At 52.2% G+C, this 142,471-nt stretch overlaps 1 protein-coding gene across 5 annotated transcripts; it reads right to left on the bottom strand.

The window, feature by feature from the left end:
• Positions 1-25,601: 25,601 nt before the first annotated feature.
• CDH22 (cadherin 22) lies at positions 25,602-137,230 on the bottom strand. 5 transcript variants are annotated; one of them, XM_061630686.1, is made up of 12 exons: positions 136,923-137,228; positions 123,490-123,784; positions 90,389-90,508; positions 73,114-73,281; positions 72,044-72,231; positions 70,130-70,383; positions 55,616-55,752; positions 32,923-33,044; positions 32,051-32,168; positions 27,850-27,960; positions 27,300-27,551; positions 25,602-26,357 (listed from the first exon to the last, which is right to left on the bottom strand). In XM_061630686.1, the coding sequence occupies exons 1-12, from the start codon at positions 137,142-137,144 to the stop codon at positions 25,828-25,830; spliced, it is 2,517 nt and encodes an 838-aa protein (XP_061486670.1). In that variant the 5' UTR covers positions 137,145-137,228; the 3' UTR covers positions 25,602-25,827. The 5 variants fall into 5 exon arrangements, with proteins under 5 accessions (XP_061486670.1, XP_061486671.1, XP_061486673.1 ...); XM_061630687.1 differs by having other exon boundaries at positions 55,616-55,734; XM_061630689.1 differs by lacking the exon at positions 136,923-137,228 and adding an exon at positions 124,402-124,464.
• Positions 137,231-142,471: the final 5,241 nt, after the last annotated feature.

Genomic DNA, 142,471 nt, shown 5'->3' with positions numbered 1-142,471 from the left:
AGGACACGTTGCTAAGCAACCTAGGCTCGGGCAGCTGGCCTTATCTATATAGAGGGCCAGCAGACACTTGTGAGTGTGGGGGTCGAGGAGTTTGTACAGAGAGAGAGCTTGTGATATATTTTGTCAGTAAAGTGACTCTTAAAACGTATTACTTGTCTGGCTCATTGCGTCAACTGGAATCTAGCCTGTCACTATTCTGTTCTGCATCCTGGGCACCTGCTTGCACCAGATACAACATCCAACAAGTGGTAGCAGAGGATGGTTACCTGGTGCTGATGGTTACCTGGTGCTGATGGTTACCTGGTGCTGAGGATTACCTGGTGCTGAGGATTGCAGAAAAGCGGCAGAGAAAAGCCAGAACTGCAGACCAACGAGTAAAACAGCAGAGAGACGGAGAAACTGAAAGCTGAGCTGAAAGCTGTGAGAGAGCCGTGGGGAAAAAAAACCTGACTGAAGGACAGAGGTGAGAAGCTCTAATTACAAAGGCGGTGAACTGTGAAAAGTGAAAGTATGTCTATTACGTTATCGGCCGGGATTCCCTTGGAAAGGCTGACAGGGAAAAATTATGGCACTTGGAAACAGAGAATGCAGGCTTTTCTAGTGAAAGAAGACCTGTGGAAAGCTATCGCAGAAGACCCACCCGCCGGGGTGCCTATTCCAGCAGATTGGAGAAGGCTGGATGAGAGGGCAAAGGCGTTAATTGTTCTTGCTATTGATGATTCTCAATTACTAGACGTGCGTGATGCAACAACAGCTAAGGAAACCTGGGAAACTTTAAGAAATATTCATGTGAAAAAGACTGCCAGTTCTAAAATATATCTTGCCAGAAGATTGTACCAGATGCGCTTATCTGGAGATACAACCATGTCAGAGCATTTGTTGGAAATAGACTGTTTACTGAGTTGTCAGAACGTGAAATTGAACATTCTCAAATGCAAAAAGTGTATATCACATTAGCTTCACTAGATTCAAGTTATGATAGTCTGGTGAGCTCTATGGAAGCAATGGACGATGCACATCTCAATATGGATTATATAGAGGGAAAACTTTTACAAGAGTATCAAAGAAGGCAAGAAATGGCAAAGCAGGAAAGGACTGAGTCTAAACACAACGTGGAAAAGCCGAACAACAAAGCTGCACAAGAGAGACTGTATGGACAAAAGGCATGTTATTTTTGTGGTTCCAAGCAACATCTTCAAAGGAATTGTGAAGCAAGAAGAAGAGAAAGAGGAAGAAAACCATGTGTACAGGTGATCTATGCTAGTCAGAATAAGCAATGTATTAACAATGAGCAGGGAAATAACTGTAAAGAATTATGGGCAATTGACAGTGGGGCAACAAATAGTATAATCAAAGATAAATCTATGTTTCATACATTTTGTGACGTAGAGGATCATGTAATAATGGCTGATGGATCTAAGAAACAGATCAAAAGTAGGGGTACAGTGAAATTAGCAGGTTTCAATACCATTATGACAGATGTACTGTTTGTTCCTGATATCGAATGTAACATTATGGCTGTGTCGAAACTCAATGAAATGGGGTTCACAGTAATGTTCAAAAGGGGTTCAGTGCATGTGATGAGAGGAGGAAAAATATTCATGAAAGGGATAGTAAAGAAGTCACTGTTCTATATGCAGCTGAGAGTCCTCAGTAAAGACACAGACAGGACACATAGAGGTTCAATAGGGATTAACCTGACGCAGTCAGTGAAAGCACAGACGCCAGTGATTGATGCTGATGTCGTGGCTTATAAAACAGAGCAGGAAAAAGAACCCTCAAGCCTCGGGGATATAAAAAAATTACCCATAGCCAAACAGAATGAATGGCATGCAGCGATGAAAGAGGAGCTAGAAGCAATGCGAAAAAATGGCACATGGACGCTAGTACCTCTGCCCCCAGGGAAGAAAGCTATAGGGTGTAAGTGGATATTTAAACGTAAGCGGTCGAGTACAGGACAGATACAAAGGTATAGGGCACGCCTAGTAGCTAAGGGCTTTACACAGCAATTCGGGACGGACTACGATGCAGTTTTCGCTCCCGTGGTGAAACATGAGTCAATCAGGGTTTTGCTAAAAATAGCTGCCATAGAAAACATGCATGTAAGCCACTATGACATTGGCACGGCGTTTTTACATGGGGAGTTGAAAGAAGAAATCTATATGGAACAGCCTCCCGGATGTGAAACACAGCCAGGTCTAGTTTGCAAGTTACAGAAATCCCTGTATGGTCTGCGCCAGAGTGCGCGCTGTTGGAACGAAAAACTAGATGATGTTCTGCAGTCAATGAATTTCAAGCGTTGTGTGGCAGACCCCTGTGTGTATGTGAAAGAAATAAAGGGGGGGCTCACATACTGCCTAGTTTATGTGGATGACATCCTGTACTTGTCCCATGAGGAGGAAGACGAAAGAAAGTTCCATAATAGTCTGAAACAACATGTGGTAACGAAAAGTTTGGGACCTGTAAGTCATTATTTAGGTACAGAGGTCATACGGGGTTCAGACAGGAGTTTCGTGTTAAAACAGGAAGGAAAGATAAAACAAATACTAGCAGATTGTGGGATGTCTGAATGTAAGGCAGTAGGGACTCCCATGACAACATCATTTCAACAAGAAAACACAGAGACAGCTTGTGAAAACACTGCTAGGTACAGACACATCATAGGACAGTTGCAATATCTTGTTAAGGTAACAAGACCTGACATTTGTAATGCTGTTAGCATCTTAAGTCGAAAAGTAGAACAGCCTACTGAGACAGATTGGCAAGGAGTAAAACGAGTCCTGAGGTATTTGCAAGGTACTAGCAGTAAAGGTCTAGTGTTGTCCAGCAGTAAACACGGGAGTATGTGCTGCTATGTAGATGTGGATCATGCTGGCGATCCCAGTAGCCGCAAGTCTACTACTGGTGTTGTCATTCTATTATATGATTCAGTGATTGATTGGTGCAGCAAGCGGCAAACTATAGTGGCAACATCAAGTTCAGAAGCTGAATATATAGCATTGTCTCTGGTTTGTAATGAACTTACCTGGTTCGACCATCTACTGTTTGAAATTGGAAAAGGCATAGACAAACCAATCAAAATATATGAGGACAATCAGACCTGCATTAAGCTAGCTCAGTCAGAAGCACACACCAAGAGAACCAAGCATATCAGCATCAAATATCACCATGTCAGAGAAATGATTAAACAAGGGTTTGTGGAATTAACTTATTGTAACACTGCTGATATGCTGGCTGACGTTATGACAAAACCACTAAGTGAAGACAAGTTCTCAAAACTGATAAATCAAGTAGGTATGACTGGAAAAAGTGGGATGATGGAAATCATGAAGAGTAATGAAATATAATGACAATAATGCTGAGATTGCAATGGAGTAACTGTCTTACAAATGAAAGTGATGTAAACTGAAATAAAAGGAAATGTATCAGAAGTATAAAACCAAATGATGTAAATGTAATGACATCTAAAATGTAACACATGTAAATGGAAGAGAAATGTAACTGGCTGAATGTGGAAATTTAAGGTGGGGGATTGTTGGCTATTAAACCGAGAAAGCAGAGGTTAAATTTCCACAAGTGAGCTATGTGACTTAGAAGCGAAATTTGGCAGAGCTCGAGCCATCTTCAAGGACATGTTGCTAAGCAACCTAGGCTCGGGCAGCTGGCCTTATCTATATAGAGGGCCAGCAGACACTTGTGAGCGTGGGGGTCGAGGAGTTTGTACAGAGAGACAGCTTGTGATATATTCTATTGTCAGTAAAGTGACTCTTAAAACTTGTTACTTGTCTGGCTCATTGCGTCAACTGGAATCTATCCTGTCACTATTCTGTTCTGCATCCTGGGCACCTGCTTGCGCCAGATACAACATCCAACAGCAGGAAGTGGGCTGGCCAGCTGGGCCTCTCTCTCTCGGGTTCCCAGGCAAAGGGTCTCCTTCCCAAGACCCCAAGCCTTGCCCCCATGCTGAGAGAAGCACAACAGCCAGCGTGCTGCTTTGGACCATGCGGCCTTGGCTGTGGGACGTCTGGATCCCTGCTCAGCCTCCCCTCCCTCTCGGGGTCACTAGGCGGCTTCAGAGGTGCTGTGAGCTCCTTGGAAGAAGGATCAGGCCCAAATACACCCAGGAGCCCTTGGAGATGGAATTCTCCTCCGGCAAACCTCATGTCTGCCAGGCAGGGTATGCTGCCTGCCACTGTTGCTCAGGCACAGTTGCCTGCCAGCCTGAAGCCCCCTGGTCCACCCCTAGCCTTCCAGTCTCCCCTCCTGCCAGGACAAATGCACAGCGCCCCCCACCCCCACGCCTTGTGCCATGCTGAGGACCAAGAGGCATTTCTCAAGAAGAAAGAACGACTCAGGTGAGGAAAGCCGGCTGATCACTCCCATCCTCACCTTGGGATCCCTTTGGCATCACCTGAGTCCTTCTGCGGGGGGGGGGGGGAGCAAGACGAAGTCAAGTAATTTTTCCAAGTCAGTTCAAGGGCTTGGAAAAATTGCCTGCCTGCATAAGCTGCCCCCCCACTAAACACCCCCCCTTCCCATTCATCAGTGGCGGTGGGACCTGCAGCAGAGACACAGAAAGAGGCCAGGGTGGGGGGAGATTTCCCCTTTCTTTTTCTCCTCTCCTCTCCTCCTTTCTCACTCTGTGTTGCCAAGAGGCGGAGCTGAAGGGGGCAGGCCTGTTGCCCCTCGGCCTTGGCTCCCCACTCACCCATTCAAGGGAAGGGGAGGGAGCATGTGTTTGGGGCTTGGAGGGTGTCAGAAGCAGGCAGGGGGCAGCCAGGAGTTCTTCTGCAGCTCAGATTTTGTTGCAAGCTGGCAAACAATTCAGTGGTTTGTCTCTCCTTTGAAGGGACTTTCTATAAGAACCCAAGTTTCTTGCTGAACCTGGTTTATAGGAACTTGGCCGGTATCTCCAGGGAAGACCACCTTCACTACTGTGGAGCTGGGGACAGTTTCCTGGCCCGTGAATGTCTGGAGGAGGGAAACGGGAGCCTGCTAGGGACGGGAAGAGACACACGAGTGGCTGAGCCTCACATGCCTTGTGTTCATGGAGGGCTGATGGAATGACGGGCGGTGGGTGCCAACAGTGCCATGATTCTGACAGCGCTCCAAGGCCTGCTGTAGCTGACGGATCCAAAGGGCCCAGGGCATGGCGGCTAGCAAGGTTTCTGGAGGTGACGTCTAGGCCAGCCTTTCCCAGATCCCAACCTTCGGGTACCCAGATGCGGCTGGACTACAATGCCCATCATTTCTGACCATTGGCCATGCTGGCTGGGGCTGATGGGAGTTGTGGTTCAACAACATCCGGGGACCCATGGATGAGAGAGGCTGGATGGAGCCTTTTTCCCAGCCAGAAGCCAACACCCACAGGCCACCCGGGTAAAATCATTTTGCAGGGGCAAAACTGTCTGCACTGGGGCTTTGGGGGGGGTGCGCATGAGAGAGAGAGATGGGGCGAGGGGCAGAGTCTGTTGCCTCTTTGCGCTCCGATGACTGTAGCAACGAGCGCTATAATGTGGGGCATCCCTTTTGGCAGGAGCTACGGAGGCGGCCTGTTCCTGTCTGCTTCCCTCTTTGCAGCAAGCAGCGCCAGACGAGGCAGAAGCTTTAAAGGGGGGGGGGAGGCTCTGACCTGTTCCCTGGAACAGCCCAGCAGAGCTCCCACATTAGCACCAATTAGCAAACAGCTGTGGAGACAAGAAGGGCTTTGACAAAGATGAGGCCACCGCCGCGGCAGTCCCAGCTGCACTCCCGACGCCAACGCTGCCGTGATGCAGAAGTCTGGCAGCAGCTGTGCTTGAGGCCCCCCTTGGCATCGCAGGGGCCTGTGTGCAAACAGGTGTGTGTGTGAGATGCCAGGCTGCAAGCCCCATGTGTGGTGCCAGAGGACCTCCTGAGCGGGTTCCTGTCGCTTCCACGGCCAAGCAAAGGAGTTCAGTGGGGACAGCCCCAAAGGTAACACAACGGGTGGCTCATTGGCACAGGGGGTCACTAGCTGCTGCTGCTGCAGTAGCCCAAGAAGAGTGTTTAAGGGTCAAAGGCCTGTTGGCACCAGTGTCTCTGCTTACCCGGCACCAGGGCCGCATTCTTCTAAGCCAGGTCTGAGCCTCCATTTTACAAAAGCAGTGATGTTGCCATGGATCCCTCCCAGCCCTGCCTCTGTGGCACTGACCTGGCACTGAAGAGCGCAACCCCCCCATGGTAGCAGGTTGACAGGAGCACAGAGATTTGTGCTGGAGCCTGGAGGCACAGTTCTGAGTTAAACCACAAGGAGCGTGGCAGAAACCATGCAGATGGCAACCCCCCTCCAGTGTCCCCCCACCCTCTGGAGAGATGGCCTGCGGCCCTAGCTTGATAGATTGAGAGGCAAGCCACTGACATCCCCTCGTAAGTCTTCGAGTTTCTTTATGGGTAGATCACAAGTAATAAGCTTCCCCGCCGGAATTAGAATGACATCCTGGAAAATTACAGTCTGGCTGAACAACGGCTGATGGAAATGCAAAGGATTCCCCTCCAGGGCCAGCCCCCCTCCCTGGCCCTGGCGTTGCAGGAGGGAAAAGAGCTCTCTGCTCACGGCACAGGCCAGCAGCCCTGACTGGGCCCAGCACCCATACCCCTTGGCCAGGCCCTGGGACCCACTCCTGACCTCTAGGCCACTTGTTCCTCTGAGCCCGAGTAAGATCATGGCGGGGAGAGCGAGGGGAGGGGGCAGCTGCCAACAGGGAAGGAGGAGACTCATAGTACATCTTTGGCTAACTAGACAGAAGATTCATCAGGCTGCTGTGGAGCTTAGCCACTGCCACTGTGAAAGCGGCCCTCGCACACCGCTGTGTGGACATCCAGAGGGCACCTGCAGCCTTGGGGTAAGGGCAGCGAGAATGGCAGGACCGGGGGGGGGGGCACAGAGAAAAATATGGCTTTCTGCCAGGGAAAAAGTGTGTGTGGGGGTGGGGGTCCTTCCTTCTGTTCCTGCCCTGATGCTGCCCACTGAGGCCTTACATGGGGCCTGGAGAAGATATTCCTGCAGTGGATGTCAAGAATTCCCCAGGGCCCTGGGCTGGCTTGAAGGCTCTTAGGACCCCCAGGAGAGCCCTGCAGCACCCGGGTCAGGCCAACGGCCCTGTCTGGTCCAGCATGCTGTTGTCAGTGGCCAGCCAGACTCTCTGACGGGGAGCCCAAAAGCAGACATGAGCGCAACAGCCCTCCCCACGTGGGATTCCCAGCACCCGCATTCAGAGGCATGTCCTGCCTCTTCCAACAAGGGAGGGAATGTGGGGGGCGATCCAGCTTAGGGCCTGGGAAACGGCAGCGTAAGGGAGAGAATGCCAGAGCCGAGGCCTGTGGAGCCGGCAGCCAGGGGCACCCCTGAGCCTGGGACAAGCAGACTCTAGGTCTGTAAAAGCCAGGCAGTAGCCACAATGGCTGCAGCGGAAGAAAGCCCACAGAGGGAGGACTGGGTCAACGGGCAGGAGAGGGTGCTGTGCTTACAGGCTGCTGCAGCCACAAGAAGCCATCCCATGGTGCTGTTCCAGAGGCTGCAGGACCTGGGGGCAGAGAACGGGAAAGGGGCTGTGGCAACTGGGCACTCCTCCCCCAAGCCAGGCAAGGGTCTTCCAGTGGAATAAACTTCAGCTACTCATGGCCTGGGGTGAGGGCAGAACAAGCTGCACAAGCACCAAAGCCTCCCCGTTGTTTCCCTTCGGTGAGTTATGAGGGCTCCTCCATCTACACTCTGACGTTGGCCTCTGCAGCCTTAGGGGCTAGAAGCCTTAGGGTGGATGTTTCAAAGCCACAGAAGCCGAAACTTGCAGGGTGGTGGTGATTCTGCCGTCAATGCTCCATTCTGTGGCTTTTATGTGCTTCTGTGGAGGATGCACAGCGCATAGTTAAACTATGGAATTTGCTCCCACAAGACGCAGTAATGGCCACCAGCTTGGATGGCTTTAAAAGAAGATTAGACAAATTCATGGAGGACTGGGCTATCAATGGCTACTAGCCATGATGGCTGTGCTCTGCCACCCTAGTCAGAGGCAGCATGCTTCTGAAAACCAGTTGCCGGAAGCCTCAGGACGGGAGAGTGTTCCTGCACTCGGGTCCTGCTTGCGGGCTTCCCCCAGGCACCTGGTTGGCAACTGTGAGAAGAGGATGCTGGACTAGATGGGCCACTGGCCTGATCCAGCAGGCTCTTCTTATGTTCTTATGCTGGCCTGAGCTAATCGGGATAGTTTGCTCTTTTAAAATTTAGCAGACGATGTTATTCACACTCTGCTGTTTGCTACCGGTTCAGAGTTTAAACCACCACAGCCCTCCTCTCCCTTGGGAGCGTGACAAAGCCTCAGGTCCTCCGAGGCAGGCGTTTGCATTCAGGCCATCTTGAACATCCAGCCCTGCCAATGGCATCGTTCTCCTGGCCTTTAACTGGCCAGCCGCTGCTTGGAAGCTCCAGCTCTGGGCTGGGCAAAGAACAAATCAACACGTTTGGGAAAAGGCGGATTCCGCATAGGCGCCTGCTCAGACTTTGACTGGGCAGCTCTGGTGGTGACAGAAGGAGGGCAAAGCTGTTCCTCAAGGTGTGGTGACTTGGGGGTGGTGTGCTAGAGAGGGGCTTCCCCCCCACCACTAAAAAAGCCTGGATCCTGCAGCAGCTGTGGGGCAGAGCGACCCGTTTGCTCTAAGAGCCAGAAGCAGGCATGGCCTCCCCCCCACCAGTCAACATCTTCCTGTCATCCTCGACATTTGGCCCCCATTCTAGGTGCTGCCAACTCAGGTGCTTCAAGCTCCTTGACTGTTGAGGGGGGGAGGCCACGGCCTCACGGGGGCCTCCAAGTACCCCTCCCCTGTAGCTCTGTGCATCGGATGGGCAATGGGCCTTTCTCATCGCCTCCTGGTTGCTTCCACAATGTCATTTTCTCCAGAAACATTCCTGCAATTACTGTGAACTACATATGAAAAGCAAGAGGCCACCTATTGATTGGAGCCCAAGAATAGCACTCCAACCATTTAGAGTAGATTAACTTTGGGGGGTGGGTTCACAGTTATTTAAAGAGATTAATCAGTTCATTTCAGGCAATCCCTCCCCCACGGGGTGTGGGCGCACCAAAGAACAGCCAGAGCCAGAAGTCGGCTGCAGTGGGCAAATGCCAGGGCCCGGGGAGGGCCTGCTAAACCAACTGTGCTGCCACCGTTGCCATTTGCACCCCAGCTTTGTGGCTGAGCTCCCTCCTACCGATGCCTCAGAAAGGGGGCTCAAGGCACACTGGGTCTCCGGGACTGGGGCTCGGCAGTGGGTGCTACGTGCAGCAGGCAATCAAGTATCAGAACACATTGGTTCACAAGTTCACAACAAGGGGGGCCAAGCACGACTTCTGGGCCGGGGTCCACCTCTCTCGCTCCCTGCTGGCTTGAAGCGCATGGACCCTGCCCTGGGACCTTTGGATAAAAGGGGACAGACGATGACGGCCACAGCAGGCCTTGACTGCGCAGTCCCGGGCAGGGACGGCTGCACAGGCTCCTTCCTCTGCGCGTGTGTCCGGGAGGGGGAGGATAGGGAGAACGTGCGCTTCTGGAGGCCTCGGGAAGAAGAAGCTGCCCCAGGAGTTCCCTGTGCTGCTCGGAGGTTAAATTGCCCGTTTAGCTCAGCCTGGCTCTGCCCTCCTGCAGCAAGAGAATGAATGGCAAGGGCCCCCCGGGTTTGCTTGGGTTCCCTTGGCTCAGAGCAGCGCGCGCACCTCCTCTTCCCCCTCCCCGCTCCTCCGCCCCCTCCCCAGCCAGCCTGAGCCACCCCCCTCCTCCACCACCCCATGCCGGTTTGCCATTCAGCTCTGGGAAACGCGGTTTGCTTTCCAGCTCAGCTCCTCCTGAACACTCCTGAGCACCAAGAAACTAATTACCTGCCAGGAGAGCCGCCTGCAGCAGCACCGCAGCTCCTTTCATCGAAGGCGCCTTCCCTGGGCACTCCCGCCCCCCCTGCATCCCTAATGCGCCTGTGTCCATCAAGGCACAAAGGAGCAGGAGGCCCCCTTCGCACCACGGCCCTGCAAAGAGCACCACACATTTGCACCTGGTGCAAGAAGATGATGGGGGGCGGGAGAGCGGCGGGAGTGCTTCGGGATTTGCCTGTGGGGTAGGTGAGGGCCGAGTCAAGCGGCCCGCAGTTGGCGCAGCTGCTCTGCAACAGCAACAGGTGTCCAAGGCCCACCCCAGTGACCAGGCCTGCCTCTGGGCACCCGCCCAGAGCTGGGGCCGATCCGGAAGCCAAGGCGGCCCTTGGCGGGGCTGAGTAGAGGGGGAGAGGTGAGCGCTGCTGTTGCTGTGGCACATGCTTACGCAGGGGGGGCGTGCATGTTAATGCAGGGCTGGGCAAGTAAAGTGGGCCCTCTGCCCCGTGATCCGGCCCACTCTTTGTGGTATGGGAGGCCAGCAACCCTTGGCCCCAGCGCAGGAAGCCTCTGACAAGACGTTGCCTGGAGCGAGGGGCTGTTGGACGGTGGGAGCCAGGCACCGCTCCGGCGGGGCTCAGTCGTCGGCTGGTGTCCCTGGACAGGCGGAGAGCGGAGGTCCATCCCCCACCAGAAGACGGATTTCCGGGGGGGGGCGCATCAGCCCAGCTCTGTAGCCTTCCTGCCGCAGCCCTGGCTCAACACCTCCGTCTTTCCCAAACCGCTCTCTGGAGACAGTTTGGGTGCTGCGCCTTCTGGTGTCGCCTTTGCAGAGGCGCCAGCCGGGCGGGGGAAGGGCCGTCCCAGGCTTGGTGCTGTGCCCATTCCCTGGGCGGCGGCAAGAGAAGGCTGCTCCTCTTCCCATCCTGGGGCAGCTCAGGCCTTTCTTGGCCTTCAGGTGTACAGAGAAGGGAAGAAGCAGCTTCTTCCTGGCCCTCAGCTCCAAGGGCAGGCCTGCCTCTACTGGTGTCCCCGCCCCCCCAAACCAGCTGGCACTGCAGGGCCATCTCTCTCTCTTTTGGCACGTTGCCCTTTCAGGCTGTGGGCCAACCCTAATTCCTCAGTTTTGTTTTCTAGGAAGAAGAGCCATCAAGGCCCTCGTTCCCTTATCAGCTGCTGTAAGCATCCGCTGCTGCATCATATGGAAACGCACAGAAATGCAGGTTCTCCTGCTGGCTGTGAAGCTGCCCAGCTGAGCCAGGATGCAGCCGCAACACAAAAGCAGGACTAGTTGTAGGCACTGCACGCTTCCCTTTCTCTTCATGCAGGGGCCTGAGGCGTGAGTGAGGGTGTGTGCAGGGGGGATGAGCACGGCAATGCCCCCCCATAGCTCCCACAGTCCATTGAGCTGCTGGTGGTTCCTGTGCAGACTTCGGCACACACAGAAGTGGGCTCTGGGCTCAGCGGTGGGAGGGAGGCCTCTAGAACTGGAGAGGTCTGGGCTCATAGTGTGGCATTTGGAGTAAGTTGTTGGCAATATGCTGATAACACAACTCTGTCTCTCCTTTACATCTCCAGGTGCTGGGCCAGACCAGTGTCTTGCAACAGTACTGAACTGGGTGACAGCCAGTAACCTGAAGCTCAGTCTAGATAAGACCAAGGCTCTGTTAGTGGGTGGATCCCTAGACCGGATGGAGGGGTTGTGGCCTGCTCTGGGTGGGGTTGCACTCCCTCTGATGGAGCAGGCATGTAGCTTGGGAGTCTTTCTGGATCCAAGTGGCCTCAGTGGCTAGGAGTGCCTCCTATCAGCTTCGGCTGGTGGCCCAGCTAGGACCCTATCTGGACAGCGATAGCCGGACTTCTCTTGTCTGCACCCTGATAACCTGTAAGCTAGATTATCGCAATGTGTTACATGTGGGGCTGCCTTTGAAGACAATTCAGAAACAGCAGCTGGTGCAGAATTCAGCAGCCACATTGCTCACCGGGACAAGCCGGTTTGAGCACATAACACCAATTCTGGCACCACTGCACTGGCAGCGTCAATTCAGAGTGCTGGCTTTGGCCTATAAAGCCTTATACGGCTCAGGACCCCAATACTTCAAGGACCGCCTCTCGCTATGTGTACCAAGCCAGACCCTGTGCTCCACATCGGAGGCCCTTCTTCACGTGCCCCCTCCAAAGGAGGTGCAGCGAGTGGCAACATGAGAACAGGCCTCCTCTGGTTGCCCCCCTATTTGTGGAACACTCCCAAGTGCCCAGAGCTTGGCAAAGTGACTTTTTTGAACTACAACTCCCATCAGCCCAATCCAGTGGCCATGCTGGCTGGGGCTGATGGGAGTTGTAGTTCAAAAAAGTCACTTTCCCATGCTCTGCCAGTGCCATTGTTATGCGTCTTGAGGCACCAGGCAAAAATATCCCTCTTCTCCCAGGCATTTGGCTCTTGCCTTTGGAAGGCTTTTTGAAGGCTGCTGTTGTGTAGCCTTCCTAAGAAGGGTTGCTCACCACCTTATATAGTGGTTTATTTTTAAAAACACACATACTTTATATATCTTTTCCTTTTAATTTTTATTAAATGTAAGTTGATTTGAGTGCACATATTTGTGTAGAAAAGTGACGAACAAATTTAATAAATAAATAAAAGTAAAATTTGGGGCTGGCCCACAACATACCACACTTCCGCACAGCAAACCAGGCCTCAACTGCCTTTGGGCAGAGTGGGTGGCAAGTCCCATTCAAGGGAGTCTCTCTAGGCAGAAACAGTGTTGCACACAAGAGGCCCCAGGCAAGCCAAGGAAGCAGCCAGCTGGTGCCTGGTGGAGCAGCGTTCTGGAGGGAGGGAGACCGCTGGGAAGACGGGGCCTAGACCAGGGACAGGGAACCTCCGGCCCACCAGCTGGCTTTGAAGAAACCCTGCTCCCCTGCCCATCACGTGACATCGTATGATGCCAGGCCCAGGGCTGGTGAAGGCGCAGGGCCAACTTCCAAGGGAGGAGCTGGGAGCTCTCACTCTGAGGGGGCTCTCCTCCTGGATCCTTTCCCGGCACTGCATCGATTTGGCACTTTCTGAATGTGGGTGGGTGGGTGAGGGAAGCCCTACCTGTACAAAGCAGTATGCTGAAGGTGGAAAGGAAGACTGAGGCAGGGAGAGCTGCTGGATCCTCCTTTCCAGCCGTGGCCAGGCAGCTTGAATCACCAGAAATCCTCTCAGGTGGAGGATTCTTCTTTGGTGTGTTTGTGTGGAGGGATGCTGGCAGTGTGTGACTTGCTCACTGGGAACACAGAGAGTGGGGTGTGTGATGGGAGTGCAGACCGCAAGGTGATTTGCCTGCTTGGCGTGAAGGTTGCAGGTATCGCCCATCAGCTAGATAGCTTGGTAGACAATGCTGTCAAGGAGTCAGTGGTCGTGCGCTTTGGCACCCAAGATGGGGGAATGTAGCCGTGAGGTCCTGGAAGCAAAATTGGGTTGCCAGGTGAGATGCTGAAAGCCAGAGTCTCCAAGGTGGCTTTCTCTGAAATGCTGCTGGTTTCACAGGCAGGGCCGGCTAGACATGTGCCGCTCTGTAGTCTCAATGCGTGGATGAGAGACATTGTGTGCAGGTGTTTATGCACTAATGCTAGAAGCCTCCGAGCCAAGATGGAAGAACTGGAGTGCTTGGTCTTGGAGGACAGCATTGATACAGGGAGCATAACGGAAACCTGGTGGAACGGAAGAAACCAGATGGGCATGGGGGATGCCTGGCTCAGAAATACTGCACACAAGAAGGATCTTGTAATTGTTGTTGATCACAAGCTGAATATGAGCCAGCAGTGCAATGCGGCTGCAAAAAAAGGCAAATGCTATTTTTAGGCTGCATTAACAGAGGTATAGCTTCCAAATCATGCAAAGTACTAGTTTCCCTCTATTTGGCCCTGCTTAGCCCTCATCTTGTGTATTGCGTCCAGATCTGGACACTACACTTTAGGAAGGATGCAGACAAACTGGAACAGGTTCAGAGGAGGGCAAAGAGGACGATCAGGGGACTGGAAACAAAGCCCTATGAGGAGAGACTGAATGAATTGAGCATGTTTAGCCTGGAGAAGAGAACACTAAGGGGAGATATGATAGCACTGTTCAAGTACATGAAAGGTTGTCACATAGAGGAGGGCCGGGATCTCTTCTTGATCGTCCCAGAGTGCAGGACACGGAAGAGGCAGCTGGACAGCCATCTGTTGGGAATGCTTTGATTTGGATTCCTGCATTGAGCAGAGGGTTGGACCTGATGGCCTTATAGGCCCCTTCCAGCTCTACTATTCTATGATTCTATGATGTGAAGGCACTAGAGCCCCTTGAGTTTGAGCCCGTTACGAGAAGAGCCGGAAACAAGCTGAGGTGCCTTTTCTTATACCCTATCAGAACCTCCTGATCTGCACCAGTTGGGAGGTGTCTGCTATTCTAGTCCTAAGAACGTAAGATGAGCCTGCTAGATTAGACCCCTCTTCTTGGACTGCATCCAGTTCTGGTCTCCGCACTTCAAGAAGGATGCAGACAAACTGGAACAGGTTCAGAGGGCAACAAGGATGATCAGGGGACTGGAAACAAAGCCCTATGAGGAGAGACTGAAAGAACTGGGCATGTTTAGCCTGGATAAGAGAAGACTGAGGGGAGATACGATAGCACTCTTCAAGCACTTGAAAGGTTGTCACATAGAGGAGGGCTGGGATCTCTTCTCAGTCGTCCCAGAGTGCAGGACACGGAATAATGGGCTCAAGTTGCAGGAAGCCAGATTTCGACTGGACATCAGGAAAAACGTCCTAACTGTTAGAGCCATACGATAATGGAACCAATGACCTAGAGAGGTAGTGGGCTCTCCGACACTGGAGGCATTCAAGAGGCAGCTGGACAGCCATCTGTTGGGAATGCTTTGATTTGGATTCCTGCATTGAGCAGGGGGTTGGACTGGATGGCCTTGTAGGCCCCTTCCAACTCTACTGTTCTACAACCTTCTGCATGCAGCACAGGTGTTCTACACCACTGAGCTGTAGCTCTTCCTTCCCCTTCCTCCAGCAGATGCTCTGTTCTGAAGCAGCCACCCCCTGTGGGTCCTGAGGGTTGGTCCCTGTCGCCCAGAAGGAATCTAGGCTTAGTTTAGCCTCACTTTGGCCCAAGTATTGATTCCTCTTCTGGAATCTGAAGTGTTTGTTTTGATTTTCCGTGGCGCAAGGAGATTTGTCTTTATTGAATTTCAATATACTGCTTTTGGTAGAGCCTTCTAATTTATCAAGGCCATTTGAACTCTAATCGTATCACTTGCAGGGTTTGCAATAACTCCCCAGCTGATGCCCAGCAGTTAAGGAAAGCACACAAATGTGGAGTCTCCCTGTAGGAGACGGGAGCTATAGCCCCCCCCCCACGATTCGCTGGTCTGAGAGCCAGAGACCCAGCACATGGGGGGGGGGCTGCAGGGGCTTTGCCACATTTACTTTCCACTTGGTAACTGGAATTTCCAAGCAGTGGGGGGTTGTGGGGCAGAGGCCACCAGCTGTTGACCACGGGTGGCATCCCAAGAAGTGCCCAGGTCAGAGATGTGGCAGAGAGGGGGCCAGACCTACTTTGGCTCTCCTTGTCCTGCAGATCACTGGGGGCACAAAGAACCAAGAGGTGCAGTATGGGGCAAGCCATTGAGCAGATGCAAGCTGGCCTTCAGGATCTCTACATTGGGTGAGGACTAAGAGGTAGAGGCAGAGCCACCCCCAAGGATGTACCTACATGTGCCCTGTAGGGAACATGCCAGGAGTGAGCAGAGCCAGCTCCAGAGCAGACCTTTCCTCCTCTGGTGGAGATGAGGGAAGCCATGCAACCCGAGGCATCCTGCAACTGCAGAGGCAACGGACAGCTAGGTGGGCTGTCCTGCCCCAGCGGATGGGCGCAACACCTTTCCCTGGGCAGCAACCCAGCTGGCTCTCCTCTGGCTCCTCGGAATAACTGCAACAGCAAGGGACTCCTGCAGCAACCCCACTCCACATCCATATTCAGATGACAGTTGGAGACACTTTCCCCCCCATCACACTGCAGAAGTGCTGAACTGATGCCTGGGGGTGGCAACCAACTGGATGTGGCAAGCAAACGGAGGCTGCATCCAGGCAAGGTGGGGTGGGAATTCAGCGTGAGGGAGGGCATGGCGCTCCCATTTAAAACACAGGTTTGTCATTGGGACTCATCCTTGCCCCTGGCGGCCAAGGGGATGGCAGGGGTCAGATGTGGTGGTGGTGGTTGGAGACTCGTTGCTCAGAGGGGTAGAGGCACCAGTATGCCAGCTGGACAAAATGAATCGAGAAGTCTGTTGTCTCCCTGGGGCGCGCATCCGGGACATCGCTGACAACCTGCCGAGGCTCATTGGGAACCAAGATAGGTACCCCTTTCTCCTCATCCATGTGGGCACGAACGACACGGCCAGAAACACCTTGGAACAGATCACCTCGGACTATGAGGCTCTGGGTAAGAAGGTCAAGCATTTGGGGGCGCAGGTGGTCTTCTCGTCGATTCTTCCCGTGAAGGATAGAGGACTACAAAGGGAAAGGAAGATACTGCAGGTCAATGACTGGTTACGCAGATGGTGTCGACGGGAGAGGTTTGGATTCTGGGACCATGGTCTAAGCTTCTTGGAGGGGGGACTGTTGGCAAGAGTTGGGCTGCACCTCACGAGGACTGGGAAGAATCTCTTTGGCAGAAGTATGGCAAAACTCATCAAGAGGGCTTTAAACTAAAGCCTCTGGGGGATGGAGATGATAGCTTAAAGACCGATCCAAAGACAGCGGGTTGTAAACGCAGCGATTTGAAGGGTACAGGAGACACTGGGAGAGAGAAAGGGATGCACGGCAAAGCTCACGGTATATTAACAGAGGAATCCAATCAGGACAAAAGAGACTTCTGCTGTCTATATACCAACGCGCGGAGCTTGGGAAACAAGCAAGGGGAGCTTGAAGTCTTAGTGCATCAAGGCAAATATGACTTCATAGGGATAACAGAGACTTGGTGGGATGACTCCCATGATTGGAATATAGCCATTCAATGATATAAACTCTACAGAAAGGATAGAAGCAACAGAAAAGGAGGGGGAGTAGCGTTATACGTCAAAGACAAATACACCTCTATGGAAATCCAAGAGAGCGAACAAAGGGGTCCGGTAGAGACCATTTGGGTAAAAATAAATGGAGAAACAAATAAAACCGACATGGTAGTAGGTGTCTACTACAGACCCCCTGGCCAAGAAGAGGTGGTAGATGAGGCCTTTCTCAAACAAATCTCTGAAATCTCAAGGAGGCAAGAAGTAGTACTGATGGGGGACTTCAACTACCCGGATATCTGCTGGGAGACAAACTCTACGAAGCACAAAGCCTCCAACAAATTCCTGATGGGCCTTGCTGATAATTTCCTCTTTCAAAAAGTAGAAGAAGGAACAAGGGGATCGGCAATCCTGGACCTGATCTTAACTAACACGGACAAATTGGTCACGGGAATTAAAGCGGTCGGTACCTTGGGGGAAAGTGAGCATGTAATGCTGGAATTCGTGATTCTGGGGAAAGCCAAAGAAGAATATAGTCAAATATGGACCTTGGATTTCAGGAAAGCCGATTTTAGCAAGCTCAGGGAAATGATGGGTAGGATCCCGTGGCTAGATAGACTAAAGAAAAAAGGAGCCCAAGAAGTGTGGGAGTTCATGAAGAACGTATTACAAAAAGCGCAATCGCAAACAATTCCAAAGAGGAAGAAAAACGGAAGACATCGGAAAAAGCCAATGTGGCTACACGGAAGACTGGTGGAGGAGGTAAAAGTAAAAAAGAGCATGTATAAAGAATGGAAGGAAGGACGCATCACCAAGGAAGAGTACTGACGAGCGGCTCGGGCTTGCAGGAATAGCGTAAGGAAAGCTAAAACCCAGAATGAGCTGAGGCTGGCGAGGGAAGCGAGGAACAACAAAAAAGGGTTTTTCAGATATGTTTGAAGCAAGAGAAAGACCAAGGAAACGGTGGGACTGCTGCTCAATGAGGATGGCAAAATGTTGACAGATAATGAGGAAAAAGCAGAACTGCTCAACACCTATTTTGCCTCCATTTTCTCCCAAAAAGGGAACAGTGTGCAACCTTGCATTGGTAGCAATCTCAGTAAGGGGTTGGGACTGCAGTTCGAGATTGATAAGGAGATAGTCAGGAAATACCTAGTTAACCTAAATGAGTTCAAATCTCCAGGGCCTGATGAACTGCATCCCAGAGTATTGAAGGAACTTGCGGATGTACTCTCGGAACCTCTTGCCATCATCTTTGAGAAATCCTGGAGAACGGGAGAGGTGCCGGAGGATTGGAGACGGGCAAACGTCGTCCCGCTCTTTAAAAAGGGTAAAAAAGAAGATCCAGGGAATTACAGGCCGGTCAGTCTGACTTCAATACCGGGAAAGATATTAGAACGGATAATAAAAGAGTCCATTGGCAACTATCTAGATGACAATGCTGTGATTAGTAGGAGCCAGCATGGGTTTGTCAAGAAAAAATCCTGTCCAACTAATCTCATCTCTTTTTTTGATCGGGTCACTAGCTTAGTAGATGGTGGAAATGCTGTAGATGTCATCTATCTAGATTTCAGCAAAGCGTTTGACAAAGTCCCCCATGACCTTTTGATTAGCAAACTAGTCAAATGCATACTACATGGAAATACTGTCAGGTGGATTCACAACTGGTTGGAAAACTGTACTCAAAGAGTGGTCGTCGGTGGCTCTGCTTCGGACTGGAAGGAGGTCTCGAGTGGAGTGCCACAGGGTTCTGTCCTGGGGCCGATACTCTTCAACATTTTTATCAATGACTTAGACGATGGGGTGGAGGGAAGCCTTATGAAGTTTGCGGGTGATACAAAACTGGGAGGGATAGCTAACACAATGGAAGACAGGAATAAAATCCAAAGGGACCTGGATAGACTAGAAAATTGGGCTGAAATTAATAAAATGACATTCAATAAAGACAAATGCAGGATTCTGCATTTAGGCCACAAAAACAAAATGCACGGGTACAGGATGGGAAATACCCGGCTTAGCAGTAGTGCGTGTGAGAAGGACCTTGGAATTGTAGTGGATCGCAAGTTGAACATGACCCAGCAGTGTGATGCTGCGGCAAAAAAGGCAAACGTGGTTTTGGGATGCATAAACAGAGCTATAGTTTCCAGGTCGAGGGAAGTAATAGTCCCACTATATTCTGCATTGGGCAGGCCTCATCTGGAATACTGCGTTCAGTTCTGGGCGCCTCATTTTAAGAAAGATATAGACAAGTTAGAGCGGGTTCAGAAGAGGGCGACGAGGATGATAGCCGGTATGGAGAACAAGTCTTATGAGGAAAGGTTGAAGGAACTTGGCATGTTCAGTCTGGTGAAGAGAAGGCTGAGGGGTGACATGATTGCACTCTTTAAGTACCTGAAGGGCTGTCACATAGAGGAGGGTACAGATTTGTTCTCTTCTGCCCCAGAGGGTAGGACTAGGTCTAATGGTTTTAAGTTGCAGGAGCGTAGATTCAGATTGGACATTAGAAGGAACTTCTTGACAGTAAGGGCAGTTTGGCAATGGAACCGACTGCCTAGGGAGGTGGTGGGATCCCCTTCACTGGATGTCTTCAAGCAGAGGCTGGACAGCTATCTGCGGGAGATGCTCTAGCTGTGGATTTCCTGCTGTGAGCAGGGGGTTGGACTCAATGGCCTACAAGGCCCCTTCCAACTCTATGATTCTATGTGCCTGGAGAAAGCAGGACTGGCCGTGGGATTCAGGCATCAGTCATGCCATGTTTGGGCTACTGCAATGCACTCTATGTGGGGCTGCCTTTGGAAAGTGCCCAGAATGTGGCAGCCAGGTTGTCAGCTGGAAGAGTCTCTTGCCCCGGTGTTCAGTTTGTTTACCAGCACTTTGCATTAGGCTGGGAAAGACCTTTAAAGATCTTTACAGTTTGTTTGGGGGCCAGGATAACTAAATGGCCACCTCCTGCCATCTGAACCTGCCAACTTAGCAGGTGAGGCCCAACAGGACATCTTTCTTTGCAGGGGGTGTGTGGCTTTTCAGTGGCTGCATAGAGGCTCTGGGACACACATACACCTGGCCTTGCTTCCACTCCAAATGGCCTGATGCTGCATGGTCATAACCAACCTACTTAGGAAGGGTATTGTTCTTCTGTTGTTAACATTTAGTACCCACCCTTCACCCAGAGGTCCCAGGGCAGGTTGCAACCATTTTAAAATACACCATTAAAAACAATCTAAAATCACAAATATACATCTCAGGTGTCAAAGGCCAGGCTCTCACAGTGAAGTTGCCAGATGCACCTCGGAGAGGAGGGAGTTCCACAACTTAGGGCCACCACAGAGAAGGCCCTTTCCTGGGCCGCCAACCACCACCACCGCCACTCTGAGCCTCTGGACACATAACACCTCTGTCTTTTCAGGATTCTGTCTCAGTTTGTTGGCCCACATCCAGCCCATCACTGCCTCCAAGCACTGGTCCAACACCTCAAGCACCTCTCCCAAGTCACATGAAACACAAGAGGTGTCGTGTCATCTCCATACTGATGGCACCTCACTCCAAATCTGATGACAGTTCCCAGCAGGTTCATATAGGAGTTAAATAGCAAGGACAAGATGGAACCCTGCGGAACAGCACAGGACACCTCCCATGTGCCAAACTGTAGCCTCCCGTAGCTACTTTTGGAAGCGCCCCTGGAGGTATGAGCAGAACCACTAGATCACACTGCCTCCTACCTCCACCTCCACCTCCCTGAGGTGCTTCAGAAGAATAACATGGTCAACAGTATCGAAAGCTGCTGAGAGATCAGGGAGAACAGGCAGGGTCGCATTCCCCCTATCTCTCTTCCAATAGATGTCATCAACCAGGGCGACCCAGGCGGTTTCAGTGCCAAGGCCAGACCTGAAGCCAGACTGGAACGGATCCAAGTAATCAGTTTCCTCCAAGCATGCTTGAAGCTGGACCGCCACCACCTTCTCAAACACATTGTCCAAAAAGGAGATATTTGCCACTGGCAATAGTTGTTTAACACTACTGGGTCCAGGGAGGTCTTCTTAAGGAGGAGACGCATCACCACCTCCTTCAAGGCAGATGGTACCTGCCCTTCTTCCAGGAAAGCATTGATCACTCCCTGGGCCCACCCAGTCAGTCCCCTACGGCTACTTCTCAGCAGCCAGGATGGGCCGGGGTCAAGGGGGCAGGTGGGGGGCCGCACTTCTTCAAGCAGCTTGTCCACATCCTCAGGCCGCAATGATCGAAACTGATCCAGAACAGATGGGACAGACAGAGCTCCAGGCACTTCCATGGGACTTGCTCTAAGTGTGGCATCCAACTCTGTCTGAATCTGATCGATTTTGTCCCTAAAGCGCCTCCCAAAGTTGTTACAGCAGCCTCCGAGGGTGTCAGAGCAACACTCTCTCGGCCAGATGACTAAAGCCCATTCACTGCTTGGGAAAGCTCTGCTGGGTGGCTACTTGTGGACACAATGGTGGCAGAGAAGTATGCTTTCTTTGCCGCCGCCACTGCCACGCGGTAGGCACGACAGTGCAGCCTTACCCATGTTTGGTCAGGTTCGGACTGAGATTTGCACCACCTGCCCGCCAGCCAGCAACCCTCCTGATTCATCACATGCAGGTCAGCGGAGCATCAAGGTGACCTGCGTGCTCCACAGTGACTGCAAGGGGACTCGGGAGCAATCGTGTCGATGGCTCTACACATCTCAACATTCCACAGAGACACAACAGGAGCACCAGCTATGTCAGCCGGAAAACTCCCCAGAGCATTCAGGAATCCATCAGATTCTTTAAGTCTCCAAGGGAGACCATCTCAATGGGTCCTTCACTCTCGCAGAGTACTTACATTCAGCCCAAACCATAACGGAGCCTGAAAGTACTTTCCACTAACATCTCTCTAGAACACCTCCAGGCTCTCACCCTGGAAGTGGCCTAGAGAAAAACACAACATCCACCCAGGGGGAAAAACTAACACCACCACACATAAAACCCTGCCCTATAAAGCAAATTGAAAGGGGACGAGTCCTCAACTCCCCTTGAAGATGAGACCCAAAGAGACAAGACCCTTTAGGGTTGCCCGTGCCAATGGTGCCACCCGCTTTCCCCAGCAGGTTTAGCTTGTATCCTTCCCTTCCCCAGCAGGACTAAAAGGTCTGCTGGTTTGAGGAGTGCCCTGGGCAGCTGCAGGCACTCGGGCATATGGCATACAGCTTTAGCAGGGCCTAATCCTGATGCTACTATCTCCCAAAAAACAACGGCCTCTTAGAGGAGGCAGTGGGGTGGGGGTGCTGTGGAGCTCTGTACCTTCCCTCTGTCTCAACTAGCGGCCTCCCTCCCACTTGCCTCCTTCTGCTGAAGTTTCCCAGACATCTTCAAGGAAGTCCCACATACAGCCCACTGCAATAATCCAAGAGTCCAAGCATTTTAAATTGGTTGGGAGCTGTTTAGTGTCTGGGTGGTTTTTTAAATCTTATTGTTTTAATCTCTGCTGCTTTTAGATTTTTCTAGTTTTAATGCTTTTTATTGTTTAGACTGTTGTTAGTCACCTTGACGACTTTTGAGGAAAAGCAGGGTTAAATATTCCCAATAAATGTATCTATTTAAGCTATTCATATACCACCTAAAGACCATGAGCTGTGGCCGCTCCCGTTCAGTGCCCCAAGGACCAGGAATGGTTAACCCAGAGCAGCCAGCAGCCTCCAGTGACTGACTCTGAAAGGCCTGGCCAGTGTGGCACTGGGTGGAAGACGAGAGGGCAGGCAGGGCAGGGCCCACAATGCCAAACCACTTTCTGGTAACCTGGCAAAGAGCGCTGGAACCCGGCTCACTGGACACTAGAGAACTGACCTCGGAAATCATTGCCAAGTGGCGAAGAGGGCAACGCAGCCACAGGACTGCCTGGGGACTTCCCACCAACACTAGGCTTGTATCTTCTGCCTGCCTGCCTGCCTCTCACATCCTTGCAAATCCTGTCCCACCTTCTTCTCCCAGGAAATGTCTTCCAAGGGAGAAGCCCTTGGCACACCTTTCTTTTCCCAGGATTTGCCCGGCTCTTCCTTCACCTGCAAGTAGCTGTGCAGAAGATGGAAAAGAGGTGAATTTGGGGTCAATTTGGAGGCTTAAGCGCAGCCCTCAAAAAGTTAAAAATTAAAAGGGCTCAGGAGATCTCCAGAGAGTCTACTTGGCTGAGCCATTCCCTTCCAAAGACCAGCCAGGATCTCAGATGACCCCCAAAGCCCTTTCAGTTCAATGGGAATGGGAAAGTATGAAGTCATGAATTACAAATGATGAATTATAAATTACATGCATTACAAAAATATGTGGGCTGTGAAGAATTCAACGTCTCTGGAGGGGCATGTGCTACTTCACAGCAGCACCTGTAGGAAGGTCTGCCCCAGCCCTCTTTTATGTTCAGATCCATTTTGGGGGGGAGGGGGCATTCTGAATCCCCTATTTAGCACCAGCTGTACTGGGGCACTCCTGCAGGGCTGACAATGGTCATCCCCATGGCTCTTCCCATTGCGAAGGGACCCTCCTCCCTCACACGGTGCATTTGAGGGAAAGACCCCTTTGCCCCTCTCATGAGCCCCATTCCTTCGCCACTCCCACGGATCCCCAACCTGCATGCCTTTCTGACACCTTGGTGGATGGTACCTGCCCTCAGGCCGGGCACCAGCCGGACTCTGCCTAGGTGAGCTGGGGCCTGGCACGCCCTGACTGAACTGCAAAAGGCCCCTCGCTCCTCTGTGGGGCAGGAGCCCCAACCCTGCCTCCTTGCATGAGGGACAGGCAGGCCAGTCCCCTTCCAGGAGGTCCGCATCCATCTGTGCCTGCCTCAGCAGCCAAGAGGACAGCAGAGAGGCCCCTCCCCCACTTGCTGAGCCAGGCAGACGCCCGTCCCACCCTCGCCTCGCCATGTCTGAATTAAGAGAGAAGCGTTGACCTTTTCCTGCGAGAAGCATCTCCTGGCACAGCTTCTGATGAAAAATGAGATACAGAAAGCCAAGGGATGCTCCTCACCAGGAATTTGCTCCAGACAGGCTGGGTGTGTGTGTGTGGCAGCACATGGGAGGAGGTATGGCACCATCTCCCCACCCTGCGCTGGTGTTTATCAATGACAGGGAGGGTGCCTCTGGCCAGTGTGTGATGCCACCTGCCTCCCCCCTCCCCCACCAGCCACCTCCAAAAAGAGCCAAAGCAGGAAAGCAGAAGACGGCCAGGAAGCCATTTATTTCCAGGTCCAGGAAAGACCGTGTGAAACTGCCAATGAGGAGCAACTCTGCTGGCTCAGAAGCCAAAGCACGGCTGGCCCCTTAAAGCCCGCTGGGAGTCTGCCAGCCCCTCCTCCTCAGGGCATCCCTGGCCTGGGGCTGTGTGGACAGGGTGGGCCTCTGGGGCAGGAGGAAAGGTGCCTGTTTACATGTGGGAAGAGGCAGGAAGGCAGGAGGGCTCTGCCCGGGCAGGCAGTGTGTGGAGGGGACCTGGCTGTGGCTGCTGGTGGAGAGTGCCAGGCCCATACCCTGTTTGGCCCGGGGCTGGGGAGGTCAGCCTGCCCGCAATGAATGGGGGGTGGGGAGGGAGACCAAGAGACAAAGTTCTTGAGGATGGGGAGGGCAATCAGCTGCCAACCATGCACTCGACCCCTTTCCCTTGGAAAAGGAACATGTGCGCATGGGGGGAGGGGGTGCACCACCAGCTCAGTCACCTCTCTAGAGCCAGAGGGGAAGTCACAGTGAAGGGCAGGCTGGAGGGGGAAGCCAGTCCCACCCACCCCCTCCCACTGACGGAGCAGCCCAGGGAGGCTGGGAGAAATCCTGAGAACTAGCAGCTTGACTGGGTCTGAGCTGGATAGTGGAGCTGTCTAGGAAAAGGGAGTGTGGGAGTTCTCTGGTGGGGCTGCCACAGGGAAGGAGCATCATGAAGGCAGCCATCAGTCCCTCTCATGCCCTTGCCTAGGAGAGCCAGACCCCTCCCTGCCCCCCAGGTCCTCATAGACCCTCACTGGTCTCTGGCCAGACAAGTGGGGAACAAGCTGGATACGTTGCAGGAGAGAAGAGGGAGGGGCGGCAAGGCTGTTGGGCAACTCACTACCCCAAGAGGGCTGCTTTCCTCAGACCCAGAGGGGGCTCCCCAGTAACCGGCTTCTGGGGTGGGAGGGCAACGGACAGACGGTCCCAGAACCTCCTGCTCAGGCAACTGGGGGAAGGTACTCTATGGATGCACCTCCCCCCCTTTACACCCCCGCTCCAGTGCACCTTCTGGCCAGTGATGCATCTGCTGGAGAGGCAGGGGGTGTCCCTCCCTGCAAAGATGGGGTGGGGCCTTGGCCTGGTGACGGTGGAGGAAGACCCTGAGAATTGGCCCCCGAGTGGGGTGGGAAGTTTTAATCCAAAATGAGCGCCCCCCCCCGTAAAATCATCGTGTTGATTTCCTGGGTCCCCCAACCAACCCCCCCCCAAAGATGACGAGAAGCCGCTCAAGGGGCTCCCAGAGACACAGAAAGCCTCTCTTGGCAGAGACGCTGCTTAACTAATCAAAGCTTGTCAAATGTTGGGACTCAAGTGACAAAATCAATTGAGACAACAAAAGACTCCCTCCCTCCCTCCAGGCCCCCTGCCTCCCTCCCCTCACACAGATCTATTTAAATGATAATTTGCCAGAGAAGCCTGGCTGGCATTAGACTCTTTCTTAAATGAACATGGAGTGTTTTAATGGAGGAGATGGGGGAGGGGGCTGCTGTGGCTCCCTTCTCTGAGCCTGGCCCGGCCCTCCCCCTCCAGGCCAAGCCACTGGAGTTGGCCCCTGCAAGAGGGCTGGGCTGTACAGCTGCACCTCAGCGTGCCTGTGTGGTGGCCCCAGAGAAGTCTCTGCCGATCCAGCTGTCTCTGTCCTTGGTGGCAGTCCTTGGGACTAGGACTCCTCGCTGCCCTCCTCCCCACGATGCCCGGCATACAGCACCGCCAGCTGTCGAAAGCGGGGGCCCCAGCTGCTGAGATAGGAGAAGTCCTGCTCGGAGCCCGTGGAGCGAGAGGCGATGGAGCTGAGAGAAGCCAGAGGAGAGTCGCCCCCCTCAAAGGCATAGGTCTGGAAAGAGTCATAGGGGGGCACGGAGGGGTCCTCGTCCGCCTGACCCACCTTCCGGCTGATGTAGTCCCTGAAGATGGAGAAGTCCAGGTCGGGCACCTGGCACCACTGAGGCAGCGAGTGGCGCTCCGAGGGCAGCGCAGGTGGGTGAGGGCCCACCTCACCACCCCCTCCTGCCTTAGTTTCACTGAAGTCATAGAGGCTGCGCAAGGCAGACATGTCGTAGGCCTCCGTGTCCTGCTCGCCACCCCCTTCGTCATTGTACTTGATGACGTTGTCACGCATGTCCTCGTCCTCCTCAGAAGTCAAATGGCCCTGCTGGTGCCGCTTCAGCGTCAGGATCAGGAGAACCAGCACTGGGGCCGCATGCCGGCCGGGGAGGGGAGAGAGAGAGAGAAGAGAGAGGGCGGTGAGCGGGAGCTGCGACCCCTTCCCACCTGGGGGAAGAGGGCCACCCCGCTGGGCAAGCATCCAGCATTCATGGACTGCCCCTTCAACACGGCATCTGCACTGGATTATGATTGCAAAGCGCCCTGATGGTTTCCATCAACAACGAGCCAATAACTGATCACTCCTATCAGTAGCAAGTCCATAATAAGCTACCTTGCAAACAGCTTCCCTCTAAGGGTGCGGGCAGGGTGACTCTGAGGGGCACTTGGGGGTGTAAGGATACAATGGGGCTTCTTCCCCACCACCTAACCCTGTGAGAGCGACATCCAACTGCCTGGTGCGCAAGATGTGACCCAATGCCACTGCAGATGGTCTGGAGGCGGTGAACAGCAACACACAGCGCCGCTGGCCACTTGGCCATTCATCTCAGGGCTCAGTGGCGGTGGTGCCCAGGCAGACCATCTGCAGACAAATTAGGCAAGGGGCTGGTTGGGACCGGCCAAGGTGGCCCCCGCAGGAGAAAGCCTTTCCACAGAGGGCAAAGGTGTGGAGGCAGCAGGTGGGGGGGAGCAAAGGTGAAAGGAGCTTCGGCTGACGCTGCGCCACCATGACGGACTAGGCCAACGCTGCCCAAAGAGATGGCTGGGCTCAGGGGCTGAGCTGGCCTCCCTGCCCTGCTCTGGGCTGCCCCTTCACGCCCACAGGAGGGGGCCTCCCTCATGCAGGCAGCGCAAGGGAGTCCAAGCGAGCAGCTGGGGGGCACCATGATCCAGCAGCAGAAGGAGTCGGGGGCTCCTCCCTGCAGCTTGCCAGGGAAACGGCCCTCCTGCCAAACGCCACGTGGTGGGGCGCGGGCAGTGGTGGGACAGCAAGGCGGAGGGGCGCATGAGGGGGCAGGAGACACTCACCAAGGAGGATAAGGATGCAAACCAGCAAGGCGATGAGTGCCCCGGGGCTCAGCGACGCCGACACGATGTAGGCCGTCGTGTTGCAGGACTGGATCGCCCCGGCACTGTCACAGCCGCAGATGCGGATGGTGAGGGTCCCAGTGCTGCTGAGGGTGGGGGGCCCGCTGTCCACCACCAGGATGGGCAGCAGGAAGATGTCCTGCTCCTGCCGGTTGAAGCCCAGGCGCTGCGTGTGTACGGCAGCAGTGTTGTCTGGAAAGAAGGGGAAGGAAGGAAGGACGGAAGGGTCGCCCCAGCAGGACAGCCTCTCTGCCAGGATGCCCCCACCCCAGCTTCTGCCTCCTCAGCAGGGCACTGGCCAGGCTGGACAGCCGCTGCACTCCCCACTCCCACCCCCATCACTGCCACGTGGGCTGGACCTCCAGCCTCCCTGGGCAACAGGAGGAGGAGAGGAGGAGGCGCAGACCACTGCAGACGTTTCCCCTCCACCAGCCAAGAATCCACCGCAGGACGCAGCCAGCGGGTGCCACATTCTCACGCTCACACCCACACCAGGAAGAGAGAGGCCTCCAGGAAGCAACTGAGAAGAGCGGCAAAACGGCGTCGCTCCAGAACGGGAGGCGGCGGCTCTGGCGCCACCCCTGCAAGGGTGCTCTGGCTCCTGGGGGCAAAACACAGAGGAGCCCGGAAGTCACTGGGGTGCACAGAGAGCATCCCAAGGGAGGGTGCCCCTTTCCCAGGAAGCAGGCAGCACCAGACTGCAGCCCCCTGGCCTTCATCAGGGCAATCCTGGGAGTTGCCACCCTCCAAGTCCTACCAGGTTGCTTCTCATTCCCAGCCAAGCAGGCCTGGCATCTCTGCCAGCACAGTTTCGTTCCCCCCCCCCAGCTCACACACTATGGATCCTGGCTCCCCCCTCCCCTGTTCACCGTCAGGATCCCCAGGAAGCCCCCTGCTCCCCCTCCCTTTTAACAAGACCTTCAGAGAGTTCCTGCATCTGCCCATCTTGCCTGGAGTCAGGAGCCTTCCTGCATCTCTACCAGTTAGCCACCAGGCAGCCAAGGTCTCTCGCCCCCCAACTCACACTTCCATAGCAAACCAGCCCGTCTGCAGAAGGGGATTCAGGGACAAAGCCTCCTCTCCTATTGCAAAAGGAGCAGGCTGGGTTGGCAAGAGTGGGGGAGCTCCCCACCCCCTTCAGCTGGGCTCCAGCCAGCTTACCCAAGCTGTCCAGCCTTGTGCTTCCATGGGAGGGGAATGGATGCCCAGAGAAAGACCTCAGGGAGCTTCCAGTCCTTACAATCCCAAAGACATGGAGTGGGGCCCCTGCACATTTGCAGCCCAGTGGAGCTGCGTGCAGGAGTTTCCCTGCAGTTTAGGAGGTGGTGGTGGGGAGAGAAACTGAAGGGTTCAGTTTGATGTGTGTATACACGAGCGGCCTCTTCATATCGTTGTGTTTGCGGCTGCCTTCCAATGAATTTCCTGTGAACAGAACGGCAATCGGAGGCTGAGCCCACATGCACCGAGAACAGGCAGGCAGGAACTCAACACACTTGTTAAAGCTTTAAAGGCACTCCCGAAAGTAGAAAAGTAGAACAGCAGAGAATATTTGGGCTAGAACCTCTTTCCTTCTCACTTGTAGCGAGTTTGACATGAAACAGCATTAAAAATGGCTCCCTGTAGTCGCAGAATCATAGAATAGTAGAGTTGGAAGGGACCTATAAGGCCATCAAGTCCAACCCGCTGCTCAATGCAGGAATCCAAATCAAAGCATTCCCAACTGTCCAACTGTGCCTTGAATGCCTCCAGGGTTGGACAGCCCACTACCTCTGTGATGTATGGCTCTAACAGTTAGGAAGTTTTTCCTGATGTCCAGTTGAAATCTGGCTTCCTGCAACTTGAGCCCATTATTCCGTGTCCTGCACTCTGGGACGATCGAGAAGAGAGCCCGGCCCTCCTCTGTGTGACAACTCCTCTATAGTCCATTCCACCCTCTCATGGCAGACGCCTCCCCCATTCTGCCTAGATGTCATTGAGCCTTTGTTTGCTTCAGACAGGAAAGCAGCTCACACAAAGTGACCTCCCAGCTGGCACCGAAGGAAGCCATTGGAAGGTGTATGCGTGTGGCTGTGAGGCCACATGGGCTAACTCTGTCCCACAGCAGCACACGCAGCATGGACACACTCGCTATCCATGCACTTGACTGACATACAAAGAGGCTCTCCAGACCAAGGCGCACATGCATAGTGCTCTCTCCCCACAAGGGCCGTGTGTCTCCTCTCTTGCCTTGAGGAGCATAAATGCGCACTCATTGGCACCCACACACAGAGCCCCTCAACAAGCTGCCTAGAAGTGCACACAATGGGGGTGGGGGTTGCTGCGTGCATTGGCAAGTGGGGTTAGCCTACACTGTCCGGTGACCTCCTCCCGCCCCACATTATTCCAATGTGTGAGTCGGAGGGGGCATCTGAACCTTCCTGGGCTCAGCCCATCTTTATGAGGACTGTTGGCAAGCTCCTGCCATTGGAGAGCACCAGCCCCAAAGGGATGCTAACGCCGCCGGCACTGAGATGTCCGGGCGAGCAGCAGAGTCGGCAGAAGGCGTTTCTGTTATGGGAGAGCACCCACCCCAGTCCTCACTCCCCCAGAGCCCCACCACACACAAACACATACATACAGAAGTGGCTTTGTGACTGATGAGCCAGTGTGGCCTAGTGGTTAGAGTGTTGCACTATGACCTGGGAGAGCAGGGTTCGAATCCCCACACAGCCATGCAGCTCACTGGGTGACCTTGGGCCAGTCACTGCCTCTCAGCCTCAGAGGAAGGCATAGGAAACCGCCTCTGAATGCCGCTCACCATGAAAACCCTATTCATAGGGTCACCAGAAGTCGGGATCGACTTGAAGGCAGTCCATTTCCATTTTTATGACTGACACCAGGCCTAGCCAATCAGAGCTGTGCACAGCCCCCTGGCTGCACAACAGATGCACAGGTCTTCTGTAGGAAGAAGGTGGTGTGTCTGCCTGACATGCGGCAGCAAATGTGCTTCCAGAGCAACTCCCTGCTAACAGCAGATGCACACCCTGTGTGCTGCCTTCTGGAGCTGCCACTGGACTGACCGATGGGGCAATTCCTGCGTCTAGCCCAGGACCAAGTGACGGCGGCTCCTCAAGGGCCTTCTCCATGCTCAAAACTGAGATCCTTTTAAATGGAGAGGCTGGGCGTTGAACCTGAGGCCTTCTGCATGCAAAGCAGGTGTCCTACCACCGAGCTGCGGCCGCTCTGCACCAAGCTGTTGGGGGAGGGGGTTGACAACAGCCCATGGCGCATTCAGGCTGGCGATGGAGCAGACAGAAAGAGGCTGGACGAGTGAACCATCCCAGAAGGGATCCTGCAGGGCCCCTGGAGTGGCTTCACTTGCAGCTCAGCCTCTCAAGAGAAAGACCACTTTGTGACCATAGAGCCGCTGTTGAGGCAAAGAGGCAGCATGAGGAAACGCAGGAGAACCAAAGCCCGCCGTGTGCAAGCAGGACAGGGACCGGGCAAAGCCGGGTTTGCACTGCCCCCAAAGTGGTGCAGAGAGCAGCACCCAAGAGGGTGGGCCTGTCGGCAGCTGAGGTAGCCACAGGCGCATGCGTGCACCCCCCCCCCGCTGTGTCAGGCTGTGGAAGGGGAAAAAAGTGCCACTGTGGTGGATACCTGCCAAGCCTCCTGTGCTTCAAAGTAGTGTAGGCCAGGCAGAAATTCAGCAGGGAGATGCTGGAGAAAGTCTCCCTTGTTTGGTTGTCTGCCGTTTTACATATTATTGGGCGTTTTCACTAAAGACCGGCATTGGTATCTCCAAGATAAATAGATACATGCCCCAACTGGCATGGAGAAGGTTCCTTGGGGCACAGCCGCCTTCACAACCCCTGCAAGGAGGAGTCTGGCCCTTTTGACACTGCAGGTATGGAGCTCCTGGAGCCCTTTGCACGTGTGTGTGTGTGTGTGCTTTAGTGCAAACCAGAATGCGCCACAGGCAAGCTTGTAAATGTGAGAGGTGTGGCAGGAGAAGAGCCACTTTCTTGCCCACTTGGCCCTGGGGGTGCCCCCGACAGTTTCTGCCTAGCCAACCTCGCCCAGGGAGCGCCAGCAAGGGGGGCAGGGCCCTGCTGCTGTGCTGAGTTGTGTGCCAGGTGCCTTTTGCTGCCGTTGCCGCCTCCACCGCCGCCCAGATTAAAAAAGGACAAGATTTAAGTGAGAGCTTTGCGCCTCCATCTGGGCTGGCATCCATCAGTGTCTCATCTTGGCTCCAACAGCAATATTTATAAATCACATCTCAAAACCAGCTACAAATTTGTACAAAGAAACAGATGGGCTGTTGGTGGCAGTTTGTCACCACCGAGTTTTATACAGCGCCCGAGACAGCGAGAGCAAGCAGAGGGGAGCAGAGGAGGGTGGAGGAGGTTGCAGGGAGAAAGGGGGCCCTTGCCGAGGATGGGGCAGGCGGGGGGGAGGAGCGAGGTGGGGCACAGGCAGCGCAGGAGGAGGGACCTGCCTCTTCCCCGACCACTGGAGGGAGCCCTTAACAACAGCGCCGCATCCCCAGAGCTACGGAGTGTGTGCGGGTGGGGTGGGGGCTGGTGAACAAAGAGGGATGGTGAGCCCAGGTGTGGGGTGGGAACGGATGCCAAAGAGGGTCCAAGGCTGGCAGAGAGCAGGAAAGGAAGTGGCGAGGAGGAGGAGGAGGAGCAGGGGAGCCAGAGGCCTACCCTCGACATCCAGCAGAGAGAAGCGGTGGTTGCTGGAGCCCTCCGGGGCCAGCGTGAAATAGAAGCGGTGCCCGCTTTGGGGCTCATCCGGGTCCACAACGCTGATGGTCTGGATCAGCTGCAGGGAAGAAGGAACACAACTCTCAGGAAAGCCAAAGCTGGTCCCAAGCGAGGCCGGGGGTGGTGGTGGTGGTGCACAGGAGAGACCTGGAAGGTCTTCCTGCAAGCACATCTCCTCCCCCCCCCCCACATATGGAGGCAAGGCCGTCTGAAGGGACTCCCAAAGGCCTTTCTCATGGCCGGACAGGAAGATGAGTCTCCTCCCCCACCCCCAAAACGCAGAGATGGCCTCACACTGGGATCCCAGACCAGCTACCTGGCTCACAGCCACTGATCCACACCAGCACCTTGGGGAGATTAGCTGAGAAGAGGAAGAGAGATGTCACAAAGAAAGGAGAGCCAAGACTGCAGAGGGCAGCTCCAGTGGATGCCCCTGGGGCCTGGGAAAGCCCCTGTCACCTCCAATCTGGTGCCCGCCAGACTTTGTTGGACTCCAGCAGCCAGCGAGGATGAGGAGAGGAGGTGGAGTCTGACAACATCTGGAGGGCAACCTCCCCCTACAAGGCTGATCAACCAAGCAGGTGAGGCGGGGGGGGGTGTTTCCAGGGAGCGGGAGGGGGGGGGGAGATTTTTTTGCTCAGCAGGGCGTCTCTGCCTTCTCTCCAGAGCTAGGGGTCTCCAACTACAGCGCCACCCATATTCTGGTTTCTGACCTCTCCCTGCACAAAGACGTGGCGGTTAAGATGCACGTCCAGCAAATGCTTTGAAGACCCTCTTCTTGCTGTGGCTCTGAGCCCGTCTCCCCTCCTCACCTGCCCTGGCTTGGCATCCTCACAGACGGCTGCTTCGTAAGGCGTGGCAAGCTCCGGCGGATTGTCGTTCACGTCCAGGATGCGGATTCTGAAGGGCTTCCGGGACACCTGAGTGTGATTGTCTGGAACACACAAACGCAGCAGGCCAGGTAGCTCAGAGGTGTGGCTGCAGCTGCCCTCCAAAATGCCTCCCCCCCCAAGATGGGACCAGCAAGAGGGCCCTCCAGAGGAGTCTCAGCAGCAGCTGAACCCTATGGAGAACGCCCCCGCACTAGCCACGGACTGTGCTTGCCCAAGAAGCCTGTGCCCAGGAAAATGAGAGAGCCCCCCCCCCGTGCCACAGGCCCCTCAGGCCACCAGCCATAACGAAATGTAAGCACGCACCAACTTCACTGCCACACCCACATGCAGGCACCAGCCACGCCCAGAGGGAAGCCCTCCCCTGCTCTCCCTCCCCACCCCCTTCACCCTGGGCTTCTCCTATTGGCTGGCCAGCCAGCGTCCCTGCACCAGTTGCTGGGAGTGCAAGGAGGTTTCGCGCTCTGCTGGATCTGCATGCGTGGGTGTGGGGATGAGCAATGTGCAGCAACTGTGCACGTGCCCCCAGGTACAGACCCCCGGCCTCCTGGAGCCGCTGCCTTGCCAGACGCCCACCCGCACCCGCTCTGGCAGCAGTCCCAGATGCGCCTCACTGCTCAGCCCTGCCAACCCGAGAGGTGGGGGCACGGCCTCCTTGCGGAGGGGCAGCACCCCCCACCCGAGAGGACCCGCTGGAAAGGCCACACCGGCACCTCTGTGTCTGGGGCGGGGAAGGACTCGCTCACTGACTTTACCACTCGATCATCAAGTTGCCAGGAGTCCCCAAATCAAGGCTCCCCACAGAGAGAGCCTTAGGCTGGCTCTGCCCAAACGAGAAACACCAGGTGGTGGTGAAGTTACGGCGATGGCGGTGGCTGCGCTCAGGTCCTGCTTGTGGGGCTTCCCAGAAGGGGCATTTGGTATAGGACCAGGCTGCTGGGCAAGGTGGGCCCCTTTGGCCTGGTCCCACTGCACCCATGCCTTCCTTAGACCATTCTAGACGGGAAAATAGTAGACAACCTGACTGGCAGCCTTGGCATCCTGGCAGACTGCAGTGGGAGAGCCCAGGGTGACCTCTGCACTGACAGTTCTGGGCATCCCTCTGCGGCTTCCTTTCACCACCTAGCCTCATGGCCCCCTGCCTCCAAGACTGGCATTCCCCCCATAATTGGGCTTCTGTCAGAGGACAAGTGGGAGGCAGAGTTGCATTGCGGGCCAACAGCACCCACACCAGGGAGCGGGACTGAGGCACTACTGGGAGCTCAAAGCCAGCCCGGAGTGGAGTGGCGTGCCTCCCAGCCTCTCCCGCCTTGCCCTCCTGCTGCCGTCGGAAGGGCTGCTGGGAGTAGCAATGCTTAGGTGCCCTCTGGTGAGGTGCGAGCAGGCAGGCAGGATCCTGCTTGGGTGGGGTGGCATTCATTGGGCCTGCCGTTTCCTGTCTTCCTCCCGGCCTGGCAGGCAAGCAGTGCGCCTCCTGAATGCCCCCCCCCCGCCCATCTCTAGCAGCTGCGAAGTTGAAGCGGGACGCCGTCCTCCGGTCTCCAAAGCACCACTCGCCCGCCTGCCCCTTCTCGCTCCCTGCCAGCCACTCTGCTAATTCGCGGGAACTGGACCCCTGCACAATCCCTCAACAGCTACCCAAGAGCTGGCAGCCTTGGTGGGAACCCACTGAGCCTTTCCCCGTATAATGGGAAAACAGTAACAGCAGCCTGATTAAAACCCTTGAAATGGTGGGAAGGCGGCTGCAAATAAACAAGTTTTCTGACAGTCCCTTAAAGGCCTGCAGGGATGGCGCTTGACAGATCCCAATGGAGGATGTGAGGCCACTGCCAGACAAGCCCTCTCCCTCCTGCCTGCTCTCACAGGTGGGCACACCAGCAGGGCCTCAGGCCGGGACTGGAAGGTGCAGACAGGAGGATACAGGTGAAGGTGATCCTGCAAGTAACCAACCAGTCTCCAACCAGACCGGAAGCCTTGGCATCTTGCAAGACCGACATGGAGAGCCCAGGGTGACCTCAGGGCTTTAAATGGCATCACCAGCCCTTTGACAAAGGGGAGCATTTGAGACCTGGTCACAGCTGGAACAGCAGCCAGCTGGTAGGACGGTGACTGAAAAGATGCCAATTCCCAAAGCCCCTTTGAAGATCTCTTTGCCTGAAATTCAAAATGGCTGGAGCTGAGTTAAAAGATTAATTTCACCTTTCCCTTCCACTGTGGATACAGCTCTTAGCATCACTCCCTATTTCCAGATAAACTGGATAAGCAGACCCCACACTGAGGGAGGGTCATTTCCCTCCTAGACCCCCTACACACACTCAGGTGGGTGGAAGAATTGATGGTATCTCACCAAGGGTTTGCAAGCCACCACGTCTTTGCCTGCTAACATCTAAAGCATGCAACAGGTACTTTGGCTTAACGTAACAAGACAGCTTAACTTAGGAATTAGTTTCTCTTTAATTTATCCCCCCTTGCTTACTTGTATTTCTCCAAGCTTAAACATAAGTCTATTTTTGACCAGATTTGACTATGAAGTGGACTTGAGTCCACAAAGACTTATGCCAGACTTTACGTTGCCACAACACACATTGTTTCGTTTTTGCTGCAAGAGATGAATGTGGCAAACCCTTTGAAAAGACTCATATCCTGGGTAAGCTCAACAGGGTGGGAAACCTTTGGCCCTCCAGATGTTGCTGAACTACAACTCCCATCATCCCCAGTCAACATGGCCAATGGCAACACCCGAAGGGCCAAAGGTTCTACACACCTGGGATACCATGTATTGCTCTGGTCGCCTCACCTCAAAAAGGGTATTGCAGAGCTGGAAAAGGTTCAGAAAAGGGCAACCAGCATAATGAAGGGGATTGAGTGACTGCCCTATGAGGAAAAGTTGCAGCATTTGGGGCTTTTTAGTTTAGAGAAAAGGCGAGTCAGAGGTGGCATGATTGAAGTGTATAAAATTATGCATGGCGTGGGGAAAATGGACAGAGGAAACTTTTTCTCCCTCTCTCATAATGCTAGAACTTGTGGACATCCAATGAAACTGAATTTTGAAAGATTGAGGACAGACAAAAGAAAGTCCCCTCTCTGACAATATTAGAACTAAGGGGGGAGTTGTCATCTAATGAAGCTGAACATTGAAAGGCTCAGGACAAAAGAAAGTGCTTCTTCACAAGCAACGTAGTTACACTGTGGAACTGTTTGCCACATGAGGCAGAGGTGGCCACCGACTTGGACAGCTTTCAAGAGGATTTAGACAAAGTCATGGAGGACAAGGCCATGTTCTGTCTCCACTGTCAGAGGCAGGCAGTAGGTCTCCAAATACCAGTTGCTCGGATGCAGATGTGGGGAGAGCTGCTGTTGTCCTGCTTGTGGGCTTCTCACAGGTAGCCAAGCGCCTTCTGCGCCCGCGGCCCCTTGCCCTTGGCTCTCTGCCATACCTGGTGTCCACACCAAGCTTGTGGGTCTCATTCATGCAGTGACGTGTCCAGGTTCGCAGCTGATAACAAACGAGCGAAGGACATAGGGAAGATCCCTGAACCCGAATGAACTGTTGCAGGAAGTCTGAGGAACTGAGGCAGACAGTGGTGAGGAGAGATGAAGGTCTGGGCTTAACAGACAAAATGAAAACTGACAAATTGCTGGGTTCGGATGCCATCCCACCCAAGAGTTTTGAAAGAACACAAATGTGAGATTGCTGATCTTCTAACAAAAATATGTAACTTGTTCCCACTAGTGTAGCGGCAAATTCAGAAGTGCAGAGTCCCTTCATGATAGACACAGCCATGCACCTTCCCCCTTTTTGCTACTGGGTTGAGAATGAGACCCTTGTTAATGTCTTCTCCCACAACAGACGTCCCTAGGAGCTAATAAGCATGAGGGGAAGAATGTTAGTTGCTGAGAAGAGTCTTCTCAGTGGCTGACTCACCTCCTTTCACTCTGATTGGCTCTAATAAGCAAGAAAGGACAAGGAAGCATCTTAGAAGACTCTTCTCAGTGGCTAACACATTCCCCTTTCATGCTGATTGGCTCAAAGGATGCTGGAGACATAGGGACCCTGCTGGGACCTTGCTCCCAAAAAAGGGTCAAAGACCCCCCCAAAGCCCTAGAGGACTACACCCCTGCTTGTCCCTCAGATCTGCCTCCTCATATGAGGATTGGAAAGTGGCTAACGCAGCAACAGTCTTTAAAAAAGGATCCGTGTGTGTGTGGGAAGTTCCTGGAAATTACAGGCTGATGTCCGCCCCAGGAAAACTGGTGGAAAGTAATGTTAAATATAAAATAATTAAGCATATAGAAGAGCGAGCCTTGCTGAAGCAGAGCCAGCATGGCTTCTGCAAGAGTAAGTCCAGTCTCACTAACCTATCAGATTTCTCCAAGAGTGTCAACGAGCATATAGACAGAGATAATCCAGTGGACATAGTGTACTTGAGCCTTTCAAAAAGCGTTTGACAAGGATCCTCACCAAAGACTCTTGAGTAAGCTGAGTAAATCATGGAATAAGAGGAGAGGTCCTGTGGATCAGGAACTGGTTAAGTAGCAGGAAGCAGAGAGCAGGAATAAATGGACAGTTCTCCCAATGGAGGGCTGTGGAAAGTGGAGTCCCCCAAGGATCAGTTTTGGGACCTGTGCTTTTCAACTTGTTCATTATCTAGAGTTAGGGGTGAACAGTGAGGTAGCTAAGTTTGCTGATGATACTAACTTGTGAAGGGCTGTACAAACAAAAAGAGATTGCGAAGTGCTCCAAAATGACCTCTCTTTAAGGAGTGAATGGGTGGTAAAATGTCAAATGCAATTCAAAATAAAAAAGTGTAAAGTTATGCATATTGGAGGGGAAAAAACCTTCATTTCACATATGTGCTCATGAAGTCTGAACTGGTGGTGACTGACCAGAAATGAGATCTTTGGGCCGTAGTGGATGAAGATGTTGGCCCAGTGTGCAGCAGCTGTGAAAAAGGCAAATTCCATGCTAGGGATCATTAGGAAAGGAATTGAAAAGGAAACTGCCAAAATCATAATGCTGTTATACAACTCTGTGGTAGGGCTGCATTTGGAATACTGTGTACAGTTCTGCTTTCCCCACCTCAAAAAAGGTATTGTAGAGCTGGAAAAGGTTCAGAAAAGGGCAACCAAAATGATCAACTCCCTTGTGAAGAACAGTTACCACTTTGGGGGGCTTTATAATTTACAAAGAAGATGGCTAAGAGGTGACACGACCAAAGTGTATGAAATGATGCCTGGTGTGGAGAATGTGGACAGAGAAAGGTTTCTCTCCCTCTCTCATAAGAAGACCGACTGGATCAGGCCAGCGACCCATCCAGTCCAGCATCACAACACCCTGAAGCCGAGGGCTGGCAGATCCAGGACAGACAAAAGGAAGTCCTTCTTCACCCAGCGCTGAGTTCAACTATGGAATTTGCTCCCACAGGAGGCAGTGGTGGCCACCAGCTTGGGTGGCTTTGAAAGAGGATGAGACACACTCACGGGAGATAAGGCTATCCGTGGCTACTAGCCCTGATGGCTATTACGCTCCGCCTCCGTGGTCAGTTGATGGAAAGCACAGGAGGGGAGAGGGAGCTTCTGCTTGCTTTGGGGCTGCTTGCTTTGGGGCTTCCCATAATGGGCATCTGGTTGGCCACTCTGAGAACAAGATGCCGGATTAGGTAGGCCACTGGCTCGATCTAGCAGGTGCTCCTTATGCACCTATTCATTTCCCACTGAGATCCTTCCCGCTCTGTCCAAAAAGAACCATCCTCCAGTTTCCCACATTGCATCCGCCCGAGAAAGAGAACCCTTTTCCTTCCTCATCAAGGCAGGCGAGCCAGCTCTGTCACACAGCTCAACCCCATAGGCATCAGCCCTGCTCCGGTGCCCTCTGCCTCCTCCCCATGCCAGCCTCCAGCTTCACACAGGCAGAGCAATGAAGTGGATGCAATTGAAAGATGGACAGGGGCCCAATCCACCCTCACTTACAGCCCCCCCCCGGCAGGGACCTACTTATACTTGCCCCCTGGCACAAGTGCCTCAGAGTCTTACATCCCATCTACTGTCTTAAGGGTCAAAAATCTGCATGCATTTTAGCTGGGATTTTTTCACCCTTAAGGAAAGTGGCAGCCACACAGGCTGCGTGTCTGCAGGTCAAGCAAAAATCTGCTGGAGAATTTTTCCTTCAGGGCAAGGCTACATCATTTGGAGCTTTTTAGTTTGGGAGAAAAAAAGACAACTGGGGGGGGGGGGTTTACAAGAGAGGCCCATAATATTATGAGCAGAAGAAACTGCCCTGCTGATTTACGTATTTTATTTATTTAAGCTATTTACATACTGCTTAATTACCAAAGTTTCTAAGTAGATTAGCTCAAAGGTCTGCCTGCGCCACCATCCTTTTCCACAGAGGCCCACCAGATGCCCCAGAACAGGAAGACCAAAAGATGCACATGAAGGCAACCCCCCCCCATTTTTTCCAGCAACTGGTTTTCAGAGGCATCTCACTGGAGGTCACCTACAGTCACCAGGACTATAGCAGCACATAATGGGGACATTGTTCTCCCTCTCTGACAATACTAGCACCTGGGGATGATCAGCGAAATTGGCTGCCAGCAGATTTGGGACCCCTTTCTTTTCACCCATCACATAACTGATGTGGGAAACCCCATTTGCCCAGGGAATGCCATATGGCCGCTACCTTAGAAGGATTTCTTTCAAAAGGATTAAAGTACTTCAAGGAGGACATGAAGGTGTATCAACAGCTGCTGGCCAGGCTTGTTTAAGACAGAATCTCCATGTTACAAGGCAGTATACCCCAAGTACCAGAGTAGGGGGCAAACAGTTGGGAAGAGAGCTCTCCTCTACAGCCTCCTTGTGAACTTCGCTGAGGTACCTGGCTGGCCACTGCTGGGAGGCAGAAGGCTGGAGTGGCTGGACCTTTGACCCTGGGCCTAATCTAGAAAGGCAATTTGTGCATCCCTGCGAAGCTCCACCATCCTCACACTGCCTTGGTTCCCACTCCTTACGAGTCAGGACCCACTTTAGCAACAACAGCCCCCTGGGGTATACCTCTCCACTGACCCCCTCCTTCCCCCCACACCTTTGCCAGCCTTTGACTTTCCCCCATCCCTCTCTTGCTATCTGAAGCAAGACACAGACGGCATCTGCACCATGCATTTAAAGCAGTATCGTACCACTTCCAACAGTCATGGCTTCCCCCAGAGAATCCTGGGAAGTGTAGTTTTGTGCTGAGAGCTGTTAGGAGACTCCTGTTCTCAGAGCTACAGTCCCCCGCGTGGTTTAAAATCCAGTCCCTCTTCCCAGGCAGCTATGGGAACTGTAGGAAAATAGAGGTCTCCTCTCAGCACCCTTCACAAACTACCGTTCCCAGGATTCTCTGGGGGAAGCCACGACTGTTGGAAGTGGTATGATGCTGCTTTCCATGCGCGAGGCAGATGCAGCCACAGGCACTCCTCTGGGTGGGCCCCTCTGACTTCCGTTGTTGATGTTTGTCAGCACAGGCTGCTGGGAGAGGTGCGTGAATGTGACATCATCAGAGGGGGCTCAGGAGGAGAGGGGCTCAGGGCCAGAGGGAGGGAGGGAGAGCATCCAGGCTCTCCACGGGAGGATCCATCACCTCCTCTGTGGCATTTTCCCCTCCCCAGCATCCCAGCTTGGCTGACTGACATGCAAATTAGTTTAATTATTTCTTCTTCTAAAATAAATTATATTTTGCAGTGGCTGCAATATGTTGTGTCAGGCAAAATTACATTCAATATTTTTAAACTAATTGATGTCAGCCTTGAGAAAACGTGATTGACAGCAACAAGGAAACGAGGGCTGCTACCTAAATGGTTTCCTAAATTAAAATTAAACATGCCGTTTTTCTGCTTTTCCTCCAGGAGTTGGAATGGCATTAATCTGAGAACACCACTGGGGGAGGGCAGGCGAGGGGTGGGGTTGCAGTGGTTCTGGGGAGGCACGCAGAGCAGCAGGGGCGGTGGCTCTGGGCTGTCGCGGTTGGCACCTGCCAGCCTCATCCGGAAGGATCCACTCAGCTCCTGCTGAGGCATTCCCACGTGGCAGGAAGTGCCTGCGGAGGCAGATGTGCCAAGCCAGAAAGTTCCTCTGCAGCAGATCAAGGAGGGGGAGGCATATCTGCAGAAGCAGCACTGCAGAGCAACTCACGCCCCACATTTGATGGGGCAGAAACGGAGGACCTTTCAAGAAGGTCCGACTCTGCCAGAGGGAAATGGGGTGATCACTGGGGCACATTTGACTTGGCTGCTGCATCCTGAGAGAATCCCACCCCAGAGGATAGGCAACGGGGGGGGGGATTAACTTAGGGTGTGGCCACTCCCAACTCAGTCCTCGCACACTGCACCACGTGCTCTCTCACCAGGCAAGCAAGGTTTGTGCGGAGGGGCCATCGTAGCTCAGAGGAGGACGCCCTGCCTGGCATGCAGAAGGTCCCAAGGACGATCCTGGAGCCCCCCGCCTGAGACCCCGAACAGCCACTGCCAGACCATGTGGACAACAGTGGCTGGAGTCAGTTTAAGGCGGCTTCTTCTGGAGGATTTAGACTGACTGCTCCTTTTCTTTGTGGCTGAGGTTAGGTGGGGAAGAGAGAACAGGCAGGGCTGCCCTTTCCCTTGCAGCAGCACAGCTCTAGTCTGAGAGGTTTAAGCCATGGGATCTTTGCACAGGGACAGCATTAGCTGAACGGAACTGCCATGATTAGTGGCAGCCTATCGGAGATGGCTTCAGCCTCATACCCGCCAGTGGGCTTCTCTCTTCCCTCTGGACACTCCTGGAAGCAGGAGGAAGGTGCGGATCAGCCCCACCAGAAGGCAGCAAGGCGCTTCTGATGTTCTCATCCCTAACCCCTAGTCCCTACATGTTCCGCCACCAAAGTTTCCCAGCTGGACCAGCTCTGGGAAGGGAGACGCCTCTGTGCAGGCCGCTCCCTCCCTTGGTTCTGACATCTACCCCCTGCCCACCAGCCCAAACTGGGCCATGGCTGCTCCTTTGGCACAGGTGAGCCTCTGCTCTTGTGGAGCCCTGCTCCAAAACACAGCCCCCCCCCCCCGGGATGGAAAGGTGCAGCCAAGCCTTAGCTAAGCAGCTCCTCCCCCTCCCTCCCCATGCGCTGCCCCCGCTCAGTGGCAGGAGGGTAATTAAACAGTGGTCCAAACACAACACTCTGATTAAAGCTGGTCTTCGGCAGGAAGATTTATCATCTCAATTACCAGCAATGGACACAGCAGTCAAGGCCCCATCATTTTACATGAGTGCTGAAGAAAACAGGAAGAGAATCACTAATATTAGCCCAAGGAAGGTAAACAGCTTGTGTGTGAGATGAAGATTTATCTGCACAAACACAGCCTGGCTCTCAGGGCAGATCTGCTGAACAATCCCATTCCAAGCAGGCTGTGCCATGTGCAGACTGCAGCTATGCCCTCGGATGCTGCAGCTGCCTCATTTCCACATTATTATTATTATTATTATTATTATTAATCCCACCCTTCCTCCCAGTAGGAGCCCAGGGCGGCAAACAAAAAGACTAAAAGCACTATAAAACATCATAAAAACAGACATTAAAATATGTTAAAATGAAACAGCTCTAAAAACATATTAAAACAAAACATCTTTAAGAACATTTTTAAAAAAGCTTGAAAGACATCTTTTAAAAAAAGTTTTAAAAACATCTATTTTTAAAAAAAGGTTTAAAAACATTAAAAAGCAATTCCAACACATACACAGACTGGGAGAAGGTCTCTCCTTAAAAGGCTTGTTGGAAGAGGAAAGTCTTCAAAAGGCACCAAAAAGATAGCAGAGATGGAGCCTGCCAAATATTCAAAGGGAGGGAATTCCACAGGGTAGGTGCCGCCACACTAAAGGTCCGTTTCCTATATTGTGCAGAATAGACCTCCTGATAAGGTGGTGTTTGCAGGAGGCCCTCCCCTGCAGAGCACAGCGATTGACTGGGCATACAAGGGGTGAGATGGTCTTCTGTGCCTGTCACACCTCACACAGAGGCCCAGCCTTGACTCTTTTGGACTCCTGAAGGAAAAGGAGGTCCTGGCCGTGCTCCCCCTGCCCCCCCGCTGATATGCACCAACTTCAGGGAGCTCCAAAACAAGTTGAATCAGGTGCAGTGAGGAGGCCAGAGGCACTTTTGGGCTCACCTCCCCACTGAGAAGCGCAGGGGGGAGGATGTGTGAGCGTGTATGCGCCTGCACTCCAGCACAGTGGGGTCAAGAACAAAAAAGAGGAGTAAGCGCCACTTCAGCAATGCTGGACACGGGCAGTGACAAGGCCACTGGGCAGTTACTGGAAGCTGTGAGTCATTCTGTCTCCCCCACATCCCAGCCCCTGCAATAGCCGCTGATCCTGTCCATCCAAGAGGAAGGAGAGTCACATTCCTGCTTAGGGCAAATTCCTGGCAGGGGGCCCACAAATACAGGCACACAATACTGTGGGGGGTGCATTTGGCCCCCTGGTGGGAGATGCTGCTGCTCCTCCTCCCTCCCTCCCTCCCTCCCTCCTGCCTGGTGCTGATTCTGCCTCCCCCCTTCACACACCCCCACGCACACTTTGAAGGCCGTACCTTTACAACTGCCCTTTCCAGCAAAGGATTCAGACATAAATTGTACTTTAAATTCAATATCCGCCATTAATATTTCATGATTACAAAACGTTAAGGATAATGTCACTGGCAGGAGCGTCTGGACAGCTAAAATGGATGAGTCAGAACTTCCTGACAGAGAGGAGTCGGCACGCAAAGGCGCCTGCCCAGCACTGGTGCTAATGCAGCCTGACAGGCCTCTGGGCTGCAGGGGCTGCTGACTGGTCTGGAAATCGGAGCTGCTGTGGAAGAGATTGCCCTTCTGGTTCCTGTCGCCTTGCATTTGCTGGCAACGGGTGGGGGACACTCAGCCCGCAAGACCATGGGGCACGGCAGAGCCCCTCCACGCCACTCCATGGCGGTGCCACCAGAGCCGGCCGGCATGGATACAGGAGGCACATGGCAGGCCAGGACTGGGAGACCCCTGCTCTGCGCCCCCCCACATTAAGAGGATGGCCCACTCCAGACCCCCCCAAAGTCACCTGCTGTGCTGCCCCACCACAGGGGGCCTGCAAGCTCTGAACCCCCACAGCCCCACCACGGGGTGGGGGACAATGAATAATGCAGCCACTTTGGGACCCAAAACAGAGATCTAAAATTCTAAAAACATCTATACTTTGAAGGTTAATTGCAAGATCCAAAAGCATTCATGCTTCATCTAGTATGTGAATGCCAAATGCCTGTTTCCCAGAGCCTTGGAGCCGCTGAGAGCCTTGGTGAGGAAGCATGTTCCCAGACCTCATGGTGGCAGCTCACCTGGCTGGCTCTACGCTGTCACTCCCCGCTCCCTAACATCTGTTGTCTGCTTGGAGGCAGCTCTAAGGACGGGAGGTTCTCCTGGTCAGGGCAAGACCCAGCATACTCCTTCCCTGGCCAGAGGCCGCCTCTGCCCCTTCCCCACAAGCAACGGAGCAGTGCCTTTGCAGAGCGGATCTGGGGAGGGCGACTTGTGATGGAGCAAGCGCATCACCCCCTCATCTTCCACAGCACCTTTTGAGCCCCTGCAGCTACTCCAGCCTGCTACCTCTTGAGTTGCTCCTATGGCTTGTTTCCTTTCCTGTCCCTGTAAGGAACACACTTAAAGCTCCTTTTGAGTAGCAAGAGCCCAGGTGGCTCCATTGCACCTTTAAGCAAAGTCGACAACCCCCAGCAGAGCTGCCCCCCCCCTTGCTGAGGACAACCTTCCTGACGCTGGGGCAACCCCCAAGGCAGAGGGCTGGGCCGGAACTGCCTTGCCTCGGCACAGACGCTCCCCCCCAGTGCTAGGCAGGGGGCCCTGACCAAGGCAGAACACCAAGCCCCCCGCTGCCCTGCACGCCCGCTGTTCGCCACTCTCCAACAGGGCTCTCTGCCCTCCCTCACCCTGGGCATGATTCTTCCCTGAAGGGGAGATAAAGCACCCACGGTGCATCTCCGTGCCTGGAGTCTTTCGTGCGGCCGGCCGGCCGGCTGGCAGCCCAGAGTTGCTCACCGCCCATGATGGGGTGAAAATGCTGCACAAGAGCGAAGAGGGTCCTGCATGAACACTTATTTGGGTCCAGCCCCCAAGCCACCCCAAGGGCCCTTTGCCCACCAGAAACGGGTCTGGCATAGGCGGCTGGAGATCGGCCAACCGGTTGGGCCACCGCCTGACTGGCCCTGACTGGCAGCACTCTCCGGGGCTTCAGGCAGGGTCCCTCTCCCAGCCCTGCCTCTGGAGATGCTATGGGGGATTGCACCCGGGACCTTCTGTGTGCAAGGCAGACGCTCTAACCACTGAGCCCTTCCCCAGAAGGAGCTGCTCCCTCAGAAGGCGGGCGCCTCCCGCTGCCCCTCAGCAGCCCCCCTGGCCACTGCAGAGCCAGCCTTGTGACACCCCCACCCCCTTGCTGCTTTCCCCTTTCCTTCATTCACATTCCGGTTCCCCAGCATGGCAGGTGCTCTCCTTCTACCTGCACTTGCAGGGAATGTTTATTCTGCCAAGTCCATCCCCCTCCCGCCCCTCCCCAAGAGCCTGCCAAAGAGCAGAGCCAGCCAGCCAGCCCCACCAGAAGAGGCATGGGGGGAAATGCCTCAGGGCCCTTCTTGAAACCGCGTGCCCAGGCCCCAGAGACCCAGCTGGGAGGCATCAAAAGCTGAAGCCACCGGGACCTGCCTGGCTTTGTTTCCGCTTGTCTTTGTTTGAAGTTTGGAAAAGCAGCTTTCAAGCTGTTGGCTTCCTCTTTGGGGAGTGCAAGCAAGCAAGGAATGAGAGAGCAGCCTCCCTCGACAGGCAGCTGAGGAGGACCTGAGAGGAGCTGGGAAGAGGAAGAGGAGAGGGTGATGCTCACAGGACCCCCCCCCCGAAAAACAGAGCCTGCCTGGTGGTGGGAAAACTGAGCAGAGCCACTCGCTCTCCCCCACCATCTGCTTGGCTGTGAAGCTCTGCCCAGCTCCCTCCCCAGCAAGAGCTGCCTCCTACAGGGCTCTCAAATGCCAAAAATATAGTTGTGCGCTCCCTCCCACACTGCTGCCTGCCAAGGACCAGTATGGCTTGTAGGGAAGAGTGAGGATCGGGCGGGCTGTGTGTGTGACAGCAGGCGTATGGAGAGGGGTGGAGCACATAGCAGGCACCCCACAAGTGCACCCAGGATAGCCCATATTTGGCCTGTGTGCGCCTTTGCTGAATTCTTTCGTTCTCAATTCAGACAAAGGACAGTATTCTTCACACAGAGGGAGAGTTAAACCATGGAACTCCCTCCCACAAGAGTCAGTGGTGGCCACCAACTTGGATGACTTTAAAAGAGGATTAGACAAATTCATGGAGGACAAGGCTACTAGCCATGATGGCTGTGATCTGCCTCCATACGCTTCCACAAAGCAGATGCTGGAAGCCACAGGAGGGGAGAGCACTCTTGCGCTCTGGTCCTGCCTGCGGTTTCCCATTGGGGCATCTGGTTGGCCACTGTGAGAACAGGGGGCTGGACTATTTGGGGCCCCCTTGACCTGATCCACCTGCCGGCTCTTCTGATGTTCTTATTATGGGTGCAGCAGCAAGCGGCAGGAAGACTGGGAAAAACAGCCACAACCGAGGGGTGTGAACAAGGCAAGCGGGGCCACGTGGAACAGCCGGCAGCACAGCAGGGTCAGTCATGGGAACACAGGAAGCGGCCCTCTACGGAGCCCACCAAGCTCAGTATCATCTAGACTGACCTGGCAGTGACAGTCAATGCAGTCATCATCCAAGGGAACCGGAAAAAGTCACAACAGAAAGCAAGTCGAGGCATTGCTGGAACCCCAAAGGTCTTCAGGCCAACAAAGAAGGGGGCTATGAAGGTCTCCCAGCGGAAGGTGTTCTGCATCCCGGGTGCCACAAGACAGCCGGCCCTTTCCTCACCTGGGTGCTTTTCCACCAGCCCTACCAGTTGTTTACGGGGCCCAATTCAAGGTGTTGGTATTAACCTTTAAAGCCCTATACGGTCTCGGCCCAGTTTATCTGAAGGAGCGCCTCCAGCATCACCAATCATGCCGCCTGACAAGATCAGCCACACAAGACCTTCTCTGGGTCCCACCAGTTAAGACAGCTAGGCTGGTGCGGACCAGAGAGAGGGCATTTTCGATTGTGGCCCCCACCCTCTGGAATTCCCTTCCTTTTGACCTGCGACATGCCCCCTCCCTGATAAGTTTCCGCCGAGCCTTGAAGACCTGGCTGTTCAGGCAGGCCTACGGGAGCTCTGGGGTGGGTTAGTTCTTAATCCTGTTGATTAAATGTAAGAGGGGTGATTAGTTAATTATTGAGTGTGGTTTGTATTGGTTTTATACTGTATTTATTTTATGGTATTAATGTACGTCGCCTAGAGTGGCCGTTAATTCGGCCAGATAGGCGACTCATAAATAAAATTTTATTTATTATTATTTATTATTACCCTGCATGGTGGGTGGGCAAGAGGAGCTGGTCCTTTAAGTAGCCTGGTCCAAATTCATTTCAGGGACTGAACAGTGACAAGTGGCACTCCCCCCCTTGCTCCTCCACGTAAATGGCAGCCCCCAACCCCCTTTTGGTCTTCAAGAGTTCACGCTTGACTAGCTGCCTCTGCATGTCCCGTACCGTTGTAACCCCCAGGAGGAGATGGCCCCACAGCTCTTTGCAAGGCAATGGCTTCCTGGAGAAGAGGGGAGGGCTTCACCTTCACCCACAGCCAGGTGAGCAGCCACCACCTGCCCTGAAAGCTGTTGGGAGGGCCCTTGGAGCAAGGCTGTGGTCACCACCATCACCTCCCTTGCAGGAAGGAAGGCATCTCTCTCCCCTTCCCCTGCTTTATTTACACAGTTCAAGGAGCACCACAAAGCGAGCCTGCACATTGCTAAGAACATAAAAACATAAAAACCAACAACAAAAAATTCTATAAATACATTCAAAGCAGGAGACCATCTAGGGAGACGATTGGACCCTTGGATGATAAGGGAGTCAAAGGTGTACTAAAGAACGATAAGGAGATTGCAGAGAAGCTAAATGAATTCTTTGCATCTGTCTTCACAGTGGAAGATATAGGGCAGATCCCTGAACCTGAACTAACATCTGCAGGAAGGGATTCTGAGGAACTGAGACAAATAGTGGTAACGAGAGAGGAAGTTCTAAGCTTAATGGACAATATAAAAACTGACAAATCACCGGGCCCGGATGGCATCCACCCGAGAGTTCTCAAAGAACTCAAAGATGAAATTGCTGATCTGCTAACTAAAATATGTAACTTGTCCCTCGGGTCCTCCTCCGTGCCTGAGGACTGGAAAGTGGCAAATGTAACGCCAATCTTCAAAAAGGGATCCAGAGGGGATCCCGGAAATTACAGGCCAGTTAGCTTAACTTCTGTCCCTGGAAAACTGGTAGAAAGTATGATTAAAGCTAGATTAACTAAGCACATAGAAGAACAAGCCTTGCTGAAGCAGAGCCAGCATGGCTTCTGCAAGGGAAAGTCCTGTCTCAGTAACCTATTAGAATTCTTTGAGAGTGTCAACAAGCATATAGATAGAGGTGATCCAGTGGACATAGTGTACTTAGACTTTCAAAAAGCGTTTGACAAGGTACCTCACCAAAGGCTTCTGAGGAAGCTTAGCAGTCATGGAATAAGAGGAGAGGTCCTCTTGTGGATAAGGAATTGGTTAAGAAGCAGAAAGCAGAGAGTAGGAATAAACGGACAGTTCTCCCAATGGAGGGCTGTAGAAAGTGGAGTCCCTCAAGGATCAGTATTGGGACCTGTACTTTTCAACTTGTTCATTAATGACCTAGAATTAGGAGTGAGCAGTGAAGTGGCCAAGTTTGCTGATGACACTAAATTGTTCAGGGTTGTTAAAACAAAAAGGGACTGCGAAGAGCTCCAAAAAGACCTCTCCAAACTGAGTGAATGGGCAGAAAAATGGCAAATGCAATTCAATATAAACAAGTGTAAAATTATGCATATTGGAGCAAAAAATCTTAATTTCACATATACGCTCATGGGGTCTGAACTGGCGGTGACTGACCAGGAGAGAGACCTCGGGGTTGTAGTGGACAGCACGATGGAAATGTCGACCCAGTGTGTGGCAGCTGTGAAAAAGGCAAATTCCATGCTAGCGATAATTAGGAAAGGTATTGAAAATAAAACAGCCGATATCATAATGCCGTTGTATAAATCTATGGTGCGGCCGCATTTGGAATACTGTGTACAGTTCTGGTCGCCTCATCTCAAAAAGGATATTATAGAGTTGGAAAAGGTTCAGAAGAGGGCAACCAGAATGATCAAGGGGATGGAGCGACTCCCTTACGAGGAAAGGTTGCAGCATTTGGGGCTTTTTAGTTTAGAGAAAAGGCGGGTCAGAGGAGACATGATAGAAGTGTATAAAATTATGCATGGCATTGAGAAAGTGGATAGAGAAAAGTTCTTCTCTCTCTCTCATAATACTAGAACTCGTGGACATTCAAAGAAGCTGAATGTTGGAAGATTCAGGACAGACAAAAGGAAGTCCTTCTTTACTCAGCGCATAGTTAAGCTATGGAATTTGCTCCCACAAGATGCAGTAATGGCCACCAGCTTGGATGGCTTTAAAAGAAGATTAGACAAATTCATGGAGGACAGGGCTATCAATGGCTACTAGCTGTGATGGCTGTGCTCTGCCACCCTAGTCAGAGGCAGCATGCTTCTGAAAACCAGTTGCTGGAAGCCTCAGGAGGGGAGAGTGTTCTTGCACTCGGGTCCTGCTTGCGGGCTTCCCCCAGGCACCTGGTTGGCCACTGTGAGAACAGGATGCTGGACTAGATGGGCCACTGGCCTGATCCAGCAGGCTCTTCTTATGTTCTTATGAAGGGATGCAGAACTAAGCTCCTAGTCCTCATGCACAGGCAGGCCCTCAGAAGAGACTTGAGCAGGGATCACAAAGCAAAGGCAGAAGATCCTATGAATCCCCATAAAACATTCTGGTCCGGCACCATTTCGATTTGGAAAGGGAGGTGCAGAAGCCTTTTTCGGGGGCCACAACATCCTCCCGGGCACCCAAAGTTTTCCAAATCTCACTCCTTCAAGCCTCCTTTCCTCTCAGGAGGGATGTCAACTTGCAACTAGTCCCCCACCTTTCTTGCTGGTCAATAAACCCCCCAGTCATGGGGAGGATTTGCAGAAGTCACGTGGGAAGCCCCCTCCCCCAACACCAAATCGGGGATCAAGAGGGCAGACTTGGAGGAAGGCCTGGAAGACCAGCATGGGGCAGACCAGATTTAAGTGGGGGTGGGAGGGAGAAAGTCCTGGGTTCAAACCCCAGCAGCATCTCCAGGTAGGGCTAGGAAATAGAAACCCGTCGGAAACTCTGGAAGGCTGCTGCTGCCAGTCAGTGTACAGACAACACTGACTTGACAAGAGGCAGCCTCTTATTTCCTGTTCAGCAGGAGAGTATCTGCTTTGCATGCGGAAGGTTCAATGTGGGATTGCTGGCAGCATCTCCAGGTAGGGCTGGGAAAGACTCTGCTTTGAAGCCCTGAGAATTTCTGGCAGTCAGAGCAGGCACTACTAAGGCAGATGGACTGAGGATCTGACGTGGCATAAGGCAGCTTTCTATGTGCCCTGCCTAGGAGGAGGAGGGCCTGTACTTATTTATAGAAATATTTGCAAACCGCTATTTTAAAACGTTAAAAGCAGTTTACAACACATTAAAAAAAAACACCATAGCATAAAAACATCAAAAATACAATAAAAACAAAGGCCAACTGTTGCAAAAATAGCATCTTAATTGCCTGTCTAAGCCTGCAGAACAGGAAGGTTTTCAGCAGGGGCTTAACGTTAACACAGGAAGTGGCTGCTGCATCTCTATTGGCAGAGCATCCCGGAGAACTGGGCCGATGACACAGAAGGCTCCATTTCGTGTCGATGTTAAATGAACCTCACTGACTTGGGGGACGCCCAGAGATGCTCCTGCAGATGGTCTCAGTGATCAAGCTATCCTGTACCTAGGTTGCTCAGGGTTTTGTAATTAATACAAGGACCTTGAACCTGGCTTGGTAGCAGATGGGCAGCCAATGCAGATGTTTTAAGAGAGGTGTCACATGTTGTCGGTCATGTGCTCCCATCAGCAGTCAGGCCACTGCATTGTGCACCAGCTGGAGCTTCCGAACCAGGCCACGGGCAGCCCCACATAGAGCGCATTGCAGTAACCCAGCGCATGCACTACAGAGGTCAGGCTATCACTGTCCAGGAACGGCTGTAGTTGATGAACCAGACAAAACTGGCAAAAGGCACTCCTAGTCACAGAGGATACGTGGGCCTCTGGTGACAAAGATGAATCCAGGAGTACCCTAGGCTATGGACCTGGTCCTTCAGAGAGAGTGTGACCCCATCCAGAACAGGCAACCTGCCTATCTCCCAGACATGGGAACCACTACAGCATTCAGACACTGATCTAGAGCATTCACAGCCTCTCCTGAGTCAGATGCTTTGGACAAATAAAGCTACAAGTCATCAGCATATTGCTGACACCTTGCTCTAACTCCTAATGACCGCTCCCAACGGCTTCATATCGATGTTGAATAGCACTGGGGAGAGAATTGTCCCCTGCGGAACCATGTAGCACAAGTTCCAGGGGGCCGAGGAGCCCTCACCCAATGCTACTCTCTGGAAGTGGCCGTGGAGGCAAGAGCAGAACCACCGTAATGCAGGGCCTCCAATGCCCATCCCACTGAGGCGGTCCAGGAGGACTCCCGTCTCTCTCACAATAAAGGTTATCCATCAGGTCGACCCAGGCGGATTCTGTTCTGAAACCAGGTCTGCATCCAGATTGCGATGGAACTGGGTAATCAGTTTCATCCAGAGACACCTAATGCCACTGATGGGCCACAGAGTGACTCCCTTATTTTGCTACCTTGAGATTGACATTGTTGTGTCACCTCACTTGGGGAAGTCATCAGCTGCCAAACGACAGCGGCTGGACCCGCGGCCACAATGGCTACATTCCAAAATGCAGACGGAGCCAGCCCCCCACGGTCTGGATTCAGAACCCAGAAGACTGACAGGCTTGGTCTTAGAGGAGAGCATTGATATAGTGAGCATAATGGAGACCTGGTGGAATGGAGAAAACCAGTGGGATACGGTTATCCCTGGATATAAACTATATCGGAAGGACAGGGAAGGACGTATTGGTGGCGGAGTCGCTCTATACGTGAAAGAAGGCATTGAATCCAGCAAGCTCAAAACCCCAAAAGAGGCAGACTCCTCCACAGAATCGTTGTGGGTGGTGATACCATGCCCCAGGAGGAATTTAATACTGGGAATGATCTATCGTCCCCCTGATCAAAATGCTCAGGAGACCTTGAGATGAGATATGAAATTGAGGAAGCATCGAAACTAGGAAATGTGGTAGTAATGGGTGACTTCAACTACCCGGACATAGACTGGCCGCATATGTGTTCCAGTCATGACAAAGAAGCAAAGTTTCTAGATATTCTAAATGACTATTCCCTAGACCAGTTGGTCATGGAACCGACCAGAGGGAAGGCAACCCTGGACTTAATACTCAGTGGGGTCCGGGACCTGGTGTGAGATGTAAGTATCGTTGAACCGATTGGGAGCAGTGACCACAGTGCTATTAAATTAAACATACATGTAACTGGCCAATTGCCAAGAAAATCCAACACGGTCACATTTGACTTCAAAAGAGGAAACTTCACAAAAATGAGGGGATTGGTAAAAAGAAAGCTGAAAAACAAAGTCCAGAGGGTCACATCACTCGAAAATGCTTGGAAGTTGTTTAAAAACACTATATTAGAAGCTCAACTGGAGTGCATACCGCAGATCAGAAAAGGTACCGCCAGGGCCAAGAAGATGCCAGCATGGTTAATGAGCAAAGTCAAGGAAGCTCTTAGAGGCAAAAAGTCTTCCTTCAGAAAATGGAAGTCTTGTCCGAATGAAGAAAATAAAAAAGAACACAAACTCTGGCAAAAGAAATGCAAGAAGAGAATAAGGGATGCTAAAAAAGAATTTGAGGAGCACATTGCTAAGAACATAAAAACCAACAACAAAAAATTCTATAAATACATTCAAAGCAGGAGACCATCTAGGGAGACAATTGGACCCTTGGATGATAAGGGAGTCAAAGGTGTACTAAAGAACGATAAGGAGATTGCAGAGAAGCTAAATGAATTCTTTGCATCTGTCTTCACAGTGGAAGATATAGGGCAGATCCCTGAACCTGAACTAACATTTGCAGGAAGGGATTCTGAGGAACTGAGACAAATAGTGGTAACGAGAGAAGAAGTTCTAAGCTTAATGGACAATATAAAAACTGACAAATCACCGGGCCCAGATGGCATCCACCCGAGAGTTCTCAAAGAACTCAAAGGTGAAATTGCTGATCTGCTAACTAAAATATGTAACTTGTCCCTCGGGTCCTCCTCCGTGCCTGAGGACTGGAAAGTGGCAAATGTAACGCCAATCTTCAAAAAGGGATCCAGAGGGGATCCCGGAAATTACAGGCCAGTTAGCTTAACTTCTGTCCCTGGAAAACTGGTAGAAAGTATGATTAAAGCTAGATTAACTAAGCACATAGAAGAACAAGCCTTGCTGAAGCAGAGCCAGCATGGCTTCTGCAAGGGAAAGTCCTGTCTCAGTAACCTATTAGAATTCTTTGAGAGTGTCAACAAGCATATAGATAGAGGTGATCCAGTGGACATAGTGTACTTAGACTTTCAAAAAGCGTTTGACAAGGTACCTCACCAAAGACTTCTGAGGAAGCTTAGCAGTCATGGAATAAGAGAAGAGGTCCTCTTGTGGATAAGGAATTGGTTAAGAAGCAGAAAGCAGAGAGTAGGAATAAACGGACAGTTCTCCCAATGGAGGGCTGTAGAAAGTGGAGTCCCTCCAGGATCGGTATTGGGACCTGTACTTTTCAACTTGTTCATTAATGACCTAGAATTAGGAGTGAGCAGTGAAGTGGCCAAGTTTGCTGACGACACTAAATTGTTCAGGGTTGTTAAAACAAAGAAGGATTGCGAAGAGCTCCAAAAAGACCTCTCCAAACTGAGTGAATGGGTGGGAAAATGGCAAATGCAATTCAATATAAATAAGTGTAAAATTATGCATATTGGAGCAAAAAATCTTAATTTCACATATACGCTCATGGGGTCTGAACTGGCGGTGACGGACCAGGAGAGAGACCTCGGGGTTGTAGTGGACAGCACGATGAAAATGTCGACCCAGTGTGCGGCAGCTGTGAAAAAGGCAAATTCCATGCTAGCGATAATTAGGAAAGGTATTGAAAATAAAACAGCCGATATCATAATGCCGTTGTATAAATCTATGGTGCGGCCGCATTTGGAATACTGTGTACAGTTCTGGTCGCCTCATCTCAAAAAGGATATTATAGAGTTGGAAAAGGTTCAGAAGAGGGCAACCAGAATGATCAAGGGGATGGAGCGACTCCCTTACGAGGAAAGGTTGCAGCATTTGGGGCTTTTTAGTTTAGAGAAAAGGCGGGTCAGAGGAGACATGATAGAAGTGTATAAAATTATGCATGGGATTGAGAAAGTGGATAGAGAAAAGTTCTTCTCCCTCTCTCATAATACTAGAACTCGTGGACATTCAAAGAAGCTGAATGTTGGAAGATTCAGGACAGACAAAAGGAAGTCCTTCTTTACTCAGCGCATAGTTAAACTATGGAATTTGCTCCCACAAGATGCAGTAATGGCCACCAGCTTGGACGGCTTTTAAAAAAGATTAGACAAATTCATGGAGGACAGGGCTATCAATGGCTACTAGCCGTGATGGCTGTGCTGTGCCACCCTAGTCAGAGGCAGCATGCTTCTGAAAACCAGTTGCCGGAAGCCTCAGGAGGGGAGAGTGTTCTTGCACTCGGGTCCTGCTTGCGGGCTTCCCCCAGGCACCTGGTTGGCCACTGTGAGAACAGGATGCTGGACTAGATGGGCCACTGGCCTGATCCAGCTTCAGGCGCTCCTTATTTCCTTTAACAACAGGGCGCCTCCTCCGTCATCGAGTTTCTCATCCATTTGTATGGTTAAAAAACACATTAAGAATAAACTACAAAATGATTCTTTTTCAAAAATGAAAGCTGGGAAATTAGCGACCATCCATGTGTGGGTCTGTGTGTGTTGCAGCAACGTGGAGTTTTTGCTTTGGGGAGCAGGAAGGGAGAGGTACTGAAGATACACCACTGGCCACGAACGGAGCCCCATTCCTATGCTCCCTCTCTGGGCCCCCTCCCCATCATCTGGAGGAAGCTGCAGCCCGAGCTGCAGTCACAGGCGAGGCGCCTGGATGCAAGAGGAGGCACACTGTGTGACCACGGCTCCCCAAACCCCAACAGGCCCCCTGACAGGTATGCAGTGGCGACAGCAGCAGCAATGCTTGCCCGCCCCTCCCGCCTTGGATTAATATTTGTTGCCTGCTGCTTCCTTGTCTACGTTGGCACACCCCGTGGGGGGCTCCTGCCCTTCTCTCCCTCGCCAGGACCCCTCCCCGGGCATCCCCTGTGCTGCAGCGGTCAGGCCCCCTCAGCCCTGCCCCCTCCGCTCACCTGCCTCCATGGCCAAGACCGTGATGTTGTGCCAGCCAGCAGTCTCCCGATCCAGCACCTGCGTGGTCACGACGGCACCCGTCTGGGGGTCAATGCTGAAGATCTGCTCCAGGTCAGCGCTGTGGTCAATGGCGTACCTGGGCACCAGGTGGAAAAAGGGGCTGTGAGGAGGCTGCTGGGGAAGGGGGGCGAAGAGGCATGGCCCGTGGGGTGTTTGATGTGGGGAGTGATCCCTGAGCTTGGGAGCAAGGGAGGCCTGACAGGGCGATGCCAACCCCTCAATTCAGGCTCAGACACAGCGGAATTCTGTTATCACACCCATATCAGTCAAGCACATCTGCAAATCTCAGCATCATTTGCATAATATATGTTGCTTCCAGGATACAGCTTGACATTTTAATTTTCTATTTTAGCAAATGGAAAGAAGTGTGAAACTGGGGGCTAGATGGCTTGTGGGTCGGGGAGGGGCTAGAGTGGAAGCCATGGAGAACAAAGGGGGCGCTCTTAGGACAACAAAGCACCCGCCGACTGACAAGAGCCCCCCTCCCAGCAAGTGCAGCCACAAGAAGGACTAGAAGCCTGCCCTTCTTCAATAAACCATTAAAATAAATGGTAAATGGAAGCTGAGGATGCTGAACATTGCACAAGGTGCTTAGTGCACAGAAACCCACAGGTGTGCCCCGGGCTCCCTTGTTCACTGCTGCTGTCAGCCCACTGCCACAACTTGTCAACGTCCACATGCCAGCCATGCTCATTCTTCACCAAGAAGATGCCATTACGGAGCCAGCAGGCAACACCCACAGATTAGGGGCTGCTGCTGTTCACAGGCACAGCACTCAGGGCGGCTGCTGCAACTCGCACCTGGAGCAAACAACAGGAGGGTGTTGCAAGTTGCAAAAGTCCACACAAACTCTCCCAACATGTGGAAGAAAGGAGGGGAAGCACCTCACAGGGACACAGAGAGCTGCCCGAAACCAAGCCAGGGCCTCAGTCCATCGGGCTCAGTACTGCCTACACAAACTGGCAGCGGCCGCTCTCCAGAGCTCTTCCCCAGCTCTACCTGGAAATGCCAGCAGGGACTGAACCTGGAACCTTCTGCCTGCAACACAGGTGCTCTACCTGCTGAGCTACGGCCTTCCCCCCTTCAGTGCCCGGCCCAGTGGAAATGGAGTCACACTCAAGCCCATGTCAGGCCAGCAGCAGTAAAGGGAGGCAGACAGATGACTAGGCCCGAGGCACTGGCTCGTCCCACCAACCCATGGGGAGCAAGAGGGGGGGTGCACTTGTGCGCAGCTCCCAAGAGACCACCTTTCTGCCACAATAGCAACAGCAGCAGCAGCGCCAGGGGCATGAGAGCAGCCGGGGAGGTGCAAAGTAAACACAGCAGCCCCAAGCCAGACAGGGAGGCTTCAGTTTGTTCAACTTCAACCTCTGCCATGTTCTCAGCCAAGCCAGACTGTCACCTGCAGAAAAACTAGCATGTGGGGAAAAGCTACATCCCCCTTCTCCCCCCTTGCGCTCTTAATCAGCCCCATCTTGGCGTCCTGACACCCCCACATCTCAGCTCACACCCCAGGCAGACTGCACCACTTCCTTCTTTGGCCAAAGAGCTGCTTCCGCCACCTCAGATGGAGAAGCGCAGATGGAGCTCACAGGATCTGCAGACACAAAGTAGGAGCAACTGCAATACAACAGAGGAGGACAGGATGCAAACTCAAAATGACTTTGCTATATACAACTGGGAAGGGCTTCAGATCCAGAAGGAAAGATGCACAAGTGCTTGCTGGGAGAGCTCCAACTCACTTGGGCAGGATGGTACAGGAAGTCCCAACCAATCCTGGTGGACTTGCTCACAGGAAAGCTTGCATTTGCCCCACTTTCAGGGCATGGCTGCGGAGCACCTGCGAGAGAGACCTTGGCTGGGTTTCCCCAGTGGATCATAAAGCAATCACAAGACACACGCAAAGGGGCAGAGGCTAAGCAGGGCTGGCAGGAGGGAAGCTGCAGACAGGCAAGGTGGTGCGAGGGGATGAGGCACACTGGTCAGGTCTGTGGCTTTCCCCTGTTCTTTATGACACGGGCGCAAGGATTAAGGATGGGGTGGGGGGGACAGAAGGTTGAAAAACTCTCTCCCACACCTAGACGGCTGCCACAAAAGAGAGGGAGAACATCTCCCTCCTGGACCAGGAATACTGGGAGAAAGCATTATTAATTACCAAGCATATAGAAGACTAAGTCTTGTTGAAGCAGAGCCAGCATGGTTTCTGCAAGGGTAAGTCCTGACTCACTAATCTTTCATTGATCTTTGAGAATGTCAGTAAGTGAATAGGGTTGATCCAGCACACACTGTGTACATGGCCTTTCAAAAAGCATTCGGGATGCTTTTCTTTTCGGTCAGCTCCCTTCTGTTTCAGGCCACAAGTGCGCGTCTGGCTCTTGCAGCTTTATAAATGAGATACTTAAAAAAAATGTTCAGATGTGTTTTTAATCTGTTTGGATTTTTTTCCCCTTTGTAATGAATTAAATAAATGGATATACCGAAGAAGAAGAATTAGCAGCAGCAGCATTGTACTCACCAGAGACTCCTGAGTAAGCTCAGCAGTCATGGAATAAGAGGAGAATTTATTTATGTATTTATTTTATTAAATTTCTATACCGCCCCATAGCCGAAGCTCTCTGGGTGGTTCACAACAGTAAAACATCAATATACAATATACAATAAGCCACAAAGAAAACAATTTAAACACACCAAACTACAAAAACACTAGCATACTAAAATACTGAAATGTGAAAATATTAAAATTTTAAAGAGTTAAAGTATTAGCTGTTAAAATGTTAAAATGCCTGGGAGAAGAGGAAGGTTTTAACTTGGTGCTGAAAGGATAGTAATGTTGGCGCCAGGCGTACCTCAACAGGGAGATCGTTCCACAGTTCGGGGGCCACCACTGAGAAGGCCCTTTTTCTTGTTGCCATCCTCTGGGCTTCCCTCTGAGTAGGCACCCGGAGGAGGGCCTTCGATGTTGAACGAAGTGTACAGGTAGGTTCATATCGGGAGAGGCGTTCCATCAGGTAATGTGGTCCCAAGCCGAGAAGTCCTCTTGTGGATCAGGAATTGGGTAAGAAACAGGAAGCAGAGCATAGAAATAAATGGACAGTTGTCCCAATGGAGGGATGTAGAAAGTGGAGTCCCTCAAGGATCGGTATTGGGACCTGGGCTTTTTAACTTGTTCATAAATGATCTAGAGTTTGGGGTAGGCAGTGAGGTGGCCAAGTTTGCTGAAGATACCAAATTGTTCAGGGTGATTAAACAAAAAGGGGTTGCGAAGAGCTACAAGAGCAGTTCAAGGTTGTCAAGAGTAAAGTGATGAACATTGGGACAAAAAAAATCCTTACTTAAATTCCATGTTAGGGATCATTAGGAAAAGGACTGAAAATAAACCTGCCAATATCATAATACCATTATATAAATCGACCACATTTGGAAAACTGTGTACAGTTCTGGTCGCCTCACCTCAAACAGGAGGATACAGTAGAGTTGGAAAAAGTTTAGAAAAGGGCAGCCAAAATAATCAAGGGGAAGGAGTGGCTCCCCTAGGAGGAAAGGGAAGGGTGAATATGACAGAAGGCATGGGAGATTATGCATGGCATGGAGAAAGTACATAAGGAGAGGTTTCTCCCCTCTCTCATAACACTAGAATATCTAGGACATCCAATGAAACTTCAGGACAGACAGAAGAAAGGAGGTGTTCTTCAAACGGTGTTACAGAATCATAGAACAGTAGAATTGGAAAGGGTCTATAAGGCCGTTGAGTCCAACCCACTGCTCAATGCAGTAATCCAGTTCGTAGCATCCCCTACAGGTGGCTGTCCAGCTGCCTCTTGAAGGCCTCCAGTGTGGGAGATCCCACCACCTCCCTAGGTCATTGGTTCCATCGTCATACCACTCTGACAGTGTGAATGTTTTTGCTGATGTTCAGTCAAAATCTGGCTTCCTGCAACTTGAGCCCATTATTCCATGTCCTGCATTCTGAAGAGATCCTGGCCCTCCTCTGTGTGGCAACCTTTCAAGTACTTGAAGAGTGCTATCATATCTCCCCTTAGTCTTCTCAAGCCTAAACTTGCCCAGTTCTGTCAGTCTCTCCTCATAGGGCTTTGTTTCTAGTCTCATGATCATTCTTGTTGCCCTCCTCTGAACCTGTTCCAGTTTGTCTGCATCCTTCTTAAAGTGTGGTGTCCAGAATTGGATGCATTCTTCTTAGCCCAGGAAGAGGAGGGATTGCAGCTGAGTGGCAGAGCACATGCACAGCAAGAAGGAGGCCCCTGGTTCTTAAAAAAGGGCTTAGTGGATGAGAGAGAGGGAGACCTCTCGCTGAGCCCTGAAGATAAACAGACCTGGCCTGGTGTAAGGCAGCTTCCTATATACATTTTGACTCACCCCTTTCCTCCTTAGCAAGGTTTAGGGAAGGGCCGTAGCTCAGAGGTAGAGCATCTGCTTTGGCAGAAGGTCCCAGTTGCAATCCCCAGCATCTCCAGGCAGGGCTGGGGGAGAGACCCCTGTCTGCAATCCTGGGGAGCTGCTGCCAGTCAGTGTAAATGATGCTGAGCTGGATGGACCAAGGATCTGATGGCACAAGGCAGCTTCCTGTGTTCCTATCCCTTCCCTAAATGCAGTCACAGCAACTCTTGCAAGCGATCGACATCTTTGCCCATCGGATGTGCATTTGCGCACCCAGCAATTGGCAATGGCCAATGGACACCACTGGAGGAAAACTGCCACTGGAAGAAAGAGTGATCAAGGGATTCTTTGAAGTTGGTGTGTTTCACTCCCTCATTGGGGAAGGATTGTAGCCCAGTGAAGAAGCATGCGCTTTGCTTACAAATGGTCCCCAGGTTCGGTCTTTGGCATCAGCAGTGAGAGCTGGGTGTGTCCCCTGCTTGAAGCTTGAGAAGCTGCTTCCAGCCAGTGTAGGCATGACTGAACAGGTTGGACCAATGGTCTGAGTCTGTATAAGACAGTTATGTTCCTATAATTTTCGGGAACAGCCATAGCTCCGTGATAGTATGCGTGGTTTGCATGCAGAAGGTCCCAGGTTCAATCCCTGGTATCTCCCAGTAAGAATGGGAACATTCCCCATCTGAAACCATGGAGGGCTTCTGCCAGTCCATGTAGGATATATAATGTTCATCTAGATAGGCCAATGATTATGATTACGATTACGGTGACCCTTTCCCTCTGCAAGGGTGGGGGACCTATTAAATTGGTCCGCCCCCGGAGATTAATGGATCCTGAGGGTTTCCAAAGGGCTCTGGGGGATTTTCCGACTGAGAAGACTGGCGCTCCTGTTGAAGCTCTGGTTGAACTGTGGAATAGGGAGATGACCCGGGCGGTTGACACAATCGCTCCCATGCGCCCCCTCCTATGTAGAGCTCATACAGCCCCATGGTATACCTCGGAGCTGAGAGCGATGAAGCAAGAGAGGAGGAGGCTTGAGTGCAGATGGAGGCGGACTCCCGACGAATGCAATTATGCCTTGGTAAGTGCCTGCTCTAAGCGATATACAGCAGCGGTGAGGGCAGCAAAAAAGAGCTATTTTGCTGCCAGTATTAAGGCATCACTCTCCTGCCCAGCGGAGCTTTTTAAAACTGTACGAGGGCTTTTACATCTTGGCCCTCGGGATACTATAGATTCATCTGTAGCCCGCTGTGATGAGTTCGCTGGACACTTCCAGGACAAGATCGCTAGCATTCGTCGGGACTTAGACTCCAATATTATAGCAGCTGGATTCAATGAAGCAACCAGAACACGGTCTTGTCCTTATTTATTGGATGAGTTTCAGTCTGTGCAGCTTGAGGATGTTGACAAGATCCTTGGACTGGTGCGGGCGACCACGTCGGTGCTGGATCCTTGCCCCTCTTGGCTGGTGAAAGCTGGTAGGACCGGAACCGCCAACTGGGCCAAGGAGGTAATCAATGCCTTTTTGCGAGAGGGAGTGGTCCCTGACTGCCTAAAAACGGCGGTAGTGAGACCACTCCTGAAGAAACCCTCCTTGGACCCAGATAACTTGAACAACTATAGACCTGTGGCGAATGTTCCGTTCCTGGGCAAGGTTCTGGAGCGGGTGGTGGCCGGCCAGCTCCAGGGGCTCTTGGATGACACTGATTATCTCGATCCGTTTCAATCCGGTTTTAGGCCTGGGTTTGGTACCAAAACAGCCTTGGTCGCCCTGTATGATGACCTTTGTCGGGAGAGGGACAGGGGGAGTGTGACCCTGTTGATTCTCCTTGATCTCTCAGCTGCTTTTGATACCATCGACCATGGTATCCTTCTGGGAAGACTCACGGAGTTGGGAGTTGGGGGTACTGCTTGGCAGTGGCTCCGCTCCTACTTGGTGGGTCGCCACCAGAAGGTAGTGCTTGGGGAACATTGCTTGATACCCTGGACTCTCCATTGTGGAGTCCCGCAGGGATCGGTTCTGTCCCCCATGCTTTTCAACATCTACATGAAGCCGCTGGGCACAGTCATCAGGAGTTTTGGAGTGCGTTGTCACCAGTACGCTGATGACACGCAACTCTATTTCTCCTTTTCATCTTCCTCAGGTGAGGCTGTTAACGTACTAAACCGTTGCCTGGCCGCGATAATGGATTGGATGGGAGCTAACAGACTGAAGCTTAATCCAGACAAGACCGAGACGCTGTTAGTAAGTGCCTTCTCTGCCCAGATGGTGGATGTTCACCCTGTTCTGGACGGGGTTACACTTCCCTTGAAAGAACAGGTTCGTAGCTTGGGAGTTCTTATCGACTCTTCCTTGTCTCTTGAGGCTCAGGTAGCCTCAGTGGCAAGGAATGCTTTCTACCATCTCCGATTGGTAGCCCAGCTACGTCCCTATCTGGACAGTGACGACCTCGCCTCAGTCGTTCATGCTCTGGTAACTTCTAGATTGGACTACTGCAATGCGCTCTACGTTGGGCTGCCCTTGAAGACAGTTCGGAAACTACAGTTAGTCCAGAATGCAGCGGCCAGATTGTTGACGCGGACAAGAAGGTCCGCTCATATTACACCTGTTCTGGCTCGTCTGCACTGGCTTCCTATTTGTTTCCGGGCTAAATTCAAAGTGCTGGTTTTGACCTATAAAGCCTTACACGGCATGGGACCGCAATACCTGGTGGAGCGCCTCTCCCAATATGAAACTACCCGTACACTGCTCTCAACATCTAAGGCCCTCCTCCGAGTACCATCCCATCGAGAAGCTCGGAGGGTGGTGACTAGAAATAGGGCCTTTTCGGTTGTGGCTCCCGAACTATGGAATGGTCTCCCTGATGAGGTGCGCCTGGTGCCGACGCTGCTATCTTTTCGGCGCCAGGTGAAAACCTTTTTATATTCCCAGGCATTTTAATGAGTTTTATTATATGTATTGTTGTATTTTGCTGCTGTTTGATTATTTTTGTTTACCTTTGTTGGCTTGATTTTATTGTATTATTGTATTTATATATTCCTGACTGTTTTATTTTATGTACACCGCCCAGAGAGCCCTTGGGCTTAGGGCGGTATATAAATAAAATAAAATAAATAAATAAATAAACTAGGACTTCATGTGATTTGGAAACTATACTTCTGTTAATGCAGCCTAAAATAGCATTTGCCTTTTTTGCAGCCACATCTCACTGTTGGTTCATATTCAGCTTGTGATCAACAACAATCCCAAGATCCTTCTTGCATGTTGTATTGCTGAGCCAAGTACTGTATTCCCATCTTATGACTGTGCTTTTGGTTTCTTTTTCCTAGGTGTAGAACTTTGCACTTATCTCTGTTGAATTTCATTCTGTTGTTTTCAGCCCAATGCTCCAGCCTATCAAGATCACTTTGAATTTTGTTTCTGTCTTCCAAGGTATTAGCTATCCCTTCCAATTTTGTACATCTGCAAATTTGATAAGCATTCCCTGCACCTCCTTATCCAATTAATTAATAAAAATGTTGATGAGCACTGGGCCCAGGACTGAGCCCTGCGCTACCCTTCTTGTTACCTCCCCGCAGTTTGAGAAGGAACGATTGATAAGCACTCTTTGAGTACGATTCTGAAGCCAACTGTGGATCCGCCCACATTTAGCTAGATTGCTAATAAGAATATCATGGGATACTTTGCCAAAACCTTTGCTGAAGTCAAGATATATTATGTCCACAGCATTCCCACAGTCCACCAGGGAGATTACCCAATCAAAAAATGGAGATAAGATTAGTTTGGCAGGATTTGTTCTTGATGTTGGCTGCTAGTAATCACTGCATTGTTTTCAAGATGCTTACAAATTGACTGCTTTATAATCTGCTCTATAATTTTCCAGGGATCCATATCAGGCTGACTGGTCTGTAGTTCCCCGGTTCCTCCTTTTTGCCCTTTTTGAAGACAGGACAACATTAGACCTCCTCCAATTGTCCGGCACTTCACCCATCCTCCATGATTTTGCACAGATAATAGACAGTGGTTCTGATCATTCTTCAGCCAGTTCCTTCAATACTCTAGGATGCAATTTATCGGGCCCCGGAGATTTGAACTGGCTCAAAGTGATTAGATATTCCTTGACCATTTGTCTATCAAGCTCAAGCTCCAATCCTGCCCCTTCATGTTTCATGTTTCCATAGACCCTCTTTTGGGAGAAGACTGAGCCAAAGTAGGAATTGAGCACTTCTGCCTTTTCTTTGCCATCTGTTATCATTTTGCCATCCTCGCTGAGTAGGTGAACCACCATTTCTTTTCTCTGTCTTTTACTATGGAAGTACCTGAAGAAAACTTTTTTGCTGCTTCTGGCAACAGCTCACTCTCAGTGTTCACTCCCTCAGGAGGCAGTGAGGGCCACCAACCTGAATGGCTTTAAAAGAGAATTATGAAAATTCACGGAGGCAACTAAGGCTATCAGTGCTGCTAGCCATAATGGCTATGTGCCCCTCCAGTGTTGGAGGCAGTGTGCCTCTGAATGCCATTTGCTGGGCATCACCAGCGGGGAGAGCTGCTCTTGCTCTTAGGTCCCCTGGGCACATGCCCTAGCTCTGCCCCCCAAAGCTCTTCGCTTCAGACCCCAAGACCCTCAGCATCCAAGGCCTGCGCTCGGCCACTGAGCTAGCCCGCCCGCCCCTCTGGAACAGGGAGCTGAACTGTATCCCCAGCACCACCCCCACGGTGCACACAGCCAGCCCTGGGCTGAGCGTCCACTCCCCTGCATGCCTGGGGGGAGGAAGGGGCCTTTCCCTGGGCTCCACGAATGCAACCCCCCCTGCAGAAGCCTTGCCAACAGCCGGCAAGCAAGAGGTGTTTCTAAAGAGACTCAGGCGCTCTCCGAGGGACGGCTCTTCCCTCTGGAATCCAGCCCTCCTTGGAGGCCCTTCTGGGAGCACCTTCCAACACGGCCAGCTTCCTGCTGCACTCCTTACAGGGGGTGGCGCCTCTGACCAGAGTCAGACCCTGGACTACTTCACCTCGAACGGACTCCCTCAGGACTGGCCAGATGGACCAGAGCAGGCCAGCCATAGCTGCCGGTCACTGGGGCCTCTGTTGGCTTCCTCCTGGGAGAGGCTGCAGTCCAGTTCAGGGATCCACCCCTCCCCCTCCCCCTCCCCCCCCAGCTCAAGAGAAAGGCAGCTGAGGAGAGCAGTCCCATTGCCAGGGGGCTGGCCGGGGCATCTGGAGCCGCTGTTTATGAAGTGCTCAGCCTGCATCGCAGGGCGAGGGAACCCGGGTCAAGGCCCCCTTGACTCTCCACTCACCCTCCTAATTGTCTGGCTGTCGAGTTTATTTTCAATCAAGTCTAGTTTGCCTCCTGAGGATTTGTTGTCCTTTATTCAGCTATGAAGCAAATAAAATTGCGCTGCTGCCTGCAAAGGAGGGTGGGGCGGCTTCCCACACTAGGACAGGATCCCAGACGCTGCAGGCTGGGGGAGGGAGAGCGAAGGGGGCCATCTTGAGCACCCCTTCAGCACCTGGAAGGCAAAGGGCCCCCAGCAAACGGACTTCCCTGCCCCCGACCAAAGAGGAACGTGAGCACGCTGTCGTGTGAGCGAGGGATCCCCAAGCTTAGCCCCAGGAGTTGTTTCCCATGCCAGGGTTCAGTCCCAGAGCACGTGAAGTCACGTCACAGAATTCCCATTCTCCCATTTCCCTTGAATGCCAGGGCCCAGCCCAGCATGTGCAGAGTGCATTTCCCTTGCTGTCGCGTCAGCACCGCCCAGCCCCAGCACAGCTGAGGTGAGGAGGCTGGGCGTCCGAGGAAGACAACACGAGCCCCCTCGCCTCTTTTTCAGTCCTGCCATCATTGGACCTCCTGTGGTGAGGACGCCTGCCAGACCTCCGGCCCACAGCTGGGCGGGGAGGCTGGAACTGGCCTGCATGAAGCTGTCGACCTGAGCACCCCGGCAGCTGGTCCAAAGCTGGATGCGCTCCTCCACCTCACCTGATGCTCATGGTGGAAGCAGAAAGCCAGCCTAGGCACAGTGGGAGCTCCCCCAGCACCCCCGTCCCATCTGCCCTCCAGAGCACCTCCAGTTAGCCCAGCAGTGGAGCCCCCCCACTGAAGGCTGAAGCGCCCCAGCGCACCCCTCCCCAGCAGGTCCCGACTGAGCTGCCTCCCTGCCCCGGTTCCTGCCTGTGGGGTTTTCTTGGGGGGGGGCATTGAGGCTGCTGCAGCGCCGCTGGCTCTGATTGGAATGCCGCCAGTGTTGCTGGCTTGCCCCTCCTCCCGCCGGCACTGCCTGTTGCTTGGACGTCAGAAGTGGCGGCGGCTTCATTCAGACTGCGGCTTCCTTGGTGCCCGTCTCTCTCGGGCAGCCGGTGCTGCTCCTCACGGCTCCCGCAGGCAGCGAGGGCTCGCTTGCTGGCACGTGCGACGGGCTTGGCTGATGGGAAGCTTTTCAGAGAGTGTGAAAAGCTTTTTGTCGTGCTTCTCTCCCCTCCTGGCTGCCTTTGTGCTGCGGCAGGTTGCAGCTCGCACCGTGCCATGGGAGTCTACCAACCGCCCGTGTCCTACACATGTCTGCAGATTCAGTGACTGCCGAGCAAGAGTGTCGCCTCAAAGCGTCCGCCTCCAGCCCCATCAGCAGCTCTCCTTCCCAGGGCTCCTTCCGGCTTGGGCTGGCAACAGACCTGCAAGGGGAAGGCGGAGAGGAAGCCCGCAAGACTCCTACGTTCCCAGGTGGAGAGGCCAGGCCACCCTTTCCCCGCGAAGGGGTGAGGCATCTCCACACACACCCGGCCAGGCATTGCTGTGCACGGGCAATGCCAAGGGCATGCTTCCTTCCCCAGGAGAGCTCACCGCAGCCCAGGTCCACCTGACACGCAGGCACTGCTGCCCAGGCCTCCAAAGTAGTCCCACTCCTGCAGGGCGTTGGGGCCCATTTTCCCCAGGGGCTCCTGATGGACCCCCAGAGCCAAGGCAGAGCAGGTGGGGCTGCCTCATGCACCCACCAAGACCCCCACATCTTGTCTCCCCTTATGCCTGCCACTCAGTTCTGCCACCACTGCTGTTCACGCAGGGCTAGTTGTAATGTGCAGAGCTCAACAAGGTAGCAAACCAAAAGGCAGGTCCCTGCCCCAACTAGCTTACAATCAGTCAGTGGCAAGAGCCAGCAACAAAGGGAGAAAGGGAGGAGGAGGAGGAGGGGAAGGGCAGATAGGCAGAACGTGCGCTGCCTGCTGCTGCTCTTAGCTGCGGTTGTTGCTGTCATTATCATCATTAGAATATTTGTTCCCCTTCACCAGCAGGCTCCAGGGCAGGTGACAGCAGTCTAAAACTCAGTATTAAGAGCGATAAAAACAAGTTACATTCATAGGAATAGTTGAGTCCTGACAACATACACCTGAAGTGCTGATGGTCAGGGTAAAGAGATGGGCCTTTAGCATTTGCCAAAAACTGTACAGCGAAGATGGCAGGTGCAAGGGAATTCCACAACAGGGGCCACGACTTAGAATGCCCTTTCCTGGGCGTCCAGCCCCCGAGCTTCCGAGGGCGGGGACACTACCAAGAAGGACGCCTCTGCTGATCTCAGCACCTGAGAGGGTCTGTAGGGAAGGATAAGGTCTTTCTGATATTTGGATTTTATACACAAGCCTAAGCACTTTAAGAGAGCCAGTGTGGTGTAGTGGTTAAGGTGCTGGACTAGGACCTGGGAGACCAGGGTTCGAATCCCCGCACAGCCATGAAGCTCACTGGGTGACCTTGGGCCAGTCACTGCCTCTCAGCCTCAGAGGAAGGCAATGGTAAACCCCCTCTGAATAGTGCTTACCATGAAAACCCTATTCATAGGGTCACCAGAAGTCGGGATCGACTTGAAGGCAGTCCATTTCCATTACAAGCACTTTAAACTGGGCCTGGAAATGAACCGGCAGCCAATGCAACTGTTTTAGAATGGGAGTTATATAAGTTCTAAAAGAAACCCCAGCCAGTAATATGGCCACTGCATTTTGGACCAGTTGAAGTTTGCAAATTGCCTTCAAGGGGAGCCCGTGTCGAGTGCATTGCAATAATCCAATCTGGAAGTTACCAGAGCAGGGAGCACGGTGGCCAGGTTTATAGCCAGCCCTTCCTCCAAACAGGAGCCCAGTGCCAGAAGAGCAGGGGTGTGTAGGGGACCTTTACCTGTCCAAAGACTGGTGGACTACAACTCCCATCCTCCCCCTCCCTGACCACTGGCCATGCTGGCTGGTGCTGATGAGAGTGGGAGACCAGCGGCATCCGGAGGGGAAGCAAAGGGCTTCACGGAAAGGGTGGGCAGGTAAGGGGGGGGTCCTCAGAAAATGCTCAAGAGGCTGGAGCAACCCTCTGATGAAGAAGGGTTACATCTAAGGCTTTGTCGTTTAAAAGAAAGTGGAGGGGGGGCATGACAGAGAGTTAACCCCCCGCCCCCATAAGACTAGAACCCAATGGGGCCATCCAGCGAAGCCAAACGTTGGAGGATTCAGGACAGGTGAAAGGCAGGACTGCCACATGCAGCGCATCATTGAATGATGGAATTCGCTCTCACAGGAGTCAGTGACAGCCACCAACTCGGATGGCTCTAAGAGGGCTAGACAAACTCATGGAGGATCAGGCTATCAATGGCTACTAGCCATAATAGGAACAGAAGAAGATCCTACTGCATCAGGCCAGTGGGGGCCCATCTAGTCCAGCATCCTGTTCTCACAGTGGCCAACCAGTTGCCTCTAATGGGAAGCCTGCAAGCAGGACCTGTGTGCAAAGAGCTCTCTCCTTCCTGCCGTTTCCAGCAAATGGGATTCAAACTGGTATCTACTGCTTCCCACGTTGGAGACAGAGCGTAGCCATCCTGGCTAGTAGCCACTGACAGCCTTTTCCTCCATGAATTTGTCTAGTCTTCTTTTAAAGCCATCCAAGTTGGCTGCTGTCACTGCCTCTTGTGCACTGTGGGAAGAAGTATTTTCTTTTGTCACCCAAAATTCAGCTTCATTAAATGTCCCCAAATTCTGGTGTTATGAGAGAAGGAGAAAAACTTTTCTCTATCCGCTTTCTCCATGCCGTGCATGATTTTGTACTCTTCTGTCATGTTGCCTCTGACTCGCCTTGTCTCTAAACTAAGCAGCCCCAAAGGGAGAAGCCAACAGCGACGCGCTCCCTCCACTGTGGGAAGAACTCGGCAAATCCAGACCTGGCACAAGTGGGGCTGACAGGGCGACTCCAAGACACATTCTCTCTCTCTCTCTCTCTCGAAATGGGCCTCCAGGCCTTGGGCCTGCACCATGCTCTCCCCGGGCAATGCCCCTGTGCAACTCAGAAGCAACACTCAGCAGTCCCTGAGCCACGGGCGGGGATGAAGATGTGTTGCTCACTCATTCCTCTCACTGCTCCCCCCGCCCACTCCTTGGGCTCTTCCTTTTTGTTTCCTAAAAGTTCCGCTTGCGCCCCACACCCCCTCCTTCCAACATCCAGATCTGCCTCCCCCTTTGCCCACTCAGCTCCAGACCTTTCTCCCCTCCTGCCTCACAAGGATCTACCCTGGAACAGGCCACTACAAGGCAGGTATTCAGCAACTGGGATATCTAATCAGGCACAGATTGCACCACCAGGATATTTTTATGAAAGTGCATAAAAGGCAAGGAACTGGTCCAAGGTGCACCAGTTCGTGTGTGTGTGCATAGGAGAGATGTGTAAAAGGAAAAGTGGCCACCCTCTCCCTCCCACCTGAGTCGTCAGTAGACTGCCCATGAATTTGTCTCTGCAAACCTTGAGGACTAGAAGCTTGTTTATTGCTAAAGGGCTGCCATTTGCAGAATTCGATCCTCAAGAGCCAATTTCTGCGCTATGGGAACTCCATGACCGCCTTGCAGATTCCAGAATCCCTCCTCCCCACTCCACGCCCCGCACCCACCCAGAACCTTCTTGCTCCTTCCCTTCCGGGTCTCATGCATCCCACCTTCATTTGTCCCTCACGCACCTGACCTCCCTCTCCCGTGTATCTGTCTCCCTACTTCCAGCACTTCATGCCACTTTCCCCGACAAAGGAGGAGGCCTCTGCTTTACCGGACAGGTCTGTTGGCTGCATCGGGGTCCAGGGCGGAGACGACGCCCACCACAGAGCCCACAGCTGCATCCTCCTGCACTTCCATCAGGCCATCAGGGAGCTGGAACTCGGGCGGCTCATCCACATCCAGCACAGAGACCCGCACAATCGCCTGGTCCCGGAAGGCACCGAGGTCCACAAAGCGGGGGTCAGCAAACTTGTTCAGGGCCTCGACCACCAGGGTGTGCACATTCTGGGCCTCAAAGTTCAGAGGCTGCAAAGACAGAAGGTGGAGGTCCAGCTCGCAGCCCAGGCCCCCCTTCCCCTCCCCCACCCCGTGACTGTTGCCTGCGGCTTGGAGCATCACAGACCAGGAACTGCCATCCCAAGGAGGTGACCAGACGGGAACTTCCCAAGCCAGGCCCCGAGAGCAGCCTCCCTGAGGCTGGACCAGTGCCGCCTGCAGCGCTTGCTGGGTGGAAAGAGGCAGTCTGGCTAAAGGAGCAACGCCGCTGTAATATCTACGGCAGAGCCATTCCTTGATCCAGACCAGGATTCCAGAATGCTCTGGGCCAGGCACAGGCTGGCCCACCCCAGGACTTACAGAGAATTCTGGAAGGAAGTACGGCCGTCTGCATGCAACTGCATGTACAGCAAGGGCAAACCTCTACATCTAACAACCACAGCCTGAGGTCTAGGTTCATGTTTCCAAGAGTCCTCTGGACTCAACAGCCACGACCAGCCTGGGTTAAGTAGCCACTTTGCTCAGCCGCAGGGAAGCCAAAAGGGCCACCTCAGGAGCCTTTCCAGAACGCACAGAGGTGGCTGCAATGCACATCCCAGACTGCGCAGGGCAGGTGCAACCCTGGGCCAGGTGTGGCAATCGGCACACACAGACAGCTGCACATTTGCAGGGGGGAGCACATTCGGGGGATGCCATTGCTGCTCCCAGAACATGCAGACAGTCCAAATCCAGTCGACTTGCTGACATGCTCTGAATTTTGGAAAAACTGAAAAGTCATGAAATCCAGGTCAAGACAGAGAGGGTTCTGCCAGCCCAACAGGATAGGTAGGCATCCAGAACTGGAAAACCAGAGGTGGGCAGGAGACGAGAAGCGTGTGTGTGTGGAGGAAGGATGTGTGTGTGCCCCCATGACATGTGTGGCCCCTGCCAAGGAGGGGAAGCGGAGGAGACCTGGGAGGCCAAGTACTCCTGCTGCCCCCCCACCAAGTTGCTCATGGGCTGGAACCCCCCACCTCCTGCAGCCACAGACTTCCCGCCTCCCCTGACACCCCTCCCCAGTGGGAGATGAGGCCTTTGGTGGTGAGACGTGTCTTGGCAGGTGAGTGGTTTCCCAAGAGAGATCCAGGATCCACCACATGGTGATGACTTCCGCGGGAGGCAACAACCTCAGCACCCAGATGCTGGCCCCCTCCCCACAGTTGGGGGAGGAGCATGGCTGCAGGCCCCTCCCCACCTCAGGCTCCTCTCGCCAGAGAACCTCTCTAGCCATCCGTTCCCCTCCCTCTCCTGCAGGCCAAGTGCCTGGAGACACCCTCCCCTGCCTCCCGGCCCCTCTGAAATGTTTTGCACAGCCGTTGCAGCAGCAGGAGGAGGAGGAGGCAGCCCCAACTCTGCGAGGGATGTGTCAGGGTTTGCTGGGCCTCCCGGGGGCTCAAACGATGCTGCAAACTTTGCTGGGTTGCCCAGATGTTCCTAATGGGGAGGGGCTGTGCCCCTGTGGGAGTGCAACCCAGGGGAAAAGCAGTGCAGGGGCTGGTCCAATGAATAGGGGCAGCTGGCCCTGGAGAAGAGGCCCACGGGGGGCTGTGACTGGGGTGAGGGGTCAGCCAGACCACTCCCGGGAACACCTGCCTGCCACTTCTCTTGCTGGGAGGAGGGAAGGGGCCAGAGAGGCAGCCCACCTGCTCACCTTTTGCACAGAAATCAGTGCTTCCTGCGTGTTGCTGTCAGTGGTCACCCGGAAGGCTCCGAGACCCTCTTCGTCCTTGACCTGGTAGGTCATGTCGGTGTTCTCGCCCACGTCGGAGTCCTCAGCCTTCACCTTCCCAATCAGCATGCCCACAGGAGCCGACTCTGCCACGCTGAACTGGTACATCTCTGGGGGGAAAAGAGCAGGAACAGCCCGTGTGACGCCCTTGATGGGAAGGGGACAAGATGTGGGTCAGCACAAGGCCGCCACCCCCTCCACCACATGCAAGAGAGGAACCCTGTCCCAGGCAGCACATGGCTGGGCAGAACCCCTCCCCTCCCGGGTCCACGTCCAGAAGATTAGTGGTGTGGCTGCGGGAGGTAGGGAGTTCCAGGCCTCACCCACCCCAAGCACATCTTCAGAGCAGCAATGTGGATTTTCTGGGAAGTTCTGAATTGGAAAAATTTCTGTAAAATTTTCCGGGGAGGGTTATCTGCGTTAGAAAACTTTCTGATGCCCTGAAAAGTGATCTAGCTCAGCATATTTATTTTACTTGTATTTCATAGACTCATAGAATAGTAGAGTTGGAAGGGGCCTATAAGGCCATCAAGTCCAACCCCCTTGGCTAAAGACTAAAGACTGCTAAAGACTGTGAAGCTGCCAAGGTTGCTTTATGTTGTATTTGCATTTGGTATCCATTCATTGGTACTAATGAACTTCTTTAGCATGCATTTCCACAGACAAACCAAGCCTTGTAGGCGGAGGAAAAAAGGGTCCTGGGGAAAACTGCCACCTCGGACCAGTGCTTCTGAGAAGTGTCGCTTTCACCTCCCCCTCCATGGTCTGTGTGACTCCTGCACAGCAGTGCCTCAGCCTGGCACTGGGTGAGTCTGTGTGGCACCAAGAAGGTGGCAGCAGTGCCCAGCAGGCATGATCTGTCTCACAGCCTGGGCAAGGGGCTCTGGCCAAGCACTGGCAAGACAGATCAAGTGCAGCCCCCCCCAGAGCTGCCCTCTGCCACTGAGGAGCTGGCCCGCCTCTCCCACCCAGCCTCAGTGACCAAAGCTCACTCTGGGGAAAACGCGGAGGGTTGTCGTTCACGTCTGTGATGACGATGGTGACGGTGGTGGAACCCGAAAGGCCTCCCAGCTGCCCAGCCATATCTGTGGCCCTGACCACCACCTCGTACCGGTCCTGAGTCTCCCGGTCCAGGTTGGCCACGGCCGTCCGTATCACCCCTGCAAGAAACCATGTCATGTCAGTGATGGTGCCGGGTGGGGGGGAGCCCGGCTGCATAATGGATGACATCCAGCCGTGCTCCCATCCAGCACCAGCACTCCTCTCTGTCTGTCCTCAGCCTCCCCTCCGTGAATGATGTCCCAAGGGCAGACAGCACACCCGGCGCAGGAACGTCCAGGCGCTCCCCCCCCCCCGGCTGGGAAAGAGACAGCAGTGCCCTTGAAAGTGTGCCAGGAGAGTGAGCCCAGGAGGAGCCCCACTACTCCAAGTGGGGCCACGCTCCCTGTGGGCAAGGCCAGTGACACCCCAGCTGGCCCAGGGACGCAGCCACTGCCGGTTGGCCCCTTGTGACCTTTCAGCAGGCCTTGAGCCTTGGCTATACCAAAAGTCTCAGCAGCCCCAAACAAGGCAGGGGGGGTGGCACCCAGGAGCAGTGGAGAGAACTGGGGGGGGACATACGTGCCCGGGAGATCTTTGGGGGCAGAGAGTGCCTCTGCTGGGGCATCCACCTCACAGGGCTTACCTTGAGAGCTACTTAGGGGGCTTCTAGACAGGTCCTGACCACTTTTCACAGGATCCACACACAGCCTGCATTTTTTTCATTGTTTAATTCAGATGTTCCCTTTGCCAATGGCCGATTTGCAATATCTCAAAGACTTGCTTGCAATATGAACTTCTCTCTGGAAGCTCTTAGCTGGAGAGCAACATTTGGTGGAGGGGGGAGAAGAGGCAGCTGGAGGAGGAACCCCCCTAGCTGAAGCCACAGCTGCCCCACCTGTCCGCCCCATCCCAGTAAGCAGAGAGGTAGCTGCGACCTCCCCGCCCTTCTTTTGGCTGCAGCTGCTGCAGGGGGCGAAGGAGGCTCCGCGTGGCACTGGGTGAGACTCAAGGGCTTTTGGTGCCTGTTTCACCAGCTAAGAGAAGCACCAGCTGCTTGTTAACTCATCAGATCAAAATAGAGATCTTTCTGATGAACTCCGTGCAAGTCTCTATAAATAGCTGCCTGCCACCCTGGAGAAATGGGGAGAGTTGGGGAAGGCAGAGAGCAGGAAGTGTGTGTGGGGGGCAGACAGAGTGACTCCATCCCCCACGCCCACTCTGTGGCAAGGAGCTGGTGGTGGCAAGTGGCCAGCTGCAGGAAAGCCCCCCCCCCAAGGGCTGCCACTTTTTGCTCAGTTCCTCAAAGGCAGCCGACCAGGATAGGTGCATCTCCCCGTGGGAGCCACTGCTCACCACTGCTGGCGCAGCACTAACCACTAGACAGCTCCTTCCCTGGCAGGCACAGGCTTCCCTTCCCCCCACCCATCCACCTCTTTTCAACTGGAGGGCTTTTTCTTATCTTATCCTGCTGTTTCCACATCCACCTATTCCACCTCACCTCTGATTTCACACCCTCCTATGTGAATCCCAGCCCCTCACATAAATGCACTTCCAACATTCTCCTTGCTCCATTTTCAGGCGTTGCACGTTTCAGCAAAGCCAGCTATGTGCAAGGGGGGGGGGTTCCTGGCTGAGGACAAATTTAGCACAATTTTGAAAACGGCTCTAAGCTGGTCCCCAAAACACAAACACCCCTATCATAAGCGAAAGAAGGTGGAGAATGCTGACAGAGGCCTCCACAGCCCAGGGACCCTTCATGGTGACAAGAAGCTGGAACTTGCTCAGAAACAAAGCAGTCAGCTATTAAAATCAGGCCTGATTAGCCTGCGAGGCTCCAGAAGCCCTGCTGGACATCCAGATGTGGCTGGTGGGTCCCCACCTGGGCAGGGCTGGCTGGGCTTGGGTGAGGGAACCCAGGTTCAAATCCCTGCACAGACAAAGGAAGTGCGTGAAGAAAAATGGGCACCCTGGTTCAGGTACTGTTTAAACACCCTCTGTGCATTATGCAATGGTCTGAATACCAAAACACCCTTCCTACATTTGAATGCACTTTTTTTAAAAAATCATTTTCAACTTTATAAAAACATATGAAGAACAGCCTTGCTGGGCCAGGCCAGTGGGGGCCCATCTAGTCCAGTATCCTGTTCTCACAGTTGCTGACCAGATGCCTCTTATGGGGAGCCCACCAGCAGGACCTGAGTGCAAGAGCAGTGCTCTCCCCTCCTGTGGCGATTGGTTTTCAGAAGCATGATGCACCTGACTATAGTGGCAGATCACAGCCATCATGGCTAGTAGCCACTGACAGCTTATCCTCCAGGAATTTCTCTAATGCTCTTTTAAAGCCATCCAAGTCGGTGGCCACCACTGCCTCTTGTGGGAGCAAATTCCATAGTTAACTCTGTGCTGTGTGAAGAAGGACTTTCTTTTGTCTGCCCTGAATCTTCCAATATGCAGCTTCCTTGGATGTCCAGGAGTTCTAGAGTTATGAGAGAGGGACAGAGAAAATTCCCTCTGTCCACTTTCTCCATGCCGTGCATCATTTTATGTGCTTTTCTCTAGTCACCTGTTTCATTTGGAGAATGGGAGAGGCATACATTAAGATGGATGTATTAATGGTTATTGTATTGTTAATGTGAGCTGATGGGTTCCCCCTCCTCCTCCCTCTATGTTTTTTCTCTGTTTAATACATTTACAAGACAATAAATTAAAAACAGCATGAAAGACGTCTGTCTGGCCCAGAAGAGCTCCACTGATAGTCGGGAGCCAGATGGCTCTTGAGGATGCAGTGGGAGAGGGCATGAAGGAGGTGGCCCTTGCTGGTTTGCCCTGGGGTTGTCAGAGGTAGACTGCTCTGGCTCTGGAGTTTCTGTTTAGCTAGCCTGGTGCAGAGCTGCAGATCCAGCTCCCTTTGAAGCCCATCCAATGTAGGCAGCGAACCACACAAGGCCAGTCTGCTTTCGGTGAAAAAGCATCTCTTGCCTGGAATTTCCTTCTAGTCAGCTTCACAAAAGAGTTTTTGCATCTTGGGAAGGGGGAGGCCACGATGACTGTGAGATGCCCCCCAAGAAGTGCCACTGGTTTGGGGGCCCAACCCTACAGCATGCAGAGGAGGGGGGGGAGACCCTTCACTGGCTGCTCTTCCCAGGAGACGTTTGCCAGCTCCAGAGGCTCTGCTAATTATCCCAGCGCTGATCTGCCGATTGTCAGGATCCATCGCTGCTGGCCGGAGTAGCAGCAGCGCCTTCCTTCTCTCCCTGGCTGACAGCTGTCATGATCATCCTTGCCCTGCAATTACTGGCTCAGCCTTCCTGCCACAAGCCAGAGGGGCGGACGGGGGGGGGTTGCTTGCCCAAGGCAGAAATGCTACAAGGCCGAACAAAAACACACCCACCCATGGCCTGCCCACGGTGGCCTGAGCTTGCACAGGAATCCAGAGAGGCCACACTGGACACAGAAGTGCCACCTGAGACAGAGTGAGATGGATGACCCCTCAGATGCAAGCCTGCCCCCTCCTCTTCCCCCCATGGCAAACTGAGCGGCCCAGCTTGCCTACCAGTGGGGCAGGCACTGGAGAGGCAAGCAGCTGCACCTTCTCCCTGGCTCATGTGGTTGGGTGCCTCTGAGCATGTGAAGAGAGCTTGCTCAGGCCAAGGGCCACTCACCTCCCAAAGTGGCGAGGGCTTCTGCACCTGCTTCAGTGGATCATTAGCCCAGCCCTGCCACGGGACAAGCACGGGTGGGGAGGGGAGAGAGCAGCCTGCCGGCGCCAGAAAAAGCACCAAGCCCACCGAGGGAGCAGCGGGAAGGGGCCGGAGGTCGAGCCCAGCCGTTTGGCGGGAGGAGGGGATCCCTCAGCAACGCTGCTGCAGCTCCAGAGCGACTCCCCAGCCAAGCGGCCTCTCCTCGGAAGGGAAACAGGTCCGTTAATTAAAGGGTCTGAAGCATCCGATAATGGAAGTTATTCTTGTCAAGATGGATACGGCCAGAGGGAGGCCTCCACTGAGGCAGAAGCTCATCATGCGCCCAGCAGGGAGGGCAGGCGGCCCTGAAAGGTCTCCAAGCCCGGCAGGAGACAGAGGCATAGTCAGCTAGGGAGAGCCAGCTGCCGTTCGCCCTCCACCCCGAGACAGGAGGGCCTTGCGCCTGTTACAGAGTGGGCAGGGCCCTGCCCCATAACTGGCCCCTCGGTTTAAGCCCCTGCCCCGAAGAAAGAGCTTCCCCCCCAGCACTGGATCCAAGGGCTCCACCCCAGACCTGGGCAGGCAGCTCAAGGCACAGCCCGATCTGCCTCCCCTGGAGCAGGAAAGACACCAAGGCCCAAAGCATCCCACAACGTGCAGCGATTCTGCTTTGCTTTGCTGGAGCATTTCAAGAGGGTCACTGGACAGCTCTGTCCTATAACTGCCCCCCTAATCTCTATCCATTCTGGGGCTGCCGTGGTCACGGGGGGGGGGTCATTGCTAGGCCAAGGAGGGTCAGGCTGCCTCTGCTAGCCGTTGGAAGGGCACCCAGAGGAACCCCAAGCCGTTTGCAAGGGGTGCGCACAGCGGTGCCTACTGGCTTTCATGAGCTCTGTGGCCCCCCCTCCCCCCAATCAGAGATGTAGTATTTCCAGAAATTTTGAAGCCATTGAACAAAAAATGGGGTTTTTCAGAAAAAAATGGAATTTTTTTGAAAAATTGAAAAAATGCAATATTAGCACTTTTAACAGACTGAAAGTCACTTTGTTACTTCAGGAACATCAAATGTAATTATGTACAAGCAGGTTTGGCATAAAATTATCACATTTGGTATACTAAAAGTACATTTTATTCAAACAATTATTACAAATTGAATTTACTTAAAAAATAATTTTTTTTTGTAAGAAATGGAGCTACCAGCTCCTGAACTGTAAGGAACCTCTTTCGTTTTGCCAGTTTATGAGCACCAGGCAAAAAACAATTTTAAAAAACCCAGAAGAACCATCAACATTAATAACAAAGAAAATTATTTATGTCTCCGCTAGTCCTCCAGTGTCAAGCAGACATAAAGCACCCATTCCCATAAAAAGAACTGAGAAAAGGGGGAGACCAAGATTCAATGAAACATTTTATTCATCATGCTAAATAAAACATTCCATAATCCATTTTTTCTTCATTTTTGTCAATTTTTTGGGGGGGGGAAAGGGAAAAAACTATTCCCCCCCACATTTTCTGGGCCTTCACATCTCTACTCCTTCAGTCGCACCAGGGATCCCCACAGCCCCTTCCTGTGGGAGGTGGGGAAGGACAGGGTGAAGGCACTTGCTGCCCGGGGGCACCCTCTTCCTCCAAGCAGGGAAATGGGCTCTTGCAGCACGGGTGAATCCAGGCAGGGAGACATCATAGCTGTCTCCCTTGGGTGGGTGGGGGGGGAGGCAGAGAACTTACGGTCTCCAGAATTTCCCCTTTTAGCGCAATATCAAATACAGAGAACTTTGTCCCCTACATATCATTTTAGAACCAAACGGCAGCTCAGAAACGTCCTTTAAAAATAAAATATTTGCTCTGGCCTTTCTCAAGCATCCTCCTCCCTCAAGGCTGCTCCAGTTGGTGGACGGAGAGAGACTGTCCATTAACCACTGAACACTGAAGATGCTTGCAGGTGGCTCCAAGTTCTGCCTTTGGGCTTGACGCTCTGTGCATGGCCTGCTTGGTTTTGGGAGAGCACCTCTGCAAACTCATGCAGCAGCTGCCTCTTCCTGCAGACGCACCAACTCTGCTAGCCTCTCCTACCCCCCCCCCCAAAAAGCACTTCATGTGGACGGGAGACCGAGCAAGTCTCTTTCCTCCAGAGACTGGCTTCATACTCCCATCTCCCCAGCCATCCACTGGGGGGTTCCCAAAGCCTCCATCAGGCTCAGGCATGCGGGGGACAGGAAGTGCCAAGGGCACAGGAGCAGAGCATCCACCTGGAGGGCTATGCCAGGCCCACAGATGCCCACACCGGGCAGATCATCCAAGAAATCTCTGGCACTGTATGGGGAGAGGGGGCAGTGCAACCAACATAGGACTCCCCCCTTTCCTTAGTTATTGGTACACAGGAGGAAGAGGAGGGCTGTTTGTAGGGTGCTGAGGTAGATTTGAGCGTGAGCAGGGGTGGGGGCGGAGATGCCTCTTTGTGCTGATCAGCAGCAGGCACTGGGCCTGAGACGGTGCCAAGCCAAGAGGCTCTGCTGGTTCTGTCCCCCCCCCCCCGCATCACAACCATTCTGGGTCAGGCCAGCCTTACCCACCTGGCCCAGGGAAGCCCCTCCCACAAGCTGAATAACGCAGAATATCTGCCCACCCCTCTCCTGCCGGCTGCCCCACCCACCAGCAGGAGTGGGCGGCACTCTGCAATTAATAATGTGTTTGGAACTCTTTTTTTGTGCACCACATAAATGATTTTATATCTAAGTGTATATATTTATATATAAATGATGACTGGAAGGCAGAGCAAGCAAGGGTGCGTCCAGAGTCCCAGAGGAAAAGGAGGGGGACTGAGGAGCCTTTCCGTGGCCAAAGGCAGCACTCAGTGACCACAGCAAAAGCCCCCAGCTGGCGTCCATCCCGAGCTGAACTGCACAGCTGCAGGGGCCATGGTGACACCACAACCCACCTGCCTGTAAAGCGAAATGACAAAGAGGCAATAGAAGGAGTGGGGGGGTGCACTTGGACAGCACCGGGAGGGGGCAAGGTGCATCACTCAGCATCAGCCACATCATCACACATCCACCCCTGGATTGTCACACCATGCTGTATGGCTAAGGATCTGCAAGAGGTCAAAAGGACCATCATGGCCCAGGTGTGGCATCCTCTGGATGTTGGCACTTCCCCTTCAGTCTCTACACTGTCATACAGGACAGCGATGAGCAAAGAGGGCTGAAGATGGCGCAGAGGGAGACAGGAACGGCTCCTTGATCCTGGGGCACCTGGGCCACACTGGGTGCAATGGCCTCTTGTGACTCTGAGCTCTCCAGCCATTTGGAAACTGTATTCCTGTTAATGCAGCCTAAAATAGCATGTGCCTTTTTTGCAGCCACATCACACCATTGGCTCATACTCAGCTTGTGATCAACAACAATCCCAAGATCCTTCTCGCATGTAGTATTGCTGAGAATCATACTCAAAGAGTGCTTATCAATCGTTCCATCTCAAACTAGGCAGAAGTAACGAGTGGGGTAACACAGGGCTGAGTCCTGGGCCCAGTGCTCTTTAACATTTTTATTAACGACTTGGATGAGGAGGTACAAAGCATGTTTATCAAATTTGCAGATGATACAAAATTGGGGGGCACAGCTAATACTGTGGAAGACAGAAACAAAATTCAAAGGGACCTTGATAGGCTGAAGCATTGGGCTGAAAACAGCAAAATGAAATTCAACAGGAATAAATGCAAAGTTCTACACTTAGGAAAAAGAAACCAAATTCACAATTATAAGATGGGGGATACCTGGCTCAGCAATACCACATACGAGAAGAATCTTGGAATTGTTGTTTATCACAAGCTGAATATGAGCCAACAGTGTGATGTGGCTGCATTAACAGAAGTATAGTTTCCAAATCGCGTGAAGTACTAGTTCCCCTTTATTCAGCACTGGTTAGGTCTCATCTTGAGTATTGCGTCCAGTTCTGGTCTCTGCACTTCAAGAGGGATGCGGACAAACTGGATCAGGTTCAGAGGAGGGCAACAAGGATGACCAGGGGACTGGAAACAAAGCCCTGTGAGGAGAGACTGAAAGAACTGGGCCTGTTTAGCCTGGAGATGAGGACTGAGGGGAGATAGGATAGCACTCTTCAGGTACATGAAATGTTGTCACATTGAGAAGAGATCCTGGCCCTCCTCTATCCTCCGAGTGCAGGACACGGAATAATGGGCTCAAGTTGCAGGAAGCCAGATTTTGACTAAATGTCAGGAAAAACCTCCTAACTGTCAGAGCCATACAACAATGGAACCAATTACCTAGAGAGGTAGTAGGCTCTCTGACACTGGAGGCATTCAAGAGGCAGCTGGACAGCCATCTGTCAGGAATGCTTTGATTTGGATTCCTGCATTGAGCAGGGGGTTGGACTTGATGGCCTTATAGGCCCCTTCCAACTCTACTATTCTATGATTCTATGAGCCAAGTATCCCCATCTTATAACTATGCATTTGGTTTCTTTTTCCTAGGTGTAGAACTTTGCACATCCCTGTTAAATTTCATTTTGTTGTCTTCAGCCCAATGCTCCAGCCCATCAAGATCCATTTGAATTTTGCTTCTGTCTTCCAATGTATTAGCTATCCCTCCCAATTTTGTGGCTATATACTACAGCTAGCATGGATTTTTCACATTCTGCAATGTTAAATTGAAAATACCCCCGCATGCCATTCTGCTGCTTCCCAGAAGCTCATTTCAAAACAAAATCTTACAAAACTTACAGTCCTGGACTCAGAAACGTTTCCTTAACAACCCTCTAAGTTTTCATGGTGATACACAAAACACTCAGAGAATCCAGACTTCAAAGTCCAAAACAAGAGTAAGATAATCCAGACTCCTGTTGGAATTTTTTCTGTCAGTGGTCCCATAATTTGTTGAAATTAATTAAAAATCAGCCATGTTCACAGAGTACGTGTAATCCTATTACTGACCTTGCCTCATATGCTGACCTTCATCTTCTGCAGTTTAAAAGTTTAGAAAAATGCATGGCTGATTTTTAATTCATTTAAGAAATTTAACATTGGAGTCTATGATAGCGTAGGCATGCTCAGTGAGAACCAACTGTTAGTGTTCTAATGGGCAGACTCACAGCTGTTTGGTTTGGCTAATCAGGGGGACAGTCCCACGCCAGACAATTATTCCACTTTAAACAGTCACGGCTTCCCCAAAGAATCCTGGGAAGCATAGTTTGCAAAGGGTGCCAAGAGCTGTTAGGAGACTCCTATTCCCTTGACAGAGCTCCAGTGGCCAGAGGCGTTTAACAGTCAGCCCCTTCTTCCCAGAGAATTTGGATGACTGTAGCTCTGTGAGGGAATATGGCTTCTCCTAACAACTCTGAACACTAAAGTCAGGTTCATTCAGACCATGGTATTCCTGATCTCTATGTATGGATGTGAAAGTTGGACAGTGAAAAAAGTGGATAAGAGAAATATCAACTCATTTGAAATGTGGTGTCAGAGGAGAGCTTTGCGCATACCATGGACTGCAAAAAAGACCAATAATTGGGTATTAGAACAAATTAAACAAGAACTGTCATTAGAAGCTAAAATGATGAAACTGAGGTTATCAGACTTTGGACACATCATGAGAAGACATGATTCACTAGAAAAGACCATAATGCTGGGAAAAACAGAAGGGAGTAGAAAAAGAAGAAGGCCAAACCAGAGACGGATTGATTCCAAAAGGAAGCCACAGGCCTGAACTTACAAGATCTGAACAGGGTGGTTCATGACAGATGCTCTTAGAGGTCGCTGATTCATAGGGTCTCCATAAGTCATAACCGACTTGAAGGCACATAACAACAATGAAACAACCCTCCTCTTCCCCTTCCTAACCTATACCAACAGATATTTCTATCAAACTTTAAAAAGCAGGGAAATTGGGCAGCTATAGTGAATGCACCAGGGGAGCAGGAGACCTGACCTCCTCTCTGAGATATTGGACTGCCCTACAAACTGGTCAGAATGCAAACACCATTTGGGTTGGTCTTTCACAGTCCAATCCACTTTCTGTGTAGCTTGGAAAATTTGATAACATGTGCCTCTGACCATATGGCAAGAGTGTTTTGCCTATTAGTGAATTTGATAAGCCTGCCCTGCACCTCCTCATCCAAGTCATTAATAAAAAATGTTGAAGAGCACTGGGCTCAGGACTGAGCCCTGCAGTATCCCGCTCATATCCTCCCCCAAGTTTCAGAAGGAACCACTGATAAATCACTGTTTGAGTACGATTCTATAGCCAGCTGTGGATCCACCTGACAGTTGCTCCATCCAGCCCCCATTTAGCTAAAGGAGCCTGTAATGCAGATGGCCGCCCCCTGTCAGAGGCAGGATGCTCAGAATACCAGTTGCTGGGGAATGAATGGGAAGAGTCCTAGTGAACTCACCCTCTGCTTGCAGGCTTCCCATTGGGGCATCTGATTGGCCACTGTGAGAATGGGATGCTGGACTAGATGGGCCCCCTTGGCCTGATCCAGCCGCAGGGCTCCTCCTATGTGTCCAGGGAAGGCACCTTGTTCCAGCCCATTATTCCTAAAAAGACCGTCTGGCAAGAGGCAGATCTGCTACCCCGGATCCTCTGTGCTAACTAAGGAGGCGAGGCCCATTCTCCCTTCAGAGAGGAAACTCAGTTCCAGAGGATGCCTACAGGACTCTCCGATTAGGAGCCTCTAGGAGGGGGCACCTCAGTTCACTGGCCAGCAATCTGGAGAACTAGCCTGCGGGGCTGGTCAGTGGGGCAGCCCCGTGTGGTCCTGGAAGTGGTGCACTGGCTGCCGGTGAGCTGCCAGCCTGATTCAAGGTGTTAGTAGCAGCATACAAAGCCCTAAGTGGCTTGGGACCCAAGTATCTGAAAGAAAATGGGGGAAATATATCTGTCCCCCCCTTTCCCCCCGTAGCAGCCCAGGGCAGCCTTCCAGGGCATCAACCCTCCTGGGCCCTACAGTCACAGCAGGGGAGGCCTTGGTGGTGGGGCTGCCTGTGGGGGCTGCCCAGCTGGTGCGGATCCATGACAGGGCCTGTGTGTGTGTGTCTGTGCTCGATCCGCACGCGTGAGAAGGCCCTGGGTGCCAGGGTCAGGCCAAAGGAGCCGGAAGCAGCAATGCCACAGGCTGACATTGGGACATGCCTGCAGGTCACCCTTTGCCAAGTCCAGGGAGGGGAGGAGAAAGCCTCCCTGATCCGGCAAGCAGGGATCAAGCAAAGTGCCTCCATCCTGAAGCTGTGCTTTGCTAGAGATCTGCTTCCTTTCTTCCGGTGCAGAGCGTTTCCTTGTTTCTTTGGCAAGACAAAAGAACACATAGCAGGCGAGCAGCACTCTCCACTCAGGACCGGCCTGCCCTGCCAGGAGGTGGCTGGTGTTGTCACTGCAGGGTTGCTGTTGACAGTTCTGGGGGTGTCCGGCTCAATCCCAGGCAGCACCTCAAGCAACAGGTGAGGAGACTGACTGCTGCCAGTCAGAGCAGACAACTCTGGGTTAGATGGGCCAACAGGAGGTTGCTTTATCCCAACGCAGACTCTGTTCCTAAAGGCCTCAGAAAGTGATGCTGGGACTGCCAGAGACATGGGAAGTGGAGCAGAGTGCCCAACGCGCAGATTCCTGCAGAGGTGACTCTCCCACCTGTTGAGCCCTAGGCATGGGGGGGGGCTCCCTCTCCCTCCCTTCACGCCCTAACAGACTTCGCGGGAGCAGGGCAGCCTAAGACTGCACAAAATGAAGCTAAATCCCACATCCCTCTTGTCATTCAATATTAACTTCCCCTTTCCACGAGTGAATACCAGGCAGGCAGGCAGGCAGCTTGCTTGGAATACAAAGGCCTTTCTTAATGGGGCAGGGTTGGCCAGCGGGGCAGCCCCGCTCTGCTCTTGTAGAGGCCCACACATGTGCTGGGGGCTCCTGAGGCCTTGGCTCAGCTCACCCCACTTCTTGCAAAACATCACCTGGGTCCAGCAGCACATGAACCCCCTGGGACACGATCCCAGAGCAAGGCCTGGGCCCAGCAGCAGCCTCTGCCTGCCCTGCTCCGACACCAGTGTGAGCGGAGTTGTCCAGGGGGCAGCAGGGAACTGCTCCTGCCATCTCCTCGCCCCGCCAGGCAGCGCTTGCAGGAAAGGGCCCGGCGTCAAGACTTGGCCAGGCACTGCTTTTGGAAAAGACTCGGCAGCAAGAACCTCAGGCAGGAGGCCCAGCCTTCCCCCCTTTCACTTTTCCCTCCTCCTGCGCTTGTGCAAAGATGCACTTGGTTCCTCCAACATTTGTTCTCTCTTGTACATGCACACACGTGCGACAGCCAAGCCAGTGGGGCTCATCTTCACCCGGGCCTCCTTGAGTAAGCAAGACAAGAGAAAGCAGGCCAAAGTCAAAAAGGAAAAGCAAGCAGCCCTCCATTATCGTATATTAGAAAAAATGGATGTGCCAGATTTTATGGCTCCTTTTATAGCATTAATGATCACGATGGCTCTGCACGTTAAGCTGCTGAAATGGGCAATTAAACCTTATGCTCTGGGCACAGAAAGAAATTTCCATGCAGAGGAGCTTGATGCCAGGTGCATGATGGGACCAGGCAAAGTTCCCGCGGCCTTTGACCTGAGCTGGGATGGCAGCAAACTATTCCTTACACTTGGTGGGTCTCTCAGCTTCCTTGGGGGGGCGGGGCTTGCTCTGAATGGCCCCAAAGCGCCTGAACTAGCTCGTTCAGAGCCCCAGCTAGGAGGAAAGACTGACTGCACAGGGAGAACCAACAGAAGGAACAGAAAGGAAGGCAGAGTCGCGCTCTATGTTAAAAATAGTAGCTCCACCGAGAGTATCTGGATTAAAATTAATGGGGCAAGGAATAAAAGGAACACGGAGGTTGGAGTCTACTTCTGACCACCCAATCAAGGAGAAGATGAAGATGAAACTTCTGAAAAGCAAATTGCCAAAGTCTTGAGGAGGCATGATGTAGTAGTAATGGAGGACTTCAGTTACCCCCATACCTGTTGGGAGATAAATTCTGCCAAAAACGGCCCCTCCAAGAAATTCCTGACTTGTGTTGCAGATAACTTTCTCCTACAGAAAGTGGGGGAAGCAATTAGAGGATCGGCTATCCTTGACTGGATTCTAACCAACAGAGATCACTTGATGGATGAAGTGGCAGTTACAGGAACACTGGGGGAAAGTGACTACGCTATACTAGAGTTCTTGATCTTAAGCTGATTTTAGAACAATGGTAAGTAAGGTTCTGTGGCAAGTGACCCTAATGAGAAAAGATTGGTGGGAGTTTCTAAAAGAGGAAATTCTAAAGGCACAATTGCAAACAATTCCATCAAGGAAAAAAGGGGGAAGGCTGCAGAAGAAGCCAGTGTGGCTTCACAGGAAGCTCAGAGATGACCAGAAAACAAAAAAGGACGCATTCTGGAAGTGGAAGGAAGGCCAGGCCACAAAGGAAGAGTATGGGCAGGTATCATAGAATTGCAGGGATGGCGTCAGTAAGGCTAACACTGAGAATGAGCTGAGGTTGGCAAGGGATGCCAAAAGCAACAAAAAAGCTTTCTTCAGGTACTTCCATAGTAAAAGACAGAGAATAGAAATGGTGGCACAGCTGCTCAATGAGGATGGCAAAATGATAACAGATGACAAAGAAAAGGCAGAAGTGTTCAATTCCTACTTTGGCTCAGTCTTCTCCCAAAAAAGGGTCTATGACCCTTCTGGGAAACATGAAGTAGAAGGGGCAGGATTGGAGCTTGAGCTTGACAGACAAACCGTCAAAGAATACCTAATCGCTTTGAATGAGTTCAAATCTCCAGGGCCCAATAAACTGCATCCTAGAGTAATGAAGGAACTGCCTGGAGAACTCTCAGAACCACTGTCTATTATCTTTGCGAAATTGTGGAGGACTGGTGAAGTGCCAGATGACTGGAGGAGGGCTAATGTTGTCCCAATCTTCAAAAAGGGCAAAAAGGAGGAACCTGGGAACTACAGTTCAGTCAGCCTGACATGGATCCCTGGAAAATTATGGAGCAGATTATAAAGCAGTCAATCTGTAAGCACCTTGAAAACATTGCAGTGATTACTGGAAGTCAACATGGATTAATCAAGAACAAATCCTGTCAAACTAATCTTATCTAGTTTTTTGATTGGGTAACCATGGTATCCTTCTGGAGAGACTGAGTTGGGAGTGGGAGGGACTGCATTGCGGTGGTTCCACTCCTACTTGGCGGGTTGGCTCCAGAAGGTGGTGCTTGGGGAACATTGCTCCGCGCCCTGGATTCTCCAGTATGGGGTTCCACAAGGGTAAGTTCTGTCCCCCATGCTGTTCAACATCTACATGAAACCGTTGGGTGTGGTCATCCGGAGCTTTGGAGTGCGTTCCATCAGTATGCTGATGACATGCAGCTCTATTTCTCCTTTTCATCTTCTTCAGGTGAGGCTGTCAATGTGCTGAACCGGTGCCTGGCTGCGACAATGGACTGGGTGAGGGCTAATAAACTGAGGCTCAATCCAGACAAGATTGAGATGCTGCTAGTGGGTGGTTCTTCTGACTGGATGGTGGATGTCCAACCTGTCCTGGATGGGGTTGCACTCCCCCTGAAGGATCAGTTTCGTAGCTTGGGGGTTCTCATAAAACCATCTCTGTCACTTGAGGCTCAGGTAACCTCGGTGGCACAGAGTGCCTTCTACCAACTTCGGTTGGTGGCCCAGCTACGCCCCTATCTGGACAGGGATAACCTGGCTTCAGTTGTCCATGCTCTGGTAACCTCCAAGCTAGATTACTGCAATGTGCTCTACGTGGAGCTGCCTTTGAAGACGGTTCGGAAACTGCAGCTTGTGCAAAGTGCAGTGGCCAGATTGGTAACAGGGACCAGACGGTCCGAACATATACAACCAATTCTGGCCCACTTGCATTGGCTGCCTGTATATTTCCGAGCTCGATTTAAGGTGCTGGTTTTGACCTATAAAGCCTTACACGGCTTGGGACCACAATACCTGATGGAATGCCTCTCCCAATACGAACCCACCCGTACACTACGTTCAAGATCAAAGGCCCTCCTCCAGGTGCCTACTCCGAGGGAAGCTCGGAGGATGGCAACAAGGGAGAGGGCCTTCTCAGTGGTGGCCCCCAAATTATGGAATGATCTCCCTGACGAGGTGTGCCTGGTGCCAACACTGTTATCTTTTCGGCGCCAGGTCAAGACTTTCCTCTTCTCCCAGGCATTTTAGCATGTGTTTTAAATTGTTTAAAAAATTTAAATTGTGTTTTAAATTGTTTTTAAAAGATGTGTTTTTAAATTTGTGTATTTGTTTTGATGTTTTTAGTTAGTGTAAACCGCCCAGAGAGCTTTGGCTATGGGGTGGTATACAAGTACACTAAATAAATAAATAAATTCAGCATAAGGTAGGCCTCATCCTGAATATTGTGTCCAGTTTTGGACACCGCATTTTAAGAAGCACGCAGACAAACTGGAATGGGTTCAGAGGAGGGCAACAAGGATGATCAGGGGACTGGAAACAAAACCTTATGAGGAGAGACTGAATGAACTGGGCATGTTTAACCTGGAGAAGAGAAGACTGAAGGGAGACATGATCGCACTCTTCAAGTACTTGAAAGGCTGCCACACAGAGGAGGGCTGGGATCTCTTCTCGATCATCCCAGAGTGCAGGACACGGAAAAATGGCTCAAGTTGCAGGAAGCCAGATTTCGAGTGGACATCAGGAAAAACTTCCTAACTGTTAGAGCCATACAACAATGGAAACTATGACCTAGAGAGGTGGTGGGCTCTCCGACATTCAAAAGGCAGCTGGACAGCCACTTGATGGGTATGCTTTAAGTTGGATTCCTGCATTGCACAGGGGTTTGGACTCGACAGCTTCACAGGCCCCTTCCAGCTCCACGAGTCTGTGATTCCACCTCCGTGCCACGCTGGACCTGCCCATGAGCAGAGCTGCCAAGGCCTGCAGCTGAGTAGGCAGTGAGAGGGGATGGCCAGCGGCAGTCTGCCTGGCTGCTGACAGAAGCACAGCAGTGCATGCAAAGTCCTCTTGAGCTCCTGTGGCAGACAGGCTGGGAGGCATCTCCTGCCTAGCCGAGGGCGGGAGGATGTTGGGGCTCACTGCTGGACTCAAGTGACAGCTGGGTGGAGATCCCGTCTCCCTTTACGGCCTGCCTTGTGAGCTTCACTGGAGGATCCCCATCGCCCAAGAATCTTCTTTCGGAGATGCTGTAACTAATTTGGACTTTCTGTGGGCTGAGCGGCTGGTCACCCTGGAGTGGCGTGAGGGGGCTTGGCTGCGATTCTGACCTCTGTGTGCATCTTGAACTTGAGGATAGAAAGAAGCCATAGGGAGGGGGGCTGGACGGCCACTTGGCCCCCCAACCCCAAGAAAGTCCCGGGGAAGCTTGGGCGGCCAGCACCGTGCTGGGTTGCTGGAGATCCGAAGAGCTCCTCGCAAGCCCCGCCTCCTGCCCCCTCCCACGCACCCTGCGCTCAGTTGCAGGCATGCCAGAGCCAGGCGCCATTCGCTGCAGGAGAGCCCCGGCCCCCTCAGCACCTCCACAGGGCTGGGAGAGAAGTGGCCGGCCATGGGGCAGCTGCCCTTCTTCCGATCCCCTCCCCACGCAGGCCACCCCCCCTCTCCTCGTTATCACCTCCGCTCTAACGGGCTGTCACAGGATCATCTGCTCAGGATTGATCACAGGCACATTTTACAGCAGGCTTTATTAGAAGTTATTAAAGGACAGAACAGCTTCCACAGTTCACTCATTAAATATGAATACAGCATTTATAAAGCAATCCTTAATTTAAAGTGTTACGTTTAATCAAAGGCCCGGTGCTAGCAATGTCACTCCTGGAGAGCCGGGGGTGGGGAGGGGGCGGCCTCTGTGCTCCTTCAGAGTGGGGGGCGCACCTGGGGAGGCACTGTTGCCGTTGCACCCAAGGGGGAAGGCTGGCAGGACCACAGAGCTGCCCGGCTAGCCCCGCCCCGAACGGCAGCCGTGACACTTCTGCCCCCCCCAGCCTGCCAGGCACCCCGCGGGCAGGTCCTGAATGGATGCAGCCGGGCAGCCACCCAGATGGGCACAGAGTAGGTAGAAGGGGTGGGAGACACCAAGAGCTGGAGCTGCAGCCCCCACTGTGGAGAAGGCAGGGGGTGGGGTGGTGCTCACGTGCCCCAGGCTGGGCCCACCCCTGGGTCAAGCGGGGCCCTGGGGTACAGCAAGGGAGAGCTGCAACTGCTGGACTCCAAGAAGCCTCCTTCCGGCTGCCTCCCGCACTCGGAGTCCAGGCTGGCGTTCCTGGGGGAGCCTCCCAACTGGGAAATGGGGTGGGCCCAAGAGCGGGCTTCAGAACTGAGGAGGGATCTGGGCCTGGACGCCTCCCCCCCCCCAAGCCCAGCGGCTCCTGGCTCTGGCTTGGCACATGCACCCCTTCCCAGAGGGCTGACCTACCACCAGGAGAGCCAGGTGGGGGCAACGGGGCAACAGCCAGCTCTCAGGACAGGGCAGAGGGGCTCTAGGGGAACCCCCTGTCACCCATCCCCCAGCACCACCTTACCTGTCTTGCTGTCCACTGTGAAGTGCTGCTCCCCCTCCAGAACGCTGTAGACCACCCTGGCGCTGCTTCCGTACGTGGGGTCGTCAGCATCAGACGCCATCACCTGCATCACAGACGTCCCTGGGGGGGGGGGGAAGAGAGAACAGAAAGGGCCCCGAATGAGCAGCAGCCCTCCTGCCCCCCAGCACCAGTAGAACGGACCCACAGAGGCGGGCACAGCACACTGGCCTGATTCCGACAGCCTCGGATCAAGGCAAGAGCAACAGGCACCCTCACGGGGGGGGGGCTCTTCTTTCATCCCCAGGCAGAGCCCTGTGTCCTCATGCACCACACGTATCAGGGCAGAAAGAGTACAAATTGGATAAAAGTCCATCAAACGGCGGCAATTAAGTTATTGATTTTCAAGGCTGCCTCATTAAACAGGGTGTTTCAGTCTGACTGTCCCTGTGATGGCTCTAATTTGACATCATGTTCAATTTGACAAAAGTGGGACCCCAAGATGTGAGCAGCAGGAGGGGGTTGTTGAGGAGGGGGGTGGAATAATGCAGATGGCCAGAAACCGGCAAAGAGACCACAACGGGGGAGGGGGGGAGGAAGAGAGGGCAGAGAGACCTCAAAGCTCTCCCAGGTCAGCAGCCGGCCTCCAGGCAGGGATACCCCCGGCGAGTCCACCCTTCATTGAGGCATTTCCATCCTGCCTCTTCAGGTGGCCAGCAGCACTTTAAAATAAGGTCATAAACATTTGAAACAGGATAAAAGCAGCACGTAGGAAAACAGACACAGATGGCCGCGGCAATAAAAGCGGACTCCATTAAATGGGAGAGAAAATGTAAAGGTCTCCAACTGTTGCCTACATCTATTGCAGGGGGGCGGGGAGAGGAGGAGGGGAGTGCCAGAAACAGAGAAGGGCCTGCTCTGTGTGGGCTCCCACCAAGCCTTACAAGAAGATCTGAACAGGCAGGCGCCGAAAGGGAGCTGGCCCTTCTCCAGCCATGCCAGCCCCCTGGCTGCATCAAGGACAGTGCGCCAGCCCTGGAGGGTGCCAGCTGGAGGCCAAAAGGGATGCAGTCCTGCAGCCCTATGAACCCCCACCCCCCAGCAGCAGACTCGGCAGGTCCCATGGGGGCTTCTTTAAAAGCAGACTTCTGGGCTGCCTTTCAGCTGTCACGAGGGTCCACAAGGCAGATTATCACAACCCTAGCAAAAAATCACTAAAATCAATTCAACCTTAAAACAGTGCTGAGAAGACAGAGAGCAGAAAGTTGAAACATTCAATTGCACAATCTGGAAACAGAAAGCCAAAAGAAATAAAACATTTTACCTGCCCACCTAAAAGCCTTCAATGATAAGCAAGGCATTTATTCATCAGGGATGAGGGAGGGGTAGGCCTAATGTCCTTTGGGAGAGAATTCTGCAAAGAGGAGGGGGCTGCCACAGAAAAGGCCCTGTCTAGCGAAGCCCTTTTGGTAGTGAGAAATATCACGGGGCCTCTGAAATCTCTTGAATCTCAAAGCCAGGGGAAGGTTCATTGCATGGGGGGGGGGGGCGAGGAGGCAGTCCTAAGCCATTAAGGGCCTTATAGTAGAAGCACCAGCAACTTGGGCTGCTCCTTCTCCACAGACCATCTCTGGTGTTAAGATAATGAAAAATGGAAATAGACTGCCTTCAAGTCGATCCTGACTTATGGCAACCCTATGAATAGGATTTTCATGGTAAGCAGTGAATAGGGGTTTGCCATGGCCTCCCTCTGAGAGGCAGTGACTCGCCTAAGGTCACACAGTGAGCTTCATGGCTGTGTGGGGATTCAAACCCTGGTCTTCCAGGTCGTAGTCCAACACCTTAACCACTACGCCACACTGGCTCTGTTAAAAGATAGTCTTCATAAAAATGAAGGGAGGAAGTCAGACTATATATTTATTATTTTATTTATTTATTTTATTACATTTTTAGACCGCCCTATAGCAATAAGCTCCCAGGGCGGTGTACAGCATATATATATCATGTCGTCTTCGATGTCTGTATACTAATGCCCAAAAAACAAACAGGATGAACTTGAACTCTTAATACGGGAGAGTAAATACCACTTGACAGGTATAACTGAAACTTGGTGGGATGACTGGAATACAGCGAATGGAGGATATAACCTGTTCAAAAAGAACAGAAGAGGGAGAAAGGGAGGAGAAGTTGTGCTCTATGTCAGTGGTTCCCAACCTGGGGGCCGCGAAGTAATCCAGAGGGGGCCGTGAACAGTAAAAAAATGAATTATTTATTATTTTTTTTAAAAAGTCTTCACTACACTGTCTGCTTTCCACTGCCACTGCAGATGACACCTCCCCCTTGCTCCAAACGAGAGGGGAGGCCTTTTGCTGAAGCTCCAGAGCATCTTTCAGAAGCACTAAGGGCAGGCATATGCCTATAAAATACATGGCAGATGAGAAGGAGGCTGAAGGTGGAGCTACCAGGAAGAAGAGGGGATTACTATCACTGATTCCCGTCTCCTTGCACTGCCGCTACTGGCAACACCCTTACTTAGAATGAGAGGAGAGGGCTTCTTGTGAAGCAAGCCTGCAAGGAAAGGCTACTTTCCCCCTTCCTTCCTGGCAGCCAGCCTGCCTCCCTGGGGGGAGGGGGTCACAAAAAGTTTCAGCTTATAATAATAATAATAAAATTTAATTTATGTGTCGCCTATCTGGCCGTTGGCCACTCTAGGCGACGTACATGAAGGAATTAAAACACAATACAATAAATTACAATAATACAATGTGAAAACAATACAGTAGCAGAACAATACTAGTACAGGGCTAGAGGCATTTCAGTCATAACAGTTAACCCTCCCCGGAAATCCCAAAGGCCTGTTGAAAGAGCCAGGTCTTTAAGGCTTCACGGAATACATTTAGGGAAGAGGCGTGCCATAGATCTTGTGGGAGGGAGTTCCATAAGGTGGGGGCCGCCACTGAGAATGCCCTCTCTCTAGTTCCCGCCAATCTAGCTGTTTTTGTCAGCGGGATTGAGAGAAGGCCCTGTGTGGCTGATCGTGTCGGGCGGCATAATTGGTAGCGTTGAAGGCGCTCCTTTAGATAAAGTGGGCTGATACCGTATAGGGATTTAAAGGTTAATACCAACACCTTGAATTGGGCCCGGAAAACTACTGGAAGCCAGTGTAGATTGAACAACACTGGTGTGATGTGATCCCGGCGACAACTATTCGTAAGTAGTCGAGCCGCCGCGTTTTGTATAAGTTGTAATTTCCGGACCGTTTTCAAGGGTAACCCCACGTAGAGCGCATTACAGTAATCCAATCGAGAGGTGACCAGGGCGTGTACTACTAATGGGAGCTGATGGACAGGAAGGTAGGGTTGCAGTCTTCATATGAGGTGTAGTTGATACCAGGCTGCCCGGCTCACTGCCGAAATCTGAGCCTCCATGGACAGCCTGGAATCAAGTACAACCCCAAGGCTGCGGACCTGGTCCTTCAGGGGTAAACTCACCCCATTGAACTTCAGGTCAACATCTCCCAACCTTCTCTTGTCCCCCACGAGCAGCACCTCAGTCTTATCGGGGTTCAACTTCAGCTTGTTCCTTCCCATCCATGCACTCACTTATAAAGGGGGTCCCATGTTCATTCATTTCATTTCATTTTTTCATTTCATTTTATTAAATTTATATACCGCCCATAGCCAAAGCTCCCTGGGCAGTTCACAACAACCAGCATAAAATACAATAAAACACATATTTAAAACAGTTTTTTAAAAGCTTAAAATTTAAATTTAAAACAAAAATTTTTACACATACTAAAATGCCTGGGAAAAGAGGAAAGTTTTAACCTGGCGTCAAAAAGATAGTAATGTCGGCGCCAGGCGTACCTCGACAGGAAGACTATTCCATAATTCGGGGGCCGCCACTGAGAAGGCCCTCTTTCTTGTCGCCACCCTCCAAGCCTCCCTCTGAGTAGGCACCCGGAGGAGGGCCTTCGATGCTGAGCGTAGCGTACGGGTAGGTTCATATCGGGAGAGGCGTTCCATCAGGTATCGTGGTCCTGCGCCGTATAAGGCTTTGTAGGTTAAAACCAGCACCTTGAACCGGGCCCGGAAACATATAGGCAGCCAATGCAAGCGGGCCAGAATTGGTGTTATGTGTTCGGACCGCCTGGTCCCTGTTATCAATCTGGCCACTGCATTTTGCACGAGCTGCAGTTTCCGAACCATCTTTAAAGGCAGCCCCACATACAGCGCATTGCAATAATCTAGTTTAGAGGTTACCAGAGCATGGACAACTGAAGCGAGGTCAACTGACCCCTGTGGAACCCCATACTGGAGTACCCAGGGTGTCGAGCAGTGCTCCCTAAGCACTACCTTCTGGAGACGACCCACCAAGTAGGAGCGGAACCACTGCCAAGCAGTGCCACCAACTCCCAAATCAGTGAGTCTCCCCAGAAGGATACCATGGTCGATGGTATCAAAAGCCGCTGAGAGATCAAGGAGAATCAACAGAGTCACACTCCCCCTGTCTTTCTCCCGACAAAGGTCATCATACAGGGCGACCAAGGCTGTCTCCGTACCAAAACCAGGCCTGAAACCCGATTGAAATGGATCCAGATAATCAGTCTCATCCAAGAGTGTCTGGAGCTGGCTGGCAACCACTCGTTCGAGGACCTTGCCCAGGAATGGGACATTTGCTACCGGCCTGTAATTGTTAACATTTTCTGGGTCCAAGGATGGTTTCTTCAGAAGTGGTCTTACCACCGCCTCTTTCAGGCAGCTAGGGACCACTCCCTCTCGCAATGAGGCATTTATCACTTCCCTGGCCCAGCCGGCTGTTCCATGCCTGCTAGCTTTTATTAGCCAAGAGGGGCAAGGGTCCAACTTAGAAGTGGTTGCACGCACCAGTCCAAGCACCTTGTCAACATCCTCAAGCTGTACCAACTGAAGCTCATCCAAAAAATCAGGACAAGGCCGTGCTCTGGATACCTCATTCGATTCAACTGCTGTAACACTGGAGTCTAAGTCCCGACGGATGCAAAAGATTTTATCCTGGAAGTGCCTAGCAAATTCATTACAGCGGGCCTCAGATGATTCCACCGAGTCCCTAGGGCCAGAAGACAATAGCCCACGGACAACTTTAAAGAGCTCCGCTGGACGGCAAATAGATGCTTTAATAGTGGCAGCAAAATATTGCTTTTTTGCTGCCCTTATTGCCTCTGAATATAACTTAGTGTAGGCACTTACCAGTGCATGATTGCATCCATCAGGAGTTCGCCTCCATCTGCACTCCAGCCGTCTCCTATACTGTTTCATCGCTCTCAGCTCCAGAGTATACCATGGAGCTGCATGAGCTCTGCAAAGGAGAGGGCGCGCAGGAGCGATCGTGTCAACTGCCCGGGCCATTTCTGCATTCCACAGTTCAACCAGGGTTTCGACAGGAGCGCCAACACTATCAGCTGGAAAACTCCCCAGAGCCCTTTGAAAGTCATCAGAAGTCATAAGTCTCTGGGGGCGGACCATCTTAATAGATCCCCCACCCCTACAGAGGGGAAGAGCCGCTGTAAGTCTAAACCTCAACAAGCGATGATCTGTCCATGACAGAGGGACTGATGTAAAACTCCCTACCATCAGATCATCATCTCCATGTCCAGTTGCGAAAACCAGATCTAGAGTATGGCCTGCTACGTGTGTAGGGCTGGTAACATATTGGGACAGCCCCATGGTTGTCATGGAAACCATGAAGTCCTGAGCCACTCCAGATAAGGCGGCCTCGGCATGGATGTTGACATCCCGCAGCATCATCAGTCTGGGGGATCTCAGCAGTACATCTGAGACTACCTCTGTCAGCTCAGTTAGGGAGTCCGTTGGGCAGTGGGGTGGGCGGTACACCAACAGAATCCCCAATCTGTCCCCCTGACCCAACACAAGATGCAAACATTCCAGACCAGTAGTCACATGGACAGGGTGCTTGGAGAGGGGGATGGAATTCCTATAGACCACCTTCATAAAGGTTGGGAACCACTGCTCTATGTTAAATATGTATATCCCTGTGCAGAAATACAGGAGGATGAGCTTGGTAGCTCCATGGAGAGTATCTGGATTAAAATTAATGGGGCAAGGAATTAAAGGAACACGGAGGTTGGAGTCTACTTTTGACCACCAATCAAGGAGAAGATGAAGATGAAACTTTTGCAAAGCAAGTTGCCAATGTTTTGAGGAGGCATGATGTAGTAGTAATGGGGGACTTTAGTTACCCGGATATCTGTTGGGACACAAATTCTGCCAAACACGGCCCCTCCAAGAAATACCTGACTTGTGTTGGAGATAACCTACAGAAAGTGGAGGAAGCAACTAGAGGATCAGCTCTCCTTGATTCTTACCAACAGAGATGACTTGGTGGATGAAGTGACAGTTATGGGAACTCTGGGGGAAAGTGACCACGCTATAGTAGAGTTCTTGCTCTTAAAGGAATCAAAAGCTGAGAGTAGCCATACGTGTATCCTGGACTTCAGGAAAGCCGATTTTAATAAACTTAGAACAACAATAAGTAAGGTCCCATGGCAAGCAACCCTAATGAGGAAAGGAGCCCAAGGTGGGTGGGAGTTTCTAAAAAAGGAAATTCTAAAGGCACAATTGCAAACAATTCCATCAAGGAAAAAAGGGAGAAGACAGCAGAAGAAACCAATGTGGCTTCACAGGAAGCTCAGAGATGACCAGAAAACAAAAAAGGACACATACAGGAAGTGGAAGGAAGGCCAGGCCACAAAGGAAGAGTACAGGCAGGTAGCACGGAATTGTCTGGATGGCGTCAGGAAGGCTAAAGCTGAGAATGAGCTGAGGTTAGCAAGAAATGTCAAAAGCAACAAAAAGGCTTTCTTCAGGTACATCCATAGGAAAAGACGGAGAAAATAGACGGCGGTACAGTTACACAATTAGGATGGCAAAATCATAACAGATGACAAAGAAAAGGCAGAAGTGCTCAATTCCTACTTTGGCTCAGTCTTCTCCCAAAAAAGGGTCTGTGACCCTCCCGGGAAACATGAAGTAGAAGGGGCAGGATTGGAGCTTGAGATTGATAGACAAATGGTCAAGGAATACCTAATCACTTTGAGCCAGTTCAATTCTCCAGGGCCTGATGAACTGCATCCTAGAGTAATGAAGCAACTGGCGGAAGAACTCTCAGAACCACTGTCTATTATCTGTGCGAAATCGTGGAGGATGGGTGAAGTGTCGGATGACTGGAGGAGGGCTAATGTTGTTCCTATCTTCAAAAATGGCAAAAAGGAGGAACCGGGGAACTATAGTCAGCCTGACATTGATCCCTGGAAAACTATGTAACAGATTATAAAGCAGTCAGTCTCTAAGCACCTTGAAAACAATGCAGTAGAAGCCAACATGGATTTATCAACAACAAATCCTGCCAGACTAATCTTATCTCCATTTTTGATCAGGTAAACTCCATGGTAGACTGTGGGAATGCTGTGGACATATTGTATCTCAACTTCAGCAAAGCGTTTGACAAAGTGCCCCATGATATTCTGATTAGCAAGCTAGCTAAATGTGGGCTGGATGGAACAACGATCAGGTGAGTCCACAGCTGGCTCCAGAATCGTACTCAAAGAGTACTTATCAATGGTACTGCAGGGCTCAGTCCTGGGCCCAGCGCTCATCAACATTTTTTATTAATATAAAAAATGAGGAGGTTCCAGAAATGCTTATCAATAGCTAATACATTGGAAGACAGACAAAATTCAAAGGGATCTTGATAGGCTGGAGCAATGGGCTGAAAACAGCAGAATGAAATTTAATAGGGATAAGTGCAAAGTTCTATACCTAAGAAAAAGAAACCAAATGCACAGTTATAAGATGGGCGAAACTTGGTCAGCAATACTACATGCAAGAAGAGTCTTGGGATTGTTGCTGATCACAAGCTGAATATGTGCCAACAGTGTGGTGTGGCTGCAAAAAAGGCAAATGTTATTTTAGGCTGCATTAACAGACGTTTAGTTTTCAAATCATGTGAAGTACTATTTCTCCTCTATTTGGCACTGGTTAGACCTCTTCTCCATCGTCTCAGAGTGCAGGACATGGAATAATGGACTCAAGCTGCAGAAGCCAGATTTCGGCTGAACATCAGGAAAAATGTCCTGTTAGAATGGTACGACAATGGAATAAATGACAATGGAGGTGGTGGGCTCTCCAGCACTGGAGGCATTCAAGAGGCAGCCGGACAGGCACCTGTCGGGGATGCTTCAAGTTGGATTCCTGCATTGAGCAGCGGGTTGGACTTGATGGCCTTATAGGCCCTTTCCAACTCCACAATTCTATGATTCTATGAACGCCTGAACACTGTATGTCATGAAGCATCCTGCCTGCCACAGTTTGCAACAGCTGCCATTTCCAGGCACTCTTTAAAGGCAGTTGCATATAGAGAACACTGTAGCAATCAAATCTGGAAGTGACCAGTGCTGTGTCCAGATGCATCTTCTCCAGGAAGGGGCACAGCAGACACACCAGCTGAAGCTGAGCAAAGGCACGAGGAGGGGGGCATGGCATGGCAGCCAGCCACCCGGCCGTCCAGGTTGCAAATCTGCTCCTTCAGAGGGCGTGTCATCTCACCCTGAAGAGGCTGCGCTCTCAATCCCAGAGCAGCTCATCTACTGACCGTTGGTTCCTCTGTCTGGCTTGGGCGCCAGCTGCTTGGCCCACATCCCTTTGCTTCAGTCTGTCCAGGCAGCGGCTCAGAAATTCCTCCCGTCTCCTTGGCACTCGTTCAGAAGGGAAGACAGAGCAGGGTGTCATCAGCATATCGATGGCACCCAACCTCCAAACGTCCTCTCCCAATGGCTTCGCTTTAGGTATTGAGAAGCATGCAGCACGAGCAGAGCCCCAACGAAGCCCACAGGCCAAAGTCCAGGGGGGTGAGCTTTAATCTCCCAGGACCACCTTCTGAGAGCTTTCAGCCAGGTAGGGACCCAAACACCCATAAAATGGTGGATTTGGATTTTTGAGGGGATATTTCCTGAGACCTTTTACAGGTCCTGCAGAAGGTACCAGTGGGCACATTGGTGGCCACAGATGCCATGCTGATGATCCCTGCCATAGCTCAATGGAGCAGTTTTGGACATCCAAAAGGTGGGATGTCCATTAGTATGGCTGCTCCTGCCGAGTGCAGAAAGACAGGCAACCTCCAGAAAAAGGCTTTTTTGGTGGTAGCACCCCAGTCATGGAAACAGCCTTTCAGGGAAAGCTCATCTGGTGCACATCTGTGGTCATTTTGGTGCCAGGTAAAGACCTTCCTATTCACCCAGGCCTCAGTAAACAACATACGTAGTCTGGGCGGTGGAGGTTGGTCCTTTAGGGGTAATGGGGCGCTACCCCACCAACCTTAGTCTGCCTTCTTACTTACAGCCAATCAGGGGGTGGCTCTGCCTGCCATTAGCTCTGCTTCCACCTCCTGCCGGTCTCCTCGTCTTCCGCCCTGCCAGCTCCATTGGGCATCAGCCACCACTGGCTTGGGACTCTCCATTTTTGAAAGCCTGCTGGCGGTGTTGCATGCTCTGTCTTTTGTTGCATTGATTTCGTTTCTGTTATGCCTCTGTGCTTTGCTTTATATCTACACAGTATCTGCAAAACCCAGCACGAAGCAGGCAAACTCTTCCTCCTCCTCAATCCTGCAGCATCTGCCATTGCTGAGGAGCTCTCACACACTCACAGCAGACTAGCACGAAACACTTGCAATGAGGTGCAGGGTCCTGGCCCCTCCCCAGCCAAGCAGAGAGACAATTAGGCACGTAAAGCGGATACAGACCATGTCCCTCCTCCTCCCCTGACAGCATGCACCCGGAGGCTCCCCCCAGAGCAACAGCACAGCATGAAACTGAGCGCATCAGGGCAAACTGTCCTCGCTACTTCTGGAAAGTGGAAAGAGCAGTGTGGAAGGGCCTGATTTGGCTGAATCAAATGAGGCATCCTATTCCCAGCAAAGGCTCCACTCAGCCAAGTGGCCAAAAGAAGGCCCACGTGTGCAAAAGAGACAGCCCGCCTTGCTGGACACGCAGCCAGGAGCGTTCCATGCCCCTCCCCCTCCCTGCATGGCACGTGCCAGTCCTTGATCATCCCTCCTATCATGCAGAAACACAGGGACCTGCTCCTGAGAAGGCCCTGTGGATTGGGAGCTTTTTCCATCTCAGGGATTAAAGGGAGGGAGTGCACCTCCCCCAAGCAGAGATTCTGCTTCGGAGAAAACACTGGGACCCCCCCAGTCCCCAGCATACTCTGTTTCCAAGAGATTGGGGGGGTATAGAAGAGTCCAGTAAGGTTGAGCATGGATGCTCTGAGCATCTTGGGGGCATCTGGGGTGGCAACCTGGGCTCATGTCCTCGTTGCCGCTCTCTGCACTGGATGAGGGGCAGGGGTTGGCGGCAGAGCATCTGCCTTCCGTGCAGAAGGTCCCCAGTGGCGGCATCTCAAGGCTGGGCTGGGACAGTGCCCTGGGCTGGGACCCTGGAGAGCCACTGCCGGCAGTGGAGTGGGCACCTCTTGTGGCACGAGAGCCACTTCTCTTCACGGACAGCTTGCCGGGGACTACATGCCAGTGGTGGGCAGGGCCAGCAGCACAAGTGGGTGCAGCAAGGAAAGTGACTGCTCCATTTGTAAAGTAGGCTACATTCAGGCCATGCAAATGCCAGAGGTTATCCCACACCCACACATTTCCCCATCTCCACCCAGGCCATCGAGAGGCATGAGCGCATCCCAAGGACATATTCGCATGCGAGGAGAGTGCAGAGAAGGCGTGGGGAGGGGCAGGAGAGAGGCCTGGGGGCCCGCATGCAGTCCCTGGCCTGAGGTCCTCCATCCCGCCGTGGGGCAGGCCACGCTGGGCTGGGGAGCCTGCTCTGACTCTGCCTGAGGCTCCTCTCTGAGGGTCAGCCCCGCAGTCCAGACTCAAGATGACAACTCAGGAGTACTTCCTGAGCACTTCTGAAGAGTGCTGGCAAGGCAGAGGACTAAGATGCCCCCACTGTTCCTCCCGCCCTGCACAGACAGACGGAGAAGCACAAAGTCCCTCGCCCCCCACTTGAGCAGTTCAGGCGCGCAGCACGAGTCCTCCACCCCGCTTATGACTGAGTGCAAGACCCCCTCCATGAAAAAGTCCTTCTGCTCCAGCCAAGCCAAGGAGGCAACCCGCAAGCCCAGCTGGCCTCCACCGGGCCCACAGCCTGGGCAACACACGCAAAGCTGGCCAACCCGGACTACGAGCCCAGGCTTTGTTCTGCTTCACGCTCGCTGTGGTCTGATTCGCCTTCCCCAGAGACAGTTTAGCTGGTGCTTGTGAAGGATTTGGCAGATGCAAAGCTCTCTCTCCTCTGTTTGCTGTTTCTCTCTTGCTTGTATCTAGATCAATACATGGGGGGGGGGGGCTCAGAGGACAAGCAAAGGGCCCAAGGCAGGCAGGCAGCCCCAGCCCCACCAGACTCCAGACATCATGCTGGAGGGGAACTCACAACTGGGCTTCAAAACAAGCCCCCCACCCCACCCCACCCCACCCCTCTGCTCCAGGGCCAGGACAGAGGCGGTGCCATCACGCTCCACACGCCCTCGGGCCTAATCTGACCCATTTCTATCACGGGACAGGCCTGGATTGGGGACGGAATCAGCCTTGGTGCCCACGCTGGATGGTCTCCTTCAGGAAACAGGAGGAGTGTTGCTTCCACTCCATCCCTCAGCAGCTTCTCATATGGTTGAAGACAGTATCCTTCTGGATCGTCTCCGTGAGTTGGGGGCCTGAACTGCAGTGGCTCCACTCCTGCTCATGGGGCCGATGCCAGAGAGTAGCACTGGGCAACCATACCTTGGTGCCCTGGCAGTGAAACTGTGGGGTGCTGCAAAAGGCCTCCTTGTCCCCGTTGCTCTTTGACATATACATGACGCTGCCAGAAGGAGGCATTCAGAGGCCTGGGGTGAGGCAGCAGTGGGCGGGAGAGAGGCAACTCTGCTTCTCCGTAACGTTTGAATCAGGAGAGGCCATGCATGACGCAAACGGGTGCCTGGACATACTGGTGGGCAGGATAAGGGCCAGGAAACTGAACCAGACCCCTGACGGCACAGAGACCCTGTAGGCATGGTGCTCTGATCCAGGCGCTCTAAAAGGGATTTGATTTTGATTTATTCCATTTATATCCCACCTTTCCTCCAAGGAGCTCAAGGTGGTGTCCATGGTTCTTTCCTCCCCATTTTATCCTCACAACAACCCTGTGAGGTAGGTTAGGCTCAGAGTCAGTGGCTAGCCCAAGCTGAGTTTCATGGCTGAGTTGGGGATTCAAACCCTGGCCTCCCAGGTCATAGTCCAGCACCTTAACCATCGCACCACACTGGCTCACATGCTGTAAGCCAGCGAGCGACCTCAGGCGAAGGGTGGGTAAGAAACCTTAGAACAAACAAACATTTTAAAAGGACACTGCATGAGCCCCACCAAGCGAGGGTGGACAGGTGGGGGCGAGACAGAGGACTGGGAGGAATCACTTGGGGAGGGGTCAAGCAGCGCGATGGACCTAGAGGGTGCCCTCACCCGTCTTTGACACCACAGCCCCCACAACTCCAGCCCTCACTGCGGGAGCTCAACCAGACCCGTCAGATGCTTCCCATGCCTGAATTGACAGTCAGCAGCCCCCTCCATCAGAGGGGGAAGACGAAAGACTGGAGGAGGCTCCACCTCTGCCCCGCCCTCGAAGATGCTTGAAGTGGGAAATTCAACAGACCCAGCCAAGGAGGAGTCTCCCTTTGTGCACACGCTCCCAACCTACTTAAGCAGACTCGGGGGGGGGCAGGCGGGGGGAACAGTTGCTGAGTCAACGTCTTGGAGTCGTCAAGTCATGCTTAGCTAGAGCAGGAGAGCCGAGTTCCTAGAAAGAACAGCTAGTTACACTGCAGCTATTACTTCAATAAAAAGAGAAAACACCAGTTATTATTGTTGCTATGTGTCTCCAAGTCGATTACGACTTATGTCGACCCTATGAATCAGCGACCTCCAAGAGCATCTGTCCTGAACCACCCTGTTCAGATCTTGTAAGTTCAGGTCTGTGGCTTCCTTTATGGAATCAACCCACCTCTTGTTTGGCCTTCCTCTTTTTCTACTCCCTTCTGTTTTTCCCAGCATCTTTTCTAGTGAATCATGTCTTCTCATGATGTGTCCAAAGTATGATAAGCTCAGTTTCATCATTTTAACTTTTAGTGATAGTTTGGTTTAATTTGTTTTAACACCTAATTATTTGTCTTTTTTGCAGTCCTAACACCACATTTCAAATGAGTTGATTTTTCTCTTATCTGCCTTTTTCACTGTCCAACTTTCACATCCATACATAGAGATCGGGAATACCATGGTCTGAATGATCCTGACTTTGGTGTTCAGTGATACATCTTTGCATTTGAGGACCTTTTCTAGTTCTCTCACAGCTGCCCTCCCCAGTCCTAGCCTTCTTCTGATTTCTTGACTATGTTTTATTCATACCCTGGCCTTTTGGCCGAAGGCCCTCAAGGTGGCTTACAGAAGACAAAAATATCAAAATACAATATAAGAATACATCAAGTTCCTGTTCCTGTTTGAACAAGAGAACTCTGGAAACATGATTCCTTGTAATATCTGTCCATCTTACTCCTGCATTGCTTAAGGGTCTGCAGTGTCTTTGTAAGGGAAGACGATGCGGAGGAAACCAGAACACGTTGCCTCAGCTTACAGTGACACTCCCCTGCCCCCCTTTGCTCTGTCTATGGTGTGGTGATCCCTCTAGGTTCTGTCTCCACTTAGCTGACCTGACACCCCACCAGGTTCAGTGGTCCAGTGGCTCCGATGCTGGTGGGCCAGTGAATGCACTCCGGATATTAGTTCGAGCTTTCAAGGACAGGTCTTTGAAAGTTCGAGCTCAAACCTGCAGTAGATTTACATTGGAGCCATCAGTCTCCACTGCCAGCCACAACTGTATACAGTAGGGCCCCACTCATACGGCGGGTTACACTCCGGACCCCCGCTGTAAAGCGAAAACCGCTGTAAAGCAGAACTCATTGAACAGAATGGTGCGCGATGCCCAAAAACCGCTGTAAAAGCAGAACACGCGCCGTATGAATGGGGCTTTAGTCTAATTGCGTCTAATTCAGACCGCCGCATTGGCAAATCGCTGTAAAGCGAAGCACCGTAAAGCGGGGCCCTACTGTACAGACAGACAGACAGACATGCACACCATAGAAGACCAGAAAGGCACCTGAGACAGCACTAGTAGTATAGTACTGTCAGGTCACCATACCTTTAAGCACATTGAAAGCATGTGGCTTCCCCCAAAGAATCCTGGGAACTGTAGCTTGTGAAGGGTGCTGGGAATCGTAGCTCTGTGCAGGGGTAAACGACAGTCCCCAGGGTTCTTTGCGGCAAGCCATGTGCCTTGTTGTTGTTGTTATGTGCCTTCAAGTTGACCACGGCTTATGGTGACCCCACGAATCAGCGACCTCCAACAGCATCCGTCACGAACCACCCCATTCAGATCCCGCAAGTCCAGGTCTGTGGCCTCTCCCATGGAATCAACCCATCTCCCATCCAGACCCCCCCCCCGAGTCTGAGTCTCTCAACTTCGGGCAGGACAGACACATTTCGCCAGGTGCTAAACCCTTTCCTATTTCTATAGGCTTTCCCAGAAGGATGAGTTGATTTGTGGGCACTCTCAGCTTTTCCTCTGGAGAACTATTCTACCTGTTATTTGTTGTACACCACTATGGCATGTCGTAATGGTTTAGGAGTTTGTCTATTTATATGGAATACTTATAAACAACACGGAAGAAGTGCCCTGGGGGACCAGGGCGAGGTGCAAGCACCACCTGTCAGATCCTTTCAGGAGGAGGGCATGAAGGCAGCAACTGTCCTCCATTGTTGGCCTCCCAGAAATTCCTACTCAGAGGTAGACTACGTCCCAAGGGAGGTTCTACAGAGCCACTGACAGGACTCTTTTCCATGAATTTGTTTAATATTATTAGGATGAAGTCTCTCCCCCCACCTCACCATTTAAAAAAAGTCGTCATCACATCCCGTGACAGTGAATTCCAAAATGTGATTCCAAGATTTATTGATTTATTTATTATTTCATTTATATCCCACCCTTCCTCCCAGCAGGAGCCCAGGGTGGCAATCAAAGCACTAAAAACACTTTAAAACAGACTTTAAAATACTTTAAAATTAAAACAAAACATCTTTAAAAACATTCCTTTAAAAAAAAGCTTTCAAAACATCTTTAAAAAAAGTTTAAAAACATATTAAAAAGCCGACACAGACACAGACACGGAGTGGGATAAGGACTCAACTTAAAAGGCATGTTGAAAGAGGAAGGTCTTCAATACGTGCCGAAAAGATGAGATGGTGCCTGCCTAATATTTAAGGGGAGGAAGTTCCAAAGGGTCGGTGCCACCACAGTAAAGGTCCATTTCCTATGTTGTGCAGAATGGACCTCCTGATAAGATGGTATCTGCAGGAGGCCCTCACCTGCAGAGCGCAGTGGTCGGCTGGGTATATAAGGAGTAAGACGGTCTTTCAGGTATCCTGGTCCCAAGCTGTATAGGGCTTTGTACACAAAAACTAGAACCTTGAACTTGGCCCGGTAGCAAATGGGCAGCCAGTGCAATTCTTTCAGCAGTGGGGAGACATGCTGGCGATACCCTGCCCCAGTGAGCAGACTTGCCACTGCATTTTGCACCAGCTGCATCTTCCAGACCAACCTCAAGGGCAGCCGCACATAGAGCACATTACAGTAATCCAGTCTGGAGGTTACCAGTGCGTGGACAACAGTGGCCACGCTATCCTGGTCCAGAAACAGCCATAGCAGTCTCACCAGGTGAAGCTGGTAAAAGGCACTCCTAGCCACGGAGGTCACCTGGGCCTCTAGCGACAAAGATGGATCCAGGAGCTACCCCAGACTACGGACCTGCTCTTTCAGAGGGAGTACGACCCCATCCAAAGCAGGCAACTGACCATTTATCTGAACTCGGGAACCACCAACCTACAGAGCCTCCGTCTTGCTGGGATTCAGACTCAGTTTATTGGCCCTCATCCAGCCCACCACCAAGACCAGGCAGCGGTCCAGGGCTTGCACGGCCTCTCCTGATTCAGATGTTATGCAGAAATAGAGCTGGGTATCATCAGCATACTGCTGATACCTCGCCCCAAACCTCCTGATGACTGCTCCCAAGGGCTTCATATAGATGTTAAACAGCATGGGGGACAAGATGGTACCCTGCGGCACCCCACAGCACAGCTGCCAGGGGGCCAAAAGACAGTCACCCAATGCTATTCTCTGAGAACGACCTTGGAGATAGGATCGGAACCACTGTAAAACAGTGCCTCCAATACCCATCTCACCAAGTCGGCCTAGAGGGATACCATGGTCAAGGGTATCAAAAGCAGCTGTGAGATCAAGTAAGAGTAACAGGGTCACACTCCCCCTGTCCTCCTGATAAAGGTCATCCATCAGGGCGACCAAGGCCGATTCAGTCCCATAACAAGACCTGAACCCAGACTGGAATGGGCCAAGATAATCTGTTTCATCCAAGAGTACTTGCAATTGTTGCGCCACAGCCCTTTCAATCTTCCCTAACAAGGGGGTATTTGAAACTGATTGGTAATTGTTGCAGACCAATGGGTCCAGGGTGGGCTTTTTCAGGAGCGGTCAGATCACTAGCTCTTTCAGGGTGGCTGGAACCATTCCCTCCCACAATGATGCATTGACCACACCCTGGATCCACTTGGTCAAACCCCCTCAGTAAGCTTTAATAAGCCAAGAAGGACAAGAGTTGCTGGCCACATCATCGCAAGCACCTTGTCTACGTCATCAGGCCACATCAACTGAAACTGTTCCCAAGAAGTTGCAGCAGATGTTGCACTGGACACCTCACTGGAGACTATAGTAGATGTGTAGATCAAGATTGCTACAGAGGCAAGCAACTTTACCCTTACAGTGCCTTGCAAACAATTCAGTGGGCCTCCGAAGGGCCTAAAACTCCATTTCCTGGAGTTGATGTCAACAGACCTCTGACAATACGGAAAAGCTCCACTGGAGGGCTACTTGAGGATGCGATGGAGGCAGAGAAGTGGGAATTCTTCACCACCCTCACTACCGCACAGTAGGCACGGTTATGATTTTTTACTTGTGCCTCACAGCACGTCTTTCGCCACTTGCACTCTAGCTGTTGTCCAGCCTGTTTCATTGCCTTTAGCATACTGGTGTACCAAGGTGCAAACCGGGCATGGAGATGCATGAAGGCCTTGGTTCTGTGTGCCCTGAATCTACCACCAAATTTCCTTGCATGACTCAGGCCTCTAAGATTACGGCTAACCCTCAGCCTCCCTGTCGACTTTCTCCAGGTCATGCACATTTTTTGCACTTCTATCACATTCCCTCTTTCAGTGGCCTTTCCTTCTACACTAAAATGCAGACAGGGTTGCATCTTTTTCTTCTTCTTCTTGGGGATGGTGGTCCAAGCCCCTGGCAATTTTGGCTGCCCCTTTCTAGCTCCCCATTATCATGCCAGTTTGGAACAACTAGATTTGTGCCCAGTTCATTTCTGGGCACAATTAAAAAATGCTGGTTTTCACCTGTCAAGCAGGTGCAGGGAACCTGTGGCCCTCCAGAAGCTGCTAAGCCACAACTCGCATGAGCCCCAGCAAGTGTGGCCAACAGTCAGAGATTATGGGAGGTATAGTTCAGCAACCTCTGGAGGGCCAACGGTTCCTCTGGCCCTCAATCAAAGCCTAAAGGGCCAACCACCTCCTCCCACAGGAACCCGCCTGGCCAGGGAGACTGCTGGGCTCAGCATCCTCCTGCCCCTCCTTCCCCACTGAAGCAAGGCAGGCGGGGACCAGAGGTGGGAGGTTCTTCTGCAGTGGACCCATTGCTCTTATTGATCAGTAAGCTACTCTGCACGCCTTTCCAGCTGAAGAACCGGGTAAAAATTATTTCAATAAAACAAACAAGAGCAAGCCAGGGCCATGTTAATACTCTCCTTTCAGCACTAGGTGAAACTCTCCATATTGAGTCGCGCTTTTTCGCTGTGTCCTGGCTATATGCTAGTTTTCCTGTCTGCTTGCTGAAATATGCTATTACGTATTTTAGTGTACTTAGGGAATTTTCATGTTATTTTGTATGCCGCTCCAAGAGGCATGGCTGAAGAGCTGCAAATAAATGTTTTACTAAATAATCAAATCGAAGAATATCCTGAACTGTACCCATAATTCCGTGTGTGGCTGCATCACAGAATTGTTTCAGGGCAGGAGGATACTATTGATTCTGCTCTGAATCGCTTTCCTAGTAATCTTTACATGGAACTGCCTGTTGACTCTGACTCTCCCTCCCTGGTTTTTAACCAGTTGCTGATTTGTGAAATAGGTTGTCCTGCTAAGTTCCTTTGATGAGGAATTTTGGCAAAAGGTTCTGGGAGGTCCAAGTATACCATGTCTCAGATCGTTCCTATCCCTATTCTTGCCGGTCAAAGATCGCCCACAAACCAGTGAGGCAGGACTTCCTTCGCAGACACAATGCTGATTTGCCATGATGGCTGTGGTCCGCCACCCTAGGCAGAGGCAGTCGGCTTCTGAAAACCAGTTGCTGGAAGCTGCAGGAGGGGAGGGTGCTCTTGCACTCAGGGACTGCTTGTGTGCTTCCCACAAGAGGCATCTGGCTGGCGACTGGGAGAACAGGATGCTGGAGCAGATTGGCCACTGGCCCGATGCAGCATCCTTTTCATATGTTCAAGTGTTTAGAAAAAAGCATTCCACCAATTTACCAGGGACACACATTGATTTAATCCTTGTAGCTTGCCACTACCCCTGGACCTCCAATCGTCAGGGTGGGAGGCCAATTTTAGTGAAAAGAACACACAGCTATGCACCACCTGGACCCAGCTAGTTGTTTGTTAATTTATTACAATAGTTATTGTCTAGAAATAGAAGAGGACAACAAAAAGGGAAGAACAAGAACCCTATTCCAAAAGATTACAGAAATGAAAGGGAAATTTAAACCAAGAGGAGGGATGTTGAATAATCAACAGGGGAACACACTGACTAAGATGAAATAAAAGGAAGATGGAAGCAATACACTGAAGAACTCTATAAAAGAGATGCAAAGATGACAGATTCATTCACGGAGGAACCATATGAAGAAGAACCAGAAATTTTAGAATGTGAGGTGAAAGCTGCTCTTAAAATTCTTGGAAGAAACAAATCACCAGGAATAGACGGCATACCAACAGAGTTGCTACAAGCTACTGAGACTGAATCTGTCCAAATTTTGACAAGAATTTGTCAAGAAATATGGAAAACTAAACAATGGCCCACAGACTGGAAGCGTTCAATATATATCTCACTTCCAAAGAAAGGGGATCCCAGAGAATGCAGTAATTACCAAACTATTGCCTTATTATCCCATTGAAGTAAAGTAATGCTCAAGATTCTACAACAAAGGCTCTTACCATATATGGAGAGAGAACTGCCAGATGTCTGAGCTGGATTTAGAAATGGAAGAGGTACCAGAGATTATATCGCAAACCTACATTGGATAATGGAACATAACCAAGGAATTTCAGAAGGAAATCGCCCTTCAATATACATCCCAATTCCAAAAGAATGGGGAACCCAGGGAATGCAGTAATTATCAAACTATTGCCTTATGGCTTGAGGTTATCATACTTTGGACACATAATGAGAAGACAGGATTTACTAGAAAAGACAATAATGCTGGGAAAAAGATGAAGGCCAAACAAGAGATGGATTGATTCCATAAAGGAAGCCGCAGATCTGAACTTACAAGATCTGAACAGCTGGATAGGCACCTGTCAGGTATTCTTTAATGTAGATTCCTGCACTGAGCAGGGGTTTGGACTGGATGGCCATATAGGCCCCGTCCAACTCTACGATTCTATGATTATATCTGGTCAGAAATTTTAGAATGTGAGGTGAAAGCTGCTCTTAAAATACTTGGAAGAAGCAAATCACCAGGAACAGATGGCATACCAATAGAGTTGCTACAAGCTACTCAGACTGAATCTGTCCAAATTTTGACAAAAATCTGTCAAGAAATATGGAAAACTAAACAATAGCCCACAGACTGGAGGTGTTCAAAGAAAGGGGATCCCAGGGAATGCAGTAATTATCAAACTACTGCCTTATTATCCCATTGAAGTAAAGTAATGCTCAAGATTCTACAACAAAGGCTCTCACCATATATGGAGCGAGAAATGTCAGACATCTAAGCTGGATTTAGAAAGGGAAGAGGCACCAGAGATCATATCGCAAACACATGTTGGATAATGGAACGGACCAAGGAATTTCAGAAGGAAATCACACTGTGCTTTATAGATTACAGCAAAGCCTTTGACTCTGTAGATCATGAAATACTATGGCATGCTTTAAAAGAAATGGGGTGCCACAGCATCTGATTGTCCTGATGTGCAACCTATACTCTGGACAAGAGGCTACAGTAAGGACAGAATATGGAGAAAAGGATTGGTTCCCCATCGGAAAGGGTGTGAGACAAGAGTGTATTTAACACCCTGTTTATTTAATCTATATGCAGAACATATTATATGGAAAGCGGGATTGGACCAAGATGAAGGAGGTGTGAAAACTGGAGGCAGAAATATCAATAATTTAAGATATGCAGACGACATCATACTACTAGCAGAAACCAGTAGTCATAGTCGACTTGAAAGCACATAACAACAACCACCCTACTTTTTGGCGTAAAGAACGCTCAAAGCAGCTTAGAACACCATAAGAATACTAAATGCAAACAAGCCAACAATACAAACTTCTTAAAACATTTAACAAACAATACGGTGTTACAAACTCATAAAATTAAGGCAGCAGCAGGTTGCCTGAGATCAACTAGCTCCATAACCATAAAGGGCTTATTGGGGAAGAGAAGGTTCCAATACAGGCGCATAAGCAACAATGGAGTGGGCCAGGCAGATCTCAAGTCAGGGAAGGGCCACTGCAGCTCAGGGGCAGAGCGCCTGTCTTACACAGGGAAGGCCCCAGGTTCAATCCCAGCAGCATCTTCAGGCAGGGTTGGGAGAGCCTCCTGGTCTGGAAGAGCTTGGACAGCCCCTGTAGTCAGTGTAGACAAACAGTCTGACCAGATATAATCATAGAATCATAGAGTTGGAAGGGGCCTAAGGCCATCGAGTCCAACCCCCTGCTCAATGCAGGAATCCACATTAAAGAATACTCGACAGGTGCCTATCCAGCTGCCTCTTGAAGGCCTCCAGTGTCGGAGAGCCCACCACCTCTCTAGGTCATTGGTTCCATAGTCGTATGGCTCTAACAGTTAGGAAGTTTTTCCTGATGTCCAGTCGAAATCTGGCTTCCTGCAACTTGAGCCCATTATTCCGTGTCCTGCACTCTGGGATGACCGAGAAGAGATCCTGGCCCTCCTCTGTGTGGCAACCTTTCATGTACCTGAAGAGTGCTATCCTATCTCCCCTCAGTCTTCTCTTCTCCAGGCTAAACATGCCCAGTTCTTTCAGTCTCTCCTCATAGGACTTTGTTTCCAGTCTCCTGATCATCCTCGTTGCGCTCCTCTGAACCCATTCTAGCATCCTTCTTAAAGTGTCCAGAACCAGATGCAGTACCCAAGATGAGGCCTAACCAGTGCCAAATAGAGGGAACCAATACTTCACATGATTTGGAAACTATACTTCTGTTAATGCAGCATAAAATAGCATTTGCTTTTTTTGCAGCCACATTGCACTGTTGGCTCATATTCAGCTTGTGATCAATAACAACCCCAAGATCCTTCTCGCATGTAGTATTGATGAAATAAGTATCCCCCATCTTATAACTGTGCTTTTGGTTTCTTTTTCCTATGTGTAGAACTTTGCACTTATCCCCATTAAATTTCCTTCCATTGTTTTCAGCCCAATGCTCCAGCCTATCAAGATTCCTTTGAATTTTTTCTGTCTTCTAAAGTATTAGCTATTCCACCCAATTTTGTATCATCTGCAAATTTGATAAGCATTTCCTGCACCTCCTCATCCAAGTCATTAATGAAAATGTTGAAGAGCTGTGGGCCAAGGACTGACCCCTGTGGTACCCTGCTCATTACCTCCCCCTAATTTGAGAAGGAACAATTGATAAGCACTCGAGTATGATTCTGTAGCCAACTGTGGATCCACCTGACAGTTGTTCCATCCAGTCCACATTTAGCCATTGTTTTCAAGGTGCTTACAGATTGACTGCTCCATAATTTTCCAAGGGATCGATGTCAGGCTGACTGATCTGTAGTTCCCAGGTTCCTCCTTTCTCCCTTTTTTGAATATAGGAACAGCATTCGCCCTCTTCCAGTCATCTGGCACTTCACCCATGATTTTCAAATAAAATAGACAGCAGTTCTGAGAGTTCTTCAGCCAGTTCCTTCAATACTCTAGGATGCAGTTTATCAGGCCCTGCCGATTTGAACTTGTTCAAAGTGATTAGGTATTCCTTGACCATTAGTCTATCAGTCTCAAGCTCCAATCCTGCCCCTTCTACTTAATATTTCACAGGAAGAAATAGACCCTCTTTTGGGAGAAGACTGTGCCAAAGTAGGAATTGAGCACTTCTGCCTTTTCTTTGTCATCTGTTATCATTTTGCCATCCTCATTGAGTAGCTGAACCACCATTTCTATTCTCTGTCTTTTACTATGGAAGTACCTGAAGAAAGCTTTTTTGTTGCTTTTGGCATCTCTCGCTAACCTCAGCGCATTCTCAGCTTTAGCCTTCCTGGCGCCATCCCTGTAATTCCGTGCTGTCTGTACCCTTCCTTCCACTTCCTGTATGTGTCTTTTGTTTTCAGGTCATCTCTGAGCTTTCTGTGAAGCCACGTTGGCTGCTTCTGCAGCCTTCTCCCTTTTTTCCTTGATGGAATTGTTTGCCATTGTGCCTTTAGAATTTCCTCTTTTAGAAACTCCCACCCACCTTGGGCTCCTTTTCTCATTAGGGTCACTTGCCACAGAACCTTACTTACCATTGTTCTAAAATCAGCTTTCCTGAAGTCCAGGGTATGCATATGGCTACTCTCAGCTTTTGATTCCTTTAAAATCAAGAACTCTAGTATAGCGTGGTCACTTTCCCACAGTGTTCCCGTAACCACCACTTCATCCACCAAGTCATCTCTATTGGTTAGAATCAAGTCCAGGATAGCCGATCCTCTAATTGCTTCCCCCACTTTCTGTAGGAGAAAGTTATCTCCAACATAAGTCAGGAATTTCTTGGAGGGGCCGTTTTTGGCAGAATTTATCTCCCAACAGATATGGGGGTAACTGAAGTCCCCCATTACTACTACATCATGCCTCCTCAAAACATTGGCAATTTGCTTTGCAAAAGTTTCATCTTCGTCTTCTCCTTGATTGGGTGGTCAGAAGTAGACTCCAACCTCCGTGTTCCTTTTATTCCTTGCCCCATTTATTTCAATCCAGATACTCTTGGTGGAGCTACCAAGCTCATCCTCCAGTATTTCTGCACAGGGATATAAGGGAGGCTCCTTATGCTCCTGACCGGGGGACATATGGAGCCTTCACGGAACAAGCTCTGTGCCTAGTGGAAGACAATCTAGTCACCGTCAGTGGTGGCACCTGAGAATTAAGACACCAGAAGATCTCAATTTCGGGTGCGGGTGGAGGGGGCATGTTCCTCAAGGGAGTCCAGACCCCAGCCAATTAGTGCTTTATAGGTCAAGACCAGCACTTTGAATTCAATACCAGTGAAGTTTGCCAGAATCAAGGGTTACATATGGACCTGGCAAGCAAAGCAGCTGGCACTTCCAGCCTGTCTCTTGGGGCAGCATATTACAGCAGGCCACTGGAGAACTTTTTGTCCTTCTTCCACAAACGAGGCAAAGGGCCCATCCATGCAGCTTCTCCACCCCACCCCTTCAGCTGCTGCTTCCAGACTTTGGTCCTCTTATGGCCCAACTGCCTCCTGGCTCATTTGTGACACTTCTGAAGAAGTTTTGGTGTGTATCTTAATGAATGTAGCAATATGCCCCAAATTCATTTTCCACTGACCTTGTGGTCAACTTAAGTTTTCTTGCTCCTTTTATTTTTCTCATTTCCTGCCAGTTTTTAGAAAAAATCCACCCCCACCCCCTGGCCATCCCTTTTATGGCCTCCTTTGACCACGCCACCAGCCCCCCGTTCGTCCCATTCCCAATTTGTGGTTTTCATTCTAGCTCAGCTTCTCTTAGTGGGCCTTTAAATAACCTCTAAGTGCCCAGAAGTTTCCACTGGATTCTGCCCCACCAGCCTCACCTTTAGAGCACACCCAGCACAGATGAATGGATGAACCCAGCGCTTCCCACCTTGGCTCTCTTGAGGCCCCAGAAAGGCCAGACTGCCAAGCGAAGGCGAAGCCAGGGAAGGGGCACCATGGGTGGAAGGGGGTGAGGCAGGTGCTGCTGCTGCAAAGTGCCACTGAGCAGGCGAGGAGCCACAGAGTTCTAGCGGAGAGGGGGAGTGTGTGTCACAATGCACTTTTTCTTTTTTAAAAAAGAAATAAACAGCTGCAGCTCCACATACCCACATCGTGTTCAAGATGAGTTGCTAACTCTGAGGAAAGAGACCTTGAAGATGAAATCATCCTGGACAGATGAGCAACAAGATCCCCTCCGTGCGCTGCAGCTATCAAGAAGGCAAACAAATGCCAGGAACTAGGCAGGAAGGAAACAGAGAGCCACCCTTGGAAATCCAAGGTCATCCGGCCAGCACATGTTGCTCTCCCCATGCCCCAGAATGCTGCAGAGGTGAGCACCCAGGAAGGGCCAAGGAATCGCATAGAGCAGGGGGGACCTGCTCTCCTACAAGGGATGGCGGAGATGCACAGGGCAAGCCCAGGGCGCTTCCTGTGGTTGAGGTGGGAGCCGGCCTGGCCAGGCACCAGCCCCGGGGCACAGCTCAGAGCAGAGTGCCTGCTCCACAAGGAGGAAGTCCCCCTGCAAGCCCGGTGGCATCTCCAGGCAAGGTTGAGGAAGACGGCAGAGCCACTGCTGGTCAGTGCAGGCCACTCCAGAGCAAGAGGAACCAAACGAGGGTCCGGCTTGGGATGAGGAATCGTCCTCTGCCCCTCGTCCCGGCTGCCAGGTGCCCTGGCCCTGCGCCTCCCTACCACAGCCCTGCCCGGCCCTTCCCACGAGGAAGCCCAGGAGGGGGGTTGAAGGGGAAGCAAGAAGAAAACGGGGGCAGGGAGAAGGAGGCAGGGGGGAGCTGGCAGAACAGGAGGGGCAGGACCCCCTGGGAGGAGGAGGCCCTGTACATCCTGGGGGGGGGCAGGCCATGAAGGCCCTGAACAGAGTACCACGCCCACACCCACCAGGGCTGGAGCAAAGTCCCAGGGAGCTCCTGCAGCCGGAGCCAGAAGCAGCCAGACAGCCCGAAATGCCAGCGCTCTCGCCAAGGAGAGTGTGAGTGCTGGCAGAGCCTGACACTCCATCCCTGCCTGCCTGCCTCCCAGGCCCTTGGCTGGGCCTCGTGGGCCCTGCCTGTGACTAAAAACAGCCCCTCCGTTGGCCAAGCAGCAAAGTGGCTCCTATGGAGGCACATGGCACGAATCCCTTCCCTTGGCTCTCGCGGGAGATCAAGCAATTCTCTTGGCAATAATCTGTGCTGTGCTGGAGTCGGGTCTTGACCCTGAGCCACCAAAGCGCCTCTCTGATCTCAGCTGATGAGACTTGCTGCTGCCCACAAGCAGGTGGGGAGACGGAGAGGCCCGCTGTGCCCCAGATCAGAAGACATTGCTAAGGGCTCCCCACCACCACCTCCTTGGCCACGGCCAGCACCCACATTTCTAGCCAACAGGATCCCTGTTGCCCCCAAGGGGAGGGGAGGGGAGGGGAGGGGAGAGCAGCCAGCAGCCACCAAGAACTGGGAGGTGGAAATGCCCCCCTCTGCCCCTGGCATTCTGCCCTCCTTTGCTGCCCAGGCCTGCATGGATTCTTCCTGTACAGCAAAGCCCCTCCTCGCAGGACCCCCTCCTGCCTCACCCCACAGAATGCCAACGGAGAGGGGCACTCAGTGGACCAGGTGGCACAGCCAGCCTGTGAACAATTTCCCAGGAAGAGGGTGGCCCCTGAAGCACTCCTGGCAAGGCAGGGGTGGGGACTGCCTGTGCCAGTCTCGCACCACTACTCACCACCCCCTGCTGGCAGCCATACCGGCACCCAAAAGCATAGAGCTAGCTTGGCCTGGGTGTCGCCCAGAGTATGAGGACAGCAGCTCTGCAGACAAGAAACTGGGGCAGCCTCCACGCAACTACCCAAGGCAGCACCTGGCAGGAAGAAAGGAAAGGAGGGCAGGGACCCCAGGAAGGTGGCAAAGCCTTCTTTCTGAAACCTCGGAGCCCTGAGACATTGGCAGGGGTGGAGGGGGAACGGCAATGTCTGCAGAAGGGCGCCAGTCCAGAGCAGCGCCAGGGGATAGCGTGGGAAGTCCAAGCTCCCCAGTCCTGCTTAGGAGGGCCAGGCCCTGACCAAAAGCATGGGGGGGGGGAAGGTAAAAGTAAACATTAGACATTCCTGGACATGGGCACCAGTCCCCCCTTCCCCCCTCCCATCTTCTCCATCTTCCCATGCGGAGAACCCAAAAGGTGCCTCTGGCCCACAGGGTGAGCCCCCAAGCCTTTGCCCTCTCCCCCCACCCCCTGCGCCAACGCTCTTTCAGCCACCGTCATTTCGCAAAGGACAGCCCAACGGCCCAGGGCTTTGCAGCCACAAAGCGCCTCCTGCGTCCACACACAACCCTCCCAGGACCCCAATCACGCTGCCAAGGCACGTAGCTACCGCTCCAAACCCTCCGTTTCGCTTTTAACTTCTGAGCCTTTTAATTTGCAGGAATCGCCTCCTTTCATGTAGGGAGAGCGCGTCTCTTCCTGCCTGTGATCTCCAATTTGGCACAGACGCTGCCTCCTTTGATATGCCTTGTTCCCATCAGCTCGTGATTGTGAGCGGTTTTCAAATAATCAGAGGCTCAGCTAATATCCCGCACTGAGCATCCTCCCCCCACGGCTGGTTCCCTCCCCACAACACGCCGCTGCCTTCTATTGCCAGCCCAGGGGGAGGGAAGGGGCAGCTCACAATGCCAGAGCTCAGCCCCACCCTCCACTGAACTTTGCAACTCGGCTCCTTGAGCCAAAGAGTGTGGGGATGACAGGCTGCAAGAGCGGCAGTCTGCGCATGCTCAAGAGGCACTTCTTCTTCATCAACAGGTGCTGTTATTCTTCGCGATTCCCAAACAGCAGAAGAGCACAGGGCAGGCTGGGGGAGGAGTGCTGCTGTCCCCCCCCCGCCCCCCACCGGGAGAAGGCTGTGCGGGGCCATCTCGGGACTCTGGAAAACCTGAGAGGGAACAGGTCCTGTCCACATGAAGGCCCTTCAGCTACAGAGGCACCTGATCTTCCACAATCCACAGGAAGCAAACGTAAAATGGTGGTTCCACATGGCATGGAGCGTAGCCTAAGGAGCCCCATTTATCCAAAAGCCCCTCTCAGCCCTGGAAAGGTCACTTAGGGTTGCAGCCTTCAGTCAGCAGGACCCTCTGCCTAAAAATGGTCCTGCTCCTCTCCAGGACCAGCATTACTGGAGTGGGCCTTTTTTTAGTCAATCCTTGTCCTGTCCTGTCCCCTCCTGGCAGGTCTGGCACAGCACTAGGCACGGTCAGGCAAATGCCAGGCCCCTGGCAAGACCCCCCCCCGCCAATGGCGAATCTGTTTTTTTTAAAATTTCTTTATTAAATTTATATCCTGCCCTTTCTCGCAGAAGGAGCCCAGGGCTCCTTCTATGGCACTTTCCATGGAGTGCCGAGGGGGGGGGAGGGACACACGACATCCAGAGCCAGGGAGCCCAGAGGAGCAGGTGGCCGTGCCTCTGCCAGTTGCCAGCCACCATTTCTGCTGTCCGCTCACCCACTCTCTCGCCCACCCGCCCGCCCATGGTGGCGCAGGCAGTGGCTTCCCACAGCTGTCACCTGCACTGCTCTGGGTGGGCGTCAAGAGCAGACCTGGCAGGCAGCCAACAAGCACAGCCCCCTGCACTGCCCTGGGCTCCCAGCATCAGTGCCCTCCACTGGGTAGTGCAGGCAGGCATGGGGGGGGCATATCTGCCACCCCTGCCCACTTAATGTTTAAGGAACCCCCTGTGCTACTCTGGCCAGACCGGCAAGGGAGGCAAAAACGGCCGTGGCCAGCAACGGAGAGGCGCTGCTGCCACTAGTACTCTGGCTCCCTCAAAACCATTTCTGCCTCTCTATCTTATTTGCTGGCATCTGAAGGAGCGCTATGAAAGATTAAAGGGGCTCTGGAGTAGCCTAGGCGGCGGGGGGGGTCCTCCTCCGGGGGCATTCCGGAGGCAGCTGGGCAGCCCCGTCGGGTTGGCTTTCAGTTGGATTCCTGCATTGATTGGGGGGATGGACTTGATGGCCTTACAGGCCCCTTCCAACTCTGCTATTCTATGATTCTATGATCCTCCGCTGTTGCCAGCCCTTCTGCAATAGCCCAGATGATGGGTCTTCCTCCTCCATCACCTACAGGAAGGACAAGCCCATTAATGGCCTGGAGCCAGTCTGATCTTCTGGCCATAAACAGGCCTTCACTCAATCTGTTCCCTGTTTACGTCCAGAGCAATCCCACCATTTGCTCATTCATATCTTTGCAAGGATTATTTTTATTAGCAATTCCACTTTAGCGAAAGCATGATTTTTGTACACTTCTACACACTGTACACTTACGCTTTAGTGAAAAATGAAATTAGGTTACAATTTTTAAAAAGCAGACCCTCTTTGCAGGAAAGTCTGCGTGGTAGCACATGGGAAGAGCCATGAAATTAGGCACTGCAGGCAGGAAGGTGGTGATCCCAACCCACTCACCCCCATTGCCAGCTCCCTCCCCAACCCCTCCCCTCCCGCCAGGGGGGCCTTCCATGACCCTTTGCCAGTCCACAGCAGACGGGATGCTGCAATGGCAAGAAAAGCCAGGAAAATCACAGCAAACAAAATATTTTAGACAACAAGAGGACAACACAGAGAACACTAGAGGCAAATGGGTTGGCAAAACCCTCTCCTGGATGTCAGTTTCAGAGACAATGCTTGGTGTGGAAGTAGCTGCAGGTGTCCTTAATAAATCCAGTCTGCTTGCTGGTAAATCAAACTGTTTTTTCCTCGATGCCGACAGATCACAGTATCCCCCCCCCCGCCAACATTCATTATGTGGGAGGAATTTCTCAGGCTATCTCTCTGATCCTTGGGGAGAAAAAGGCCCTGGTTTCCCAAGGATCTAACCCTAAACCCTTCGCCCTCCAAGGGCTGGACAAATGCCAAGGCCCCCTCCTCTTCCTAGTGCGCCACAATCCAATCAACGTCATTCTTCAAGCCAGTCTGGTCTCTGACCTCTTTGGCCATAAGGCTCCCTGCGTCCAAGGGGGCTGGCACCCAAGTAAGCGTGGGTCTCTAAGGCAGCTATATATGGGGAACCTTTGGCCCTCCAGATGTTGCTGAACTACACCTCCTATCAGCACCCTTGGCCACTGGCCATGCTTAGAGTTGAGAAGGCCCAGAAAAAGACAGGAAATTTTTGGAGAGAAATGTTTTCCCCCAAACTCTCCCTTTTGGGGGGGGCCTTCACATCTGTTGCCACACTTGCTGGATCTGATGGGAGCTGCAGTTCAGCAACATCTGGAGGGCCACAGATGTTCCCCACACCTGGCCAAAGGAGACTCAGATTCACCCCTTTGGGGACAAGCAAAGGAAGGCAAGAAGGCAGGAAGGAAATCTACTTTCTTCCTCCTCCACCCCACCCCCCGCCCCATGCAGTTTACTACAAGTCACCCCAAAACACAACCTCCTCCTCCTCCTCCTCCTGCGGGCACAAGGCTTACAGGCAACTCATGTCCTGGGCGGGGGAGGGGGTTGAGAGCATAACGTGCGAATGTTGTCCCCGGAGCTGTTAGTTCTGGGTGACTTTAACATACACGCTGAGACCACTCTCACCGGAGCTCCTCGGGATTTCCTGGAAACCATGGCTTCCTGGGAACTGCGCCTTAGTAATACTGAGCCCACCCATGTAGCCGGTCATGCTCTTGACCTTGTGTTTGTCCCAGGGGGGGAGGGTAGTGTGCTGAAGTTAGGGGCCAATTCTTTTACCCCTGTGTCATGGTCAGACCACTATCTGGTAAAGATGGATCTCTTGATGCCGCACGCCCTCTGCAGGGGAAAAGGTCCTATTAGAATGGTCCGCCCCAGGCGCCTGATGGATCCAGACAGTTTCCTGACGGCGCTTGGGGAATTGGAACCTGCTGAAGGTCGCCCGGTCGAAGCCCTGGTGATGGAGTGGAACGAGAGGATCACTGGGGCGTTAGACCGAGTGGCTCCGAAACGTCCTCTCCCCCTGAACAGAACTCAAGTATCACCATGGTACACACCACGGTTGCGTACTTTGAGACAGGAGGTGAGACGACTAGAGCGCCGGTGGCGGAAGTCTCACTCCGAAGATGCTCGGACACAGGTTAGAGCAGCAATAGCTGCCTACCAGGTGGCAGTGAGGGCGGCAAAGAGGGAATTCTTTGCTGCCTCTATTGCATCAGCAGAGTGCTGTTCCAGGAGGTTGTTCCAGGTGGTCCGAAGCCTGGTCAGTCCAGTTGCTCAGGAACCCTTGGAACAGTCTAAGGCCTCCTGTGACACATTGGCAAAGCACTTTGCTGATAAAATCGAACACCTGAGGAGTTCGATTCTGTGCGCCGTGGATACAGTGAATGAGCTAGAGTTGACCAGTTGCAAACCGGTCAAATGGGATCGATTCCGGCCTCTTCCTTCTGAGGATGTGGACAAGGTGCTCTCATTTGTAAGGCCTACCACTTGTCTAAATGACCCTTGCCCATCGTGGCTCCTTATGAGCTGCAAAGAGAGATTGGGGGAGGGGATCAAGGCAATGGTTAATGCATCCGTGCAAGAGGGTGTTATGCCACTAGCCCTCAAGGAGGCTATTATTAAACCCATCTTAAAGAAGTCCTCCTTGGATCCCCAGATTCTAAACAACTTTCGCCCAATCTCGAATTTACCATTCCTGGGCAAGGTCATTGAGAGAGTGGTGGCAAATCAGTTGCAGACACACTTGGATGAAACGGATTATCTAGATCCATACCAATCGGGTTTCAGGACTGGACATGGAACTGAAACAGCCTTGGTCGCTCTGGTCGATGATATGAGGAGGGCACTGGATAGGGGAGAATTCACCTTCCTTGTCCTCCTGGATCTCTCAGCGGCTTTTGATACCGTCGACCATGGTATCCTGTTAGATCGCCTGGAGAGTTTGGGATTGGGAGGCACAGTTTTACGGTGGTTCCAGTCCTTTCTCTCTGATAGGTGCCAACAGGTAGCATTGGGTGATGAGGTTTCAGACCCTTGGCCTCTCAATTGCGGTGTGCCACAGGGCTATATCCTCTCACCCATGCTATTCAACATCTATGTAAAGCCGCTGGGAGCGATCATCAGGAGATTTGGGCTGCAGTGTCACCAATAGGCGGATGACACTCAGCTCTATCTCTCATTTAAATCTTCACCGGAGAGGGCTGTGGAGACCATGTCCAAGTGCCTGGAATCCGTGAGTGGATAGATGGGCAGGAACAGGCTGAAGCTGAACCCTGATAAGACTGAGGTACTACTTGTGGGAGACAAGGGAGGGTTAGGAGATGTTGACCTGGTGTTTGATGGAGTGAAGTTGCCCCTACAGGACCAGGTCCGCAGCCTCGGGGTTGTTCTTGATTCCAAGCTGTCCATGGAGGCTCAGATTTCGGCTGTGAGCCAGGCAGCTTGGTATCAATTACACCTTATACGTAGGCTGCAACCCTACCTCCCTGTTCAACAGCTCCCACTCGTGGTGCATGGCCTGGTCACCTCTCGACTGGACTACTGTAATGCGCTCTACGTGGGGTTACCCTTGAAAACCACCCGGAAATTACAACTTGTACAGAATGCAGTGGTGCGCTTACTTACCAACAGCCACCGCCGAGACCACATTACGCCAGTATTATTTGATCTACACTGGCTGCCGGTTATTTTCCGGGCCCGATTCAAGGTGTTGGTATTAACCTTTAAAACCCTATACGGTGTCGGCCCAGCTTACCTGAAAGAGCGCCTCCACCGCCACCAATTATGCCGCCCAACTAGATCAGCCACTCAAGGCCTTCTCGCAATCCCGCCAACCAAAACAGCTAGGTTGGTGGGTACTAGGGAGAGAGCCTTTTCTGTGGTGGCCCCCACTGTCTGGAACTCCCTCCCATGTGATCTTCGACATGCTCCTTCCCTAGAGGTATTCCGCAAGGCCCTGAAGACGTGGCTTTTCCAACAGGCCTTTGAGGTCCTTGGGAAGGGTAAATCTTTATGATTTTACCATCTATCATATGCTGCTAATATAAGTGCTTTTATATGTATTGATGACTGTCCAGTATCTTTATCTACTGTTATTAATATGACTGCATTTGATATCGTTGTATTGTTGTATTTGATATCGTTGTATTGTTGTATTTTATCTCATTTTAATGTACGTCGCCTAGAGTGGCTAATTGCCAGATAGGCGACAAACAAATTAAATATTATTATTATTATTATTATTAACCCACTGGGTGGGGGCTCTGCCTCAGCCCACTATAGACAAGTGGCCTTTTCAGGGTGGGGGAAAGGACGGAAAGTACTCTGCCTGGAGCAAAGAGCTACAGATCGAGGTGTGGAGGAGGAGGAGGAGGAGGAAGGAAGTGGTGGGAGCCGGAACCAGGTACAGCAGCTGTGCAGGAAGGCACCAAGGCACAGGGAGGGAGGGCACGGTGGTGCCAGAGAAGCCGCAGCCTGGAAGAGGAAGGTCTGTTACTGCCACCCACAGAGGGTGCCTGGGAGGTCCCACGGGTGCCACCCCTTGTGCAAAAGTCTGCCTGCCCTGAGGGCTGGAGAGGGAAGGGGGACAAGTCGGAGAAGAGGAAGAAGTTGTGGAAGGGCAGTTAAGCTCCGGCTCTGCTTTACAGACATTTTACTGGCAGCCCCAGCCAGAAAAACCACATTGGGAGGGGGTGGGGTGGGACTCACCGATGGGGGACAGCTCAGCCACGCTCCCAATGTAGGGCCCCCCCAGGAAGCGGGGCTCACTGTCGTTGATGTCTTGCACCTTGATGACGAACTCAGACTCGGGCTCCAGCAGGCGGCCAGTTTGCCGGTCCCGTGCTTGTGCCCGCAGCGTGTAGAAGGTTTTCTGCTCACGATCCAGGCGCTCGGTGGCATGAATATCACCCGTCAACTCATCAATCAGGAAGATGGTGCCGGCCCCTTCCCCGGAGATCGTATACTTGATGGACCCGTCACCTTCGTCTGAGTCCGAGTGGATCTGGAGAAGAGAAAACCAGAGACGGGGGAGGGTGATGCCAGAAGGGGCAGCAGGAGGTGCCAAGGCCTTGCCTGAAGGAGTCCATGGGGCCGGCGTCTATGGGGCTGCAGCGGGAGAAGGCCAGCAGCAGCAGACACAGCCTTCACAGCAGGGATCTTCCTAGATCAGGAACACAGCTGGGGCACTGGGGAGGGTGCTCTGGAGACCAGGAACCAATCCTGCTGGGCATGCAGGCATCCAGGTTGGATGGGGTACCCCTGGGGCTGGATAAAATGCACTGGGGCTGGCCCAGCAGCCACAATCCCCCAAACAAGCAAGCAGGAGCTCCCCAGGCATGCCCAGAGCCACTGCATGGGCCTCAGCCCTCCACCCCCCAGAAATGAGTGACCCCCAGCTTGCCTCTGACCCTGGTGAGAAGTCTGCATTCTAGTGCAAGAGAAAGACTTGTGCCACAAGCATCAGCAAGTGCCCATTCCCCAGAGCCCTCCCCCCCAGCTCATGGCTGCAGAACGCTGGAAGAAAGCAAAACAAACATTTCCCATAAGCTCTTCCACCCACCCACGCCAGTAACTGGCACTCGTTGCTTCCCCCTTACTTCATCCAGGGGCCAAATTCACCTCCTTTTTATTCATCAGATAATTACTCCTGGAGCCCAGAACCTGCATTTTGGGAATCCCAGTGGCTTTCAGGTCTTTCCCAGGAATAATTGCTAAGAATGGTTTGGGTGGAATTCCAGAGAAGATCTGAGGACTCTGGGAAGGAACTTCCTTCCGTTTGATCCATGCCTGAGCAAGGGCTCCCCCTGCTGGCAGGGCTGCGGCTGCAGCAGAGTCTGGCTATTCTGCGCAAGGGCAAAGGAACTGCTCACACCTGTGAGAAACTCTAACCCTCATTGCTGCAAAGAAAGGCTTGAAAGCTTGTAGGACAAGCCTAGGGAGGTCGGGGGGGGAGGGCTAGGACAGACTGCCCAGTGGTCAGAAGTTGAGCCTTCAGTGCTCAGGAGGTTGCCTCCCTCCCCCAGAGAGACAAATTGTGTGAAACAAGCATCTGCTTAAGCTTCTGTTAACCACTGCAGGCCACAGAATCCATCAGAACCTCAGAAGAGCCTGCTGGATCAGGCCAAGGGGGCCCATCGAATCCAGCATCCTGTTCACAGTGGCCAGCCAGATGCAACACCTGATAGCAAGAGCACGCTTCCCTTCGGCAGTTTCCAGCAACTGGTTTTCAGAGGCATGTCCTGCCTCCAGCTGTGGAGGCAGAGCATAATAGCCATCAGGGCTGATAGCCACGGATAGCCTTATCTCCCGTGAGTGTGTCTAATCCTCTTTTAAAGCCACCCAAGTTGGTGGCCACCACTGCCTCCTGTGGGAGCAAATTCCATAGTTTAACTCAGCGCTGGGTGAAGAAGGACTTCCTTTTGTCTGTCCTGAATCTGCCAGCCCTCGGCTTCATTGGATGTCCACGAGTTCTAGGGTTATGAGAGGGACAAAAGCGTTTCTCTATCCACTTTCTCCACACCATGCATAATTTTAAAACTTGTCATGTCGCCTTTGACTCGCCTTTTCTCTAAACTAAACAGCCCCCAAATACTGTTACTCTTCTTCATAAGAGTTGCTCCATCCCCCTAATCATTTTGGTTGCCCTTTTCTGAACCTTTTCCAGCTCATTTTGAGGTGAGGCAACCAGAACTGTACACAGTATTCCAAATGTGGCTACATCATAGATCTATATAACGGCATTATGATATCAACAGATTTATTTTTTGTTGATGCAGGATTTGGGTGCAAATTTGGGACCACAACCCTACCTTTCAATTCTATAATGCATACTGGAGAGACACTCACATCCCGCCACACATACACTCTATGCTCCCAGAGAGCCCAAAATGCCTTCTTTATAAAGCCAGAGAGACCACTGCTCAACAGGTAGCCTAGAGGTGCGTGCCACAGGCAGGCCAAACAAGGCAACTCTGATCTCCCTGACTGTGACCCACAATGCAGGTTGGCAGGAGGCTGGCACATGCATGCACACACACATCCATCCATCTCAAGGCACACCTCCCCATCATCACCTTACAAAGGTCTAAGCAAAGACCTGAGGACTGATCTCTCTAAAGCAGCTGAAGCCAGCCACTCTGTTGTAGAAAGGAAAGCTCACAGAAGCTCCCCCCCATGAAGGGTTGCTCCTCTGAGTGGAAGACAACTGGGGGCAGATACCCCAGTTCACTGAGGCCCACATAGCTGGAGGGTCAGGCAATGCTATTCCCTCCTCTGACACAGCCTCTACTCTCTCCTGCTTAAAATCAAGGAAATGGCAAGCAAATCCTCAACACATGGAAGGTGCATCTTCCCAGCAACATCTTGCTAGGAGGATTCTGGAGATGAGGCAAAGGCAATGCTGCCTCTTCTGGCTGGGCTGCCTCCAAGATTTATTTATTATTTGATTTATATCCTGCCCTTCCTCCCAGCAGGAGCCCAGGGCGGCAAACAGAAGCACTAAAAACACTTTAAAACATCATAAAAACAGACCTTAAAATAGATTAAAACAAAACGATAAAAACATTTTTAAAAAGCTTTAAAAACATCTTTTAAAAAGGGTTAAAAACATTATTTAAAAAAAAAACCATATTGACAAGCAATTCTAACACAGACGCAGACTGGGATAGGTCTCAACTTAAAAGGCTTGTTGAAAGAGCAGTCTTCAAAAGGCGCCGAAAAGACAGCAGAGATGGCGCCTGCCTAATATTCAAGGGGAGGGAATTCGGCACCTATTGAAGACCTTCTTCTTTCAACAAGCCTTTTAAGTATAGACCATATCCCAGTCTGTGTCTGTGTTGGAACTACTTTAATATGTTTTTTTTTTTTTTTTAATTAAAAATATGTTTTTAAAGCTTTCTGAAAGGATGTTTTTAAATATACTTTGTTTTAATATGTTTTGTTGTGATGTATTTTAAAGTCTGTTTTTATGTTTTAGTGCTTTTGTTTGCCACCCTGGGCTCCTCCTGGAAGGAAGGGCGGGATATAAATAAATAAACTTGGCACTCTCTGCATGCAAAGCTGGTGCTTTGCCACTGAGCTCTGGCCTTTCCCCCTCCAATGTGGACACCAAACTTGGGCGGGAGGTTCTGTTCCAGAACAATTTATCCCAGCCCTTCTGCCTAGAGAGCACCATGAAGAGTGGCAGTTCTTCTCCATGTGGCTCACGTAAGACCACTGACCCATACAGCCTGCTCTGACTGGCAGTGGCCTTCCCAGCAGCATGAGCCAAGAGGCAAGTCATAGCTCAGACAACAGCTGGGTGCTCTGTGTCTGTGGCAAGGAGCAGAGCAGGTAGATTAAAGAGCCAAGACTTCCAGGCTAGGCCAAGAGGTGCAGCAGACTCTTGCAAGTCGGAGAACTCTCTTTGTGCCATTCCATTCTCCTGCCAGGCCAACATCAAGGGTGGTACAAGGACAAAATCCTTCCCCAACATCCCCAAGTGCCCCAGCAGATTCATGACCTACAGCGCGCTTCAGGGCTGAGCTGGTGCCTTCAGTCTCCCCCAAGGGTGTCTGTGGGGAGGGGAGAGAGACTGTCCTTGTCATTTCACAGAAGGAGGCTGAATCATTTGCTCCAGGGCACCAAATCATGCTGGCTACAGCAGGATTTGAACACAGGCACGCATCCATTGTTTCCTCTCTCCATCCTACAAGGAACTGAGCAGTGGTGCTGAGAGCTCATCTCTACTCACTGGGCAGCAGCAGCAACTTGGCTCTGTTTAGCCACTGAGCTGGAGCTTCTGCGAGGCAAAGGAGGAGGACTGGATTTGCCAGAGCTAATTTGAAGTTGGCCCTGAGCCCCCAATTCCCTTTCCATAGTCCAGAAGGGATCCATGCCCAGGGCCCTGCCCCTGCCCGCCATTCTGGGGGGTGCCAGCAACAGCAGCGAGCTGCTGGGAAGCAGAATCCAGGCTGGGGAGCAGCTCCTACAGCCACCAACTCCCAACATGTTCTGTCTCCCTCCAGCAGGATCTTTGCAACCAGGGAACGAACGGGTAAATGGCAACTCCCCTCAGCCCCAGAGTGCCTGGAATCTGGGCCAGGCATCCGGAGATAATTTTATTGGTGGCATTAAACTGAGTTATGAGGTTTTTACAATCCAGCCACTTATGAGAAATCTATTAACAGTAACTGGACAGGCAGAATCCAGCTCAATGGGAAGCAGCACAGGCATTAATTGGGACCATTCATAATGGGACAGGCCCCCAGAAAGGCTTCATCAGATGCCTTCATTTACTCCCCACAATTTTTGCTGAGAATCAGCAAAGTTGCCAAAAAGGGAGCCGTCCATTAATCGGCTAATGAAATATGAAAATGTTTATGGGCCACTCAATCTTCCAAACTGCAGTTCCATAATCCACCTCCACACACACACGCGGCTCCGGCAGCCAGAATTTATACCGGTGCTGCCACTTTTTACGAGGCCCTCGTTATATTTGTCTTGTTAGGTGCAGTTTATGTGTTTATTCACCTCACTGGGGAGGGAAAGCCAGCCTTTAGCCAAACCTTTTGGAGAGGGTCCCCAGGAACCCAGAGACTCCCACTCTCTGCAGTCGGCAACAGGCTCCCGGCTGCCTAGCAAAGATGACAGCCAAAGACCAGGGACAGTCAACCCACCCAGCAAGAAAATATGCTGCTCGGCCCTGCCTCGAATCAAGCAAACAGGGAGACTGACAGAAAGGGCCGCTCTCCACGCCCACTGAAGGGGACTCGCCTGCTTTGGGGACATCCCTGAGGAGCAGCCTTAAAGAGAGGCAGACAGCTATTTATGTCCTAAACATAATTCCCACCTAATTGGCCTTTTCACCATCTGCTTGTCATTGCTGCAGAGCACAGATTCCTGCTTCCACATTTCCAAGTCTGTAGGAAGATCTTGAGTTTACAGCAACCCCCCTTTTTACCTTGTCCCCCCCCACTTGTGACACAGAAGGGGAAGGAAAACATTTCAAGTCAGTTTCATCAGAATGACCGAGGTACAAGCAAACAGCAACTATGTCTAGGCGTTCTTAAGTTCTGCTCTGAGCCCCACTGGCCACAAGTGGTAACCCACATGCCATCTTCTTCCAAAACAGACCTCAGGAGGAATCTGCATTTCTGGTCTCAGCAGAAGGTGGATTTGCCCAGCACCGATGGGTCAGCCATGAAGCCCCCCCCCCAGCTGCAGCAGTTTTCAAAGTGTTAACAAAATAAAGGGAAACTTTCTTTTTAAAAAAATAAATGTGCAGAACAAACATTTAAGCAAACACCCATGGATGAGCTTTAAAAAAACCAAACCCTCAGAAGTAAAGCGGATGGGCCACTTGAAAGGGGGACTGGGGACAGCTTTGCCACTGGAGTGTCATTCCTCAAGCAAAGTGGGGGAGAAGCAAAGGCCCCCTATAGCCACCTTCCATCCCTCCGCTTCGCCCTCCAGGGCTTCTCTTTCCAGCTCGCTATGTAAGCAGCCACAGAGGCACATCTCAGCAACAGCAGCAACAATCAGAAGAGGCATTGAACAGATGGGAGAAATCCATCGCCTCTCGCCCCAGCTCCAAGTGTCCTGCATTTGCCAAGCCAACTGCAAAGCAGAGGAGGGAGGGGGAGGAATGGGCCCCAGGACCCAGGACCCAAAGGCAGAGACATGAGGAGTCATCGCTACACTTTATTGCACGCTAGTCAGAGCTCCCTCGGAGAGCTGTGCCCACTTCTGGGCATAACACTTTAAGATAGATGTAGGCAAATTAGAACAGGGTCAGAGGAGGTAAAGGAAGGCGGCCAGTGGTATGGAAAGGCTGAAGGACCTGGGTAGGTTTATCCAGGAGAAGAGATTGGGGGTGGCGGGAGAGACCATGAAGGGCAGCTGCACAAAAGGGCGAGGGCCAAGCCTGATCGGAGGGGCTTCAGTGACAATTGCTTGAACTTGAACATCAGGAGGAATGCCTAAATGGCAGGTCTCACTGCCAAGACTGCTCTTGTTCCCTTGAGAAGGGGGGGGGAGGGTGCAGGCTCCACTGCAAGGTCTTGTTGCAGAGGCTGGGCAGATTGTGCATTGAGGAAGGGAGCTGATGACCTACAAGGCCCCTCCCAGCTCTGTGATCCTCTGGAGGTCTTCTAGCACAGGCAAGGCAGCCCCTGTTAGGGATGCTCTAGCTCCAGATTTCCTGCCCTGAGCAAAGGGGGTGGGTGGGAATTGCACCAAATGGCCTGCAAGACTCCCTTCTGACTCTGTGATTTTAAGACAGCTCCATCATTTCATGCCCGTCAGCTCAGAGGTGGGGGGGCAGGTGGACAATCAGGAGAAAGCTCATAGCAATGGAGTACCTGCTGGCTTCCTCCATCCCCTCCACACAGAGGCCATTCTCCTTGAGATGTTTTTGTTCAAATTGTTCACAGAAACCAGAACCAGGCATGGCCAGTGGAAGGCAGACACCTGGGACAGGTCAATGCAGGATATCCTGATGTATTCATTGCTCTCTCCATGAAAGGCCCAGCCACATTTGTCACTTCTGAGAAGGAGACCCCTGCCGAGATCAGCATCTCCTCACTGGAATTCTATCAGGGGACTTTGGGGCATGAGGGGCGAGAGACTGACTGTCATCAGGGGAGGCTATTTCCACCTGCCTTGCCCCACCCTCCAGCCCTGGAAGCCTTCAAAGGCAGCTTCTTTCAGAAGACTTTCTGGCCCTTTGGGTTGAGCTGTGGGGGTCAGGGTGATGAAAGAGATTTTTGTATCAGTTTGGGGGTTAGTTTTTAAATATTTTTGCCTTGGCTTTGCTGTTCATAGAATCATAGAGTAGTAGAGTTGGAAGGGGCCTATAAGGACATCAAGTCAAACCCCCTGCTCAATGGAATCCAAATCAAAGCTGTTGAGCTCTATGCTCATTTATACTTTGATGTATATGTTTTTATTAATGTGGTAATGATTATATTTTTTATTATGTGTTACAGCATTTGGACTGTTTGTGTGAACCACTTTGAGCACATGTTTTTGTGGAAAATGTGGTATATAAATAAATTGAAAAATAATATGTGGTAGGTTGTTAAAACGCAGGGGGAGGTGCATATCTATCCCACCACCAAGAGAAATATCCCTACTTCTGCCAATGCCCTTTGGGCTCAGATGAGCCTCCCAGCAACACCAGCTTGGTCTGTGCATGGGCATGGTACCCTGCAGACCACAGGTCACCCTCCCTCCCCTGGCTGGAAGACCCTTTGGAATCTGGAACCCTCCACTCTTTTTAGAGAGGGTGTAGGGGGAGAATTTGGAAACAGTTGGCAGGATTGGCCCAGGGCTGACAACAGCACCATGGAGAGCAGCATGTGAATCGGGAGTGCCACAAGAGTCCGTGCCTGGTCCCAGTTCCAGCCACCGGACCAGACTGCGGCCTCGTCTCATCTCACCACAACGTTCCGCGCCTTGAAGAGAAGCAGCTGCCAGGCACACACGGAGCAACTTTAACAAAACAATGGAAACACCTGCACAGAGCCTGGGAATTTCGTCCTGTGGGAGAGCAGGAAAAGGTATAAAAATGAACCAACGGACACCTGGACATGCTCAATGCAGTCTCGTTCATCTCCCCTAATAATTACTCCTGCTAAAGGCCACCGTGGGTTCAAAGGTCAAATGCCCACCCCTCCCTGGTGTAGAACAGCTGGAGGGTCCAAGGGCCCCCAGCTCCGCAAGGGCCCCAGGACCGAGAAATCTGACCTCACCCCCTTCTCCTACCCTTCCCACCCTAAGAAGCTTGTCAAGCCTCGCCACTGCTTGTGCTCAGAACCGTCCCCAGCCCCAGTCAGGAGAGAATGAATGACCCCCTTCCTCCCAGGTGGAAGAAGCGTTTGTGCCACAAGGCACAAGCCATTATCAGCGCCCTGCAAGGGGAGGGAAGAGGCCACTCCGGGCCTCACCAAGGCCATGGGAAAGCCCCGGGTCCAATGACACAGGAAGCAGCAGAGGGCTTTGGAAAACAGACAAAAACCGTCCATCTCCTCTGTTCGCTAAAAAGGGAAATTGTTTCCTTGCTCTAAAGGGCTAGAAATCTGGGATTTTACGAGGCCATTAATTACCTCCTACTAATTAAATCAAAATTAAATGTGAGCAGAGGTGCATTTTCCTTATTAAAACGATTAAACAGAAAGCACAGATACACAAATGAAAAACGACTCTGGGACGGTGGAACAAAGCAAAGCAAATGAAAACTTGCCCTTAATGAAGGCGCTTCTGGTGTTTGCTCGAACTCATAAAACCGAAGTTCATCAATTTCCTTTAAATATTAGCAACTTAATTAAATCTGTTTTCCCCCTTTAATCCCCTCCTCTATCTAAAATAGATCTGTCCACAGGCACAAGTTTGTAACTCATGCTGACCCCATAATTCTATTTTAAAAAACCACGAAAATCCACATCAAACTGACAGGGGCCTCAGGGGAAATTACACTTCAGAAAAAGGATTAGCTCGAGTACTCAGATTTTATGAAATGTTATTGGTCCTCATTGGCACGTCTGTGTGTGCGGTGAGGGGTGGATGAGCGGGCAGGCCCACCTTGCCAACAGGGGGCATCAGAGCTGCTGTGCAGGATGGAAAACCAGGGCGGGGGGGAGGAAAAGCAGGCGGAGGTCCCGTGCCAAGAGGGGAAGGGGTGGCGCCTTGTCCTGATGCCAGGAGCAGGAGATGCCAGGGCTTGGTGCCTCCTGGGAGAGACAGATTTTCTGCCCAGGCTGGCACTTTCCGGGGGCTGGCAGCTGCTGTGGCGAATGATGTGGAAAGGGGCTGTAAAATGGGTTAGTTTTAGGTTCCCAAGTTCATTTAGGAAATGAGGCTGTTGCTAGGCTACCTCTGGAATTTGCCAAGGCCCGCTGCTTCGAGTCTCTCCCCAGGGGAGCTGTGAATTAACTGGAACTGCATCGCACGGCTGCATGGAAGGGACAGGGCGGGGTGGAGAGTCCTAGCAGCAGAGGCAATCCCAGCCCCAATCTGTACTTAATGCTCTGTATGAGCTGATGCACTTCCCCACCATCTTGACAGGCCATGTCCCACGCAGCTAGTCCCCAAACCACTCTCCAATTAGTGTGTGCTTTTTATGGGTGTGTTGATGGGCGGTGTAGTAGTTAGAGTGCTGGACTACGACCTGGGAGACCAGGGTTCGAATCCCCACACAGCCATGAAGCTCACTGGGTGACCTTGGGCCAGTCACTGCCTCTCAGCCTCAGAGGAAGGCAATGGTAAACCCCCTTTGAATACCGCTTACCATGAAAACACTATTCATAGGGTCGCCATAAATCGGGATCGACTTGAAGGCAGCCCATTTCCATTCTGATCTGAGATTATGAGTGGGAAAGTTGTGGCTGCCATGGCCCTTGTGGGGAGGGTGGGGGGGAGGGATATGTCTGTCAGCAGAGAAGAGGAAGGAGAGGAGGAAGGTGGGCATCTCCAAAGTGGCTGGGGAGGAAGGCTCTTGGGCCCAGTGCATTCAAAAAAGTTCTTACAGAATCATTGAAGAGTTGGAACAGGCCCATAAAGCCATCAAGTCCAACCCCCTGCTCAGTAAAGGAATCCAACCCAATGGGACTGTCCAGCTGCCTCTTGAATGCTCCAGTGTTGGAGAGCCCACCACCTCCCTAAATCATTGGTTCCATTGTTGTACCGCTCTAACAGTTAGGAAGTTTTTCCTGATGTTCTCCCAAAATATGGCTTCTTGCAATTTGAGCCCATTATTCCATGTCCTGCACTCTGGGATGATCGGGAAGAGATCCTGGGCCTCCTCTGTGTGGCAATCTTTCAAGAACTTTTAAGAGTGCTATCTTATCTCCCCTCAGTCTTCTCTTCTCAAGCCTAACATACCCAGTTCTTTCCATCTCTCCTCACATGGCTTTCTTTCCAGTCCCCTGATCATCCTTGTAGCCCTCCTCTGAACCTGTTCCACTTTGTCTACATCCTTCTTAGAGTGTGGTGTCAACAACTGGACACAGCACTCAAGATGAGGCCTAACCAGTGCTGAATAAAGGAAAATGAATATTTCATTCAATTTGAACTATACTTGTGTGAATACAGCCTAAAATACCATTTGCCCTTTTTGCAGCCACATCACACTGCTGGTTTGTGTTTAACTTGTGATCAGCAACAATCCCAAGATCCTTCTCGCATGTTGTATTGCTGAGCCAAGTATCCCCCATCTTATAACTGTGCATTTGGTTACCTTTTCCTAAGTGTAGAACTTTGAATTTATCCCTGTTCAATGTCATTCTGTTGTTTTCAGCTGAATGCTCCAGCCTATGTAGAACACTTTGAATTTTGTTTCTGTCCTCCAGGGTATTAGGTATCTCTCCTTCTATGAATAGGATGTTTCCATGGACCTTCCAAGGCCATGGGACAAACCTTACAACTTATTATTATAGCGGGCACATACATCTGGCTGTTATGCTGATTACTTACAAGGTACTATAGTCCCTGGAGAAAGCCAGCACTTGGGAGAGGCAACAGTCTCCCGCCCCAGCCCCAACATGGGGGAAAGCCTAGGGTCAAGGGGTTACCTTCCAGCTGCCCTCCACTATGGCCTCACTTTGCTGGGATACCAGAAGGTGACCAAGTGCTGGTTATGGGCATCACAGCCAGGACTCAGAAGGGGTCCGACGACATGGGGGATCCTGGGGTCAGGACCCATCCCAGGAAAGAGCCTCCCCAAGGGATTCCCAGAGCATGGGAGCTCCAGGGGTCAGCAACCTTGCCTCCCCCAAACCATCAGCAGGAGGAGGAGGGCGCAAGGGGCGTGCCAGGGCCTATTCCTGACCAACACCCAGGGTCTGTGCTTCCTGGCTTACAGCCAGCTTCACCTGCACGCCTGCCCTGCGGTCAGCTGCCCGGGAGCGGAACAAGCAACCCTCTTCCTCCCAGGTGGTTAAATGGGGCTCTCCAGTCCTGATTGGCTTCATCTGGCTCCACATTCCTCATGATGAGGAGCCAAACACACGTCCTCGGTGGGCCAGAGGCACCAATACGGGTGACACAACGTCCATCTCTCCCTCCGTCCTGGGCGCCAAACTCGTTGCAGCAGACGGGTGATCCCAAGATGGAGGGCCTTGCTTCCTGCCATAAATTCCTGGTGCCCCTTCAGGACCAGAGGCAGAGGCCCGCCCCCTAGGAGTCACGAGTGGGGACGGGGAGCAAGTGGGAGGAGCTAAAGAGAAACTGCAGCCAATCCCAGCCAAGAAGCAAGAGTGCCACTGTGCTGCTAAGCCAGCGGATCTGGGCTGTTCCCCATATATGCTTGCGACACTTGGATCTGTCTTCCCACCAATGAAAAGCCACCACGCTGCATGCAGCACCCTGGGAGGAAGCCCTCAGGCATTGCATCCACCTCCCAGAAGACACTTCTTCAACACAGCTGGGCGTCATGCCTCCTGCCTGAGCACCCCAGCACACACGCACCCCCCTGCTCCTCAGCAATCAACATAAGCCCAGCAGTCAGAAGCGGCCAGGGAAAGGGGCCACCTACCCTGCCCAACTTCAGGGGGCTCGCTCCTGATGCCACACAGCAGAAGTGAATGGGGCCCCCACAAGCTGAATCCAGCCGTGCAGCTATTAGAATTGGCCGCCAGCCTCTCCTGCCCCCGCTTCCCTGGCAGTGGCCCAAACTAGACTGCAGAAGTGCCACCACCAGGGGGAACCGCTGCGTCATGCAACTGCTGAAGGGGGTGGTGGGCAGAGGGAGAATGGAGGTGGGGGCTGCCCCACCCTCTCCGATGCTGGCAGCGCTTCACCCCCTCCCCCTTCAGCAACCGCTTCAAGCAGCGCCTCCCAAAGGCTTCCCTCACCCTTTCCCTTTGGGGAAGTCGAGGCACAGGGAAGCCTGCCCCAATGGGACTGCTGTTTCACGGCCCCTGGAGAACCTTGCAGGGGGGTTCTCAAAGCAGCAGCCCCTCACACACACACACTTACCTGCTTCTGGATCAGCTGAAGGGGGAGAGAAGAGATCGTCAGCTGGGGACTTTCAAACACCCCCTCTTGATAATCTCCCACCCCAGTGGAGAAACAGAAACCAGGAGTCTGTGGGAGAGGCTGTGTTTCTGCATGAAGCGTGTGTGACTGCGTGTAACACAGGGGAGCGTGTCAGGCGCATGGGAGGTGGACTGTGTGGGGAGGGGGGGCGACTACATGGGCTAGGAGGGTTCTCCCTGGCCCCAGGCATGGGCTCTCAGATGCATTTGGTGTAAGATGCCGCCTTATGCCAGGTCAAAAATTTGCCTACTTCGCCCACTGCTGTGTGCTCTGACTGGCAGCAAGGCCTTGGGCAGAGGCACATCCCTCCCACCAGCCCCTCCCTGATCCTTTTTGAACAACAGCTGGAGATGCCAGGAACTCTCTTACATGGAAAGGTTGCAGCATTTGAGACTTTTTAGTTTAGAGAAAAGGCGGGTCAGAGGAGACATGACAGAAGTATATAAAATTATGCATGGCATTGAGAAAGTGGATAGAGAAAAGTTCTTCTCCCTCTCTCATAATACTAGAACTCGTGGACATTCAAAGAAGCTGAATGTTGGAAGATTCAGGACAGACAAAAGGAAGCATGGCTTTAAAAGAAGATTAGACAAATTCATAGAAGACAGGGCTATCAATGGCTACTAGCCATGATGGCTGTGCTGTGCCACTCTAGTCAGAGGCAGCATGCTTCTGAAAACCAGTTGCCGGAAGCCTCAGGAGGGGCGAGTGTTCTTGCACTCGGGTCCTGCTTGCGGGCTTCCCCCAGGCACCTGGTTGGCCACTGTGAGAACAGGATGCTGGACTAGATGGGCCACTGGCCTGATCCAGCAGGCTCTTCTTATGAACTGACCCCGGCACCTCCAGCATGCAAAGCAGGTCCTCCCCCATGACAGGCGAGGGCAATGGCAATGGGCTTCACTGCCTGGGGGGTGGGTGGGTCCAGAATCTGCAGAGAGGGAGAGCCCAAAGACCCAGAAGGGTCTGCACTGAAACCTCCCCCAAGAGTCAGCCAGGGGCAGACAGCACGTGGCCAGACTGGCCCAGTCCTGGAGCCCCTGCCCCTTTTCCCAACTGGTGGCAAAGGGATGCCCCCTGCCCCACGCCCCCGGCACCTCCTCCACCCCACACAACCCAGCTGACTTTACCTTCCCCACGTACAGTGGTTCCGTGCCTGTGTACTCCTCCACCACGAAGAATTGGTTCCACACCCAGCCGCGCTTCACGCGCCCACCGCCCAGCAGCCCACCATCCCCGGACTCTTCCAGGCCAGACCCCCCAGACTCCATATGCACAGACAGGACCACCGGGCAGCTCAGGCCGCAGAGCAGCAGGAGGAGGAGGATCCAAGCCGTTCTGTGGGAAGCCATCACCGCAGCACACTGGCAGCTGAGCGGGAGGAGGCGGGCATCCTTGGCAGAGGGAGAGGGGCCACAGGCCACTGCTGCAGGTCAGCCGTCCAGGGGGGGCAATCCAGGCATCCCTGGGGCAGTCCCACTCCTCGGGAAGCCAGCAGGCAAGGATCACATCCCTGCCCCAGTCCAAGCAGGTGCCCTCCTTCCTGGTAGGGAAAGGTGTGGAGAACCGAGCAAGGCAGGCATCAGGCTAGGCAGGACGGAGCCTGGCACACGCTTGCACAGTGCCTGCGCCAAGGATGAGGGGGAACGTCCACCCTCCCAGGGGCAGAAGAGATCCTCTGGAACTGGCCTCAGCACTGCCTTTCCACACCGGTGCCTGCTCAGCAATGACGTTTGGTCAGAAGACCAGGTGCACACATGTGCCTCCCCAGTTGCTCCCCTCGCCCTAGGCGAGGCTGCCTTGGCAAACGGCTGCCCGCTGCTGGAGCACCCAGCAGGGCAAGCAGCACCCACCAGCTCAATTTCCAAAAGGGTCTTTGGGCACCCAAAGCGCCAAGAGTGCAAAACAAGGTCAGACGGCAGCTGACGTGCAGCAGCTCAGCAGGAAGACACCGGCAAGTTCCATTTCCGTGGAGGGTTTACGGCTCCAGAGCCAGCCAACGGGGCCCATCCCAGCAGCAGCTGCTGGCGGCGGCGGCAACTCCCTCCGTCCTCTGCCTGGTCCAAGTGGCTGGCAGGCGGTGCAGGCATCCGTCCCCAGGGACCTGGGAAAGACAGAAATGGGTGAACGGCTGAGGGGGTCAGGCACACGCGTGGGCCCCGCTGCCCTTGGCTGTCGCTGCGGATTACAAGAACAGAGCAGAACCCTCCCACCCTCTCCACGGACAGGAATCATCTGTTCTGCAGCAGCTTCTGAGATCCTCTGAAGGGACAGCCCGCTCCTCCAATGGCACAACAAACAAAGGACAGCACAGCAGCAGCATTCAAATCCTAAAAGAAGGGACTCTTCATGCTGCTACAGAATTTAAATTGCCCGCTCAGCTGAAGACACGCCCACAATCTCTGTGTCTCTGCCCGCCCGAGTTTGTGTACTGGAGCAGACCCTTGGAAGGTGGCCCTGGGAGCGGAAGAGCTGTCCAGGAGGTCAAGCATGGAAGAGGCACCATGACTGAGGGCCAGGGTGCCATTTGGACAGGATGCTTGTTAAGACTCGCCAACCGGCTAAGAACCACTGGAAAAGGGCAACCCACTAATGAGCCACAAGGCAACTCAAGACCAGCACCCTGTACATTAGCCTGTGGCACTGGGAGGAATCCTGCCTGCCCGCCTGCCCACTGGCCCGTACATCACCCTAAGCTAAGGAAACAGGCCTCTTTTAAAATATCGAAGCAGAAAACTCTGCCTATCCCTGAGGCAGCCCCATCCTCCCCACAGCCCCACACAAGGAAATCTTCTGCAGTGACTTCCTTGTGCCACCAGAGGCAGACCGCAGCTCATGAAATATTCACACCACAAATGGTTTGGCGGATTTAATCTCCTGTTATCAGTTACTAGAGGCCACTGAGAATGGAGAGGGAGGGAGGGAGGGGAGACACAGTACACACAGAGAGACAGACACAGTACACACACCACTGGTGTGCCTTAGCAATTTGATTGCAATCTCTGCAAAGCTCAGACACAACGGCACAACTGCTAGCTAGCACCTCTACTCTGAACAGAAGAGCAAGTGGCTATGTCAGGGCAAATGGACAGCAGGAAGATTCTGCCCACCCCCAACCCCACTAAAGGGGTCAGCTTGGAGACCCCCTTGGTCCAGCCCTGGAGTGTTACTCAGTGAATCTAACAGTAGCAGGAGCCACAAAGGCCTACATGGCATGGGTTCTCTCCCTCTCTCTCTCTCTCTCTCTCTCTCTCTCTCTCTCTCTCTCTCTCTCTCTCTCACACACACACACACACACACACACACACACACACACACACACGAGACAGGGGATGGGTAGAAATCATTGGGGCACTGTTTGCTTAGGATGACCCACACATCTTGCAGGCTAGCAGCCCATGCCCCAAAACACACCATAGCTGAGGATTTGGGCTAGGAGGGAGAAAAGTGAGTCTGCTCCTCAGGTAAGATAGTGGGCTGCAAATAGCAGCAGCATGCTAGTTAAAGTCACAGATAAAAGTCTACAAGCAACATAATCTTAAAAAGAGATCCAGGACATTATTGGCTAGTAAGCTTAACTTTTGTTCCAGGAAAACTGGGTGAAAGCATTATTAAAGATATGATTCCCAAGCCTATTGAAGAACAAGCCTGGCCAAAGAAGAACCAGCACGGTTCCTTCAATGGTAAGTCCTGTCTTTTGAGTGTCAACAAGCATAGAGGTAATCTGGTCAACCCTGTGTACTTCAGTCACTGTTTAGAGAGCAGAAAGCAGAGAGTGGACTGTTTTTACAATGTAAGAATGTAAGAAGTGGGGTCCCAGAAAGCTCAGTATTGGAAGTGGCATCTTAAAGCTTGTTCATAAAAGACAGACATGTGCTTTAACTACTGAGATATGGCCCCTCCCCCAGATGAGGTCGGAGGGTTATCTGAGGGCATCCCTGCACCAAGTGACCGCTGTGGCTAGAAGTGCCTTTGTCAATGCCCCAGCTGTGCTTCTTCATGGAGGATCTGGCTCTGGCCACAGCTTCACACACCCAAACCACATCCAGATTAGTTTTCTACAACATATCCTGCACAGTGCTGCCCTTGGAAATTGCAGCTGGTGCAAAATGCAGCGGAAGCCATACTCACTGCTGTTCAGCAGATATTGTCCCAGTCTTATTCCAACTGCACTAGCTTCCGAGTCATTTCTGCGTCCAATTCAGGGTGCTGGTTGTTACCTGTAGAGCCCTAAATGGCTTGAGACTGGGATCTACAAAGGATTGTCTCCTTCACGGAGGAACCTGCCTATCATCAAAGACGATCATCTTCTGAAGAGCAGCAGTTGGACATGCAATGGGGGGTCCTTCTAGGAGGCAGAGCCCCAGTTATAGAACTCTCCCCCCAAGATGGGTCAGACTGACTCCTTCCTTAGCAGATTTTAGGCGAGTGGTTAAAATGTATTTGGTCCAGCAGTCTTTTAATGCATTTTAATCCTGCCAGCAATTAGTTCTCTATGCAGTTTTTACTATGGATTTTTAAGCAGTGTTTAAATGCTTCGTATTAAGATGCTAGTTGTAATGCTGGGGCTGAAAAGCAGTACAGAAAGGTTTACAAAAATAAACACTTTTAAATTCCTGAACATTATCTGCAAATATTTAAATCTTCCAAAAGACATTTTGAAAAGAAATCTGAAAACTTACAGTCTGAAGCCTATGGAGAAAATGTAGAAACATGAGTTGTTTATCTGAAGGCACTTCTAGGTGTGGCACTCTCGTGGACAGAGAACAGCCTTCTCCACTCAGTGGCACAGATGGCTGACACAAGCAACCAACTTCCTAAGTGCTTAGTGTGGGAAAGGCATTGATAAGGCTCCCAGCCATTAGAACACAGGAAGCAGAAAGGGGGGGGCGGGAATCACATCACATTTTCATTAATGCAGACCACAAGTCTGTGGCAGAAAAGCTTTACGCTTGGGAGTTTCCATCTATGGATCTGGATTCTTTACAGTTAACTTCCACTGAACTGTATGTGAGTTCTGCGCAATCTGCTTTGATTTTCACCATCCCGAATAACTTGATGTCATCTATACTCAAGTTGTGCTGATTGTGAGGGGCTATAGGGTTTGGAAGAAGCACCACTGCACCGGTATGACTCAACACACACACACACTCTTGGGCTGCATCCTATACAGACCTCAGCCTCGGTATGATCTGATGGGACAAGGGGTGCCACCACCTTGCTGAAGCCTTGCTGGTCAGTGCTTGATGAGTGACTGCTTGTTGTCGTTCCCCCCCGCCCCCAATGAATGCCACTTTGGATTCCGTGACAGACATAAGGAGAGATGTGAATGTAAGATAACTAAATACATGATGGCCCATCTGGGCTTTTTGATTCCTTTCAGGATGACACCTGTCCCAGAAGGGTCCCCACGGCTATCTCTCTTTACCGCATTGGGCCCTCTTCCCCAACATTTGTGGTCTGGTGGTTATTTTATGCTGTTGGGCAATTTCCTTGGTATATTTGTTTTGTTTTGATGAATTTTTATCATATAACGCCCACTGTTATCCCTGTAAATCGTTCTGGGGCTTCTTCTGTGTGAAGCAATACATAAAAAGAACAAACTCTGACCCCACTCTCGCTTGTCACACGGCTCTGCGGTCAGGACGGTGTGGGCTGTGCCGGGGGGGAGGGTGCCTTCCGAACAGGGCTGGATCTCAAGCACATTTGAGTCCAGACCCAAATTCTCTATCCCAAATGCTGGGGACGAAAGTGGGGGCAGGTGGAAAAGGGAAGCCCCCTTAAAAGCCAGCCAGCCAGCACGCCTTCCCAGCCACGAAGAAGGCACCAAGAACTGGCCTTGGGCACAAAAGGAGACTGTGGGCAGCCCCTCCATGAGGCAAGCCAAACACCTCAGGCTTGGATTTTGGGATGCTGCTAAGATGGCCAATGGGAAGGGAGTTCTCCTCCTCCTGTGCAGGCCTCCAAAGCTCATCCAGGGAGCTGCATGGCTCTTGCAAAGCTTCTGCCCTTTGCTCAGGAGAACTGCCTCGTGTGATGCTGGGGAGGGAGGGCTTCCCCTTGGATTTTTCACATCAGGCCTCGGAGGGTCTTGGGGCAGCCAGGAGAGCAGGGTAGGGGGCTCATTGCCCAGCAGATCCATCCACCCTAGACCACACATCCTCAGCATTTCTGCCCCAAAGCTTTAAGAACATCAGAAGAGCCCGGCTGCATCCGGATCAGGCCAAAGGGGTCCCATCTAGTGCAGCCTCTGGCTCTCTCAGTGGCCAGCCAGATGCCCCAGCAGGAAGAAGCCCACAAGCAGGACCCGAGCGCTCCCCCCTCACGATGCCTTGCACCGGGCATTCATGCCGCCTCCAAGAGAGGCAACCTCACCTCCAGGCTCTGGCTCTTGTTAGGGCTAGGAAAGTGGCAGGGCCTATCTTCTTATGTATAAGATGCACACAAACACCCGCTGCAGCAACAGCCTCCCTCCCTCCCGCTCCCCCTGCCGTGTCCCCCACCCACACGTGCAGGGCCTGTGCAACTGTTGCTGTGGGAACGAAAACCTGCCTTTAGAATTATCCCCCTCACATTGCCTTTTGTGTTTAACATCTTCTCATCCGTAAAGTGACCATGCAAGGTGGAGGGGACTGCTCCTCCTCCCTCCTGGCATCCCACCCCCACCCCAGCCAAAAGA

Source organism: Rhineura floridana, chromosome 6 (genome assembly GCF_030035675.1).
Source record: "Rhineura floridana isolate rRhiFlo1 chromosome 6, rRhiFlo1.hap2, whole genome shotgun sequence".
NCBI classification, from domain to species: Eukaryota; Metazoa; Chordata; class Lepidosauria; order Squamata; family Rhineuridae; genus Rhineura; species Rhineura floridana.
Note: the sequence above shows the minus strand (reverse complement) of the source record. Positions and strands in the feature narration are given on the sequence as shown.

What these genes read in the sequence shown, in the direction of transcription:
- CDH22 (XM_061630686.1), bottom strand. Translation starts at nt 137,144, where the DNA reads ATGGCTTCCCACAGAACGGCTTGGATCCTCCTCCTCCTGCTGCTCTGC. An exon ending in CTCTCTGCTGGATGTCGAGG is followed by an intron (nt 27,961 to 32,050) that starts GTAGGCCTCTGG and finishes TTTTGCCCCCAG; the next exon opens with GAGCCAGAGCACCCTTGCAG. An exon ending in TTGCATCCTTATCCTCCTTG is followed by an intron (nt 26,358 to 27,299) that starts GTGAGTGTCTCC and finishes ATGCGGCCCCAG; the next exon opens with TGCTGGTTCTCCTGATCCTG.